Source organism: Populus alba, chromosome 15, assembly GCF_005239225.2.
Source record: "Populus alba chromosome 15, ASM523922v2, whole genome shotgun sequence".
NCBI lineage: Eukaryota > Viridiplantae > Streptophyta > Magnoliopsida > Malpighiales > Salicaceae > Populus > Populus alba.
In genome coordinates this window covers 6,013,001-6,156,188 of record NC_133298.1, presented here as the reverse complement: position 1 = coordinate 6,156,188, position 143,188 = coordinate 6,013,001, and the positions used below count along the sequence as shown (strand labels likewise).

The 143,188-nt window shown below is 33.6% G+C and overlaps 12 protein-coding genes, 2 long non-coding RNA genes and 1 other non-coding gene across 23 annotated transcripts; 5 read left to right on the top strand and 10 right to left on the bottom strand.

Annotated features, from left to right (window-relative positions):
* Positions 1-6,861: 6,861 nt before the first annotated feature.
* On the bottom strand, positions 6,862-16,554 carry LOC118057203 (histone-lysine N-methyltransferase ATX4). The gene is made up of 23 exons (XM_035069708.2): positions 14,940-16,554; positions 14,750-14,805; positions 14,448-14,658; positions 13,399-13,527; positions 13,214-13,282; positions 13,045-13,113; positions 12,862-12,953; positions 12,659-12,751; positions 12,397-12,532; positions 11,960-12,062; positions 11,749-11,848; positions 11,218-11,342; positions 10,829-10,974; positions 10,358-10,462; positions 10,081-10,145; positions 9,695-9,908; positions 8,495-8,581; positions 8,310-8,366; positions 8,140-8,229; positions 7,932-8,018; positions 7,628-7,702; positions 7,389-7,489; positions 6,862-7,309 (listed from the first exon to the last, which is right to left on the bottom strand). The coding sequence occupies exons 1-23, from the start codon at positions 16,002-16,004 to the stop codon at positions 7,219-7,221; spliced, it is 3,366 nt and encodes a 1,121-aa protein (XP_034925599.1). The 5' UTR covers positions 16,005-16,554; the 3' UTR covers positions 6,862-7,218.
* A 10,253-nt stretch (positions 16,555-26,807) lies between these two features.
* LOC118057230 (uncharacterized) lies at positions 26,808-31,018 on the bottom strand. 2 transcript variants are annotated; one of them, XM_035069745.2, is made up of 4 exons: positions 30,697-31,014; positions 28,258-28,764; positions 27,455-27,601; positions 26,808-27,216 (listed from the first exon to the last, which is right to left on the bottom strand). In XM_035069745.2, the coding sequence occupies exons 1-4, from the start codon at positions 30,799-30,801 to the stop codon at positions 27,124-27,126; spliced, it is 852 nt and encodes a 283-aa protein (XP_034925636.1). In that variant the 5' UTR covers positions 30,802-31,014; the 3' UTR covers positions 26,808-27,123. The 2 variants fall into 2 exon arrangements, with proteins under 2 accessions (XP_034925636.1, XP_034925637.1); XM_035069746.2 differs by lacking the exon at positions 26,808-27,216 and having other exon boundaries at positions 27,461-27,639; positions 30,697-31,018.
* Positions 31,019-55,046: 24,028 nt separating this feature from the next.
* On the bottom strand, positions 55,047-58,168 carry LOC118057234 (protein BOBBER 1). The gene is made up of 6 exons (XM_035069749.2): positions 57,654-58,168; positions 56,233-56,405; positions 56,074-56,122; positions 55,714-55,880; positions 55,387-55,470; positions 55,047-55,265 (listed from the first exon to the last, which is right to left on the bottom strand). Exons 1-6 carry the CDS (start codon positions 58,057-58,059, stop codon positions 55,227-55,229), a joined length of 918 nt encoding a protein of 305 aa, XP_034925640.1. The 5' UTR covers positions 58,060-58,168; the 3' UTR covers positions 55,047-55,226.
* A 3,040-nt stretch (positions 58,169-61,208) lies between these two features.
* On the top strand, positions 61,209-61,281 carry TRNAA-CGC (transfer RNA alanine (anticodon CGC)). Its single transcript has one exon. It is a non-coding gene; the product is annotated as a tRNA-Ala (tRNA).
* Positions 61,282-62,748: 1,467 nt separating this feature from the next.
* Positions 62,749-64,275, top strand: LOC118057204 (F-box/kelch-repeat protein At3g23880). The gene has a single exon (XM_035069709.2). It carries the CDS (start codon positions 62,804-62,806, stop codon positions 63,980-63,982), a length of 1,179 nt encoding a protein of 392 aa, XP_034925600.1. The 5' UTR covers positions 62,749-62,803; the 3' UTR covers positions 63,983-64,275.
* A 1,126-nt stretch (positions 64,276-65,401) lies between these two features.
* LOC118057205 (uncharacterized) lies at positions 65,402-66,707 on the top strand. Its single transcript, XR_004688921.2, has 2 exons — positions 65,402-65,885; positions 66,066-66,707. It is a non-coding gene; the product is annotated as an uncharacterized lncRNA (long non-coding RNA).
* Positions 66,708-79,216: 12,509 nt separating this feature from the next.
* On the top strand, positions 79,217-83,526 carry LOC118057145 (probable pectinesterase/pectinesterase inhibitor 34). Its single transcript, XM_035069646.2, has 3 exons — positions 79,217-80,734; positions 81,090-81,226; positions 82,570-83,526. Exons 1-3 carry the CDS (start codon positions 79,752-79,754, stop codon positions 83,265-83,267), a joined length of 1,818 nt encoding a protein of 605 aa, XP_034925537.1. The 5' UTR covers positions 79,217-79,751; the 3' UTR covers positions 83,268-83,526.
* Positions 83,527-84,867: 1,341 nt separating this feature from the next.
* On the bottom strand, positions 84,868-88,524 carry LOC118057146 (phosphatidylinositol 4-kinase gamma 3). Its single transcript, XM_035069647.2, has 3 exons — positions 88,320-88,524; positions 86,131-87,787; positions 84,868-85,579 (listed from the first exon to the last, which is right to left on the bottom strand). The coding sequence occupies exons 2-3, from the start codon at positions 87,505-87,507 to the stop codon at positions 85,202-85,204; spliced, it is 1,755 nt and encodes a 584-aa protein (XP_034925538.1). The 5' UTR covers positions 87,508-87,787; positions 88,320-88,524; the 3' UTR covers positions 84,868-85,201.
* A 1,496-nt stretch (positions 88,525-90,020) lies between these two features.
* On the bottom strand, positions 90,021-91,416 carry LOC118057144 (uncharacterized). Its single transcript, XR_004688916.2, has 2 exons — positions 90,768-91,416; positions 90,021-90,620 (listed from the first exon to the last, which is right to left on the bottom strand). It is a non-coding gene; the product is annotated as an uncharacterized lncRNA (long non-coding RNA).
* A 6,275-nt stretch (positions 91,417-97,691) lies between these two features.
* Positions 97,692-98,837, bottom strand: LOC118057160 (putative F-box protein At1g32420). The gene has a single exon (XM_035069667.1). It carries the CDS (start codon positions 98,835-98,837, stop codon positions 97,692-97,694), a length of 1,146 nt encoding a protein of 381 aa, XP_034925558.1.
* A 2,972-nt stretch (positions 98,838-101,809) lies between these two features.
* LOC118057143 (uncharacterized) lies at positions 101,810-107,434 on the bottom strand. 3 transcript variants are annotated; one of them, XM_035069643.2, is made up of 7 exons: positions 107,200-107,434; positions 107,044-107,116; positions 106,152-106,646; positions 105,299-105,493; positions 104,486-104,515; positions 103,163-104,272; positions 101,810-102,549 (listed from the first exon to the last, which is right to left on the bottom strand). In XM_035069643.2, exons 3-7 carry the CDS (start codon positions 106,596-106,598, stop codon positions 101,998-102,000), a joined length of 2,334 nt encoding a protein of 777 aa, XP_034925534.1. In that variant the 5' UTR covers positions 106,599-106,646; positions 107,044-107,116; positions 107,200-107,434; the 3' UTR covers positions 101,810-101,997. The 3 variants fall into 3 exon arrangements, with proteins under 3 accessions (XP_034925534.1, XP_073261001.1, XP_034925536.1); XM_073404900.1 differs by having other exon boundaries at positions 107,044-107,434; XM_035069645.2 differs by lacking the exon at positions 107,044-107,116.
* An 8,769-nt stretch (positions 107,435-116,203) lies between these two features.
* LOC118057140 (calcineurin B-like protein 7) lies at positions 116,204-120,976 on the bottom strand. Of its 6 annotated transcripts, XM_073405025.1 has the most exons (11): positions 120,667-120,976; positions 120,502-120,574; positions 120,126-120,407; positions 119,752-119,989; positions 119,299-119,381; positions 119,132-119,187; positions 118,798-118,997; positions 118,589-118,641; positions 118,281-118,361; positions 118,071-118,183; positions 116,204-117,826 (listed from the first exon to the last, which is right to left on the bottom strand). In XM_073405025.1, the coding sequence occupies exons 4-11, from the start codon at positions 119,828-119,830 to the stop codon at positions 117,763-117,765; spliced, it is 729 nt and encodes a 242-aa protein (XP_073261126.1). In that variant the 5' UTR covers positions 119,831-119,989; positions 120,126-120,407; positions 120,502-120,574; positions 120,667-120,976; the 3' UTR covers positions 116,204-117,762. The 6 variants fall into 6 exon arrangements, with proteins under 6 accessions (XP_073261126.1, XP_073261130.1, XP_073261129.1 ...); XM_073405029.1 differs by lacking the exon at positions 120,667-120,976 and having other exon boundaries at positions 119,132-119,191; positions 119,748-119,989; positions 120,502-120,660; XM_073405028.1 differs by lacking the exon at positions 120,667-120,976 and having other exon boundaries at positions 119,132-119,191; positions 120,502-120,660.
* On the top strand, positions 116,280-117,269 carry LOC118057139 (fasciclin-like arabinogalactan protein 12). The gene has a single exon (XM_035069630.2). The coding sequence runs from the start codon at positions 116,280-116,282 to the stop codon at positions 117,081-117,083; it is 804 nt and encodes a 267-aa protein (XP_034925521.1). The 3' UTR covers positions 117,084-117,269.
* A 1,471-nt stretch (positions 120,977-122,447) lies between the features above and the next one.
* LOC118057142 (calcineurin B-like protein 4) lies at positions 122,448-124,821 on the bottom strand. The gene is made up of 8 exons (XM_035069642.2): positions 124,734-124,821; positions 124,157-124,239; positions 123,981-124,040; positions 123,771-123,879; positions 123,533-123,585; positions 123,186-123,266; positions 122,981-123,093; positions 122,448-122,866 (listed from the first exon to the last, which is right to left on the bottom strand). Exons 1-8 carry the CDS (start codon positions 124,810-124,812, stop codon positions 122,803-122,805), a joined length of 642 nt encoding a protein of 213 aa, XP_034925533.1. The 5' UTR covers positions 124,813-124,821; the 3' UTR covers positions 122,448-122,802.
* Positions 124,822-139,825: 15,004 nt separating this feature from the next.
* Positions 139,826-142,933, bottom strand: LOC118057138 (E3 ubiquitin-protein ligase SINAT5). Its single transcript, XM_035069629.2, has 3 exons — positions 142,431-142,933; positions 141,053-141,439; positions 139,826-140,323 (listed from the first exon to the last, which is right to left on the bottom strand). The coding sequence occupies exons 1-3, from the start codon at positions 142,677-142,679 to the stop codon at positions 139,961-139,963; spliced, it is 999 nt and encodes a 332-aa protein (XP_034925520.1). The 5' UTR covers positions 142,680-142,933; the 3' UTR covers positions 139,826-139,960.
* Positions 142,934-143,188: the final 255 nt, after the last annotated feature.

Here is a 143,188-nt window from a genome sequence, read left to right as displayed (position 1 = left end):
TTTGAAAGCAAATCGAACAAGTAAATTATAGTTGAGGCCAGCCGGAATAGAAGTACTCAATTTAACTCGATGAGATTCAACTAAATGAAGTTCTGTCACTTCGTAGATTTGTCTGCTTTAAGACACAAGAACCATTCTATTATGCTGAAGGAACAAAATGAGGCAAGCTTTATCTCTGGCAGCCTTATCAACTTCTGGTTTCAAGTTAATCCTGACGCACTAGATGCCTCCATCCAGTCAGGATAAATTTCCTTAATTATTTTCTTCTGAGGGCGGGCCGTTGAGGCTTTGATCAACTGACACAATATTTCATCAAAACCAGGAGGCAGACAGAAAGTCTAAGAACTCAAAGGAAAGAACTGGAAATTAATTTACCATTGCTACTTGGCTCTCGAGAATCAATCAATGTAGTGGAAGCTGGACTTTCTGTTCAAATTATGAAAGAACAGTCATGGACTAGTTTAGAAAGAAACATGTCCATAGAATTTAACATAGCAGAGAACCATAGAATAGTTTCAGAATATGATGAGTTCTCCTCACCTTGAACACTGGAGCCAGTCCCTCGTTGCTCCATGAAATGTAGCCCCTGTTGCTGCGCGGAAGGTTGCCCTTGGTTCTCAATTAGAGGGGCAAGAGAAGATGAAGAAAATGGATCACGAGATAAGATGAAATCATATTCTTTCAGGTGACGTTTAACTGATACAGGACTTGGAATCTGAAAAGGTGGTGCTTCATTCTCGTACATCGCCATCCTTTAACAAACAGAAATGCAGTGAACTTGTCAGAAATATATTTGAAGGAGAAAAGGAAAGCATGGTGGAAGACAAATCTCATCATAAATATATTACTCTCTTATGAGAGGAAGTTTCAGTAGACTTGGACTTGTACAATATTCCATACATATATCTAGGATAATTCAAAATTAAAATTTTAAAAATAAACACATATTTAATAGTTACATGCATTTACCTAAAAGACACTTAAGAGAATTAAAAGACACTTTGAATATATACTTCGAAATTAATTCCAACGTAACTTTCATTTGTTATTTTTCATAATCATAATGTGTCCATAAAATAGAACGAAATATATGGGGAAAGAATCTTGTCCGTCCATTTCATATTTCTTCTTTTTTGGGAAATGTGTCCATTTTATATTACTCTAATATAAGAACAAGAAATATGCAAAAAAGAAAAAAGAAGTTGAAAATTAACGAGAATGAAGTTTCACCCTCTCTCATAATTCATCTGTGCAGGGTGGAAACTGAAGCCAGTCCCTTGTTGCTCCATGAAATGTTGCCCCTGTTGCTGCGTGGAAGGTTGCCCTTGTTTCTCAATTGGATGGGCCAGAGAAGATGAAGAAAATGGATCACGAGATAAGATGAAATCATATTCTGTCAGGGGACGTTCAACTGATACAGGATTTGGAATCTGAAAAGGTGGTGCTTCATTCTCGTACATCGCCATCCTTTAACAAACAGAAAAGTAGTGAACTTTCATTTGTTATTTTTCATGATCATAATGTGTCCATAGAATAGTGTTTAGAGCATACTGAACGAAATATATGGGAAAGAATCATGTTCGTCAGTTTTATATTACTTGTTTTTTTTTTTTTTTTGGAAATGTGTCCATTTTATATTACTCTAATATAAGAACAAGAAATATGCAAAAAAGAAAAAAGAAGTTGAAAATTAATGAGAATGAAGTTTCACCCTCTCTCATAATTCATCTGTGCAGGGTGGAAACTTCCAGGTTCCGGGTTTCTATTGTTGTAGTTGGAAACAGTGTGGCTGCTTGACTCTTGAGAACCAATCAAAGTAGTAGAAGCTGGATTTTCTGTTCAAATTATGAAAGAACATGCACGGACTAGTTTAGAAAGAACGTGTCCATGGAATTAACCTACCAGAGAACCATGAATGGTTTCAGATTATAATGAGTTCATCTCACCATGCGCACCGGTCAACTCATATATTTTCCTAGCAGAGGACCAATCAAACCCTTGTTGCTCGATGAAATGATGCCATTGTGGCTCGATGAGATGTTGCCATTGTTGCTCCACTGGAGGGGGTAGAGAAGATGTAGACAATGGATGACGGTCTTTTGCACCAGAATATGATGTCTCTGTCAAGTTATGGTTACCAAAATATTGAGTTCTATCAGCTGCGTTACTGTCCAACGCCATCCTTTAACAAACAGAAGAGACGTAAGCTTACATCATGGTAAACCGAAGTATCTCAAACTATTCCTGCAATCCTATTTGATAATCTTCATAACTTGTTATCTGTATGCATGTCAATATTCAATCCCTTAATTTGAATCAAAATTTATCATGAATAAATTATTTATCTGCTATACCAATTGAATTCCAAATACCTCAGTTAAACAATATATAGTTGCAACATATAATGGATCACTGTTCAGGAAAATTCCTACATTTTACGACATTGATGTAGATCTCTAATAGCAATAGCGTTTAGAGTACACTGAATACGTATCATGCATGAGTCATACTTGCAGCAAATTTAAATTTATCATTGCCCAAAAGTTTTTTTTCTTGCTGACCAAATGGAAGAGAAACGGTTAAATGAAAAGAAGAGAAAATTACCCTCCTCCATTATTCATATGTGCCAGGTAGGAACTGTTGGCTGCTGCATCTTCACTGTGATTGCTGGAAACTGAGCTCCTCTGGAGATGAACAGATGATGAACGTGGAAACTGTAGCCGACTGTCAACTGTGGTACAGGAAATGAAAAAAAAGTAATAATTCCAATGTGAGTGTGATAACATGATATATTTCCTTAAATTTAATAGGGTAAATAAACTATATGGTAGTTCTTGATCCTGCAAGCTCAGCTCCGCTTCAGCTTATATAGATTAAAACTAGCATAGATTCTACCTTTTTGAGCCAGAACCATGAATAGTTTCAGAATATAATGAGGTCATCTCACCTTTTAAATCTATCAAACTTACCAAAGCCATGCCCCTGTTGATCTGTTGGAGAGTTTGTGGGAAATAACGAGAAGTTTGATATATTTTGATTATTGTCTGGTGCAGGATTCGGAATCTCCGACTGCATGATGGGTGAGACAGGTACTTTATCAGGTGCATTTCCTTTCCTCGCCATCCTTCAACAAACAGAAAATAAGTAAGCATACGTAAGATCAAACCCGATAATCCCAATTTTTTTTGCTATAGCATTTGATAATTCGCATAGTTTGATATCTTTATGCATGCCAAATTCAATCCCAATAGATAGAGACTCAAGCTCACACCAAAAAAAGGAGCATATATTTTACATGAGAAAAGAAAAGAGAGGAGGAAATTAATAAGAGATGAAAGCCTAACAGTCTCCTATAATTCTCCAATACTGGGGCAGGAACGCCATAGTTGTCATGGCTGGAAACAGTGCTCCTCTGCTGATTACGATTCGATGGGTTTGAAAGCATTTTTGGAATGTTATATCCCACATGTGGACTGTCAGCTGGAGTACAAAAAAACGAAAACCACTAATTCAAATGTAAGTATGATAAGATTAAACTAAGAACTTTTACTTGCAAGAAACAGATGACATTTGAAAATGATATGTCTGTAAATATGCAGCAATTTGAGTATAATTCTTCATAACTTGGGGAAAAATGCACGTGTTTTGAGCTTGGATGGGGATGCTTAAGAAAGTTCCGAATCTAGTCTTAACTTCATTATGTTTTGAACATAAAAGAATGCTGTGGCAAGAATTTACCAGGCATGTGCTGATTGCCTTCTCGAAAGGGTGCCAATGAAGCTTTTTGAGATGCAAGATTCTGCAGATGGCACTGCCTCTCAACTAATCGATTAAATGCTTCAACTTGATCTATCAAAATTAACTTCTTGTAATACTCCTCGAAAAATTCTGCATTTTCTCTTGTCATTTGATCCCACACTATGTAACAAGATAAAAAAAAAAAAAAAGATGTCAGAGCTAAAAGGAAAAGGAACATAGAAAATTGATATTTCAAGAGTTTACTGTAGTAAAAAATCATGGAACTTTTGTATCATGAAAGTTATTCAGAAGAGGAGAAGCTACTAACAATTGTTTAAGGTATTTACCTCCATATGTAATGTTAGGCTCGATTCCAACTTGTTCGAAGACTGTTCTAATCACTCGTTTTTTATTCATATACAGTTGAAGGCATCTTTCAATCAAATCTTTGGCCTACGTACAAAACCAATTATCATAAACAAAGAAAAAACTTGAACGCATTAGTTTCAGTTTCACTTGATATATCAATATGAATTTTACACTGATACAGGTGAACATCAAATAAGATGACTTACAATCATAATTTTTTTAACTAGTTCAGGGGATACTGGACCATATCCTGCATTTGTGAAATTTTGTACGTTTCTTGGTCGCCCACGAGATTCCCTAGCTGGGAATCTTTCTTCTGCTGGTTGCTGTGGAAGTTTATTTCCATTGACAAGTAATTAAGAAAGACAATTAACAAGTCAAATCCATCTGGGATACTGTGATAGATTCCAAAAAAGACAGAAATCATGAGTGAAGGGAGTCAATACCTTCCTGTTCATTTCAATTCAACGCAAGAAATCACTTCATGTTGTCAGAAACTGGGAAAGCTCTTGTGAAAATAAAATGAATCGTTATCAGCAATTGATAATAACGAAGACAATTCTTCAAAATTCTTGACATTTATATACTATTTTTTTTCCTTATTTATGAAGTAACCAAAATTAAAAGAAGAAGAAGAAGAAGAAGAAGAAATCCACTAGTGCTAAACCATCAATGTAGTTCAAGATTCCAAATTTTCTTTCTTGCATTTTCCTAGCAACCAAACACAGACAGATTCTAAAAAAAGGCAGGAGATCCAAAGTTAAGATTCTTTGAATCAAGGTAAAAAGAATCAAATTATTAAAACCTACTTAGTTGGATGCTCTATTTTCCAAGTTACTTGCATCATAAAGAAACAGAACCCAAGGAAGGATTGAAAAATGACAATTGAATGAAGTTCAAGATTCTAACTTTATTTCTTGTATTTTCCAAGTAACCAAACACAGCCATTATCCCACAAAGAATCAAAAGTGAAAGGAACTTGAGAACTCACCTTCACCACTACTTGTTTTCTTTTCACTCCTGTTTCTCGCTAACCAGCAAGAATTAGAAAGAGGGTTTATCAGTTTTCTTGTTTTCTCTGTAACTCTGCAGATTTTTTTATCACTGGATTGAGAGAGAGAGTGAGTAATGTTTCCGGCTATTTGACCATCAGTCTTTTATAGCTTTTGTTCAAGGCTACCTAAGCTGTTTTCGTCAGAGTTACATGGGGCTCAATAGAAATGAAGCAGCTGAGAGTTAGGGGGCTAGTGGCAGATGGTGAGGATTCAAGCTGTTAATATATACAGTTTGTTTCTTCTGATTGAGCGTCCGAGGAAGGAAGATTTGGGTGCTCATCAACTGACACAATAATGAAACACATTTTTTCAAAAAATAATAATAATTAATTTACATTAATAAAAACTGTTGTCAAAATCTGAGCTCCCAATCCTTTGAAGAAAAGAAAGTTGAGAGAACTTCCTTCCAGCAGAACCAAGTCTTTGAAATGCTTATAACAAAATCATTGCTTCGGTATTTGCTTTGGATCCAAATGAAAGACTAGCTAGCAACCTTTTCTTGCGTCAAAAGTAATCAGAGCCTCCCTCCCTTTTCTTGTTTCTCTTCTGGTTTGTTAGTTAAGAAGAAGGGGAGGAGCAGCTGAGAGAGCTGGGGGACACATGCCAGGTGGAAAGGAGGGTTCAGGAAGTTAATACAGTTAAGAGTTGGTTAGTTATCAGCAACGAGACTATCCTGAGACTTTGCACTACCGTGCTTGTTTGAAATCAAGCGGCAGATGAAAGAATTAATCCACCATTTCGAAACGACCATGAACAAAATTTGAAGATAAACTTTGAGATGGTTTTGAAGAGGAAGATGGACTTCAAGGGAAGATGGTTTTTGTTTAAGAATCTTAAATCTATTTGGAAAATATGACACATCCCAAACAATTTTGTGAAGAGACCCTCTAGAATCTTACTTAGATAAAACATTGTGTTTATTGTCTTAAAATTGTGCTTTTAAAAAAAAAACCTCTCGCATGAGGTAGGCCTCTAATCAGGCTCAAGCAAGCTCCAAGAAGCTTGGTTAGGCTAAGACCCAACTGAGCTCAAGCTCTGGTTTGTTAGAGTTACTTTGACTCATCTAAGTTTATTATTCATTAATAGTATGTATAGTATTATTCATGATAGTACTTTCACATGTATTTCTTTATATATTTTTCTAGATATTTTATAGATATTTTCTAAGGCTATATATTTTTATATTTTAAGAGAAAAAATAAGGTTATTTATCTAAACAATATTACACTTGATACCTCTTAACTATATAAAAAACATACTCAATGAGACAGAGAACATACTGGACTCTTCTTTACACACAAAAATAGATATTTTATTCTTTTGATTTTTTTTTGTATGTTTGTTACTTGATTGAACAAACTCAAATATTTACTTATCACTAACAATATTGGATGCACACACAGTGCAACGTCATATTATGATTCCTCAAAAATAAAAAATAAAGAACACATTGAGATATGCATGTAAGCAAGGAATTTTGTATTGTACTAGATCGGGACCAAAACCTGAGACACCAGGAGAGAAACGAGGTGCTGTCCCCACTCGGGTTGTCAACCCAAGCGAGGTGGCTTCGGCCAGTATCATGGTGGCAGAAAGGATGATTCAGCATATTCTGCTAGTCATCTTGAAGATATTGATTAACAACAAAGTCTCACACCCATGATGGGTTCCTTTTTCTTCTTTAATTTATTCTAAGATCTTTGTTTTTTTTTTTTTTCCTTTTGATGTTTATAGTAATCAATAAACAGCAATTGTGAAAATCGGATCATGGAGCAAAGCATTCTGATTAACAATTTTAATTCATCATAGAATGGATTAGCCTTTAACTATAATAAGATAACTGTGAGGAGACAAATGTACACCATGCCTGACCTAAAACAACAGGCAAGCCTACAAATTTTATTAAGCTCAGAGCATGCCAGGAAAAAAAAAAATTACATTTTTTCTTTTGGCAAAAAAAAAAAAAAATTACAAATTCTGTATGACTGTAAGATCCCCGGGCATGGGATAGGGTTAGAGCTCCTTGTGGAGAAACAATGGCTGATGTGTTTGTATCCTAATTCATGAACTTCCGGCAATTTGGAGCTTTACATAAACAGGGAACTTTGAATTCATCGGGCTCATCAGGATCGAACAAGTAATCGTACCTGCCATATGCAACTAAATTTAGTGAGCGATTGAACAGTTGAAAATTTATGAACTCTGACTGACAGGGAAGATGTATACGTTAGCTCATCGCCAGCAGGAACATTTGTCTTCGCGATAAGGACTATACGACTTTCATTATCGCCCACACTCATGATCCTTGCATAGCAATTTGGCATACACTGGAACACAGGCAAATAGAATAGACATCATGATATGGAGAAAAGTAACATTATACTTCGAGCATAGAAGAGATAAATCATGTTTGAATTGAAAATTTGTAAATGCAGAAACGAAAGTTCAGCTTGGATGCGACTCACAGAATGGTTTATTAAGCGCGCTATGTTTCCTTTATCTGTGGCATCTACCACTACCTCTTCGCTTATCTTGAAAAGCTGTAAAAGAAAATTAGACCACAGTTTAGCTCAAAAAACGATGAAGGTAGAGGAACAAGGGGAAGAAAAGGAACAAAAGCAAGGAATGTGAGGAAAACATGTTCAACTTATAAAACTTATTTCAATTTATTGGGAACCAGTATGATCGTAAGCAGAGGCTAGGGTGGTTACTACCACATAGTTTGCATCATCTTTTACTTAATACGAGTAAAAGAAGAAGATAACTTACATAGCAGTCTTTGCCTTCTAATCGATAGCGCACCTCCCTCAGATCCGCAATACTGCCTCTCACTTGTTCACCTCGGTACTCAAGAACCTGGAGACAATCATGTAACAGTGATGGAATGTATTTCCGTTTCGGTGATTACACACACATGGAATTCACATCTGAAAATCACATTTCAAGGTTTTTTCATTCATGAAAAAATCATATATACCATTTCTCCTTCTTGAATGTTTCTTCGTGCAAAGAGGCCCCATCCATGTATTCCAGATCTCCCAAAGCAAACTCGGTCATTTTCAGTTCTCTGTGATCATATGTACATCCAAGAGATATTTAGAAGGCAATCTAGAAAGTAATATTATTAACAGAAAGATGGAGACCTACCTGTAAGTGGTAAAGCCTTTCCCTGAAAGAAGAAAAACTTTTTGGCTCCTCTACTACCTGTCGAAGAATAAAACCAGGCACATTACCACTTGCTTTGTTTCTCTTAGTTTCCATGTCAAAAGAGATGAGAAGATAAAAAAAAAATATATGATATAATACTGAAAGGTAGGAAAAAGAAACTTTACTCTGAATGCATTCAAACTCTGTATCTCTAAGAAAGGATGATGACAAGGTCTTGTCAATCGATGGTAAATAGCTTCTTCTTCTGTTCGCTGGAAAATAAAAAAAATAAAAAAAATAAGAGGATAGATTTGATCTGAAGAGCTAGGAACTTCTATTGTGGTTGGATTTGGAAAATTCACAAGAAAAGGTTTTGTGAAGTACATGTATCATATGTGTACTAGGTATATCAATTCTGTTGTTATTCAAGGGAAAATTGTAGCAAGTTAAAATGGCTGTGTAATATGGACAGTCAAATAAATCAGTGAATGAACAGCCCACGGCTAGTAAGACTACAGCTTACTTCACATTTTCGTTTGATTATCTAAACTCTATAGTCTAAACCAGCTATTGATGATAATAGCAAATTTCAGATCCATATAAAATGCCCACAGGTTAGGGAATATAATATGCTAACCTGCAACTCCTAACTATACCTGTTCATAGAGCCCCAACATGCCCACAGGCTAGTAAGACTACAGCTTACTTCACATTTTCGTTTGATTATCTACACTCTATAGTCTAAACCAGCTATTGATGATAATAGAAAACTTCAGATCCATATAAAATGCCCACAGGTTAGGGAATATAATATGCTAACCTGCAACTCCTAACTATACCTGTTCATAGAGCCCCAACATTTATTTCAAGCACAAATTTGATATTGGTCATTTCAACCAAGTAACAAAACCACAATATGTTTCCATAATTACATCCATCGTTTATTCATTCTTTTTAACAGCAACAGAGCACTTTGTTAGCCATATATACATGATGAATTTGGCTCCATAACTTCCGAATTTTTTTTCAAGGCAACAAATCTAGCCAATTTTCTCTTGCTCAACTGGTCCATGTTTACTTCTTAAAAGTAGGGGTAAACGAGCATGAAATGGAGCCTCCCAGCCCACAGGATTGGATTAATCAATTATCAGCCCAGCAAGCAACTCTTAGAATTTCTAGACAATCATCCCCAACCCCACACCCCCACCCCTAAAGTACCCAGAAAAAGCTATAGCTGGACCAGCTACAATATCATGTTCAGGTGAACCAACCCTCTCGTGTTTTATAAATGCATCACAATCCCTGTGAAAAAAGTAGGAAAGAAAAAAAGAAGATAAATCCACACACACAAGAAGAGATAGGCAGGTAAGCAATTGTTTAGGTACCTTCTTGTTGCTGTTCACTCTTTTGAAGACCCGACACCTCGCAGCAGAGTGTGGCTCAGACTTAGTAGCTTCTTCCATCGACTCCTCTTCAAGTTTTATTCTATTAGATGAAATTAGCCTCGTACCAGCCCTTTTCTTATTTTGAACAAGGCTTTTGGCAGAAAACACTCCTGCAGGAGTCTGTATGATCAAAACCGTGTCCGGATTTGGAGCCCTGCATCATGAAAGAAAACAATAAATTATTATAGTATAGCTATAAATGATGTATATGTTTCTTGACAAATGTGAAGGTCAACAGAGGCTTTAATGTGCAAATTAACTCTAAACATCGAAGTATAGGAAGAGGAATGCTATTGGTTTAATCATTAAATATAAGGACTCTGTACCTGTGATTTGCACAATATGAAATCATTCTTGTTGTCTGTCTCCCATTTTTCTCCAAGCAGTGCAACTGCGATTTAGAAGGAAGATAATTTAATAACAAAGAGAGGATAATTGAGAGAGAGAGAATCCGATCCATGCCAATTGAAAGCTCAATAACTTAAACTTGTGAAAGAATTTTGCCAGGTGAAAAATGGTATGCATGCATTTTGCATGACTGGTAAAACAGGTGCATACAGCAAGTATTCCAACCCAAACCATCTAGGAGCAAGAGCAACTCACCTCCATGCGATATCCTGCCCTCGAAGCACACATTGCGTGGTAATAAGTGGAACACTTGCAACATTGAGTACACGAACCATGAATTTGTTGACAAATAACACAAATCTGGAGTTCCAAAAAAAGCACAATCAGAATTCATCAGCTACGTTTTCAGATGCACCAAAGAGCTCACAAATCATAATTCATTAGCATATAGTCATTGATTAAAATCAGTAAGCAGAAAATTAAAGCAGGTTCAAAGCTCAATACAACAGCAAAAAATGCAAAAAAAACAAATGTAAAACGACCAACTTCCAACTTATTCGCCACATGGTTCATTGAGTAAAGTAGGATGATGCTTTAAAACCACCAGTCCTCACATGATGCTAATTGAACTTCTACAGATTCCCGGGTTAATTATGAGATGCATAAGATTTTACAAGTTAAACTAGAGCAGCTCCAATGCAGTTTTTATGAGAATGAATATTCTACCTTTACAAAAGAATTTGAAGGGATGCTTAAAATTCCAAGAGCAGGTTCCATCTTTTCATCACTTGCAAATGAGACTTCGGGTTGAAACCAAGCACATGTAACATGAACCCATAATGACTCAACATCAGTTGGCTTTAGAGCACCACCTACGAAAAATTGGGAAAATAGATATAAGCTCAATGAAAAAAAATCACAGCCTATATGAAAAGCAACTGAAGAAATTCTCATATGAGTGTAATAAACCTATTAGTACATAGCAAAAAGTTTTTGGACAAATAACAGAGAGAAACTCGTTATAAACCACTTTATGCAGAAGCAATCTATTTGTAACTGGCTCAAACCCAAGATGGAAAAAGAGAGATTCACTGCAGGATGACCAAAAAACAAACCTTTAACAGGACAAAGGCAACACTCCCTCCTAACATCTGGTGTTTCACATGCTTTGCAAACCCAAGAAGTAAAATCCTGCACGTTTCGTGCTCCATAACATTCTTGATGAACAGCTATCTGACATCTGACAGATGGATAGAATAACAAGTGATACTAAACATTAATATGAAATCTCCAGCCAACAAAAAAATTCCTTGCTCTAATTAGCAGATATATAAGCAGGACATTGTTATCCTCTCTTTTGGGGTCATTTATTGAGCAGACTGCATCAAATTGTAGCTGAAAGCAGATGATTGTGACAAGAAAGAACTCTAATGACTTCATAGTATTTAAATTATTCTCCATAAAGTTCTTTTCCTGTTAAGATAGCTTTGTTGCTTTAGACATCAATGGAGATTTCTCCAAGTGTCAGAAACATGTCTAAAATACAGTTCAAAATTGGCTGAAGTGTCTTTAGCACCAAACATTTCCACCAGCACATAGTGTTATGTGCACAGTAATTAGAATCCCTATTAAAATAGTCACAATACCTGTTGCAGATAATAATCTTGTTGTAGTCCCAATCTTCTACCCATCTACAAATAGCACAACGTTCTGTTGTCCACTTTGTAAAAACAGGATCGTATCTCACTGTCATGACAATGGTAATAAAAAGCTCATTGAACAAAGCGAGAAATTCAGACAGTGTAGCTCAAGATAACATACTGATCAGGTTGTATCTATGCTAGAAAATAAACATGCCTTGTAAGAAAGCAAGCAGCTTCTGCTTCCGCTCTTTAATGGAAGGTCGTTTTTGAGGTTTAGTAGATGAGGCATGCGCATGGTACTCTGCTAACTGCATCATCTGCAAAGTCCAAGAGCAGCTCTAATGTTCGAATTGAAAATGATTGTAAGAAACTAAGTTTCATGATCTTTCTTTCTAAAAGCAAGTAATATACTTTTAGAGGTACAGCACCATGTAACCATCAAGAGACACAAACTTGTAAAAGAAAAGGGAAATATTCACCAGATACGGATAGATGCTCAGAAGATTTTGTACAAACCCAAACGTGTAAAAGAAATAAGAAGTATCCATAGGATAAGGAAAGAAGCTCTAAAGATTTGGTGCAGAACCAAACTTGTAAAAGAAATAAGTATCCACAAGATAAGAAAAGAAGCTCAAAAGATTTGGTACAAACCCATTGCTCTAGCAGTAGCATGGAATCTTTCACCCTAATACTGATCCTCCAATTCTTAATTTTGGAACCTGTGTGCTGTTCCCATTCACTAAGGGCTTGCTTTTCTGAACCACAGAACCCACATTTGCAAACAACCCTAAAAGAAGAGAGAAAAAATCTGTAAATAAACTTGACAAAAACACAGGAACCAAGGAAAAGGGAATTTCCCAGAAAGTGCAAGTGCTCAATATTCATGCACTTGTGAAGCTGTATTCCTTCTTACATGTGTAGACTTGGGAAATATGTGCCTTCCATTCCTGAGCAGATAACAGTAACCTTATTAGGTAGCGCTGGTTGACCACTAATTTTGTTTGATCTGTGCCAAAGGCTCTAAGATATTAGATATAAACCCTTCAAATAAATTGTGAATAGAAAATTCAAAACCTTTTGTTTCTTAGTAAAAAAACAACATCAAAAGGAACCTACTTGCATTTCAGCTGCGATTTTTCTGAATCTGACAATTCAAAATTAAATTTTGCTTTGCAAGTAGGGCAGTAGTAATCAATGCCCCCCAGATCCTTCAAGCAAGAAAATTGACAAGGAAAATCAGAAACTTCCATCTATGTTCTCATTATGCAGGTTGAAAAGAAAGTACAAGTATGGGCAGACCTTAAAATGATTGCTGGAAATCCTGTCACACTCTGCATGGATCCAAACTTTACAACCATCACAACGTGCCTGATTCAGAGAGAACAAGAAGACCAATTTGATAAGAAATAAACATTAGTTATGAGCAGAAAAAAATCACAACTCTAATATAAGTTGTAGGTTGACTCACCCAGCTCCCACTGTCTGAATGATTCGAAACCTTCTTGCATATGCCACAAAAATGTTTTGATTTTGTTAGCTGCAATACCAATTATGCAGATGTAAAAATTACAAATAGCCAACACACATATGAGTTAGACTATAGAGACAGGAATTATTGCATAAAACACTGAAGAAAATACAGGTGGTACCAACCCTAGCACATTTTTTACATAAGAACTGGCCACCAGGGTTTGAACCCTTCATTTTCTTTGCAGTTTTTAAAGAAAGGCTCGTGCCACAACCTTCACAAGGTCCCTTGTCTTTATTCTTCCAAATCATGTCCTGCATCAGAGAATCCAAATTTTATGACATTCAGAAAATGGAAGGACAAACTAGCGCTTCCTATTTTCTTCTTTGTTTTTATAAAAATAGAAACCTTCATTTGAATCAAAACCTGAAGAAAACTGAGGAAAACTAAAATTAATGTGAAAACATATAGTTCGGTATCCTATTTCCATTAATGTGAAAGAACCAGTGTAAAGAAAAGTAACAGCTGTTTCAAAAGATAAGCTTCCTCGCTAAACTCCCAATCAAGGAGGTGTACAAATCACAAAAATTTGAGCATGTTTTGGTTTATTTTGTAAAATGGTAATTACAAAATCTTTCCAAGAAAAGTGGAGGGCAAGAAATGTAAAATTATACTGCGTTTCGGTATCTGTTCTTCTCAGTGCAAAAGAGACTGAGAATGTAGGGCTTTAGGAATGGTATTCCAAGTTCCCTAACTTGCCATACTTTTTTCATGTTTCTAAAACTCCAAGAACTAAAAGGGAAATTACAGTTTAGAAAACAGAACAGCTCTGCTGCTGAAAGCTTGGAGCTGGGGACCACATCCAGATTCCAACACTCCCCTAAAATCCTTCCAGAGGCGATAACACTAGAATGGCCCCCTAATCATTACGAGCAATCAAATCAAGCAAGCCTACACTCATGTGATAAAACATCCAAATTCTGATGCAAACCTACTTTTGACGGCCACAATATTGAGAGATTTGGCCTCCATATCTGTATAATTCATACATTTTCTGAGCCTGCTAACTTGGTAAATCTCAAGGTATTGATTGTACCAGGTGCCACGGATCAAATTTCCATTTACACCTAGGAGTTTAAGACTTTGAAGCCTAAGCACAGGACTAGAAAGAATGAAAATAAAAGACAAGGGAGTTTCAAAGAAAAGAACTTAAGAACTAAACCATGAAACTTGCCTGGTTTGGAGAATGAAAGTCCTGATCCTGGTTTGAGCCAGTAGCCTCCTGAAGGCACCTATACACAGATTCATCATAAATCGGATTCCCAGCTGCTGTGTTCATATCTTGTATCAATTTCTCGGTGAACCCCTGTTCAGCCAGAAATGCCTCCTCAAAAGCCATCTGGAAATCACCATTGAAGTCATCCAATTCAGACTGTTCCTGGAACCTAAGCCAAGAAAAAAAATTCACTTAAACAGAAAACTCAAATCCCAAGTTACCAACCTATACGACAACAAAAACAATGACAAGTAACATACCTGTCAAGAAAATCCATAAACGGAAAGATCATCCCTCTCTGAACCCAAGCATAATCCTGGTCATGATCATTCAACTTACCATAATTAGCAATCACATCCATCCAAAAGATAACAACACAAGAGGTCCATATATCCCAAGTAACCTCTCTTTACATAGCAAGTAATTCATACATTTAAAATCCACACATACCCTTTGATTCCCATCATTTCCAGAGTAGCCAAAAAACATCACACAAGCTGCATCAGCAATACAAGACCTCAAAACCAACTCGGGTGCTTGTGTCATTGGATCAATAACAATAGCTGGCCAAAATGGATATTTGTTTCCCGACTTCGCCCACACTATGTCCCCCGAATAAAAATCCTCCGGCCCAAACAACTCATCTTCTTTCCTCTCCCCACTACTTGAATCCAAAACCCCACCACACTCAGTATCATCCACCACCAGATTCTCATGCACCGAAGTAAGCGTGCTCCGTGAACAACTCGAATAATACTTCTTCATATCAAAACCACCCTTAAACTTCACTTCATCATCCTCTTTCTCCTCCTCTTCCTCACACGCATCCACATACTTGCCAGCACAATGCCTGCTTTGTTTCTTCACTTTACTGACATTTCTGCCCATTCTACGCAATCCGAAACCCATTTTCTCTTTCACTTTAACCTTTCTACTACTATTACTATTAAATTGAATATCATAATCAACATCGTCATCATCGTCATCAACAATATCTTCGTCATAATCATCATCATTATCATTATCATTATCACCAAAGCTATAATCATGCAAATTATTCTTACTTTCTTTTCTCCAAATTTCAATAACTGAATCATTAAACCTCGAAGGCAATACCTGAACTCTCCCTCTCGATGTCCGCACTAGCGGTGGTCGCGAAACCTCCACCGTCCGATTACTATTACAATTACCATTGTCATTCACCGCTCTCCTCTTCGTTGAATCTCGGGCATTGGATTCAGGTGGCGAGCATGATACCTCCGTACACCAAGAAGCAGCAGCAGCGAATCCATTCAACGACTTCACACTCACCGGAATCACACCGGCGGCGACCTCACGGAGCAGATTGAGAGGATAATAACCACTACTTCCGTGGTGGCTGTTGCTCTTAAGCTTGCGTTTCTTCCTCCGAGATAAAGGTGAGTTGTCGTCTTCTTCACAAGCTGAGTTGTCGCCGAGTTTATTACACCGTTTTAAACTCGGCATTTGAGATTTCAAGTTCCGCTTAATTATCATCGTCAAAGAATCAAAACCAAAACCAAAATTGATTTCAATTAAGCACCGGCAACCCTAATTTCGAAGGTCAAATTCGGCGAAAACGAATTGAAAAGGCGCAGCATAGAAGGCTGCAGACCAAACGAGCGAACGAGCTATAGAGAGAGGGGCAATTCTGTCAGTAAAAAAAAGAAAGGAAGAAGAAATAGAAGGAGATAATGGACAGAGATCTGAAATAGAGAGAGAGAGAGAAAGAGCTTTGTGTTTCTCTCTCTTGTTTTGGTTGTTTTTCTTCTTCTTCTTCTTTTTTCTCTCTCTTTACAGTTAGAGAGATACAGTGTAGAAAAAGGATAGAGGATTATTATATATAAAAATAAAAAATAAGAATAATTTTGTAATAATAATAATGTGGAAAATTGGAAGAAATTGGGGATCGGATTTGTAGAGAGAGAGAGAGAGAGGGAGGGAGATGGGGTTTACGTGGTGGTGGAGGAGGTGATTATAATAGGCTAACCCACGGGGTTTTTTTTATATAATAAAGTTACAAAGATATAGATTTCTTGTATTTTTCTTCTTAAAATTCTGAAATTGTGAGGAAATTCTTGACAATGGTGACGGTGTTTTTATAGTTAGCTCCAAGAATTTTGGAATTCGATTTATCTATTTATTTATTTATTGGGATTTTGGGAAATTAGTTTCATAAATTTGATTGAAGGAGTCACTGAATTTAACACAATTCAACGAGCTTAATTAAGTTTCAATCGGCCACCGCAAGGAATTAAGATTTCCCTCTGTATTATTTTTTTATGGTTTTGGTCACAGAGATGGAGATGATGACATGAAGGGAAAGTTTCTGAGATACACGGAGGTGGATTATGGTGGAGGGGAGCCTGTGAGTGAAAATGGGGTGGCGGGCAGTATTGAGAAAATGTGACCCCATTTTGGTGGTGGTGCTGGGAAGGGAGATGGGGGAGGTGGTGTTTTTCATGGTGGTTCTCTGGTAAAATTGGCTCGTATTGTCGAATGAGATTTGAATTTTTTTTGGGTATATGGAGTGTAACCATGGCAAAGACGAATTTTCCCACCATTTTTCTTGGAGGGTATTTTGGGTAGTTTGTTTGTATATCAATGAGCAGCCTGGACATTTTAGTTGTATAAACACTGTTTAGTTTCAATTTCAATTAATTAATTAATTAATTTTGATCAAAAGTTGGTTTATTTTCAGATAATTTTTGGGTTGATTGGCAAAAGATTATGCTAAATAAGGATGATAATTTGAGGGATCAGCAATTAAAAAGAAAAAAATTGGTCTGCAAATTTAGGCAGGAAGATGGCAACTTGAGTAGTACTGTGTATCCCTACAAGAGCAACCCAAAAGGGAGGAGGAGCCTGCTCTGGCCGGACCAGGGAGGATGGCCAGGGACAAGGCCTACCATCTGCTTTTGTGCTATTACAATTGTGGAGGGTGGCTTTTTTTATTTTTTATTTTTTATTTTTTTAATGGACGGGTTTTGATGGGGACAAGATTATGAATTTTCGTTGGGGAAATTTTAGAATAAGATTGTACCAAAAAAATTTGATGGATTGAGATGAGCTTACCTGGGTAAGAACAGTGGCAAAATGAGTTGTTTGTTGATGAATTTTAATTAGGGTTGTTGATGCTAGCTCGCTACCATTTTTCCCATGATTTGGCAGCTGGTAGATCAATAAACATACAGATGGATCTTCAGAAGAGTGTTTTTGCCATATATTTTTGAAGATTTTGAAGAGATCTTGCCGGATATCATGATTACAGAGATTCTGGAGAGGTAAAAGGCAGTACGGATCCATGACCACCATCCAGCAATGGGGAAAGGTGGCTTTGGGACAGAAGTGTCATTTGCTTATCAGGAAAGTGCTTTCTTTCAAAGGGTTGCTAGTGCTTCTGCAACCACAGATGCTGGTCGTGCACCTGTAGGCAGCCGGCCGTGGTGGTCGAAGCCGGCTCTGGAGTTTTAACTTTTCGGTAGTACAGTAGTGGGTTTGGTGGCAAGCCGGTGAGGAAAGAGCTGGTGGTAGAAGTCAATGACTTGACATCATAATCTGTACTCTAGGGAACTTCCAAGAAAGACGGACGGTTCACGTTTGGGCAGTGCCTTGATTTCTTAATTAAGAGAGAAAGAAGGCTTCAAGGGAGATGGATTCTACAGAAGCAACAAAAAAGGAATTAGTCAACGGGTTTTTGTTCTCTTTTTGGTACCAAAACGTGGAAAATCACTAGGATGATGCAATCAAGGAAGAAAGAAAATCCCAAGAGCAAGATAAATGCGAGGAGAAAGGATGATGGGACAACGGCAATGCGCAGGAGGTTTCAGATGGATACAAAAAATATTCAGCCCGGAAAGAAAGGAAGAAAGTGGGAGAAATCTGGTCGGCCGGGACACCGTGTTTAAGGTTTCCATGCAACCTCACAAATTCGGCGGCGGAATGTTCATGGCGGCGAGCAAACTGTACTCTTAACATGAAAAATCAAAGGATACAGTTCGAGAATGATGTTCGTAGATGATGATGCAAATCGTGCTACCATGCAAGCCGTGAAAGGCAAATCAGATGCGCTATTAGGGACCCAAAAGTCAACGTTCTAGACCGGAACTGGCTTTAATAATAATAATAATAATAATGAGAGGGAGTAGGTTAAAATGGTGTCGTTTAATTTTTTTTTAAATAAGAAATTAATCAAGTCAGTTGCTAGGTCAGTTTCTAGGCTGATTCAACTTTAGAAATCTCGTTGGAATCAAGTTTTGAATCTTAAATTTTTTTAAAAACATCATGTCAAACAAGTTTAACAACTCGGAAGCTTTTTAAGTTCTTGATAACATTAACATAAACCTTAACGATGCAATGCACGTAACTAAATTTGCAAACTTTGCACCATAATCCGGTTTTCACATGGATCAAAAGGGGGAAAAAAAATTTATATATATATATATCAGGATAAAGTGACGAAGAAAAAGCGTCCCATCGTGGGTGTGAGACTGAGTAGAGGTAGTGCTTCTGAGAAACAATTTCGTTGTATTGCTTCTGTAGAACAATTTCGTTGATGAACCGGCATTGCTTCTGCTGGAACAATTTCGTTCTTCTTATCTTTCACCAACCTTAACAAGAGCAAAGTAGAGGTCGTTTTCTACTCGGAAAGACCAAACCTGAATTCTATCTAGCCGAAGCAAATTACTTCTTCTCCTTAGAGAATTCCATTGAGTCATGAACACATATGATGAACTACCAGTACTGCCCTTCTCCTTAAACATGTTCCATTGCTTCAGATTCATGTCACTAACCATTTCCAAAGAGGGTTCAAGAATCTTCACTTTCAGACAATTACTATCTATAAGAGCCCTCTTCTCTTCATCTGTCAAGAAATTCTTAGCTATAACTTGTCTAAGAGGGATCGACAGACGATTGTTGCCATCGGTCACGTCAGTTGCATACAACTGTTTGTCCACCACCAACTCCACATCTTTGCCATTCATAGATGCAATTCTTTCTTTGACTTCTTGAGGCAACTCTGCTACTGGGCCAACACCACAGTTTGGCATCTCCTCCTTCAATCTCTTATTTGGCTTGCTGTGAGCATGGGATCGTTCGAATACGGTATCCTTTCTCAAGAACAAGTCTTGGTTCGATCCTTCGTCACTAACCGATCCTTCGTCACCAACCCCAGTCATAATTCCTTGTCTAAAACCATTCCTTTTATACCTCTCCGTAGAACAAGAAGGCCTCTCCTCGGAAGTTCTCTTCCTAGTAGTAAAGCCATCATGAACCTTGTCGGACATAGGCTCATTCACCTTATTAAATCTCCCCCTCAATATTCCTCCCCCGTTACTTGTCCCACCGCTCTTGGTAGCAGAACTGAGTAGCTTCTCTCCCGCAAACCTTTCTTTCTTCCTTAATTCAAAGTAATCAGCAGGCTTTTGAACAGCTTTCTCCCTCACCGGCCCGTCTATCTTTCCATCCCCCAGTATTGCATCCACTTTCTGTTTCTCCTCCCTCTTCTTTTGCTTGAGTTTCTTATAAGCAATATGGCAAACCGCCACTAAAGCATCAAAGCCAGTCACCTCAGCATCCATATCGATATTTCCGTCCTTCAAATCCTTTTCAGTCACAAACAAAACCTCCACCTCCTCCTCGCTTTCTTTCTTGCGTTCCTCGACTCTGGACGTTGAAGAATCAATGTTTTTCATGGTGACTAAGCTTTTGCTTCCTGTGTTTGAGCCTTGAAGCCTGCAGGAGTATTTATAAAGACAAGAGGGAGGGCATTGTACTTGATGTAAATTCTTGTCAGGATAGAGTTTGATTTGTGAGTAAATCCTTGTCAGAATATTATGAAGCTTTTACAGTCGTCAAGGTAGAAACCATAACGGAAAGGGAGAAAAAAAGAGTTTCGTTCCAAGTGGAAACCAAAAGCCTTTCCTGTTGGGATTTCTGTTACAACTGCTAACGACCATCCTACTCTTGTCACGTCGTCGTATAGCATTCTCGTGGGTAAATCTATAAAATATATAATTCGACAAATCCAAGTGAATGAAAAAAAAAGAAATAGCCAATCATAATTGTAGAAATATTTTAATTTAACATGTAATATAATGTGAGTATTTCGATTTTGAGTTTTAAATACATTGTATGTATGCGTTTGATTTTGATCGATTAGAAGTAAAATAAAACATGAAATTAATTATTTATTTAAGAAATAAAATAAAACGAATCAATAATCAGAAAAGGGAAAAAATCCGAAATTGATAAATTAATCAATATGTTTGAATATTTTAACTTCCAAAGATAGGAACTTAGCTCTCCTAGTCTGTTTCAAGTTCGATCTTCTTTCCTAGAGAAATGTCAAAGTCCAATCCTTAAGAAAAAGTGATCATATATTAACTAATTTATTACTTGATATATATGTTTTAATTATTTATTTGTTTCTCCACTTTCTTATACAAAAAAAGTAAATAAATAAAATTGATTCCCATGTCTCAATAATCCTAGATTTGTTCCTCTATTGAAGGGATTGATTAGACTTCACATGGGATTTGGATTCTTGCTGACCACCATTAAAGCTCTACGGATATGGAGCTTGTTGCTTTAAGGGATATTAGCCTTAATTCAAATTAGCCTACTAATTATTATATTTATTTGCGCATTAAGATTTTTTTCTTTTTGGTGTAATCTTTATAAACCATTGCTTATGTATGTTTATGTAAGCATAACTCTTTATCTACTGGGATTGAAACCTAACATGCATACCGATAACAAATTTTGCAAAGCTTTTGTTTAATCTGCGGTAAGCTTACTGCTCTTCTGTCCGTTGAAGGATGATGATGGGAAGCAATGCATCTGATTCGTTTAGAAAGTTGGGGAATAATCAAGATTTATCAGATTTTGTTTTTGGTGGTAATCAAATTACACCGTATCTCTACCCTCCCCAGCAAAGATGATTAATCACAGGAGAGGGTGAGTCTTCCTTATCAAAATAATTGTGTCCTCTTCTTTTATGTTTTGAGTGATTTATAATATTGGAGATGATCTTACAAATTTGCTGCAAGGACGGCTCCTTCATCATACCATTGTTTCCATATATTTCAGGGCACGCTACTCTGAATTCTGTTCTACAGATGCATAAATCTTCTTGAAATAGTGCAGATTGAAGAAATTTCAAATTATCGAAATGTTATAGCAGAAGTTGTAGGAAATCTTATGGTTATTGAAGCGTGTTGACGGACAGAATACCATCAGTCGCAAACATTGATCGAACACTGATTTCACACTTTGGTGCAAAAACAGATGGGCAAACTTCAACGAGGAAACGAGGGCAAAATTTCAGGGAGAAGCGAGGGCCTGGCTCCAGTGATCAGTTGACAAGTGGAAAAGGTGAGATGAACTCCTTATGTATATTTTGAAACAATTCATGGCTCTCTTCTATGTTAAAATCTATATATATATATATATATATATATATTTCTTTGTAAACTATTCCATGTTCTTTCATATTATTAACCAGAATTTTATCTTCTGTTACCGTGTTTGATTCTCGAGAACCAAGTCCCAAGGGCAAATAATAGCCGCCCTCTTTTGTTCTTGCAGTTTCTGTCAGCCTCCAGGTTTTGATTAAATGTGTTTTATTATTTTTTCAGCTGATCTGTACCACGACCTTATTCCTTCCTCGGAGTCTTCGGAAGAAGAAGAATAAGGCAATGCCATCGCAATATAAAAGCTAGAAGTAGTTCAAATGATCGATATAGTGGTGAAAGAAATGAGACACAGTTCATGTCAGACGTTATAGCCTAATTTTGTTATGGATTGATTCCTCTCTCTTCATTGTCTCTTCAGCTTTTTCTAGAATTGACTCTTTAGTAACTAAAAAGTTTTTGGACATTTATTATTATTATTATTATTATTGCATGCATGTTGATGTTATATATATTTACAAGTGCAAAAAATAAATATATATATATATATATATATATGTATGTATGTATGTGTGTGTGTGTTATTTCTTTTATACAGTGTTTTTTAATGTGTTTTGAGTTTATTTGAGCTAATTTGAAGTTATTTATGAGTTTAGCATGTCCAAAAAACTTTATAAGTTAATTGCTAAAAGATAAAAATTTATGCATTTTATGTTTTGGACCTTGCTACCTGTGACTAGTTTTTTATCATGTTATAATTTTAAACTGTGAATATGGGATGAATGAAAGTTAAAAGTACGCATATTAAGCTTTCTAGAAAGGTATTATGGGTAGAAATCCGAGTTCGTTTGGACCTCTAATCAAACCTGCAAAATCAGGTTGAAATCCTACTTGCAACAAAATTATCTACTTTCATAATATAGATTCAAATAAACATATTTTGAGCCTCGAATATCAAATTCATGTGATTCAAAAGCCGAAAATCATATACGCATCCAGAACTATAACTTTTATGAAGGATTCCAAATCAGACAAAATCTTTTTTGAAAGAAAAAAAATACAAACGCGATCTGAAGGAAAGAGATTGATCTCCTAATCTAATGAGAAAATTAACGGTGACGAGCATCTTACTACAGCTAAGAGTCTGACATAGAAATAGTGGGTCTTAAGATCCAAGAAATGTGAAAATCAAGCCTCTAACATTCCATGAATGAAAAAATATAGTTAAAATGTTCGGATATTCCGAGAAACCAAGTCAGAAACAAAGTCTAAGTTACAGCAGAGTCTAAATTACAGTAGAATTGTGACAACAACAAGATCAATTTTCAACACAAATTCTAAAGGATTTAACTAATTTTAATGACTAGATAAAGAAGAAGGAATTAAGTAATATTAAGTATCCCTAATCAAAAGAAGAATCCTAACAAAAAACAGCAGCTAAGAGAAATAATAAAGGAAGTAAATCATGGTAGAAACAACCCCTCTTCTTCTTCTCTAAAACATTTTTTTCTCTCTATTTTTTGTTAATCTTTCAGTAATTAAGAACTAAACTTTAGCTTTCGGTTCAGAGGAGTTTTGTTCTATTATTGTTTTAGATTGTGAGAAAGGATGTTTATAACTTTATTTCTGGACATTCAAGTACTTATTTTGCCTGAATTCGGTATGTAAGCTATTGTTTTTATTTAAGCTTTTTGAATGGTTTTTACGGTAAATATGTTTTTTTATGTGAATTTTTCAATCCGTAATTGTTGATTTGAATCAAGAAGAAGAAAAATAAATAAATTAGGTTGATTTAACTTTTATGTTAAAAGAATAAGACAATTAAAAATCATTAAGCTTTTTAACGATAATTTAGAATACTTGATTCATTTTTTTTATTTTTGCTTTTAAGGCTTTTGTCATCTGAATATAAAAATTGTTTTTCAATCTTTAAATTGAATTGACATTAAGAAATTAATTGGGGGCTTTTATAATTAATTCAATCTCATTTTCGATATTCCTTGTTTAAAGAAATTTAGGTATTTGCTTAAATTAGAATAATATTTATTTTTCTTTGATGATCAATCTACTTTGTTGAATATACAAATTAAATCACTTTTAAACCAAGCATGTAACACTGAATTATCTTTTAAGTTTTTTTTTCAAAATTTTAATTTTCCTTAAATTTCTTATTAAATCTCCCGTTTTTTTTTTTAGTCTATTATAGAAAAATTAAATGAAATTTTTTTTAGTGAGCCAAGACCACAGTTTGGCATCTCCTCCTTCAATCTCTTATTTGGCTTGCTGTGAGCGTGGGATCGTTTGAAAACGGTATCCTTTCTCAAGAACAAGTCTTGGTTCGATCCTTCTTCACTAACCCCAGTCATAATTCCTTGTCTAAAACCATTCCTTTTATACCTCTACGCAGAACAAGAAGGCCTCTCCTCAGAAGTTCTCTTTCTAATAGTAAAACCACCGTGAACCTGGTCGGACATAGGCTCATTCACCTTATCAAATCTCCGCCTCAATATTGCTCCCCCGTTACCAGCTGTCCCACCGCTCTTGTTAGCAGAACTGAGTAGCCTCTCTCCCGCCGCTCTTGGTAGCAGAACTGAGTAGCTTCTCTCCCGCAATCCTTTCTTTCTTCTTTAATTCAAAGTAACCAGCAGGCTTTTGAACAGCTTTCTCCCTCACCGGCCCGTCTATCTTTCCATCCCCCAGTATTGCATCCACTTTCTGTTTCTCCTCCCTCTTCGTTTGCTCGAGTTTCTTATAAGCAATATGGCAAACCGCCACTAAAGCATCAAAGCCAGTCATCCTTTTCAGGCACAAACAAAACATCCTCCAGCCTCCTCGCTTTCTTTCTTGCGTTCTTCGACTCTGGATGTTGAAGAATCAATGTTTACAGGAGGGCATCGAAGAGAAGGAGCAAACAAACAAAAGATCAATCTTTTTATGCAGATTCAGCTTTTGTTTCCCATGCTTGAGACTTGAAGCATGCAGGAATATTAAAAGGATCTGTAACTGCTTATTTCAGCTATAACTAGCTTTACAGTTTATTATAGAATGCAAATTCTTGTATAGTTTATGCTCATGCATGACAGATTTTACTGAAATTATTAAATGCTACGACCAGGGACGGATATCCAATTTCAGCAGGTGCAAAATAATACAAGTATATAATTAAATTTATTAAGATTCAAAATATCCAGAAATTATAAGCTTTGGATGTAAAATTCAAAAATTTACATATATTATATAAAAAAAATTACTCTATAAAATTCAATATTTTTATAATTCACAATTGCTCTTTACGAGACTTCACAGGTTGAAAACATTGTTGAATCTTCTCATTATCATATTTTCAAAATTATTATTTTTTTAATTTAAATAATCATACAACCAATCATTCTCATAACTAACCATAAATTATTTATTTTAACCAATTAACACATAACCATAAGTTATTTATTTCATCAATTACTCATATTTTTTTTCAAACTATATTGAAAATTAAACTACAACTAAAAAACAAAATTAAATTTATTTTAATCTTCATCAACACAACAAAACATACTAAATACACGTAACTAACAAAAATTTACTTTGGTTCAAAAAGTTCTCATTTGCCCCTCTTAAACAGTTGACCCTACTTTCATCATATACACTCAATTTGTTTCTTCAATTATGTTTATTTAAAGTAATTTACATCTTATTTCATTCCAATAACATCACAATTTCACTTTTTTCCCCTTTAACATTTAAGAATCATAATTCAAATTTTAAGATTTTTGCATAAATTTTGTTCAAATCTTTACTACAACTTGTACAATCAAGTTTATAATGTCTTACTTGATAATAATATGAACTTCGAATGTTAACCAAATTCCTAGAGAGTTAGATTTGTGTTCAATACTCACTCATTCAATATCTATCTTTTTTAAAATATGTGTTACTCTCCAATGTTTAGTGAAGAAGCTCTCAATTTTTTTTTCTTTTCTAATTTTTTTTCAGATCTAGCCAGCAATTTACATGGGCAAGGAGAAGTTAAATTTCTAGTTTTCCATCTTATTTATAAAAATATCTATTAAACAATCTATCAGTTATTTTATCAAGTTCTCATAAATTTTTTTATTATTATTTTTTATTTTTATCATTTGTTTTCTTCACAAACTTACTATAGTTTTACAGTAACATTACTAAATTTTAACCTAGATTTCTATCTATATTCTTTCATACAATTCTTTCTTAACTTTTATTTCTCATTTCCATTATAATTCCTTAGGGATTTTTTTTTCATTCTCAAAACGCATCTATTTTTAAGTTTTTCTTAATTTTTCTATTCGTTGAAACCATTACCGGTTTCTACATGATACATGCTTCATTTAATTTTTATTTTTATTTTTATTTTTTGGCAGTTTAGGCAAGTGCTCACATTGCCCACATGCTGGATCCATCCATGGCTATATGAAGTCCTTCAAGTTATGGTCGGCTTCTGTGCTTCTTCCACTCATTTCGGTACTGCTTTCTAAGCTCTCCTTGATTATCCCACTGGGATGTATGTATTCCTGTATGTTTTATGCCATTTCTGTCTTCTTTCTGTTCTCGCTTATCTTTTTGTTAGCTTCAGAGTTCTCTGCAGGCAACCATTTCCAGCTTCTTTCTGTTCTCATCGTGTTTGACGGTTCAAAGACAAGGATAGCATAGACTGAAATATTAACAGGGACATGCATGGATCGCCAGCGTGCTCGTTTCCTTCTCAACCTTAGGAAGGACATAGGGAGAAGACATGAAATAGATTCATCAAACACAAATAATGAAATGGAACGTTTCCTTTTCTAAATATCATGGAGCAGTGATGATTAGAATAGTTTGGACACCATAACAAATATAGTGGAAGCAACAGTAGAGGGAATACAATATTTTCATTTCATAAGATATATGAACAGCTACAACCCTTTCTTGCTTCCTCAACTTATTCAACACAACCCTATGTACAGCACTGCCTGGCCATTTTGTTCTACTCTGAGGAGGTTATTACAGCATATAAGAGATCAACTACGTGGCGCGAGTTGGGGGTCTAGTTTATTTAACAATAGTTGCTTAGTTTTCTGCCAAATCTATTTTCCAGGCTTATGCTAATATTACTCATTTCTTCCATTGCTGCATGGGAGTATTTCGCTTCTACTTTCTTTTTTTCCTTTTCATGAATTAGTTGGTAGTTATTGCCTCTTGGAAACATCGCATTCTTCAGTCTTTGCAAACCTTCCTCGGATCCTTGGTTGAGAGTCTGCAAGAGCCTTCCTGCAAGCATACTGAAACAAACATATTGTGAGTTGAATCCAGTGTGCATGGAAAATCAGGAATGGATTCATCTCACCAAGTATGATCTGAGTTATGCAAGTTTTGATGCCTTTTATAAGCAGACCCCTTTGATTTTAAAACACAGGCAATGAGTGACTGAATTTTCACGTGGCTGGTACTTTTATTTGAAGTTCGGGCAAGTCAGAAAGTAAATATACAACAAATCAACAATAATACTTAATTATTTACCTTTATTTTCCTGCCAAAGTTCCTCTTTGTCTTCTTATTCCTGTACCTTGAAAGCTTTTGCCGGCGGTCCTCAGCAGAGCAGTTGTTGATAATCAATGGTCGGTCAAGAGTAGAATGGATAAGGCTCGTATCACCGTTACCAAGTGTCTGTCATAAAAACTCAGTATCAATGACTCAGCCCCATCCTGTGCAAATGGCCAGAAGCATCTAAACAATTCTCAGTCCGTAGACTTCATTATTGAGCATATTCATGCTTGGTGCTGAATTGCATAGAAATGTTCCACTGGAATCTGGTGGATTATCCGAGAGAAATGATAAAGGAAAATAGAACTAAAACTGAAAATAAAAGCAACAGATTCTGCTTTGGAAGTAGTGGATATTGTCGTTCTTCATCTACAGTTCCATTTTACGTGGGAAAAAATTTGATTGAATTCTTGATAAAGGCACCAAGAGAAAGGTGTCAGTTATCTGTCCAACCGGAAGGGCTAACAGGAGCAGCAACATTATGGAACAATACTAATAAAGAAAAGCTGGGAGTTCGAAGCGATTCATGTCAGTGGCTTGACTTGCAACAATATCAGAACTTATGACTACATTTTTTTCAGAAACAATAAAAAAGCACCACAAGCAGACAGAGAATCCTTGTGCAGAGTTAACTGCCAAGAAATGATTCTTTTCAGGTAAAGGTCTATGTTTTCTGCCACATACAAGGAGGATCTAAGCAGACGAGAAAATCATTCAAAAGTGCAATAAAGGCCTATAATCAAATACACACAGAAGTACCATAATCGATTTGATCTAACCTTTATATCTCCTTCGCTGTATGCTCTCCTCATTCCATAAGCATTTTCAAAATCAATTCCAGGGAAATCCAGAAAACTTGGCTTCACTGCAGCACCATGCAGCCACTCCACTGACCTCAAACATCCTGAGCTGACACTTTTTAATAGTGCAGCATCAGGGAGCAATTTGTTTTCTTGAATGTTGTTTTCATCAGTCCTCACAATAGGAATCTTGATATCCAGAAGCTCTGCAAGTGATGGTGTTTCCATGGCTTCTTTTTCCATGATGTCCTTCTTGCATTCATAGAAAACCTCATTCAGAAGCTGCTCATTTTGAATGGATTCAATATCTGCCACCTTAAATCCTTGTGAAGAAATGACTTCTTCCCCACAGGAGATCATTGAAATGGCTGCTGTCATGGGATCAATGACCACAAGTGGCTCTTCAATGATTGGTTCAGGTGCTTTGAACAGATCCCCCTCGCCTCCCAGATCATATTCTGATATGGTGGTCTGAAGTAGGTTGCTCTACATTAGACAAGGTTGTCAGCAACAAACGAGATGAAATAGGAAAATTAGGTATAGAGTAAATATTGATCTAAACACTTCACCAATTATGTTAGCCTCAGTCTTAAGGTATTCTTAAATAGGTTGAAAATAAAGTCTTGTTATATGTTACAGCTCAATCTGGTAAAAGTGCTGATATGACACCACCTTTTCCCTCGTTCCCCCTCCCAGAAAGAGTGGTGAACACGTCTATACATCAGTAAATACATGCACAAGTACATAGATACAGAAGCTGTAAACATGCATTTTCGAGGAAATCCTACAGATTTTTAAAAATATGTTAAAGTGATGAATCACTTGATTAATTCCAAAAACCATACACGATTCAAAGTTTTCTGAGATTTTATTTATTGAATTTTGTTGATTAGCTTTTCTTTGTTATTTTCTAGTTTGTATCTTTGAATGCTTAGTTTTTTCACCTTTGTATCAGAACTATTCTGTTTTTAGTTGCTTTTTGTTTAGTTGATAATTTCAATAACCAAATAAGAAACCATGTAATCATGGTCTTTCAGTAGAGTTGAATGTGTTAAGTTTCCTAAATAAACCCATAAATATATGTTAAAATCACAATTCTCACCAATTCTTGAAAACAAACCAAATTTATGTTGTTCTTGCATGTATTGTTTTAGTTTGTGATGCAAAAGTTCTTTTAAATTTGTTGAGATTAAACCACTGAACCAAATTGAGACTTCTTTGAGTGAAATAACAAATTGAGAGACAAATCCAACAAATCCTATAATTAGGGTTCAAGAATTCCTCCAAAGAAAAGAGCAAAAGAAGAGTCCTCATTGTAACTTGTTAAGACCAAATTTTCAAGACAGATTAAGTGATTTCTTTATGAGAAGAACACTAAACAGCTCAACCTGAGTAAAGATCCTTTAAATGGCTGAACACCTATGACTCAAATATCACAAACTTATTTGCATAAATATCAACCACTTTTAGCAAAAGCAAAGGTCTAATGAAACTCTTTCAAGGCTAATTTTCTTTTAACCTCCTTTATCCAAGTTCTATTTCAACATCCAACAGAAAGAGAAAGTCAGCAAAAAAAAATTAAAAAAATTAGAGGTGGAGAATGCTTTCTCTTTCTCCACTTTCCAAACTTTTTCCCCTTCTTTATGCTAAAAAAATAAAACAAGACTTTTTTCATATTTTAACTCTCTTAGTTAGTGGATCAAAATGCCAACAAAAATCTAAGTATTGGTTCACCATCACACAATTGGAGCGAGAAAATAGAAGAAAGCTTAGAGAACACGTTCTTTGAAACTATGAAATCATTTTCCCTTTTGTAGTCTTTCTTTTGCTCTATGTTCTGGATTCAACATGTAAAGAGAAAACAGTTATTGTTTCCATTTTAGCCCTATTTGGTTGCTTAGTAAAGGTGGAGAACAAAACCTAAAGACATTCACACTTGTCTAAATAAGCACAAGCCCACTAGCATAAAAGACAAAGCTTAAAAAAAATCAGTATTTTCCTCCATGTTCTCAACAACCAAACAGAGGAGGAATAGACACAAACATCAAGAAGACAAGTTCCACTGAAAAAATCAAGTCCTCGAGATCGAGACTTTGAACTTTCAATATGAAGTTTCACAAAGAACCAAGAAAAATATGAACTTTAAATTGGGTTTCCATACAAAAACATAGATATTTCCTACCGATGCACCCCATTTTCTCAGAAACCAGACAGAGCAGGTTAGAGCAGAAAGCAAACACCAAATCGAAGTACACAAAAACGACAGCTCGAAACTCTAAAACAACCAAAGCCCAGTTCGGAACGGATCAAATTAATGCAGATCACTCAAGTAGACAAAGAGAAGAGAGCCAAAACACACCGTGAAAGAGGCATATAAGTGCAAACAAAAACAAGTAAAACAAAGAGAAAATAGAGTACCATTGAAGCATTGGTCTTTTGGCACTTGCAATACTCTTCAAGTTGTTGAATATCTTGAGAGAAATCCTGCATATAGGGAAACAATAGCCACGTCTCTGCATACATTTTTGTCTAAAATTGCAATCACTCTGTTTTTCCAAATCTTGAAACAGAGAAGAAACAGAGCAAAAGGTAGAAATCACCTCTTGCAAAACAGAGTAACCTAAAAACACAACACTAGCTAGCTTAGGACTGCTGAAAAGCAGGCAGCCAAAATGCAACAGAGAGAGAGAGAGAGAGAGAGAGAGAATGGTCCTGTTTTGGCCTTTGATTCAAGACAAGAAGGAAAGGGAATATATATATATGTAATAATCATATGGATGGGGAATTAATAATTAATTTCTTAAAATACAAAATCAAAATAGATGATGTAGGATATAGTAGGTTTGATAATAAAGACAATGTGTAAAACGACATTACAAAAAGATATTAATGATTTACTGCGTCGCTAGACATATATTTCTATTTATTGAAATAGTATTTTTACAGTTTTATTCTTATAGAAAAAAATAGTTAGGCTTGTAATTAGGGACACAATTATCTTTTTCAACCTATTAGTTTTTATATTTTAAAAAAAATAATAATTTTTTTTTTAAATTATTTATTTTGTGTGTTTTCAATATGTTGATGTTAAATATAATTTTTTTTAAAATAAAAAAATTTATTTTAATGCATTTCTGAATGAGAAGTAATTCCTATCACACTTTCATATATTTATTTTAAATGGTTTATTAATTATTGAAAAATTAATTGAAGGCATTTTGATTTAGTAACCTTCTTTTAATATTGTTAAATAATTGATTTACGTTTAAGAGCAAAAAAATGTAAAGCTTTCGTAAGAGAACTTTTCAGTCATTTCCAAAAAATTTACACAATTAAGTTACGATCATACTCCTTGAAAGAAAAATAAAATGAACATGTAGGGGGGCTTCTAAACGTCTTTTCCTTTTAAAAAACAATGAAACTTCAAAACTACCTTTAGAATCCATAAAAAATTAGGTTAGTTTCAAAGGTATCTTTTTCTTTTTCTTTTGGTTTTGTTGCTATTGTTTAGTCTGATTAATAATTATTTAATAATTTTATGCTATTAAATATTATTAAGAAAACATTGTTAGCTTTTAATGCCTTTTGATTTTTTTTTATAAATTTTATCTTTGGGCATTTTATTCAATTTGATTTTTTAATTCAATTTGGTTCCTTTACTTTTGATTTCTCTATTTTTGTGTTTTATACTTTTCTTGATTATTATTTATTTGCAAGTTCATCCCTTCCAATTTTATTGCATTTGTTTTTAATCCGAATTGGTCTCTTTCATTTTGTTTTAATACCATATTTGGTTTGCATTGTTTGGGTTTCTAATTGTTTTACAGTTGTATATTTTACTTTATTATTTTTTTATGGTTTCCTTCCAACAAGGTAATCCGTTATTGAATTTTTTTTTTTTTTGAATTCATAATTTGACATTTTATTGTTAAGTTCTTAGATTCATTTTTTGTTTCACTTTCCTTTCTTGTGTTATCTCAATTTCATATCTTGAGTAATAGGTTAGTCAAGTTAACTATATTGGACTTGGATTTTTTTTCTCAATTTATTTTTATAGTTTTATTTTTTCAACATTAAATTATTGGCTCTTGACCTATGTGATTTTTTCAATATTCTTTTCACTGCGTTATCCTGAGTGCAAGTTAGTCAAGTTAACCCGGGTTAACTTATATTTTTCTTACTCGATTATTTTTATTTAACTTTAATATCTCGATGATTTTGTTGTCCCGTGATTTTAAAGTTTTGAGTTTTTATATCTTAAAAACATTATCATGATCATTCTATAATTTAGTTGTTTTTAACATTTACCCTTTATATTTTAAAAAATTATAATTTATATTTTAATGATTTTGATGAGTGTAAAATATAATAATCTTGAAACATTTGGCAGAATTCTTTTACGCTAGCCCACTGCCCACAGGATTTCACCTAATGGAATCGTTTTCAAGTCAGCCTAGATCCAAACCTAGAGAAGAAAGTTAGGCAAAAAACGGTCAACCGAAGATACCACTACAAACAAGGCGTCTCTAGTTGTAGTTAAAATTATCGTTGCTCAAAAAAGATAGGGTTTTTTTTTTTAATATTACTATTATTCTTTTTCTATTTTTAGTTTAGAGTAATGGGAGCAGGTATTTTCTTTCAAGCTTGTAAACTACCACTCACTTGCACTCCTTTTAAACTCGTCCATGACCGACATGTTCATCAGCAAACCCTAAATTAGTCCAAGTTAATTTAATTATCAATGTGTTAATTTTTTATTTTTGTTAAAATAACAATGTTTAGGTTTTCTAATAAAAAATATATTTTTTCTAGAGATTCACACTCTTAACCATGATCTGGATCAAGATCCAGTTAGATTTTAAAACCATACTAACTAATAATTAATAAATTAAATTCAAATCATTGAGTGAATTTATATGTTTTGATGATCACTTTAAAATTGACTAGTGTAATACATCATGACAACAAGCATATGAAATTTTTGTGAGTTGTTTCTTTAATTGATAAGTGGATTTGCTTTGTTAGTTATTATCTTATTTTAAGATCTAAAAGGAGATAATTAAAAAAAATCTCATAGAAAAATCAAATCAAATATAAATTTTTTAAAAAAAAAATTAACAAGAAAATCAATTTCAACACACAAAAACTGATTCGAGAATGAAACTAAAATAAAACTGATACACAAGTTTTATTAAAATATAAAAAAGTAATTCTAAGTTCAACCTTTTGTGGTTATCAAAAGCAAAGTTACTCATCCATTGAAGGTTTAATTAGGGCATGAAGGAAAGGTCTGTTGCCGCCATGAAAAACACAGTTTTCACCATGAGCCCTATATATATTAACTTCAACTAGGCATGAAAAAAAAAAAAAAAAAAAAAAAAACCTAGCTCCTCCGTCATGTCATGCCTCATACTCCACTTGTTAAATATTTAACCTAAAATAATTATCTTTTGAATAATTGTGTTACGTATCCATAATTACTCAAATATTATTGGTTATCAGTGATCAAGGATGATATAATCAAATGTTAGAATATAATCTAGGAACGAAGAAGAAGAGGATAATTTAAGAAATTATTGTCAAGAGAATCCCATATATATGGTGCACTCAGTTTCTAGTGAGTTAAATACTGCCCATCAGCAAGTTACATTTAAGAATAATATTATTTTTGGAGATTATAGTGTAGGATAATAATTAATAACATGCAAACAGGGTAAAGCATGCCAAAAAAGGCATATCTATATATTACTCCTTACGATCATATGATCATAGACGGTACCCATCGAGGCAGCTAAAATGTAAAGCTTTTTTTATTATTATTTAATTAAGCGCTCTCTCTCTCTCTCTCTCTTTATTGTTTCTCTCATTTTTTTTTATTTTAGCTTTTTTTTTTATCCTCTATTTTTTTCTTCAACAGTTACCAAGGTTACTATGAATTGAATTATATAGAACAATTCTTACATGAAAAAAGAGTTATAAGATTTTTTTTATTGTTAATTTCATTTTTTTTTCTCGATTTTTTCCTTATATTTTTTTAATGGGCAAGCTGACCTGATCATATTAAGGCAATTCCAGCATGATTTAATTTTAAATTCAGGGTAGGCAAGAAGTTGAGTTGTAATTTTTTTTTTTTCATATCATGTTTCCCTCAATTTCATCATTATATTTTGTTTATCAATCGCATGAGTCGTCTCTAGATCGTCTAAGTTAACTGAATTATGTCAAGACAACTTTTATATAATTTAATTTTAAGTTGAGATTAAATTAAAATTTAGATCGGGAGATTTCAAGATTAATACGTTGAGACAAATTTAATAACAATATAAAATAATTATGTATGACATAAATATTTGTTCTTACATTAAAAAAAATCTTAATCTAAATTATAGCATAACACAAACCATTAAACTAGTTAGTTCTATTGTATTATGGAGATTATAAATATCTAAAAAAGAATTTATTTATCGTTGAATTTGAGAGAATAGTTTATTATTGATATATATATATATATATATATATATATATATATATATATATATATTGGAAAGAGTGCAATTTAAGTTACCACTTGGTTTCTTCATTTCAAGTTTCAACCTTATCATAAAGGCCATAGATCATAGATGTGTAGTCCTTCACGGGAAGAAAAAGAAGAAGAATATGTAATTTATATGTTAATTAATTAAAATGGAAGATCGAATGAGATTTGTTGGTTTCTAGCACAAGAAATACTTAATGTGGTGACTTTTATGCTATATACTATGGTTTTGATCGATGTATTTGCAGCATATGACAGCGTACGACCCCCGTGCGCCCTCCTCCCACTCAGAGCTTCTGTATAAAACCACAGAAGTGCACGCTTCGAAATGCAAAACAATCATCAAAAGATATTTTCTAAAAAGATATATTATTTTAAGCTGTAAAAGACAAAAAAAAAAAAAAAAAAAAAGAGAGAGGGAGAGATGGAAAATAAAATAATATTAGCTGTAAAAGAAAAGAAAGTGTAGATAGATTCTGCATTCCAATTTGATCAAATTATTCAAATTCTCTTTCAATATATTCCTCCACATTGCAATTTGATTTTAAATAATTATTATTTCTCAATTTCCAACCTATCTTTTTATCTATTTCTCGCATTTAAAAGTATGTTTGAAAATATAATAGATATTATTTTCCAAAGTATTTTTTATTAAAAATATATCAAAATAATATATTTTAAAAAAAAATTATTTTTGATATCAGCATATTAAAACAATTTAAAACATTTATTTAAAATTAAAAAAAAAATCAAGAACGCAATTCTGCGCAGACATTAAAACATAAAGCGAAGGAAGGATCAGCGTTGCAAAAGCAATGACATGGAACCTGAAAGCAAGACTTCAAGCAATGTTGAGTGTAAAAAAGGAGAAGTTCTATAGGCTAGAATCATGCATTTGATCCAAGCAATGCAGGTCATGCTTAGCACAAAGTGTAACAAATAAGGGAAAACCTCATTAAATATCATCTCCGACATATATAGTAAGAAACTATCTCAATTGGATCGCTAATTTCTAAAGATAAAATCACATCAAATGATGTTTGAATGCATACAATTTTAAAAAACTTCACTGAATAGAACGAAGAGACCCAATAAAAAAATATATGATACAATTAATGCTGGTTCAATTGAAAATTATTATTATTATTATTATCAAATATCAGTAAGGATGAAAAGACCCAATAAAAAAAATAAATAATAGGATCAATTAAAAAATATTATTATCAAATATACATACATATATATATATATATATAGATAAAAAGACCCAAAAAATAAGATTTAGGGAGATTTTAGTGAGGGGGCATATCATGCAAACTAACCTCCAAAGAGTTTGCTTTCGTATAGCAGCAATTCATGCATGGAACTTTGGTCTACTTTACAAGAGACTATTGTTGTGAAAGCAAGATTCTGAATAGCAACGCCCATTTCGAGACTTGTCTTTCACAAGTGTAGTTGTGAAGTTCATTATTGAGGTCAAAAATAACTTTCTATTTTAGAAGAAAATTCATGGGAGGAATATATATGGAGTTGGGGTGTAAAGTTGTAAAAGATGCAAGAGAATTTCAACCCATAATGCCTTGAAAAGAAAGAATAATGAAGTGCATGTACGCTTTCTCCTTTTAGCAATTAGTTGTAAGCAATGTACACTTTATGACTGGAAAAACGAGAAAAAAACCACTTCACAAAAATAAATAAAAATAAAAAAAGAAAAGAAAAGAAGAAGATAAAATCCTTAAATTTCCACATTAGGAACGAAGAATTCTATGGAAAAAAACCCTCTCCGTGTTAGGTCGTGCTTCCACCTGCAGGGTAATTTTAGTTCAGTTATAAAAAATATTAAAATGATGTTTTTTATTTAAAAACTATAAACCGACACTAAGTTATTTTCGGAAGAAAAGTCTTGACAATGGAAACATTTTTTCTCTGATGAGTTAAAGGAATTCGATTGGTGATGGAGGTGCTAAAGGTTCGGAATCAAAATTGGGCAAGAGCTAGACAGAAGTGAACAGGATGGAACATTTTTAAAATAAGTAAAAAAAAAACAGCTGGAGAGGATTGTCACCTATGGTGACTTGGTCTTTCTTGACAAAATATATAGGAATGGGAAAATGCTGTGGTATAATACTAGGTGGGCCACATCCAGACGGTCCAGATTAACATTCTTATATGGGTCCTCTTAAAATTTAATTTTGATTCTTGTTTTATCACCTGCCCATGTAATTAATAACCATAGCCATCTAGGTGGTGGCCTAGTTGTAAAAGCTTGAAACCAAGAAATTTGTTTCCTCTGTGGTCTCAGGTTTGAATTCTAAGTTGCTCATATGATGGCCACTGGAGACTTACATGGTCGTTAACTTCAGGGCCTGTGGGATTAGTCGAGGTACACGCAAGCTGACCTGGACACCTATGTTAAACTAAAAAAAAAATAACCATAGCTAACCATCTAGGTGGTAGCCTAGTGGTAAAAACTTGGGACCAAGAGGTTTGCTTCCTCTATGGTCTCAGGTTCAAATCCTAGGTTGCTCATATGATAGCCACTAGAGGCTTATATGGTCGTTAACTTCAGGGCCTGTGGGATTAGTCGAGGTGCGCGCAAGCTGGCCCGGACACCCACGTTAATCAAAAAAAAAATTAATAACCATAGCTTAACTAGTAAGATTTTAAGTTTATTTCTTTACCAATTTAAATTTTATAAACCTCAAACTCACTGAAGACTTAAATAGTTGTTAACTTCATGGCTCATGAGATTAGTTGATGTACGTGTAAGCTGGCCCGAACATCTATATTAATAATAAAAAAAAAAATTTGTTCCCTCAGAGATCACCAGTTTAAGTATCATAAATTTCAGGGTCGCTGGAGACTTGCATGGTCGTTAACTTCAGAGTCTTAAGGGATTAGTCGAGGTGCGCATAAGCTAACCCGGACATCTATGATTAAAAAAAAATATTAAAACCAAGTAAATATTAAAAAGAATGAAAATTAAAAAAAAAAAGAAAAAAAAAAGAGAGAGAGCACCTCCTTCACTATTTACATGCAGTGAAGCAGGTGCGTTGCACCCAAGTTTTCCAAGATGTCGGTAAAAAAAAGAAAGACTTAGTTAATTTTAGTGCTAGAAGACAAAGTTTTATCAATGTCTCTGTATTGACAAAATAGGAAACAAACCAAACACATTACAATCACCAAACACAAAAATGTTGTGTCCATGCGTGATGGGTCCAATCTAGCTATAACTTTGGTGCTCCACTAACCCACCCATCATTTCTCTGGACATGAAAACGATGACCAGCAATTTTATATTTCTCCGGGACCAGCAATTTCATGACATTTTCAGGCGCCGGGCATGGAGAGCTCATGGATGTGCACACAGTAAATCGATTGAAATACATCGACCTTCTTCTTCAAGTGTCATTTCTTGCTCTGATGGTTTCTGTCTCGACAGGAACTCCTTCCATGGCTGCCACCACTAGTTCGTTGAGATCACATGATGTAATGAAATTCGAAGGATGATCCAGATTGACCATGAAATCTGAGACTCAGCTCTTAATCGGGTCCACTCTCAGGTCTGATAACTATGATTCAAAACACTAAATGTTTGGATAAAATCGAGGAAATTAATATTAAAAAAAATAAAAGGAGGTGAGCTGCACCATGTTTGGATCAAGATGTCGGTAATGGGGATACCTGTTGCCCTGCCCTCTGTATGGCCCAATTCTTCCAGGCGTTTTTTGGATTCTTTTTGATGTGAACATGAAGTGATGGGTGAGGGATTGAGAGGAAGTTCATTTTAAGAGCAGCTGGTTTCTTACTGGTTGACATTGACAAAAGCAAGAAGTGACAAGCATTATAAACTTTGCTTTGTTTGTACTGTCCTTTTCTTTTACCAAGTTTGAGGCTTTTTAATTTGTCATCTTTCACAAATATTCAAGTCCCCTTGCCTTTTGGTGTAGAAATTATCATACTTAATACATATATAGACCTCAAGTTTGATTTCTAAAATTCTACAGTTGACAAAGGAGTCCATTGCTTAAAATGTCTTGAGATCAACTTAGACTTTAATAAATTCAATAGAATTTCAGCTTGCCTCGAAAAAATATAAAATTAATAGGTTTTTTTTATTATTTTAATATGTTAATGTTGAAAATAAAAAATTTATTTTAATATATTTTTAAATATAAATTCAACGAGAGAACAAGTATCTTTAATAGTTATATCCATTTTTTGGGATGATTAATCACCAAATCTTACAAAAAAAAAAAAATCACAAGAGAATTTGTGATTTTGGCATGAAACTTTTAGCTTGCAATAGTGTGTTTTGATGTAAAAAAAAAAAAAGATTTTGACAAATCATAATTAAGATATCCATTGGATTCGATCCCGACACAGGAACTCCTTTCATGGCACGAAAGCTTGTGGTTTTGACACATACAATTGTACTTGCATATACTTCTTGTTTAAATTTTAGTATTTAATACAATTGTACTTGCAAACATTTCCTGTATGAGTTTCAACTCATACCCAATGTTATCCAAGATATGTATTTCAGTCCCTTATTTTTTAATTCAATCTTTTCTTCATAAAAATATAATTAGAAGTTAATTTGGATTCAAGAAAATCAAATTAAGTAAAATAAAAAATTCAAAATAATACGCTTCTCCAGCACGCAATATACTGCAAGAAAGTACACAATAATTCAAAAACGGATAACTTTTAGTACAGGAAATAATAATAATACAATTGTACATGCAAACATTTTGGGTGCTTTAAGTTTTAGTACTACATCGAGGTGTACTTGCAAACATTCAACGTTTAAACTTCATGTGATCTCAACAAACAAATGGTGGCAGCCATGGAAGGAGTTCGTGTCGAGACAGAAACCATCAGAGCAAGAAATGACACTTGAAGAAGAAGGTCGATGTATTTCAATCGATTTACTGTGTGCACATCCATTAGCTCTCCATGCCTGACACCTGAAAATCCCATGAAAATGCTGGTCATAGTTTTCATGTCCAGGGAAATGATGGGTGCCTCAGTGGAGCACCAAAGTTATAGATTGGACCCATCACTTATGGACAAAACATTTTTGTGTTTTGTGATAGTAGCATGTTTCGTTTGTTTCCTATTTTGTCAGCACAGAGACATTGATTAAACTTTGTCTTCTAGCACTAAATGTTTTTTTAAAAAAAGCAAAACACACTCACACACACCCCAAGTGCTAATGGCGTCCGGTTTGATTGACACTCAAGAGTTATTTTTTCCTTGATCTTAAATGTATAAATGTATAGGGTAATTAATTGATAAATTCTTTAGAAAAGAAAATGGATAGGATTATATGGAAGTAGTCTTATCCAAAACATTTTAATAGTTTGACTATTGAACTTTAAAAAATAAGTAATTGAGAAAGTGTTGATAAAATAAACATGTAACAAATAATATAAATTGTAAATATATTTAAAAAAAAAACTAGTATATGCATTAAACAAACAACATTTGTTGTTCAGACTTACTAAATAGCTAGAAATCATACTTGTTTAGCCTCGAACTACTAGAATCCTAGTTTTTTATTCTCCAACTTGTCTTGAACTATCCAATCTTGTTTGGCAGATGTTTCTATGTATTTTTTGGTTTTCATGAGACACAAAAAATTTTCGTGTATTTTTTATGCGTGAATACAATAATTTCTATACAAAGTAAGCACTTTTTTTTTTTTTTTATCAATGACACTAATCCATTACCAACATCTTTAACAAAGAAATTAAAATTCGGTGTGCCAATTGTATGATATATGAATTTTAAGAGTCCGAGAGGGCTAACTAAAAATTAGGGGGTGTTAAAATTGGACTAAAGCATGGGGAGGTATTAAAATTGGACCAAAGATCTTAAAAAAAATTAAATTTGGATTGTCGTGGTACCTATAATCCATGTTGCAGGTTTACCATTGCATGCATGGCATATCAACAAATAATTAACTTCATTTTTAGAAGAATATTGTCACCATCATCTTCAACAAATTACAAGCATGGCACAACTCAAGGTAACTTAATTTTCTAAGATAATATTTTCTTTAAGATCTAGATATATAAATACACTTAAAATCAAGTAACTAATGTTATTCCAAACAATACAAATCCAAGGTCATACAAGTTTTAAGCTATACAAACTCCATGCTTTATGCATTCTTTATAAATTCAATCTTATTTTTCTCTTATTATACACTATTTTTTCATCTTATATTTACTAATTTAAATATTAAAGAGTTTTTTATTCCAACAAGAGTTTGTTTTTTCAAGAACAAGTTAGATGATCATGGAAAATGTATACTCAATAATTAAATTGTCAAGAAAGAAATGAAGTTACAATTAAATATGAAAATATAAGAAATCAATTTTAGGTTTTTTCAAATCAAGGAAATGAATAAATTATTTAGCTAAAAGTAACAAGGATTATATAGCAATTCACTGACTACAAACTCATTTTGAAGCTGGACTGGATCGACATATGTTGTATTGTTGGTAGATAAGTTGGTCAATATAGTTTGCTTTCTTTATTAAGTTCGAATTTTAGAATTAAACATATAAAAAGACTTATTGTTTTAATATAATATAATGTGGTCAGAAAAATATCTTCGAGATATTCTTATCATGAATAAAGAAATTTATTCTTTAATATCATAGCCGTCTTCTTCTTCTTTTGGCTTTTACGGCTAGGTAACATGGCTTAGGGTTAGCTATTTCCAAGCTTAGTCATGAGTCAATCAAATCACACCTAATTTAACTTTACATGATTAGCCACAGAATAAATCTATCTAGCATAGGTGTACATGCATTCTTGGTAAGTATTATTTTTAAAAAATATTATTTATTTAAAAATATATTAAAATAATATTTTTTTTAATTTTTAAAATTTTATTTTTAACATTATCACATTAAAAACATGATTAAATGGTAATACCAAACCTAAACCGAGCTGCAATTTATTTTTTGCTGGCTTAGAATCCAATCAATCCTGCTAATAAGTTAAAATTCAGGTTTTGGAGGTTTCATTTAGACGAAGAAATTGTTCAGTCAGCAGTGTAGTTGGGATCCACTTTAGACTTTTAAGAAAGTAGGAATTAATTTCATTGAGGGAGCAAGTTGCTTGCCGTTTCACTTTGGAATTGTCTAATTATTGGTGCGTGATGAACCTCGACGTGGCTTCTCTACTTACTATATGCAACGAGATATATATGGCATATCATACCCAATCACTCCATGTTTTTCAAGATAATTAACGAGTTTCTACTTGGATTATATCATGTTAATATAAAATATAAAATAATATCAATTTGATTTTTTTTAAAAAAAATAAAACAATATAATTTTAAGATGTTTTTTTTTAAAAAAAATTAAAATTATTCATTTATATAACAAACTAGTACCAGGTTAATTTAACCGGATCAATTCTCAGCTTTATTTAACACGAAACTTAGATCATTAGATTGACTTATAAATTAGTCTAGGTTATATGCTAATGATTTTACAAATAAATACATTTTTTTCATACAATCATCGAGCGATAAAGCCGTTTGAGTTTCTATTCCAGGTGACAACAATTATCCTTTTGTTGCCAACTTGTTAAATTCTATATTATATCAAAAGTTGATTGTACCCGCCCCAGTTTTGCTTTGCATAAATAAATAAATAAAAGATCATTTCGTCTTTCATGGAAACCCTACTAAGGAGTAACTCGTAGCTTTTCTAATTAGATAGAAAGCACCCGCATGATTTCTTTATTGATGTGTGTATGCAGTACTCGACTATCACCATAGTTTTTGTTTTTAAAATTATTTTTTAATAAAAAAAAATATTAAATTGATTTTTTAAGTGTTTTTTTTATAATTTTAATATATAAATATATAAAATATATATTATTTTAATATGTTTTTAATTAAAATTATCAAAACGGCGATAAGTTGATCTTGTTTATCGCTATATATAGAATTATCATATCCCAAAAAGAATCACGACATTGTTCGTGACATGTAGCTATATTCCAAGAGATTAGATATATAGATAAGAAAAAAATATTAGTCCATTAATTGTAAGGATATTTGATCACTTCTAGATTTTATATTAAAGTACTTTCTATAAAAGTATCTTGTGTTCTCTCTCTCTCTCTCTCTCTCTATATATATATATATATATATATATATTAAATACTCTACATTATAGTCATATATGAATTAAGAAGGTAGTATATATCGTTACAACAAATTTATAGAAATATTTTACTTATAAAATCACGAGGCATATGGCCCATAAATGATAAATTATATTCCTTATCTTTTACCATTGTTAAGTCTTAATTATACACCAGCTTGGTTAAAGGGAAGTGCATGCCATCAGCCATGTGTCACCCATGAAACTGACTTAGAAAAATATCTTACTGAAAAAAATGGTTCGAGATAATTACCTAAACTTACTCGGTAGTAGTGTCAATACTTGACTGCAATAAAGTATTCTTATCCTTTCTTTCTTTTTTCTTTTCTTTTTAGTTTATTTTCCAATTTTTTTCAATGATTGTTACATATGTGTTGGCATTCACCAAGTTGGCTAGATAATATTGAGTGAATTGCTAGATGATTTAAAATTAAATATAGACTAAATAAGGAGTTAGATTAAAAAAAAATTTATCATGTTAATTTTATATTCAAATTTTTTTAACGATCAACCTAGTTGTTTTTGTACTAGCCAAATCGATTAAATCATATTAAAAAAAATCTTACACGGTATAGTTTTAAACTCGATAGATAAAGTGTTGGATTGAGAGTTTTGTTTTTGTCAATTTCAATTTTTTTTCTTAATTTTATCCAAAGATTTTTTGTACAAGTTGGTTGAGTTGTGTTTGGACTAATTAAGTAGATTAAATTACATTGAAGCTATAATTTAATTTTAAAATTAGGTTACTGAAGAAGTAAGGCTTAGAGATTTTAAGATTGAAATGTTAAGTTAATTTTAATAATAATACTAAATAATTTTCTGTTCTCTGCATATTTGTTTTTTATCATGTTTAATTAGACCCGCAGCAAATTGCGGTGCAATATATAGTAGATTATAATAGCTAATCCATTGACTGGTCAAACTTGATATGATTTACAAATGCTAATTCAAGTTTAATAAGAGAAAAAGCTTATCACACCCAAAACATCACCAATTATTAATTATAATGGATCAAAATAATGTAAAACTTCTGTTTTTGCAATAGATCACAGCTCACAACAGACTCTGAGAGCAAAAAAAAAATAATATTGTTCGACAATGATGTTTTTTATGGACTGCTTTGAAAAAAGATAATCTAAAAGCTATGATAGGTACCTGTAGTTTTCATAAGGGAAATTACGCTACTCACTAGAGGAAGGAATATGATAGCGTTATTAAACTTGAATCTGATCTATTCAAGATTTGATATGGATTGGGTTTAAAATTTGAATAAGAATTGATTTGATCTTGTTATTTTTTTTAAATGTACATCTTTTTTAAAATAATATTTTTTTAGATTAATTTAAATTATTAATTCAATATTAGACTAAATTCAAGAATAGAGTTCATCTTGGTTTTAAGAATCCAGTAACTAAATCTAATAACCTAACTTTAATTTCAAACGGGATATTAATCTCTTGTTTGCTTGAGAGCTCCTTTTTGCTAAATTTTGACAAGGATATCCATTAGATAACTTGTGATATAAAATTAAATGTTATATTTTGTTAATTTCATCCGGATTAACTCCATATTAAACTAATCATGGCCCTTGCTATACACAGCCAATTCTATGTTTTTAATGAGCCACCATTGCTTGCATGAGCTCATTTTTTATTTCTCTTGTTGGTTCACATGGTCATGCTTCGAGTAGTCGGGTCAATGATAAAAAATTATTCAATTTGAGAATTAAACTAGAAAAAATTAAGTGTATTGAATTAACTCTTGAGTCACTGGATCAACACGGGTTAATTTTTTTATTGAAAAAAAAAATATTCTCTTTTGATGCTCACTAAGATGAAGTTTGGAATCGAGTTTAAATAGGTCAATCAGGTTCGATATCATAAACACTTTTCGACCCTTTACTATAGGCTTTTGCGTATAATAATATAACCCACCCTTAAGCCTGCTAGAAAGGATCCCAAATACTTCTCTATTTTTGCACCCAATAGAAGGATCTCTAAAAACAGAGGACCTTCTTGCTTCGAAGATGACTCCAACGTTTAGATAAGCCTCCATTGCCGCTCTAAATTCTTGGCACCATCGATGCTTGTTACAAATATTTCAAACACATTAATAAAATCCACCATGACAAGTGGATCGCAAAAGTCTAGAAGTGAAAGAAGGATAAACTTAATAATTATTAATATTTATATAATGAGTCTATTTCGAAGAGTCCAATTGATAAAAAAAAAAAAAAAAAACATCACATCAAATATGATTAAAAATATAAGATTTATCGCACTTGAGGTCTTGGCCTAGCGGTTGAAGGGACTTGTTCTCTTCCTCTGTATCCTGGGTTCAAACCTCACCGTGCAAGCCTGTCACCCCCGCAGTGCCTTACATGCTCACTGGGTTTGCAGGATGTTCAGTGAGCCGTGAGATTAGTCGTGGTGCGCGCAAGCTGGTCCGGACACCCACATAAATAAATAAAAAAATGAAAGATTTATCACGGAAAGATATCAAACATGGTACAGTTTTAATCTTTTATTTTCATAAATGTTGAGGAAGCATATCAATAACATCAATATGAGTTCATCTAGGAGAAGAGAGGAGATGTAGTTTTCTTTCTTTATTTTAAAAATATTTTAAAAAAAAATTAAATTAAATTATTTTTTACTTCAAATTATTATTTTATATTTTTATGTCGTTTTGATGTATTGATAATGAAAATAAAATTTTAAAAAATAATTATTTTAATATATTTTTAAATAATATTTAAAAAAAAAAAAAAAAAGAAGCAATCACTCATACTAATTAAATGATCGTTGTCTATACGCAACTAGAGGGAGTCTAGAAGGATAGGATTGTTGTTGGCTATATACGCATTGTAACATCATTTTGTATGTCATGGAAATATTACGAAATGATGCGTTAGTGATGAGCCTGAAGTTCAGGGAACCGTACTCTCTCTCTCTCTCTCTCTTCTCACTAGCTTTTCTACCATTGTTGCTCATCTTGAGCTTATATACTCCATTTGCACTCCTGGAGAGCCTTCATATAGGCGCGCACCACAATCCCATAAAGCATGTGTAGATCGATTTCGGAGTATGGTTACACAGCTAAAATAGACGTAGGGTTTCACTATCAAGGAACACAGAATCTTACGCAGAGAGATTGATCACAGATGAACACTATGTCATACTGTTGCACAAAACTACAAAAATATCTCTCAAGAAAGTGCCGTCTTCTGATATGAACAAGGCCTCGAAAACCTACCAACCCTAGGCTAAGGAAACCTAGACGGGACATCATTTATAAATATATGGTCCATAACCTTTGTCTGGAAAAGGGCATGTTGCCAAGGACTTGGGTTGGGTTTTATACCATCATGTTATAGTTTTGAAAGCGAAGTGTTTGCTTCGTTTAAACTTTCAAATTTGTCGTTCTATTCCTTCATTATTACACCGGTGGGCTTCCCACCAAGGAGACAGCGCCCTCCTCCTCCACGGTCAACCAAAAGAGTGCTTCATTTTTGTCTTGCAAGACAACTACTTTTACCTTAATGACATCAGCTTCTACATCATCTGTCTTCATGTGTACAGGCTCCATTGCTTAGTTTTAAAACCCAGTAAACAGGTTTCATCTTGTAACCTTTTTTTTTTTTTTTTTTATCAAAACAACTCATTTTAATATCTATCTATTTTAAAAAAAATTAAAATGATATTGTTAAGGGTTACTTTAAAAAATTTAAGAATTTAAATTAATCTGTCAACTTATAAATTGACTTGTTAAACTCATAAACCACATTGTTTTAGATTGGACTAAAAATTAAATTAGATATTATAATTATGTTATGATATACTCCAGTGTTTAATTGTATCTAAATTCGATATTTCCTTCTGAATAAATTTCGTTAACAATAGGTTTTTTTAAAAGAAATTAATGTAGTGAAAGCCTTTATATTCCAAAATTGAGGAAATAAAAATGACTATGACATTTGTAAATCCAATGATAACTACAGAAAACAGTGTCAAATTTACCATGCTTGCCAATATTTACTTTTTAAAGAATAGCATGAATAGTGCCCAGTCCTTTACCTAATTCTCCAATATAAAAGAAGGAACATCTGTAAAATGTAATCTAAAAAATGGTGACACTATGCACACTGGAGTTCTCCTCTATATATATATATATATATATATATATATAAACAGCCAGAATTCTTCTTTCGCATTAATTAGAAAGTTGTTTTTTTTTGGCTAGATGACCAAATATTATTGGCCCTATCGTCCATAAGGAAGAAAGAAAAGAGGAGAGGGTGAATAAAAAGATGGGATGAAAACGAAAGATCCCATAGTAAATTAAATATTCTGAAAAAGGTGTGGTGAGTTGTGATTTCTGACTAGAAGCATATGCACTAGCAGTGTAGCATATATATGTGTAAAATGCTATAGAACCTGGTAAAGTTTAAATCAATAAGAAGCTAACGCAATTATTTTTCTGTCCACTCAACCAAATAAAAGAAGCATCTCAATATGCCCCCTTCATCTATCCACCCCGTAGAAAAAAAAAAAACCAATTAAAATTTGTCATCTATTATTTTTATTTAAAAAAATTAAAGTAAATTCGAAATAAATAATATAAAAAATAAATATGTTTATGTATATTTATTCGCTAATAAAAAATTGACACCCAAAATGAGATATTTAAAGATATTTTATTATAAAATATAAGATATTATAAATAAATATTAACTAATAAAATAATATAACATTGATAACGACCTGAGTGGTTGAAATTTAAAAAAAAAAAATCCTAGGAAGATGAGGTTAATTGGTTTAAAGTAATGGTTGAAATTTATTTGAATAAGACGCATAGGTAAATATTTATCTAATCAAGACTTTAACAATGATCTTGCTGAGTTATTTGCCAAGCTAAAATATGTAACAATTTACAAACCATTCTGTCATTTGCAGTGCTCTGTACACCACCGCCAAAGCTGCTAAAGTTTATCAATAAATAGTTGCAATCAAGAAAACTAAGAAGAGTGAAAGGTACACCCTTAGTTCCAAAACTATGCTTAAATCTCCAAGGAACTTCAAAGAAAAATTGATTCTATTGCCTACCTTCGAGGAAATACAAAACCCCGTCTGCAGTGAATTTAGGTGGTGAATTTTGACTCAGTTATTGATACAGTAAAGCTTTCTATCAGGGAAAAAAAAAACTATGCTCAAGTTGAATGAGAAATTGAGTACCTGCTGGGACCGTCTTCAGAAGACGCAAGGGAAATACGGGGAGCTGCTGGCAGGATCGCTTTACTGGACGAGGGACTGCTCGGGGTAGACGACGGCGTTGTTAGTAAAAAAAAAGGAGAGAAAACAAAAGATGGTAACATGGTTTTCTTTTATAGCCACCCTAGGGATCATTTCCTGATTCAAAGGAGAAAAAAATGACAATTCCTATTTTGTGTGAGCAAGGGCAGCCACCTGCACAAACTTCTTTTCCTCCTCTCATGAAACGGGTACATGGGGAGGTTAATTTTTTTTTTTTTCCTGTTCTGAAATATGCAGCCATGGCCTTGATGATGCTCTTTGTGGAGCTACTCTGGTGCTTAAATTGATCATGACAGATGGTATCATTGCTTTTGCTATATGGGGTCTTGGCCCTCTAATGCGTTTGGGAAGGACTCTACTGGTAAAGAATGAAGGATATAATTTAACCTTTAGATCGACAATTGTTGTTTCCATGTTCCCTGTGTAATTCCAAGCACATCCTCGGAACTTCACTTTCTTCAATATGTAGCTAATGCATTATGAACTCTCTGGAAAGAGAATAACTCGAACCGCATTATTATTGATGTAAGAAAAAACAAAAAAGAGGATCCATGCGTACCTGCTAGGGCAGGATGTTGACATTCGCTGTTTGTAAAGAAAGAAGAGGCTACACTGTTTCATCTTCCCATTCAGTTGATGTTTGGTTACAAAAACAGCCTATGGAGAATTCAAGAAAACAAAACCACCCCTGATCGCCTTCGAACAATGGCAGCGCCACCAAGTGAGGTCTAAGGAGAATCATATATGGTCTCGTCAACACTCCTCCTTGAGCAAGAAGACGATTATCCTTTCCCCTCTACAAGCAGGTTGAAGATTTTAGCTAGATTTTCAGCACCAAGAGCAACAAGATGCATGTATCTCCATTGGCAACCGTGATGACATCACATTCATGCTGATGAACAACGTAGAAGAATACTTATATATTCAATAGTTCAAATTCCTTACCAGAGATGAGTTTCAATTCTAATGGCGATATTGATGGTATTCCTCAGCTGTCTGATACGGGCAGGGCTTCGTACAAGGAAATAGTTGTTCTAGCTACTTAATTACAGCTTGCTTTTGTTAGTGGATGGATGTACCTTAATGAAAATGGATAATGTGCGGTCCCTATATCCACAGGTTTTCTGCCTGAGGAACTTCCTGTGTGTATCGCATTGCAAACGAAGCATTGATCAATTCAGTTCCTCTCAAAGTACTTCAAGCAGCTTCCTGACCATGTTTCCACTGGATTTTCATATCTTTCTTCTGGTACTTCAGACACAACCATGCCTACAAATCATTCCATGAATTTGGTGGCTTATAGTCAAGAAGGCATTCTGTATGCTACTCCTATTACCAGAATTTGAACGCATTTTCCGTCGGTATTTATATTCTCATTTTATCAACACTAAATTTATTGACGGGCTCACGAATGGAAATGTTTTGTTGATAATTGTAGACAATGAGTCTATCGATAATAAAATTACCAATTAATTTACTGATAGAAAAACCATGCCAAGAAGAAGTCGAAGAGGCGTGTCTCTTATGAAATGAGAGATTCTAGTTTTTTAATTGGGGCTAATTTACCGACTGTTTTATAAATAAATAATTAAATATTAATATTTTTAATCATTTCATCTGTGATTCTATCTATAATATTTAATTTAAAATTTTAATTTAATCATAAAAAACCCTCCAAATATTACCGATAACTTTTCATTCCGTCTATAATATTTAATTTAACCAAAAACTTTTAGAAACCCCTTAAATATCACTGATAACTTTTCAATCCGTCGATGTTTTACCTATAATATTTAATTTAATCAAAAAAATTTTAGAAACCCCTTAAATATCAAAAACAAATTTTTAATCCGTTAGTGATTTTATTTGTAAAGAACAATGATTAATAGTGCAATTGAGAATTGAACAGTCCCAAGACTCTCAGGAAAATAACGACAGAATTAATTTGTCGGTGATAGCCTTTCTAATTAACATAATGAATAGTGCCAAAAAGGGAATAGTTTACCAATGGGTTTACAAACGGATTTTATTGACGGTATTAATATCATTGATATAAATGACATGTCATCGTACTTGTTTGGTTTTTTTGTTTATTTCTTTTTTATCATTATAATTTTTTTATCATTATAATTTTTTGTTCATAGGTATAAAAATGGTTTGCCAAGAAAATTATATAGTTCTTATAATTATGATATTTCTATTGCATCAAAGTATTATTCTTAGAATGTTCTTAATCAATGCTTTCTTAAATATTGAATATTTCTTAATCAATACATATTATGTTTTTTTTTTCTTATAAAAGAAACTATTCTCATAAGCCGAGGTATAATGAATATCTAAAACTAATATATAGGTATCAATCAAAAGTCATATATAATGAATTGACCCATATGGGAATTATTTATGGAGAGATCACCTATATCTATAGAAAAACACATGTGATAATTAGATAAGTGATACTTAGACTTGAAATCACTAATTTATTTTATATAGAGGAAGTTATACTTTAATCATGTTACATGTATATTAATCGAGGTAACGAAGGAGTGGATATTAGGTATAACATGAACTAGATGAAGATACTTGAGTGATCAAGAGATGATTCATCACCCTAAATAAATTAGAGAAAATATTTTATTTGTTCTCATATAGTATTGACTGAGAAATCCTTTGCCGAGGTGGAATAAGATTTGAAAAGAGTTTTAAGTCTTATTCAAACAATCAATAACTATTATGTAAAGAACAAACATAATTTAATATGGTAAACATGCTTCTTGTTTTAATGTTAAATCAAAATATTATTGATGAAAGGATATATATTAATTACACTTTGAAACCAGTCACTGAAAAGATTAAGTCAAACTACTAATAATTTTTTTAATATTTAAAAAATCATAATACATTGTTTAAATAATATACCTTATCTTCAACAGGAAAAAGGAGTGGGGAAGTAATTTTTATCCAAAAAGAAAAAAAAATCTTGCCGAATCTGCCGATCAATCTCGTCATCTCAATAAATGAATAAAGGGAAAAGAGGAGAGCTACAAACAGAGAGAAAAGAGGGAGCCAGTGTCATTTATTCGTCAAAACTCATCAATAGCTAGCCAGATTGCGCCATTAAATTCAGTACAACAAGGACTTCAAAACAAGACCCATAGTAGCTGTTTTCAGCTAAAAAAAAGTCGTATGGGCCAGTCAAAGTTGATGGTAATTTAAAATCATTTACTGTTTCAAATTCCATCCAATCAAAATTAATCCCTAAATTTTTAATTTTAACAATTAATTTTATTTTTACAATAAAATATATCTATATTAATTTATTATAAAAATCTAATATGATCAAATCAAGTCTTATTTTAAAAAAAAATCAAAATACAAAATCCTCTTTAACTATATTTTCGAGGCATGCCTATTTATTTTTAAATATAAGTAAACTTGGGGGATATTTGTAGAGGTTAAAATTTTCTACCAATCAAAATTTATCAAGTTTCATTTTTATTTTATTTTTACATAAGAAAAATAAAATAAATGATATGATAAATAAATAAGTCTTCATATCTATTTTTAGTCAATGAAAGATTGATATATGAGATAAGATATCTCAAGATATTTTATCATAAGTATAAAATCTCATAAATAAATATTAACCAATAAAATAACATCATATGACATTGATAAAAGACTTGAGTCCCTTACAAATCTTTATAAATATAGAGTCTCACCCTAGATATAAGGAGAGGATTCTTCAATAGATACAAAATTTTCCTTCAAGACAAGATCTTTATTATCTACACTTAAAGTCTACAAATAATGAATCTTTCTTGAATCAAGTCTAAACGTCTCATTAAAAATTATTCAACAACACTTTAAAGACCCATTAAAGTTGTTTAAAATTGTATCTCATATGTGGAAACAAAAATTTTCCTACCAATCAAAATTGGTCATGTGTTATTTTTATTTTATTTTTACATAAGAAAAATAAAGTAAATTTGGAACAAATGACATGAAGAATAAATAAGCCTTTATATATTTTTTTGGTCAATGAAAGATTGACATATGGAATGAGATATTTAAGGATATTTTATCATGAGTAAAAGAACGCAATTATAATGAGAGAAAAATTAACACCTTGAAAGCACACAAAAGCTCTAATTATAATATAACTAATATTATCATAATCAAATTTTGACCACCCCCCATATTGTATAATTAGAAAAAAATTAAAAATATATATTTTTAGTAATTTTAGTTAATTTTAATCATTTTGTTAATTTCTTGTTTTATACAAAAAAAAAAAGCTTGAAAATCATTAAAAAAAAATACAATATATATATAGCTAGGGTTGAAGATTGGACCAAATTTGAAAAATTTTGGGCCGTAATTGAGGTTTCAATTAAAGAGGAAATTGAAAAAAATGTCACTGCATGGAATAATTTAATTTAATTTGGCTAAGATTGAAAGAAGTTGAAAGTTCAAATATGATTTTGAGAGAAATAGCAAAAATGTCACTGCTTGTTGCGTGGCATTGAGCATCGGCAAAGGTTTTTATTGTTGCAAAGTATAATCCTTTGATCCATTTTTGTCCCAGAAAGAAGCATGGGCCAATGCTTTTATTTGTTTAAGCAAGGCCTCTCTCTATTTTATTTATTTATTTATTATTTTTTGGTCTCTGTGGACTGGTACTCATAAGCTTCGGCTTTGGGCTGTTGGTTTTTATCGGTTTTCGGCTAACCTTGTTTTATGGGTTGTCCTCGAGGGTTTGAGGTAAGCATACTCATGTCTAATAAAATAAATAATAGAAAAATAAAATAACATAAAGTTTATATGAATAAATACTTTGTGTGCATCACGTCCAGTTCTTTCCAAAAAAAAAAAAATCAATTTTTGCATATTCCATCTTTGTAAAAAAGAATTAGTGTGTTTGTTTAGAAAAAGAAGAGAAGAAAAAAACTAAAAATACTTTTTACGTTTTAGCATTTTCTTAAAAAAAATGAAAAAATATATACATTTTACATATATATTTGGATTTAATAATAAGTTTACTAAGTTTATTAAGGATTGACGGCCATTGAGCCTACATACCAGAAAATTTTTAAAAAATATCATGCTGTTTTCTTAAAAATTAAATGAATTATAAAAACCCCCAACTTACAAAATAAAAGAAAATAATAAAAGGGTCAGAGCACATTTTCACCACTCATTGGGTCCAAAACCCAATTTCCATCGTACACACAAGTCCAAAGCTCAATTATTATCGTTGATATGGGTCTAATGTCGTTTTTAACAACTTTAATGCAATTTTTTTCCTGAAGGATAAATGTCATTTTTTAAATGTCTTCTTTTAAAATGAACCGGTTTTAAAATCAAATATGAATTACACTCACTTTTAGCAATTTCAACAAAAAAAAAAAAATCTTTTTAAGACTTGACATTAACATTTTAACGAGTCTTTTATTTTTAAAAATTAATATAATTTTTTAAAGTGTCTAAAATTAGAAAATACAAATAATTTTTTATAAGAAATAATATTTTTAAAGATGTTCTTTCTTTAAGCATAATTAATCTCTTATCTAATTATCTAAAATCAATGCATATCTTTAGATTCTCTAGTTTTTTTTCATAACTAAATAACAAATTTAATTTTTCACGGTATATGTATAACATTTGTTACCATAGTTTTGAAACTCAGCCCGGTTCGGTGGATCGACTCGGGGCTCGACCGATCCAAGGTTGAGATCGAGCCAGGTTGAAGAAAACATAAAGACAGGCAAAACCCAGTGTAACCCAACAGATTGACCCAACGACCTAGATAATCTTGTCAAAACCAAAAACCTGGACCTTGAACTGACCAAATCTAAAAACTATACTTGTTGCGACATCCACTAAATATAATGTAACATTAACCATGGTGGTCACAAATGATAAAACAACTCAACTCTGTACATTAATAACCTTCCTTATATCCTTGAAAACATTCAATCAAAATCTCGATATACTTCCAATATCTTTTTCTTTCAATTTCATCCCTACCCTGTCTAATCTATTTCTAAAAATTTATGCCAATCTATTGTTATTTTGCCATTTTATTTTTGTAATAAGCGAAATTACTTATTTTTGTAATAAGCGAAAATACCCTAAAAGGCCATTCACTGTCAAATGTTTTTGTTGACCATGCAGCTACCATAAAGGTGGTGGGTTAAGGGGAAATAGAGCAACACTCCAGATTACAAACCCATGTCATACAACAAGGGTCAAAATCATTGAAAATATAATTATAGTTATTTTTTAAATAATTTTTGATGTTAAAATATATATTAATATACATATTAATAATATATTTTTTATTTTTAATATATTTTTTAAATAATTTTTTATTTAAAAATACTAAAAATATATTAATTTTAAATTAATAAAAATATAAAAATATTTTAAATTTTTTTAAAAATATTTTTGAAACAAGCACACTGTTCTTATCCTGTCAAAAGAGGATGCGTTCACACATGCAGGTGCACCCGCAATAACCAGGAAGTTTTGTGATAAAAAAACACGAAAGACCTAGAAAAGGAGTAAATTTTACAATGGCGCCGTTCCAAACGATTTTTTTATAAAAATTGAAATATTTTTATAAAAAAAAAAAAAATTGTTTTATGCTAATAACAATGTCAAATACCCCTAATATCTGGTTCTGGAAAGCTTGTCTATCAAGATTTTTAAGCTTCAATCAAAACTTCAAAACCAACTATAAATATATATCAACCATTCCAATCCCACCAACGGGGAAATGTTAAACTATTTAACACGGTCCAACCATTCAAGCTCACCAAGAAGAAAATCTAGATCAAAATAGACACCTTGGCCAGTTTTCTAAACATCAGCCACGAAATCAAACATTCCCGTTTTATTTTATGCTATCTTTGCCCTTGAGAAATCCATCTCCGGATGCTGCAACAAATCAAAAACAAATGACAGATTAGCTAGAAGTGATGCGAGAGGCGAAGTAAAAAACTAGGGATGCAAATGTTTTGAAGAGAGGGAAGACTGTTCAAGAGGGTTGTGGTTTCACCTCAGACATGAACTTCTTCAGAATCTCCTGTTTCTGCATCTCATCACTGGTTGGAAGCCCCATAGACTTCTGTCTCTGATCAAACTGAACAGAAGAAAAAGGAAATCAGACATCAGACATCACAACAACCAAGTAAAACGTAGAATTATGGACAAACACAACCAGATGCCATGCCAAATTAAGCAACTATAAGGACCTAACTCAGTTAATCAAGGTGGACAAACATCAGATGCCATGCCAAATTAAGCAGCTATCAGGACCTAACTCAGTTAATCAAGGTGGACAAACTAGGCATGATCAAGAAGGGGAAATGGCACAAAAATTTACCATCATCTTTTCAACAGTCTGCCGTGTTTCAGAATCAAGGTCAGATAGCTTGCTGTTTTCAGGCTCCACTTTCTGAGTATCAATTTCAGGATCTCCTTTCACCAAAGACTTCCACCAATCCATTTGGTCATGCTTTGTCAAAAGGATTGAGATGGTATTCTGGTCCTCTGAAGAAATATATGAAGAATAACTAACATTTAACAAATGGCTCTTGACGAGGAAACAAAGAGCAAATAATGCAATGAAAGAAAATGCTCAATTATTTACACATTCCAGTATTTGCTAAGAATTTCCAAATATTGTATGTAGCCATGAATACAATACCATTTGAAATTCAATGACTGGTTGTAGTTAGCATACCTATGCTCCAATAACAATCATCAACCTTGATGGGCTTATAGAGCTCTCCCTACAAGTATTTGAGAGCAAAAATTTAGAAGAGAAAACCACCTGAGCAAACTGAAGATAGCTCACTAGGGTACATTTCATAAAAGAACACACATTTGCGAGCAAACTTACCTCAACTATTGGAGGTTGGCCCTTGAGTCCAACTTTTAGATGATTTTTCTTGATGTCACATATGACAAATCTTGATTTAGTTCCAGAAGGAACTGGAATTTGTATATTAACCTCTTGCAAGGTCTGTGTCCAGGAATATTTCTCCAGATCAAGCCCGTTACCATTATTTGGAACTGCCCATTAGAAACAACAAGCAGCAATGGAAAAGTAAGCAAAGCATGCGACGAGCACCTTTCCTTCAAACTTCAAAGATATCAGTAATGAATATGCCATCTGCATTTAGCATGGAAGTCATAGATATTCTAAGCAACTAATTAAATGCCTCATCCCCAATTGGATGCACATACTAACTTTCGAATCTGATTGCAGCACGCATCCTGTCATTCATGCAAAAGCTACATGGAACTACAGAATAAACTCAAAGCTACAGCCTAGCTACAGACTACACATGTGTAGATTTTCATAAAGTATTGCATGAAACATACAGTTGGGTTGCAAGAAAATCTGCAGCCATGTTGATTTATCAACAAACTCATATTGCAATATCTATCAAACATTTTCACCAACTACAACCCATCCATTATAAATGGTCACTTTCATCATCCTATACGGCTTTCAATGCATAAAGTTTAAAACTTTATCCAAAATCTAGAGCAAAAACAAAAATTGGTACCTTAACCCTTGCAAGTTCAACAAAATATCATCTAATCACAAATAAAACATCACAAGCCCAACTACTAAGTATCCACAGAACAATTTCACAACCAACACCACCAAAATGATTCACAGACAACAGAATTGAACAATTCACTACTTCAAATAAGTTAGATTGCAGTACATGTCCACTCCTCTTTTCCAACAACCAGAGACACTTGAAGATACAAACGGTTCAAAAACTAGTCTTTTGCTCTTCAATTCTCAACTTCCTAAACAATCAAGAACACCAAAAGACATTACAGTCATAACACAAACAACCCCTCCAAGAGAAGGGAATAAAAAACCTTCAAAATGTTAAACCCCATTTGAAAAATCACAAAAACATTTCAGACTTTACCCTCCAAGCCAAAATGTTCTCCTAAATTTCAATCACCTTCAATCTTCTACTAATTCACACAAACCAAAAAATAAAAAATCTCCAAACTTCAAACACATAAAACCAACCACAAAAGCAAAACAGCTCAAAACAAAAACCTTCAAAATGTTAAACCCCATTTGAAAAATCACAAAAACATTTCAGACTTTACCCTCCAAGCCAAAATGTTCTCCTAAATTTCAATCACCTTCAATCTTCTACTAATTCACACAAACCAAAAAATAAAAAATCTCCAAACTTCAAACACATAAAACCAACCACAAAAGCAAAACAGCTCAAAACAAAAACAGGAAACACAAAATTAAACAAAACACTTTTTCTCATTTACCTCTCTTTGCACTCTCCTCTTTGTTCTCGTTTTCGTCCATTTTCTCCTTCTCCTTCTTCTCCTTCTCCACCTTCAACCTCTTACTCCCTGCCTTCACCTCCGCCTCCTCCGCTGCCTTCACCTTCGCCTCCTCCGCTGCCTTCACCTTCGCCTCCTCCGCCGCCTTCTTCCTCTTCGCCTCCTCTATTGCCTTCTTCACCACCGCAAAGATCTCCTTCTCCGCCGTCTCCTTCTCGAGAAAAACACTCTCTTTCCCCAGGAAATCAAGAACTCCCTCCACAATCCTTATGGGGTTTTGTGGATCAAATGTTGCAGTAAACGTCGACGTTTTGGGAGGGGCATGGGATGATGATGGTGGTGGTTTTGTTTCTGTTTGGTCTTCTTCGTAATCAGATATTATCGCCATTTTTGCGTCTCTTTCTTGAACTGAGCTGACTCGGTTGGCGTGAGTCGAGGTGTATTTGGCTTCTTGCTCGAGGACGTTTTAAAGGAGTGAAGAAGGGGAGACCTGCGAGGAGTTTTATAGAGAGTTCTAGAACATTTATTATTACTCCGCCATGCTAAGAATCCAATTAGGTCCCTAAACTTTGTACATTTGATAACATCAATAACTTTATTTAAATTAAGTCAAATCAGCATCTCTATTAGACTATTTCTAGTTTTCGACCATTTGATTTTCCATGGAACTAGATGAAGGGCGTCAGAAAATCCTTGAATGAGAGAGAACTAGTAATTCAATTCAAAGTAGAGTGTTTTATTTGATCAAATGTAAGAAATCAAGGGACCATGTGGTGATATTATAAATTTAGTATAGTTATCGATACTATATTATTATTATTATTATTATTATTAATTTTTAACTTTAATACTAAAACTCTACTGTTTAATATTTCCCTTTAAATTTTAAGAGGATGATTTAAGTTGTTATATTCTAAATTTATTTTTTAAAAATTATCAATTTAAATTTTATAAATCTTAGAATTATTAGAAGTTTATATAATAATTAACTTCAGAGCCTATAAAATTAATTAAAATATACGTAAATTGACCCGAACATCAACATTAATCTAAAAAAAACATATTCCCCTCCATCTTTATCTTTTTTCTTTTTAAAACTTTATCAAAGAATTCTAAAGTTACATTATCACAATTTAAAAGTTTGAAATTTTAAAAACTCTATTCAATTTTTTTTAAAAAAAAAAAGATATCACAACAATCCCTTTTATACATGAAATGCCTTTAATAATCCCCTTCAATGGTACAAAAACTTTTAAGATATTAAGGATATTTTGATCAAATAAAAAAAAGTAATTTTAAAAAAAAAATTATGACACCACGATAAAATTTTTATAATTTATGACACCACGATAATATTATTATAATTTATCATTATTTTTTTTAAAAAAAAATTGTTTGAAAGTATAGTTATGATTATTTTTTAAAGTGTTTTTCGTATCGAAATGTATTAAAATAATATTTTTTTAAATTTTTTTTGAAATCAATACATCAAAATAATCTAAAATATATAAAAATAAATCAATTTTTAAAAAAAAATATAATTTACACCATGTGTTGAAACGGTGTCTTGGAATGAAACTTCATGTTTTGCAGTGAGACACGGCAATAAAGTCGAATGATAAATGATGAGTCTTCTCTTTCAAGATCCATAACTGTAATTATATTTACTTTTATGAATATGCTTTTCAAATGGAGGACTGCAATGCCGTCTTTCTAACTTTTATCCTTTTTCTTTTCTTCTCCTTCATAAGAAAGAAACCAGTCAAACCACATCCTTAACAGAGAAGTTGTTATGTATATGTATATGTATATGTATATGTATATGTATATGTATATGTATGTGTGTGTGTGTATGTGTGCGTGCTGTGCCCGAGAAATAAAAAGAGGCTAATAAAAAATCAAAGTCTCAAGTAATTAGTTTAAATAGTATGAAAAACAAGAGTGACAAAAAACCAATGAAAACACGCGCGCCCCCAAACACATATATATAATCATATTTGAGCTTATTTAGATTATTAAGCAACCTAATACTAATCTAATAAGAAACAAAATCATAAAAACTAAAATAAAATAAAATAAATTTTTAAAATAGAAGAAGAAAACATCAACTTAAAAAAAAAAACCTAGTAACTCATTGAATCATGGATTTGAATTCAATTGAAAAGCTTAATTATCAATCAATTTAGTTTTGAATGATGAAATCAATAAAAAACATATTAATAAAAAAAATTGCAAAAAGAAAAAAAAATGCAACAAAAATAATGAGAATAAGATTTAATAGAAAACAACAAAGTAGAATGAAATTTAAGAAAAAAAATAATCCCAAGCAAAATAAATAGCAATTAAAAGAATGAACATCAATTTTTAAAGATTAAAAAATCATAAGGGATGAAATTGAAAAAACTTATAAAGGGTTAACCCAATAAAATCAAACCCAAAAAATAAGAAAACAAAACCCAAACAAAAATTAAAAATAAAAAAAATAAACTTAAAAAAAAAATCAAGCAAGCAAGCTAAACTTTATAGGCATACTGGTACTTCCAATTTCATCAAGTTACATATTGGTATTTTCAATTGTGAAAATTTTGTTTCCATTAAAATCTCATTGTGTTGATGTGTTTTTTATTTTTTTGGTATTTGTTTTGTATTTTTTTAACACTTGTATATAACATTTTACTTCAAATTCTCAAAACTATCATAATTTTCATAATTTAATTATCACTTTCCCTATTTAATATAATGTTTTATTATTATTATTATTATTATTATTATTATAGATTTATTCAGGGATTTACAGTTTTGACGAAGTGTTGACACTTAGTGCATTACCTTTTTTTTTTCAAGAATAAAATCTTAATTACATTGTTATAATAAATAATAATTTATATCTTGATGACAATAATTTTCTTAAAAAATTTAATTTTTTTTTGGTTGATATACATATCACTCGAATTCTAAATTGACCTCTAAATCATTACATGAATTTCAAGCAACACAAACCTAAAACATTCCAATGTCATAAACCCTTCGGCTCAACCTTGTGCCTGCCACACAAGCCAATGGTACACAAATGCCTAAAAGCCTAACCCAACCTCCAATCGCTCCTTGTATTTATAAAATTCAATTTGATCTATAATTGGAGTTATGTCTTAAATGTGTAAATATAAATCAATGTTATTGTAAGATTTTTTTTAAGAAAAAACACTGAGACAATCATGTTTTGAAAAAAATCAAATTGGATTTTACTTAATTTTTTACTAGATTGATATTTTCACAAGACTAGAAAATAATTTTGCAAAATAATAACTTCTTCTATATATATATATATATTGTAATTTCCATGTAAATATTCATTTTCATTTTAAAAAGATTTTTAAATTTATAAAATCATGTCATCTTTAAATAACCAGTACCTTTCCAAAATAATAACATGACATTTATGATAAGGTAAAAGTGTTAAAAGCATTTTCTTGTAAAATCAGAAGGTACGCTATGATAATTAGGGTAAGATGTTTTCTGGGAATTCACACCATGTGAGGGGGTGTAGCTCATATGGTAGAGCGCTCGCTTCGCATGCGAGAGGCACGGGGTTCGATTCCCCGCACCTCCACGTGTTTAGGTTTTTGACCCAGCCTCTTGACGTTTACTAATTCCTTTTCTACATTGGCCTCGAAGTAAAACGCATCGTTTCAGCACAAATCCAACCTTGCCGACTTGGAAAAGGTTTCTTTCAACCTGGGCACTCGTTTTTATTCAAAAAACAACGCCTTTTATTTTTAATCTAACTAGATCAACCGACTAACTAAAAATATGGTTAGGGTTTTGCTAGGTCAATATCTATATAATTTAACTAAAATCATAGCTTGACCTAAACTCCAAGTTTTCCAAATCAAATTGTCTGTTTGGCCGACAACTATCACTTCATTTTATAATTGTTTTTTTGAGTTCCGAAATAAACTTAAAGATGTATATTATTTTTAGCGATTCAATGTATACTTATCATATAAAATCATGTAAAATTAATGAAATTGGACAGAAATCTGATTTTATAATTTTATATATCAAATCTGAGTATCAAGATGATGTAAAATCAGATTTCTGTCCAATTTCATTAATTTTACATGATTTTATATGATGTAAAAGAAAACATCAAGATAAAATACATCATAGATAATAATGCATTTGGATGGAGCGTGTTAGCCAATAAAAAAATATAATTGTGAAGACATAATTATTTTCAATATTTGTTTTTAGCAAAATCTTATCAACTACTTCCATTTTTTTTCTTAGATCTTGAATAATAGTTTTTTATTATGCAAGAATAAATACACCATATTTTTATTGATGAAATTTCTTTTTATTTGTATGAACCATACATGAAAAAAAAAATTATTTACACTTTTACAATATAAATTTATATTATATTTTCCATGTCATGTTATTTATTTATTTTTTTTTACAAATTTGCTATTAGCCATTATGCAAGACTATCAAATTGGTGAGATAACTTAAATTTGGATGAATTTACTCCGAAAGAAGTGTCTTTCTATAAATATATATGTTGCAAACATAAATTATTAATTTAAAATTTAATGTAGATAAACGAAATATCAATATTCATTTTTTTTAAGAATATTTTTATGACATATGGTTTGAAAACATTCACAGCCATATAACTAAAATATTTATTCGCGAAAAACAGAAAGAAAAAGTGGTAAGCAATACAAAAATAATTTGTTACCATGAATAAAACCAAAAAAAATATAAACATTAAATACGATTTTCTCAACTCCAAAAAAATATGAATTAAATACCATTTATAATAAATACTCAATTCAATAAGTCTTCTTTGAACTCTCATTAACATTTCTATATATATATACACAAAAAAATAATCTCATTACCATCCCCAAGAACACATTACTAAAAAGAAAAGAAAATCTAACCTGAAAATAAAAGGTATGTTTAGATTAAACCTATCCATTAATCATCTACATACACGTGTGTGTGTGTGTGTGTGTGTATACGTGTGTGTGTGTATATATATTATATATATATATATATATATGTATGTATGGACGTATGTAAACCCATTTCCCTCAATTTTTCTCACCTCAGATTTCTCTCTTCCCATGAGAAGCAAGCGAAGATCAATGGATAAAAAAGCCACTTTACCCCAAGAAACCCTAACTGACATCCTATCGAGGCTCCCCATCAAATCGTTAACCCGTTTCGAATCCGTTTCTAAACCTTTTTCTGCTCTGATCAACTCCCCTGATTTCATCTCCGCCCATCTCCGCCGTTCTTCTCGACATTTCACCTTTTTTATTCGCCACTTTCATAACCCATCCGGGTCTAACTTCTCTTTTTCATTGACCAATAACCAACCCATTGATGTTGAGATTCCTCTTTTGGGCTCCTTAATTAGGTTCCCAAAAATTGTTGGTTCTAGCAATGGTCTTGTTTGTCTTGATATATCATCTTGTTATGCGATGGGGTTTGTTTTGTGGAATATTGCTAGGAAGCAGTATTCGTGTCTTCCTAGTCCAATAATCAGTGATTCTCGTGGGCCCTTTTGGATGGTCTCAACTGGGTTTGGATTTGATCGGGAAAAGAATGATTACAAAGTTGTGAGGATTGTGGGTTTCGCCTGCGAAAAGGGTGAATCACCTGTTGTAATGGTTGAGGTTTTTTCGTGGAGGACTGGTTGCTGGAAAGTGATTGATGGGAGAGCGATTGGGGCTTGTGTTATTCATGAAGGACAAAACGGCGTGGTTATTAATGGAGGATTGCATTGGTTGGGTAACAGTGCTGGAAAATCAGGTGGTATTCAGAAGTTTATACTGTCATTCGATTTGAATACTGAAGAGTTTAGGAGGATACCAACACCTGAGTTTTCCACCGGAGTTTGTGTTAAAATTATGGGGTTTAAAGGGTTACTTGCACTGGCATTTTATCCTTCAAAGAGTCTGGTTGGAAGACCTGCTGCGACCGATCGAGTTGAGATATGTGTATGGGATGATTATGGTGGTGCTGATGGTAAGTATTGGACTAAACTGAATTCTCTTCAATTAAATACTCTTGGATACCCTGTTGGTGTTACAAATGAGACTGGATTGATAATGAGGAAATTGGATGGACAGTTTACTCAATTTTTCTTGTGTGATCCAAGTAATCAAAATTACAGAAGGTTGCATATTTGTGAAGCTACCTACTCATGTGACATTCACAGTTACGTGGAAAGTTTAGTTCCAGTGAGTGCTGGACATGATCATCGGGTTATAGAAGAGGAGGTGCTTAGTGAGGTCTAATTGGAGTCTGGAATCTGGAGTCTGACTCCAAGGGTATATAAATATATGTTTGGGGTAGGATTTTATCATCTACTACTATGAAGTTATGTAGTTTGATAATAATAACTCAGCTTCTTTTTTTTGTGTTTTTTAGGGACTAGTGCTTTAATTTTGACTTGCTTACAGTGATAACTGAAGTGAAGTGAACCAAAATGAGCTTACTAGCACATGCTTTTTTCATCATGGAGTGTGTTTGCCCTTCTCATTTTGGCTGCTTTGATGCCTTATAAAATAGTCTTGTTGGTTTTGCTCTATTGGCTCCTCTAATGTTGTTTGTGATGGTGCGATGTTGGATTGTGAATCTTCTTTGAAATTGAACCACAAGGGAGCCATAGGAATCTTCCAACATGCTTGATTTCTTGTGGCTTCTCTTGTGCTAAGAAACTTGCTTTACCCCATCTTTTGTTTGCTCTGTGTTTCTAAATTGGCATCCACTGCAAGACTTCAAATCTCCAGATTCTCCAATGTTCCTATCATTATGGGCTTGTCACTCTTTTGGACATAGAGACAATACAGTATTGAATCAAACCCAGCTTGGTCCACCCAGGCAGTGTTCGGTGGGCCTAAAGTTTAGTATTGTGACTCTAGGAAAGAATTCTCCAGCATGCCCTGGCTTATACAGTTGTTATATGTTTGGGTTGAACCGCCGCAAGAAATCCTAAAAGGTTGCTGGATATGTTATGAAATCAAAAGCTTATACTTGTTTATTAATGGGGTACAAGTGTAACAAGACAAAGATGTCCACTGCCCACACCAGCTCACATTCCAATCTTATTTAATGTTTGGCTACCAATTTTCAAATATTTAATGTTCGCCTATCGATATTTCAACTTTGTAAGGAGGCATACAGGCCCTGGACGACCATGATGACATGAAGGAGAATTTCCATGCCTTCTCGAATCTCTTATGCCCCAAATGATTACAATTATGGCCCTTTAAGTCTTCTTAGGTTTCGAACTGTTTTGTTTTATTTGTAAGCCAATATCAGAATAGATAAGCAGCAAAGTGTACATGAAGCCAACTTGGTGGGAGAATACAAAATACAAGAGATAGCTGCAGAGAAATACGAACTGCAGCAGAAGACAACAGGACAAGAACTAAAGACTCACCTAACAAAACTAGGAGTCCCAAACAAACAAGCCAGCAGATGGCAAAGCCGAGACAAAACAAATCACAACTCAGTGGATGTTAAGGGCAACTGCACAATTCACGGTTTTGGGTCTGGCCCTGAAGGAAAAGATCATAAGATAGTAAAGGTCCGAGCAAATTCTTGTCTTGATTCTCATATTCCATCGAGGTGTTCTGATGAAAATTCAAGAAGGAAGAGAGAATTTTGGAAAAGTTTCTTGTTTGATATCAAATGAAGAGTTCTAATAAAAAGAAATTGCAATTACTAATAATAATCCTAATCTAAGAGAAATATAATATTGTTGATTTTAAATAGAACTCATAACTCCTTAAGTAATCCAATTCTGTTTACTTTCAATTGGACTCTGCCATAACTTTGCAAACTTGATTCTCATCATGTATACAAGATGTAAGGGTTTTTGGAGGCAGATTAAGTGGATCCTCAATGGCAGCGGTGAAGATTGGTGTTGGTCAAAAGTGTTTATGCAGCGACAGCGAAGTTATATTTCAAGAAGCTAATGTTTATGATAAGATGTTCTTCTTTGATTTGAATCAATCAAGTCTTAGAATGCCTCAACTCCAGCGACAATTCTCTCTCTGTCAGGCCTCTATTCATACAGACAGCTTGGTTTCAGTCGTCTAGAGAGACAGACAGTGTTGGCAGGAGTTATATGCGGGAGGTGTTAGTCTGATTGTCTACATTTCCGATCATGCTAGCTGGTTCTGCTTTTTTCAGGTGACATTTGAACTGTTCTTCATTCAACTTAGAGGCAATGATTGTTAGAGAGCAATCTGTTTTAAAGAATCCTCTCATTGCTTCTTCGGTCTGCTGTCACTTTCCTCTATGCTTTGTATTCCCTCCATGCTTACATGATTTTGTGGACTCGTATCTTGTTTGTTTTATGTCTTCCCGTAGCTAACATGGAGCAATCATCAAATTTGGTTCTCAGTGCTGCCTCTCTCTTTATCGTTATCAAACCTGTGATCTAGCTAGTGACAGCATCCTGGATATTTGAAGTCAGCCTGTGGAGCTCTTGGCTATCTTTACGGATGGAGTAGAGATCACACCATGGATTTTACTGGAGCTTGTCATGGTTTGGTCTGTGCTGAAATATTATATGATAAATATGTCTTATGGAGCCCTGCAACAAGGCAATTCAGGATTCTTCCACCACCCCGTTATTTTGAAGATCAAATGGACGTCTCAAGCTCAGCTTCGGTGTAGGATTTGGCTTTGATTCCAGAGAAGAAGACAACAAGGTTGTCAGAGTTGCAGCTCGTGGTGATCTTAAGAAATGAAATGAACATTCTTCGGTGCCAAGGAGATTGCCCATCAAAACAAGTGATGGAGTGGGGACTGCGACACGACACCATTTTTGTCAGGATATATGGAGCCTCAACTCAGGCTTCAAATCAACATTTTCAAAACAGTAAATTTAGGTTCATTTCAGCACGCTGAACAGGGTGCTTGATGGATAATTTAACAGGGTATTTAATTTAATTGTTTTCTTCCTCTTTTTTTCTTCCGTATTGCATTAATTGAAAATTAATTATGTTTTATCTCATTATAAAAATCATTTGCATGCCACTAATTGTGTTATTATTACTGATTTGAGAGCATGCAGATCCTATCAATATTCAAGACAAATTAAGGCTCACAGTATATAGGCAACAATAATTGGTGCGTGTTATTACATTTTTACCTTTCCATTATTGTTGAATCCAAAAGTCAACAAGGTGCAAGACACCGGTTATACAATTAATATCCTGTTTTTTAACTTGAAAAAAAAAGTTATTTTTTTTTTTTTTAATGTATTCATTTCATTTTAATATGTTTATATCAAAAATAATTTTTAAAAAATAAAAAAAATATTATTTTAATATATTTTTGAGTGAAAAACACTTTAAAAACTAACTACTACTACATTCTTAAATATTTAAGCAGATATAAATTAATCAATTTATTTTTAAAAAAATTAAATTGATATTTTTTAAATTTAATGGGTTTTTAGCTAGTATAATTGAATTGCAAGTCAATCTAATTTTTTAATCGAGTAACAGTGGATCAATTCCTTTTATTTCTTGTGAAACTTGTCCTAGTAGGGTTTCTAGTCAGCTAGGTTTTAAAGGGGCTAAATACATAATTATTATGAACAAAAAATTATAAATTTAAAAAATTAAATTGAACTTCTTACAATTTTGGAGGTGCCAAGCTCCCTAAAAAATGAAGGATTGTTACATTCGATTAAACTACAGTTAAGCCAAAACAACATATAATGCCAGGAGTGGTGAAAAGGACTCACATCAAAGATAAATCAAGAAAAAAACAACGAACCTACTGCTTGAATCGTGATTAGATTCCAAAAAAGAAAAGAAAAATCGATGAATGTTGTTTTCTAGCACTTTTCAACTGAGAATTGCAGGTCTCTCTAGCAAGAACCAAGATAGATGTTGAACGTCTATATCCATCCTTGTTTAAGATGAGGAAGCAAGGCCAGGTGACGATAAGAAGGAATTGTTAACGTCTAACATCCTTTTCATCTTCAAATAAAGCTTCATACGCCAGCTTGCATTATTAATTAAATTACGATTTTGATTTTTGATAATGACACTTCATTTTACACACAGATTTTTTTTTTTTTTTTTTTTTTGCGTGTGCAACCCGTATAAAAATTATATCATATCAACTGCATTTTATTGAGTGAATTTAAAATATAATTTAAATTAGATTTTAAATCACAAATTTTTCATATTAATACGATAACAACATTGTATCTTTTCCTTATAGGAACTTTCCATTTAGCATTCTCATGCTGAAGTCAAGTAAGAGTGTGTTCGGTAGTATAGTAACGGTTGTTTTTTAAATAACTTTTTGTATTGAAATGCATACCAATAATATTTTTTTTTATTTTTAAAAATTATTTTTGATATCAGCACATCAAAAAAGATCCAAAATATATAAATCATATTAAATTTTAATAAAAAAAAATAAATTTTTTTAAAACGCGGTTTCAATGGCATTCCGGTTACTAAGAATTGACAACTAATCTAGAAAACGATGATAAACAGCTGCAACTGTGGACCTCATGGCAATCTTGGCCCCTGTCGTCGTCATCCAGCATGATTTCCCTGGCAATTTCCAGGAATTGCATTTTAATTTAATTTCCCTTCTTTTTCCTATGTTGGTACATAAACATGTTGTCTCCTGGCAATTTCCCTTCTTTTTTCTTCTAACTTTATGGATGATTGCCGCCCAAACCCAGATGACTGAGAATCTTGAGCTGCCCTACTACGAAGACAAAGGGGACAGCGGCACAGATCGCTTTGTTTGCTACGTTAATAATTAGGTCAAAGAATGGAACTCACGGTAGAAAGCAGCACCGTCCCCTTGGTAAAATCATCAGGTCTGGAAATTCTGATCAGCGATGAGATTGGTCACCTGAAAGCTAGCCTGCCGCCATGATGGGCCAGCGAAATGTAAATCTTCACTTCAATGATTTGGAAGGTCATACACGACAGGAACAGAAGGATGCCCTACCAAAATCACTTGATGATCTGCTTCAAACGAGTTTTAAGTTATCAAGCTTTCGTCTCTCTTCACTGCTTTTCAAGGCCCTTATCAATTCTAATTTTTTTATAAATCAAAACGACACTGTTTTAAAAAAAAATCAACAGGTTGCAATCAAGTTTTAGATCAGATTCAATTAGGTCAACCTGTTGGGTCAGCCTAGTTAGCCGGATTTTGAACTTTACTTATTTTTCACAAACCCAGCCCAAGTCCCGGGTCTTGGATTTTGACTGGGACACCTAGTTCAATTCTATTTTTTTTTATAAATTAAAATGATGTTGTTTTAGACATAGTTTTTAAACTCGATTCGGTGGTCGATCTAGTATAATGATCGAGTCACGGGTCAGATGGATTGACCCAGGTCAACAAAAAAAAAAAAGGATTCAAGAATGATGGAATTGTGCGCCCTACAACTTAAGAAACACAAATTCTTCAACTGCTGGTATCTCCCTAATCCTTTTTAACACTTCCTTACTAGGTTCCTCATCCACACCAATGGTCATTACTGTCTATCTTCGTGGAGCGATCCTACCAACGCTCATGAAACTCACATTTACATTCTCCTCGCCAAGGATATTCCCCACACTGCCAATCATACTTGGTTGATCAACCTAACTGCAAAGTATAAGGCTACCTTCCATGCTTACATCAATATCAAATGAACCTACCTTGGTGAGGTAGGGCTTCCTGTCTTTCATTATTCCCTCCACTTTAATCTCACTTGCGTCAGAAATTGTAGTGGCAAATTTAGATTTCACATTAGCAATTTAGACCTGGATGAACTCAAATGGATTCTCAAGTGAACCATCCAACAGAATACGCTCTTTTGTTATCCTCAATCCTCCACTTAAAATTAAGCTTTCAAATTTTGCACAACAATTAAAACTTGAAATAAAAAGGAAGAAAACTAACTAAAACCAAAATCTTACCAAAAGAATTAATCAAAATAATCTCACCATATCCCTGCTTTTCGGTCGCTGAACTGACCCTTTATACCTATTAGGAAAAGGCACCAAACACCTGGATTTGGATTTTTTTGAGAAGGTTTTGAGGTAGTGGGGTTAGATTTTTGGAGATCTCCGAGAGAGAATTTGAGAGATTGAAAATTGTTTGAGTATAAGAAGAAGATACTGGCGGAAACGAGTAAGATAGCAAGAGCAAAGATGAAAGGATATTTTCTTTCTTTGACCAAATTTTGAATAGATATCATCGCCATATGCTTTCTTCTTGTGAGCTTTTGGGAGAGAAAAAGTTTAAGCAACTAGCAAAGATCGAGATCCATAAAGATTTTGGGTTCGAGACAGAAAGAGACAATGACATTCAATCAGAGAGAGATAATAACATTCAATTAAATTGAGTGTTTAGGCAAAAAACATTGTCTTTTCGTTTATATATATATATATAATAATGCTAGGTCTCAACTAGGTTGCGGACGACCCACTAGGTCGGCTGGGTCTCACTAGGCCAATTCCCAAGCTGTATTTTGCTTAGACCAGGCCCCAAACCCTGATCGACCTACCAGGCCGGGCCGGATTTCAAAACTATGGTTTTAGAAAAAAGTTAATGGATTGCAACTGAGTTTTGATCGAGCCCATCGGGCCACCGAATCAACCTGTCGAGTCAACCTAATTAGCTGGGTTTTGAACTTTTTTTTATTTTTTCACAAACCCGGCCCGGTTACAACTTCGGATCAATCCTCTAGGCCAAATTTTGAAACTATCAACCCTCTAAAGACCAACACCTTGGTTAATACAAACAAGTTGTTTCAAGATTTTTAATCGAATAATGAACTAACATCTCGAGTTGACATGTATGGTCAATTTTTACTTGATTTAATATAAAACTAGTTAGGTTTTAGTGCATGTTTGAAAAAGGCTATGTAATCACTGTTTTATATAACTTTGATTTTTTATATTTTTTTTGAATTGTATTTGATCTTTATCGTTATCTCAAACACTCTTTTAAATCAACGGATCATCAAATTGACTAGCTAAACTGGACATGATTTAATAACAACATAAATAATTAAATTCACTTAAAGTAGTTTCATCTGTACATTAATTATAATAAAAATTACATCTGGAAATGTAATGAAATCATTTGCTTTCATGGCATCACTACAAATGAACCCTAGAAGAGAAAATTCTACCAGAGATAAAAAGTCGTAATCTTGGAGTCATAGAAAGCAGTCCAATCAATAATTTTCACATGCATTCGTGTCTGTTAAACCAACAACACTCGAAGAAGTCTTAACCTCCATCCCCTCCATTGATTTAACCTGTTGCTTCTTAACTATATGTGAACCTTATACGGTTTTTTTTTTTTTTAATATTTTACAAAAAAATTTAATTTTTTTTTATTTTTATTTACTTTAAACTAATATTTTTTTGGTATTTTTAGATAATTTTAATACAATGATATCAAAAATAATTTATAAAAAATAAAAAAAAAATTAATTACATTTCTGAGTAAAATAAAAAATATTTTATTTTTTTTATTTATATCAAATTAATATTTTTTTGGTGTTTTTAGATTATTTTGATGTGCTAATATAAAAAAAAAATAATTTAAAAATAAAAAAATATTATTTTATTATATTTCTAAATAAACATTACTTTAAAAAATAAACATAAACATACTCTCAAAGGCTCTCCCTAATTATCTTCAAATTAGATAGCACACTTGTGCTCACAAATTGAATTGTGTGACAGTCTAACCAATTCTCAAGGGCCCTCTAATAACTGCGTCTCTTTCCATAAACATTTTATGTCATGGAAATATTGACTTGTCTATAATGGAAAAAGGTATGTCTTTGTCGGTGTGGTTGGCAGTGCTGTGTTTTCCGCTTTTTGTGTTTTTGATATGGTGAAATGTTAAAATATATATTTATATATATATATATTATATATATATTTTATTTTTTTTTTTGAAATATAATTTTTTTTTTTTAAAAAAAGCAAGTAAGTTAGGCTGCTTTAGACGAGTAGGTTGGTACATATTTTATACGGGTGCACGAACCACCACTTACTCATAATTTGTTTCTTGGTGCATAACACTTGCTCGGAATCTGTCCCCGAGCGTGCTGGCTTTCCTACTATATGCCCTCTCCGTGGGGTAAGCATGACTATAACTCGTATTTTTTTTTCCTTTCTTACTAATTAATTATGATGTACTTTAACCATGGTTTTTTAAACCACTCTCATAGATGATGTACTTAAACCATGGTTTTTAAATTGATCTAGTATCAAGATTTAGGATAAGTTTTGAATTATGAGTCTAAAAAGTTTACTCGGGTTAGTTTAATTGTCTTTCTTTTATTTATATAAAAATAAAAATAAATTTATTTTGAAAAAAAAAATTAAAGAAACAAAGAAGAAAATCAATTGGTTCTGACTAGGTTTATACAAGGGTAATCCAGTTACGAGTCACTTGAATTTTTAATTGAGTCATACTAAATTAATTTTTCCTTTATTTTTGCTGAAATCTAACCTAATCTAAACTTGAATCACTTAAATCATAAAATCAGGTTAAATTTTAAAACATGGATATGTGTAATAATTAAATGTAATTTATCTATATGGAATAATTTTCCAAGGATAATATGGAAATTAAGTATGGTGTCGGCAAGTTCAATCAATGAACACTTTATACGATAAACAAAGCCTATTTGTTTTTTCCTATGAAATTGTGTTTCTATGTATTTTAAAATTGTATTTCACATGAAAAAAAATTTATCAAATGAGTATTTTTTTTGTATTTTTAGATAAATTTGATATAATTATATAAAAAATATTTAAATATATTTTTTAAAAAAAACACTTTGTAATAAAATACAAAAACCATCCTAATAATTGAGGGCGATTGTTTCTTTCTTTCCTTCTCTGTGGATGACAATGATAATTTGAAAACTTTTAAAGGCTTGTAACAAGCAATGAAAGAATTGGCCACTACTAAATTGATTTGACTGGTTTTTAATTGAATTAATTATCCTCAGAACAGTGCTTTTGGACCTACAATATCTATCTATCAAAGATCCAATGACAATCTTGGACTTGGAAAATTGCATTAAAAAAGATTGGCATTCTAATTGCCATGGTCATCTAAAAACCCATAGTTTTTTTTAACCTGATTTGGGTCGATTCAAGATAAGTAATGAGTCAGGTGAGTTGATCCGGATCAACTCAATGCTTTTATTTTATAAAATTAAAAATTAAAAATAATATTATTTTAAAATAAATTTTAAAAAATTAATAAGGTTTGATAAGATTTTATTGATTTTTACTATGATGATTGAGTTATAGATTGATGAACTTTACTACAAATCGAACAAGACTTTTTATATTTAAAGAATTCCCTTCAAATATCAGCGTCATAAAAAAGGATATGTACGTATTTTGTTCAAAATGAAAGTAAAATCTAATTTCTGAGTATCCATAACAAATAATTTTACCAAATTATTAAACTAATCTCTAAATCGTCAATATATAATAAAAATCAACTTCGGGGGCCATCGTCAAGGAGGTCATATCTATGGAGCTAGCCTGTTGCTGTATTATGGATCTGATTCAGCCCAATTATTGATGACTTTGACCTCATAATAAATGGTGAATATTATAAATTATTCATGAATTTATATATATAAAAAAAGATTTATAAATTCTTTAAATTCTCCAGGCCCTCCATTTGGGAAGGCCGGATATGGGATACTGATATATCGTCGTCAACCTCCATGGATATAACTTTCAATACTCTAAATACGATATGTTTTACCTTAAAAATCATAATGTCTTGATCATTCGGAAACAAGATGGTGATATATTCATGGACGATCGAAGCAAATCAAGCAACAAATCATGTGATAAGTTCTGGATATTTGCTTCGTGTTCCCCACCACCGTGGTAGGAGGCGCAGTGGCACATGCTTATTAAATTATGAGTTGCTGTCGTCGCCGTCCTTTTGTGTCCATGTGCCCTGTCTCTTTTGTTCTTTTTATCATCCGTCGACTTCTCTTCTTCGTTCTTGTGTGCAGAAAAACCTCTACAAGAACAGCTTCGTAGCATTTCTTGTGCAAGAAGACAGAAATCGATGGCTGCCTCCTCCTGAATATTGTTGTTTTCTACACCATCATTTGTCTATTTTCTGCTCTATCATGGGAAATGCAGCAGTCTTTCAACATAACTGGTTCAAGTATCTTGAAGAAGATTCGCTGTAACATTACAAGAATATCGTGCTGTGTTAGCTTCAACATGAACACTGTAGAAATCCCACTAGATGATCTTGACAACCGATCCATCCATCATGAAATAATAATATTTTCTGTAAAATGCTCTCTTTTTTAATTTTTTTTAATATATATAATTAGAGACGCTTGTTTTTTAGTTTCAAAGTGCATTTTAAAAGCATATCTAGTTTGAAAAGCATCAAATTAATGATTTTTTAATATAATTTAATACTGTTTACTACAGTATCAAACACAGCAACACAGCAGAAAAGCTTTAAAAGATGAACTTTAGCACCAGTATATACGTTGGGTACATAATTTTATAAGTGTAAAAAAGCTGCTTAAGGATCAGCTAGAGTTTATAGAGATTAGCTTAAAAATGTTTGATTCTTCAAATTAAAATATATACATGATCAAGGTGCTCAAATTCTTGCATGGTCTTAATTTGGAAAATGACCCTTTTCTCCCTATGTTTGCGGTAAAAAGTGCCCTTTCCTCTGCAGTTCTGACTTGGTGTGTGTTTGTTTTAAAGATTGAGGTTGAGTTTGGGTGTGGGACCCACTAAAAAAACTATAAAAAACAAGAAAAAATAGCTTTTGTGGTTGAGTTTTGTGCATAATTGGATTGTACCCAACCACAACCTCAATCACAAAAGCTAAAACAAACACACCCTGGTCGATTGAAGCTAAAGTCGATAAATTATTTATCAAATTGCCCCAATCAATTACTGATGTCAAATAGGCCATTTTTAAAGGACTAAATTGCACCTTTAAGAAAATGAATACTTATTAGAACATTTATGAAAAATTTCGTCCTCCATGTGTTGTTGCCTTTAACCACCGTCTCACCATAATTTCTTGTCCCAATCACCTCAACGGTAGTTTGGATAAATAGCATCTTTTATTCTCATGTATCAAATATATAGATGTTGCTTACAACATTTAAAAAAACAATATATAATATTCCCTTCAATCCCCCGATAAAGAAAATATATCAAAGTCAATAGATTATAATTTGATTCTCAATTAAAAAATCCAACATTGAATATTGCAGCAGCAAGAAACATTACACATTCAATGTCATTAAATTTACACCTTTCGTCAACTACATGCTGAAATAGTTTCTTGTCTTTATGAATCGACACCGAATTTTGTCGGTGGATTTCAGGGGGCCCATCTTAATTATCTGTTGAAAATTATTTAAGACAATTATATATGTCCAGCTCTAGCTCTTGAAAAGTTGCTTCACTACATAATATAATCAATGACAAAGAAGTGTAACATAACGAATTCTACGTTAAAAGTGAAAATATTATCGGCTAGCAACAACAATGTAAAATAATTGTTTATCCTCAAATTAATCATCCGGTGACGAGTGGTAAAAATTTAAGATTAAAAACTTTATTTTTTTTATAATTTTAAATTCAAACTAATTTGAATATTCATGGTTATAAATTAAAAATAAAAACCAAGATATCGAGGTGGGAAACATGCATGGCTAGTAAAACTCACCCCACATTATTAATAGGTTAAGAAAACACATGATTATTTATGGTTAGAAATCAAATTGATGATAATTTTGACTTAAAAATTCAGTAATAATGTAACACACTAATCTAACTAAAAACTCTTTATGACTTTAATTAGCTATCAATTATATAAATTTTTTTTATGATTGTTTGCTAATTAGTGGGATCATTATAGTTTCTTTCTTACCAAGCGAAAAAGACTTGACGATTTCTACAATTAGTTAACGTTAGTTATGTTTCGCGCGCTTCATTGCTCTGAAATATTAGTTACGTTCTTGTGAGCATTTTTTTAATAAAAAATATATGATTATATATTGGTATAATTTTTTTAATTTCAGAAACGAATTAACGCTCTTTGATATGTTTTTGGGCATGCAATAATTGTCCTTAGCTTGCTGCCCCTCATGACAGAAGCTAGCTTAAGGCACACAGAATGCAGCTCCTGGTCCCTCCCCCTGCATGAATAAATACCATATGATTAAATTAATTCCTGTAGCCAGTTTTGTTGCTGGTTTGGTGCTTCCATTTTTTAATTAATTAACGCGTTAATTTAATATAGTTGAAGCTATTGTGAAAATGATTGTACGATGGCTGCAATTAATCCACAGTCATTAAAATTTCTTGCAAGTCAATTAAGCGGCACTGAATAATTGATTGATTGTTTTGACTAATTACATGTCCATGATTTGATCCTGCCTCCCTCATTCCTAGATGTGAGATATTTGGGTGGTCGGGAGTGTTCTGCTCGTTTTTTTTTTTTTTTTAAAGTACATTTTATTTTAAAAAATATTAAGTTTATTTAATATGTTTCTAGTTTTTTTTATATAAATTTTATATATTGATATTAAAAAAAATAAAATCTAAAAAAAATTATTTTAATATATTTTTAAATAAAAAATACTTATACCATCTTCTTAAATTAAATGTATTTACAAATTCTATATTATAATGAGATTCTAAGCAATTATTTTTATACATGTTTAGCAATATTTATTTAAGTATAAAGATAATTATTTGAAATACTATTCTATCATAATTTTCATTAGAGAAGTAATGAGATAATGATGTAGAGTTTTTTTTTAAATAATATTTTATTTAAAAATATATCAGATTAATGATTTAAAAAATTCATGAGTTCGTAAGGTTAAAATCCATTTCATGAACATATAGTATTATTGAGTTGCACTGAATGCAGAAGAAAAAACGGGCTCTCAATTTTGGACGAAGACATATAGGTCTAGCTAGCCAGCGTCATAGCTGATGCTCCCACACAATTTTTTGTCACTATGTACCTTTTTCTCACTTCCTCACTGCTGAAGAATTACACGGCCTCGTTCGAGTGTGGTTGATTATTTTCTTAAAAATATTTTATTTAAAATATATTAAACTAATATTTTTTATTTTTTAAAAATTATTTTTAATATTAATATATTAAAATAATTTAAAAACATTAAAAAAATATTAATTTAAAATAAAATAATAAAATAATTTTAATTTTTTTTTAAAAAAATTTAAAATAAAAAATAAACATGGTTTAATACACCAAATCAAATCACTAAATTAATACGGATAAAATAAAAGGGAAATCTTGAATTAAAATAAAAAAATTAAAAGATAAAACGGAAATGAAATCTTATGATAATTATAAATCACTGTATTTTTTTCAAAATTGGAAGCTGTCAGTCTACGTCCAAAATTCCAGTTGTTACTTGATAGTACAAACAGTACATGTAATTGCGGAAACAAAGACCCCATAATTGAAAAAAGAAATATATTCGAAAATAATTTATATTTTTTAATTGAAAAAAACCTTATGTTATGATGTACATATGACGTAATACTATGATGAATACTAAAAAAAAATAAAAGTGTTCCCACATTATTGTTAGTGGAAAATATGCCTTTTCACCCGACTATAATACTAAGATGCTGTTAATTTTTATGTTTTAAAAAAATTTAAATTTTTTTAAATGTAATATTTTTTAATATTTCTAAATCATTTTAATGTACGATATTAAAAATAATTTTTTTTTAAAAAAAATATTATTTTAATATATTTTTAAATAAAAAAATATTTTGAAAAAAAAATTGTCCAAACAAGCCACTATCTAAAAGGTAACGCAAATTCTTATGATAGCTTAAAAAGAAAGATTAGTAGGCTGCTTTACCTTAATTTTATTAACATTAGATTAGATTGTTAATTAATTCTATGAAGTGATCATATATTTCGCACTATATGTAACGACTTGCATGTTCGTCACACACTACTCTGTTTTTTAAGTCTCGCATCCACTGAACTCAGACTGACCAAAGCTAAAGCATCAATGAAAGTATAGGAAACATTTATGGTCCCTCTAATTTATTTCCTTTGTCATAAAACCTCTATATTTTAAATAACATCAAACCAACCCCTTCATTTCTAATTAAAGGTGTCAGAGGGCTAGTATAAAACCTTCTCGGCGGCTTAAATCCTGAGCTGAGATGATATTTTAAAATAGTATTGAAGTGATGAAGTCGGGCTTGCGATAACAAATAATTTTGTGCAGTCAAGTGTGAGGTTTGTCACTATTAAAAGAAATTTGTCATAGGTAGATTATATAAAAGACTTAACATGTGTATTTATAGATTGATGAGATATGTCTAGATTTAAAAGGAGATCTGGTTGTCGTTAAGCTAAAATAATAGCTCAAAAAGATCACAATTTTTTATCTAACTCTTGGATCACGCTAAAATTTTTACAAAAATTTTCAAAGGCTATTTTTTCTATAGTAGCCACAACATTGCTACACAAATTGTCGGATATTTAGATATCAAAAATCTGTTAAAACCTCTAATTTTGTAGTTTTTGTAATTTTCCTTGTTATTTCCGAATTTTTCCTCCCAAACTTTATGCTTCTTTCCTTTATAATTTTGGATTTTTTTTTGTTTTCTAGTTGAAGTAGAATTTCTGTCATATTTAAGATTTTATTTCATTTAAGGCTTTGTAAATCTATGAATGAGGTATACTTATGTATTATTATTTATAAAGAGAAAACTTGTTAGAGCTTCTTTCTCTCATCAAAACTTGGTGTTCTTTGTTTGTTGTTGTTTTTAGTTTCTATTTACATCACAAAGTCTCTTTGGTCAATTGATCATGAATTTGAATTTTTTCATGTCCTTTTTATAATTAAATTAACAATTTAAAACAATATAGTTGTGGATTTACATGAATTTAAATTGAAATAACTTTTATTTAAGAGAGAATCTTAGAACATTATTCTCGAGATGGTGGTTTGAATCTCTTCATTTGATTATGTTATAATCCATGGAATCGGTCCAAGTGCTCAATTTGTATTGAGTTTTGGACGAAACAAAGAGAGTGGTCTAACTTAATTTAAAGCAGAGGTTTGATCCAACCAAATCTAATAACTAGAGGGACTACAAATGATTTTTCTTTTTGACATTAAAGAAGGTGAGCGTCATGGGATTGGACTCAAGAGAAGGATACTTCAAACTTTACCGTTAAATATTGCAAAATTCCCAAGAAGACACATAATCACTCAAGTTGTCTTGTTCACTACATGGATTCCACGCATGTAAGAAAGCTCAATGTACGTGTCTTTTGTTCCTTGAAATACAGATTCTTAAAAAAACAGGAAAAATAGTATAAAATTGTAGAGAAGGGATCTCTCAATCTTAAAGGTTAAGGATCTAATCTCCTCTCTAATGGCATCAACGATCCAAACCCACCTTGGATCGCCCCTTCTCTCCCTAATCCTCATGAATAAACAAAATGAAAAGATAGCAAGCAAACAAAATAGAAAAAAAAAGGAAACAAGAAGCAAAAAAAGGAGCCCTGTATGACTTGCTAAAAAGCACAAACACACTCTCTAGAACACAAACAATGGGCAAGAAGTGAGAAGTGGAAAGTAGAAGCCAGCTAATTCCTTAGACATAGACTCCACACCAACCTCTCTCTCTCTCCCCACCTCCTTGCTCTGCTATATTTATGGACTCACGAAACCCATCTTCCTATGCATAAAACACACATTCCTCCATGTTTGACACCTCCATTTTTCCTTTAAGCAAATCCCACTTCTCTTCTTCTTAAGAAAACCCCGCGTTACTCTGTATAATAGATACATGTAATCTTGTGTTTGTGCGTAGATTAGACCTCGAAGTTTTAGTTCTTGCAAAAGAGTCCTTGGTGTATCTTTGTTCATAAAAAGACTTTCACATTCCCTCTCGTGTTTCTAGCTAGGCGCCCGCTCGCTTTGCCTTGCTGTATAGATTTTAGTGAGCTAAAATGGGTTATGGGAGGCTCGGGCCAACAGAATCCGATCCGGGAGAAGGATCCGGTACTTCATTTAACATGAACGAGCCACAACTTGCCACGTCACGGGTTTCCCCAACGAGGAAAAAGAGAATCATCTTCCTTGCCATCTTCTCCATCGCATTGATCGCTGCTTCGGCCGTCTCGGCCGCGCTCCTCCTCGGGTTTCGGACCACGGCATCGGGTCAGCCCCACCCGAGCAGTCTTACTCACCGGAAACCGACCCAGGCCATCTCCAAGACCTGCAGCAAAACTCGCTTCCCTAATCTCTGCGTCAGCTCGCTCCTCGACTTCCCCGGCTCAGTCAGTGCGTCCGAGTCAGACTTGGTTCACATTTCCTTCAACATGACTCTGCAACACTTCAGCAAAGCCCTGTACCTATCCTCGGCAATCTCCTATGTCAATATGGAGACACGTGTACGGTCAGCATTTGATGATTGCCTCGAGCTACTGGATGACTCCATAGACGCTCTCTCTCGCTCTCTTTCCACCGTCTCACCATCCCGCGGCGGGGGAACTGGTGGCGGATCGCCGGCAGATGTAGTCACGTGGCTGAGCGCGGCGTTGACGAACCAGGACACATGCTCGGAGGGATTCGATGGAGTTAACGGAGCTATCAAGAATCAGATGACGGAGAGGTTGAAGGATTTGACGGAGCTGGTCAGTAATTGTTTGGCAATATTCTCATCGGCAAATGGAGACGACTTCTCAGGAGTGCCGGTACAGAACAAGAGGAGACTACTGACGGAGAATGAAGACATATCGTATGAGGAGAATTTCCCGAGATGGTTAGGGAGGAGAGACAGGAAATTACTGGATGTGCCAGTACCGGCGATACATGCCGATATTATCGTGTCGGGAGATGGAAATGGAACGTGCAAGACAATAGCCGAGGCGATAAAAAAGGCGCCCGAGTATAGTACTCGGCGAACTGTAATTTACGTGAGGGCTGGAAGGTAAAGTTCGGTAAAAAAATTAACCACTTTTCGAAAGTTCCTGGGCTTTTGGTTCGTATTCTTATTTTTTACCGTTGTTTTTTTATGAGTGAAGGACATAAATACCCCTACAATTTTGGAGGAACTGACCTTTTGTTCTTTTTTAAAAAACAAATCCGCAATCATGCATGAAGCTATGATTATGTGAAAAAATATCATTGATGAGTGTTTGCCCTTTTCATGATTTTTCTTTTTCATAGAAATGAGTTCATGCATTTTTTCATAATGTTAGAGAAATGATCTGATAATTGAAACCTTAATCTACTGAGTAGGATGTGAAAAGTTTTTTTTTTTTTTTTTTTTTTTTTTTTCTCAGGTACGAAGAGAATAACTTGAAAGTCGGGAGGAAGAAATGGAATTTAATGTTCATCGGAGATGGGAAGGGAAAGACTATAATCTCAGGAGGCAAAAGTGTTTTTAACAACCTTACCACATTCCATACAGCATCGTTTGGTAAATCCTCTTTTCTAATTACCTTCTCTTTTAATCTGGTATTGTTTTAAATTAGCCCCTGCGGTGCAAACCGCGTTTCACGTGAAAAGGTTTGCACCAAGTATTATGTTGAAACGCGTTTTTTCATGTGAAACACAGTTTGGATGCTTTTTGTGTTTACTTGGGGCTTGCATTTACCTCTTGGCTTTTAGCTGAAAAGAATTGCTGTGGGTCATAAACTAGTTGTCCAAGTGGCACGTCAAAGCCCCTTTTTTATTATACTCTTGACAATGCTTGCAGATCAGAGTCCTTTTTATTCCATTTTTTATCAGATGATAAAGTAAAAGAAATTGGCCTTTTTTTAAGCTTTTGTGACATCAACACCAGTGGTAAGTTCTTTTGCCGAGAAAAAAAAAAAAGAGGATAAAAGTTCATCTATCTTTCTTTATTTGTTAATTCTAGTTTCTTTTACTGCTAGAGCATCCGATGTGATCTTTCTAGCCAGAATATTTACCTTGGAGAAATAAGTTTTAATCTTCTACAATTAGGTTCATCTTTTGCTATTGCCTCGGCTATACACATCCTTGCAACTCGTTTATGTTAAACCTTGTTACACCTGGTCCGACCTTTAACCCAGTTCAAGATTCAGGTCAAACCGAATTGATATGGATAATCAAAGGTTTTTTTTAAAATCAAACCGGATCTAATTTGGTCATGATCAGTGAACTCCCATTTGACTCGATATGAGATTGGAATAAATTCCCAAATAATAGATTGACCTGTTGGATCGGATCGAGTTTAATAATTCTGTCTAGCACTTGCCTTTCAGTGGGTCCATTTGCATGTGTGGACCATTAATTTTATACTATAGATGAAATTAGTGGAATTTACATGGATTAACAGAAGTACAGAGCAATGGACAAAGAAGCTTTAATTTGATTGGAAGTTTTACCTGTGATATTGAGCTGGAGCTTTTTCACTTCGAAAGTTGATTTTTAGCAGTCTAATAGTTCAATATTTGTTTTTTCTTGAAAAAAAAACCAGAACTTGACGGTTCATTCCAGCTGCAAAATCATGGACACGACTCTCTGTTTATTTTAAATATTAATAGCTCCTCATGCATAATATTGACCAAATTCAACTGATGGAAACAATTTAAAGGCAAGAGTAGTGTCATATTATTGGTGGTGGGCCATGAGCATCACATGATTAATAGGTATGCTCTTGGCAGTGGCATTGAATGTATCAATCTTTGATCATTAGATAATGAAAGCAACGAGTAATCACACAGTGGTTTCGCCATTTTCTTCTTCTTAAGATATGCTGGTTTATCTTATTATTCCTTGTCTGTTTCAACTCTACAGCTGCAACAGGAGCTGGTTTTATTGCTCGAGACATGACATTTGAGAACTGGGCGGGTCCAACCAAGCATCAAGCAGTGGCTCTTCGAATCGGTGCAGACCATGCTGTGGTCTACAGGTGCAACATCATTGGCTACCAAGACACCCTTTATGTGCATTCAAATCGCCAATTCTTCAGGGAATGTGACATCTATGGAACTGTAGATTTCATCTTTGGCAATGCTGCAGTTGTGTTTCAGAACTGTAGCATATACGCCAGGGAACCAATGGCCTTCCAAAAAAACACCATCACTGCCCAAAATCGTAAGGACCCTAATCAAAATACAGGCATATCAATCCACGCTTGCAGGATCCTTGCCACGTCGGACCTCACACCGTTGAAAGGCAGCTTCCCGACATTTCTCGGCCGTCCATGGAAGCTCTACTCTAGAACTGTGTACATGTTATCATACATAGGCGATCATGTTCATCCAAGAGGGTGGCTAGAATGGAACACAACATTTGCACTCGACACATTATACTATGGTGAATACATGAATTATGGACCCGGTGGGGCGGTTGGGCAAAGGGTTAACTGGCCTGGGTACCGGGTCGTTACATCGCCCATCGAGGCAAGTAAATTCACCGTGGCACAGTTCATTTATGGATCATCTTGGTTGCCTTCTACCGGGGTGTCGTTTTTAGCTGGTCTCTCACTTTAAATGACATTTCTGTATCATATATGCAAGTGTTTTTGAATTGCCATAAAATGGGTATAGGCTTTTCTACTCTAATTAATTGCAATTGTACTCCTGCAAGTGTTAGTTTCTCTGTTCTATTTTTTCTTCTTTTTTTTTCCCTCGTAGTGTAATAACCATTTCAACAGCCTATAATGTTCCTTCCTTTACAGTTGTAACTCGTTGTTATAAGTGCTATATAGAAAGTCAATGATTAAATGCTCTCTCTCTTCTAGCTTTTCAAGATCATGGAGTTTTCTACAGGCCTTTATTTTCTCTCTTCTAGGTAAATCTTTTGCTTTTTTCTAAATCTGACAACATTTTCAGAATTGTAAACTCGTGTTTCCAAGTCTTAACCATGGCGGGGGTAGGGCATAATTTCTGAAGGCATGAATGGAAATACGTGGGACAAGAACAAGATAATCAATGATTTATAATTTGACCCTTCGACAATGGTTTCTTGTGCCTGGTGGGTTGGTGGCAGTGCCTTTACTCTTTTTACCACTTGGGAGGACGTTAGGCTAGGATCTATATATTGAATCTACTGGTGGCGCCGTGGCGGTGACAAATATGAATGCGCAAACCTACTCACATTATTATTGCCTTCTGGTCATCAAGACTAAGCCCAAGTACACATGCAAGACGAGGCACAGAGGTTCCAACCCAAAACCTGCCCTACCACCGACACCACTGGGGTCTGGGTGGTGGACTGGTGCATGATCATCATCCCGGTGGGTTCAAAAATCAGGTGACTCATTAACACTGTCCTTGACAAGTTGAGTTTGCGAGATGGCCCATTTCCTTTGTTTTTTAATTCTTGTTTGCCTTTCCTGTCCTAACTCTCTCAAGAGAGATACCATCCTGTTGTTCTTGCCTTTCTTTACGACACTATTTGGATTTTGTGACCCGACTTTAACTCACATGATTAAACAAGTTAATCCACGCATTACTTTAAGAAAAAATAAAACAAAAATCACTTTAACTTATAAAAAAAACCAAAATGACATCACATTTTGATTTATTCAAATTAATTACTTACCCAACCCATGACCTCCTCCTTGTACCATATCAAGTCATTCAGTAACTTTCCAAGTCTTCAGACTTTCCCCTTTCATTAGTTCTTGCAATGACCCGCCGTGTTATCTTGTTTCACATGCAAAAGAACAGAAGACCTTCCAAGTCTTTGAACTCTCTCACCTTTTTTCTCTTTCTTATTTTTGTTCAATGCTTGAAACCTAACTCATCTCTGGATTTCGCTCCTATATGCACTCGATCGAAGTGAGATTTTCCTATACGGCTTTCATATCTACCTTCTGAAAAAGGTAGACAGCGATGAAAAAGACCGGACAGATAGCATTCACGGCAAGAGTGCTGAGTAGGTTTTTGGCTTTATGTTGTTTTGAGTCAAAAAACCTGCACGCTGTGCCAGGCCAGCTGTGATTGGATGGTCTTATCCTGTCAAGTTGCCCATTATCATTGAACAATCTACCCATTTTTTTGCTACCCACCCATTTACTGAAAGAGATCGTAGCCCAATACGACACATTTTAAAGGTGAAATGAAATTAAAAAAAAATAAAAACACATTTTAAAGGTGAATTGTTGAGAGCTATTTTCAATCAATGGAGGGGGTAAAGTACAGGCACAGCAGGAGAGGGTTGCTGCACAAGATCAGGTGCATGAACAACATGATGGGGCCGCAAGTTCTGGCAACCAGTCCCGGATTGCGCAGAACCAAAGACCAGTAAAATATGGATAAAGTCCCATCATTCATACTCCATGCATGGGCATGATAGCTAATGCACCATCATTCATACTCCATGCATGGGCATGATAGCTAATGCACCATCATTCATACTCCATGCATGGGCATGATAGCTAATGCACACAAGTAACACATCTACATGTTATATTCCGGACTCACGAGGACAGCTTATCAAGATGACGATCCATGATTAGTGATGCAGCTTCAAGGAAGGTAGCCTCACCGCTTCCTGGGAGAACAGAATCCTGAGCTTCTTGCACAATCTGCTCAATCACAGATTCCTTCCTCACTGTTTCCCTACACATGATGCTTCCAATGGCAAAGGGAGTAAGACCTCTCTCTGCGCCTTTCTTCAGGAGCATTGTGGAGATACAGAGGGTGCGAGCACACTCAGGTGGCATATCCCACCCGTGAAACCTGAGAAGTGCAATATCCTGCTCAGCATCCAGAGCTTTGATGTACTCGACAGTGTCATGAGAGTACGGTTGTTGAGCTTGAGGCCAGTAAAGCCAGTCAAATGTGCAATCCTCAAACTGCAGTGAAATGAAGCAAATTTGAGAAATAAAAAATGAACTTGAAAGCACTAACAATTAAGTTGAGATATTAGAGTGGGGAAAGCATGCCAGGCAGTACATCTGACAAACTAACCAGTTTATCTTTCTTAAAAAGAAAAACTGATCAATAACCCTTTGGCCAAGCGATGCCCGAATTTGAAAAGCAAGTCATAGAGGAACACTAGTGATAAATTAATTTAGTTTGCAACTAGTTCATTCCTCAACAGTCAGAAGCGCTAAAGACGACAAGAGTTACAAGATACAAAAAGGTAGATGTGCAAGTAAATTGTTAAATGGAAACTGCAGGAATTTACATAGGAAGACAATTTATGAGAAAAAAAACATGAAAAGTATCACAAGCATATGTTCCCTCAAAATCAACGAGAGCTGAAGGCTGTTAAGAATGCACAGTGCACATAAGAAATCAAGAGAAGCAGAATTAACACCAACGCACAACAACAATAACATAAAGTGGCAAAACAGAACGAAACAGTTAAAAACAACAAGACAGGCAGAAAGGTAAAACTTACATTTGTAGGAAAGCAGTAGCCATGATCAATTGGAATAAGCACAATCTGGCCATGTTCACTATCTTTACTGACCAATATGTTCCCAGCATGCCTATCTGCATTAGCCAATCTAATGTCCAACACAGAGATTTTGTGCACCTCAGCAACAGGGAAAGAACTAGGGCCCCTATCTTCACAACTTCCATTATTCTCCATGAACATCTGCAATGAACCAATTTTGATATTCTTGGAATCAAATTCATAACCATCGGGATGATTGAATCCTCTGTGAAGGCACTTGACCATTGCTGTGGGTGGAACCCCAGCAAAGCCTCTCTCCTCACCAGAAAATGGGCGTGGTCCACTCTTTGGATGATCCAAGATGTAAGCTGCAACTTCCCGCAGTGCACCTTCTCCTACTCTTGTGCCTTTCTTCAATCCCTCACCATCAATTGACAAGGGTAGCCCCTGAGGATTATTTACAGCCATTGGCTCCTCATCAATTGGTTTAAAGATAGAAACATATTTCTGACCAGATGAATCTTGCATGAAATAAGCTCCCCCAGATCCCTCAGAAGATCGAATTGGTTCATTGCCCCTATCCAACCCATTGAAAGTAGACTTTAATAGCTCTCTGATAACTAATGGCAGTTGGATTTTGGAATTGACAATTAGAGGTTCCAAAAGGAATTCTCGTAATAGTGGTTTCCTCTCTATAACCCTACATCCCATAGATAAAGCACCCTGTTGGTGCTCTCCTACACAGTCAGCTTTCTTCTCATTCAAATCCAATGCCTCAATAGACAATTCAAAATCTTTCTCAACAGGTTTTCCCCTTACTTTGGCTGATTTGCGAATGAGCAGGTGAATCACAGCATCATTACTTATGCAAATATCAGTAATGAGCCTCTGGTCTTCAAGCTCCTCACCATCACATACCAGTTCTTGATCAACAAGATCTAAACCTTTCCCTCTCTTAGCTATATGCTTCTTAACACAGCCTACACTTCTACCCCTATCAACATGAAACTTGTACACTTTCCCACAAACAGTCTCAACTGTTATAGCTTGGAGATTCGGAAGCCTGACCACCAAATGCAGTACTTTTCCATCTGCAACACCATAATCTCTCACTTGAGAATTGCCCCGTGCTAGCTCCCTCCCCTCAAAAACCAATTTTTGCTTCTTCACAAAAATACCTTTGGAAGCTTGAATCCTCCACTTCACCGAAGCAATCGAATCTGACTCCATAACTCGAAATGGAATGATTGATCTCCCAAAAGCAAGAAAAATTACAATAGAGTCACTAGAGTAAAGACCACACAGCCAAGGGAAAATGCGATGAGAATCTAAAGACTCGTCATGCACAGGACTAAGAGCTACACTAGCCATCGACATTGTTAATCTTATCAATCTAAATCCTGGCTTCGTACACTAATATAAAGCACCAAAATCCTAAATTCTATAAGAAATCCCAAATTCATTCAAAACGTCCAAACCAAGTGCAAATCCAAGAACCAAAACCCCCATGTTTCCACTAAAATCTGGGCAGACACGCATCAAAACCCAAAGAAACACTCCAAAAGTATTCACGCTAAAGGTTTTGATAGGGTGGACCTATCACAGGATTCTTTTCCTATGAAAGATGAAAACTTTCACCAGTCGCTCCAATGTATCTCTGCAAGAAACAACAATATCTCCAATCAGAAACTAAAAAATCTTATATCCTCATCAAATCCTAAAAACCCTAACTACTTAGCTCCATTCAAATAGCAATATCAAATCCTATATATATATAAAATGAATCTTTAGTTTCTCAATTTCCTAATTTTTGAATCATGAATCAAAGAATAACCTTAGCAATCAAAATAAAATATTAAACAAAAGAACAAAAAAAAAAAAATCTTTCTTTTCTCAATTTCCTAATAACCTAAACAGTCAAATGCGGATGAATTAGTTAAATTTCTCAAATCTTAATATTCGAGTTTCTTTAATTTATTTCACTTGCATTTTCTCAGTAACCAAACAGATAATTCAAAACACGATCATAACATAACAAGATCAGTTCAGAACTCATTTTCCATTCCTAATTCGTTCATTTTCTTCACACTTTCTCAGTAACCAAAAAAAACCTAATAAACATACAAAAATTGAATCGAAATTCATTAAAAAAATCCAAAAATCAAATAAGAAATTCAAAAAATTATTACCTGAAGAAGCTGAAATCGAAGGTGAAATGACGAGGATTAGAGGAAGGAGAAAAGTAGAGATTTAATTTTTTTGAATTTTTTTCGCGTCATTTTCTCGTCTCTTGATTTTGAAAATTAAATCCTCCCTTTTTCCTTCCAATTAATTTGCACTCCGTGCTTTCGTTCTTCAGAAACTTTCTAGAGAGAGAGAGGTGAACAATGTTTGGAGATGTGTTATTTATAGTGAAGACGTTGGCTTGTGACGAAAGTTTAAGGAAGTTAACGGAGTCAATGTCTTAAATTAAATGTAATTAATTTGTACTTTATTTTTTAAATTTGATTAGCTGGAATTTGTCCCCTAGAATTCATGATGGTTTTAATTTTGGATTATGGTCGGTAAAAAGGATTTGATTGAAGAGATTAATTCCAACTAAAAAAAATTAAGTTAGGAGTGGTGATAATAAGAAAATGAATCGGCCAATAAAATACTTCTGATTGTTTTTTTTTTTTCCTGTGTTTATAGGTTATTTTACTTTTTATTATCTGCAAAATACTTTAAATATATCTCATCCGTGAAATGAATTTATAAATAAATTAATTTAGGATTTGCTTGTGCTATCATAAGAAACTTATTATATAAATAAATAAATTTTAAATTTATAAAAATCTTAGTTAGTTTGCATATTAGTCAATTAATATTGAGATTAAGGATTAATTAAATTCTTACATTCTTTAAGTCTCTTCTAGGATAAAGAATTTAAATAAAATTTCAAATTTTTTCAGTTGTTTCAACTTATAAGTGTTGTGTTTTATAAAAAAAAATATTTAAAATTAATTTTTATTTTTTTATATTATTTTAATATATTGATATCATATTCTAATAAACTTTTTTAGTTTGAAACATGTTTTACTTTAAATTTATTTTTTAATAAAAATAATATTATTTAAAATAAAATTTTAAAATAATAAAATTTTATTTTTTTAAAAATAATTTTAACTCAATCTTTGAATTGGATATTATAATTATACTAAACCCATCTCCATTTATTTATTTTTTTCTTATAAGAAATTTACAGGTAATTCAAAGCTAGTGGATTTCAAAACCAAACCATCGAGTAGAGTATTTAATTACCCGTCCCCACACGTTTCAAGAGCACAATTTTCTACTCAATAACGAAGGCTATTATGGTAATTAACTAGGCAAACGTTGGAGCCTGGCTGATATTGAAGGTAAGTAAGGACCCACACCGTTAAACTTGACGTGTCTTTGAATCCAACTTGTTGTCCAAGATTGTTTTAGCGGATTGACACAAACAGTCATCATCTAGTGTATAAGTTATGCGGCTTACACGTCGATTACCCAATGAAAACTTGCCACCTCAGAGTTATGACTATTAGTTATCTTCGGAGAAGTCATTTGTTTTGGTCAACGAACTTTTGTTACCAAGAATGATAAAGGGCGGTGCTATTTAGGATAAAACTTGTTGCCTTTTATATTTCATACCAAAAATATTTTGAAAAATAAAAATTATTATAATATTAAACAGACATTAAATCTCTCGAGTTTAGATGTTTTTTTTTTCATAAGTAAACGAAAAAAAATAGAATCAAATTATATATATATATATATATATATATATATTAAAGAACTCTAAAACGCGTGGGGAAAAGACTGTAGCTTCCCCACGGTTTTCCTGCCAAAATATATTTCATCTCTGCATGTGGTTGAATATCTTGCTCACTTTCCCACAAAATATATTATCACTGTACAAGTTTGAAAAAAAACGACATCATGATATCAATGTCTTAAATGCTTTCCGGTTTCATTTAAATAAAGTCAAGTTGGCAATCTAAGACTTAGTGGTGCATTAAATAAATGTGGCATTGGCATCATTATACATACATGATTGCTTTTCCGTTTTCATTGTTTCCTCACCGTTGTTTTTCTGCCTGAAGTGGATCACTAGCAGCTTCACCGTGGACCACCATCCTCACCACAGACCAGCAACAGCAGCAAGCGCCTCCCGCAGGCCAGGTAGCTTCTTCTCTTCTTGCTTTTCCACGCAAATCATGCATCTCTCAGCTCTCTTATAATATTTCAACATTGTCACCTCTCTTCTTCCCCAGCCAAAAGCCACACTAGCAATCAACATCCACCGTTGTTTTTCTGCCTTCTCCAGTAGCTGCAGTGGATCACCAGCAGCTCCACCGTGGACCACCATCCTCACGACAGACCAGCAACAACAACAAGCACCTCCCCCAGGCCAGGTGGCCAGGTAGCTTCTTCTCTTCTTGCTTTTCCACGCAAATCATGCATGAATACTTTAAAAAAAAAAAATTTAAGCTCCAGAAGAAGCAGACTGCAAAGTCTTCTACAATAATAAACTTGAAAAAAGCTGTAATAACATATCGATCTCAATCTTCATAAAAATTAAATTCTAAAGAGAAATGAAAAAAAAATTGACTGACTTGGATTTAATCATGTCAGGAAATATCAAAACATCTCCGTTCTCAAACTCGGTTCCTTCTCCTCCTTCGCAGATCGTCACCTCCGTCTATCAATCAAAATTATTAATAAATAATTAAAGAAAAAACTCTTTAAAAGAAGATGAACTTACCTTGACAGTGATGTCGTCTTTGCGAGTTTTCAAAACGGTGGAGACGAGTTTCGGTAGATCATCTTCCTCAACATGAGGTAGCCACGCATCAGGGTTCTTGAAGCAAAGGAACACGTGTCTGTCATAAAGACCAACAGCTCCCGTCTTCTCCGTCCAAAATTGAAAGACACGTCATCTTGCTCTCTCGGTTGCTTTTGAAGTCAGAGAGTGAAAAGGGAGAGGTTTTACTACTGGAGGTGAAGATAAATTGAGGGTGAAGGATATGAGAGAGCGGGCAGGGTGCGCAATCTCAAAGAATAAATTAGAAATAATGAAAACGCCGCGTCCTTCTGGGAAATACAAGCAGCAGTTGAGAACGCAAGCAAGCAACGCCAGATGGTCCTCAATCAAGCAGCGGCAGCGTTTCAGCGTCAACCCACAGAGAAAATATCAAGCAATGCCGGCAAAGGGTCCCTCCCTTTGCATTTTCTCTCTCTCTCTTTTTTTCGTTCTTGGGTAAAGGTCCCTTCCTTTCTGACTGTCTAATATATTTTTGTCACTATTAAATCTTAAATTTTAATATTTTTTTATCTTAATGCTATTACTGATGATAAGCTAAAAAGAGGGAGGTAAATGGAGAATCACCTTGGAAAACAATACCAACACGTGTACGACCCTGCTCGCACAATAAAAATAAATAAAAACTTATTCCGGAAAAGTAAATAGAAATGATATACGTGTCAACCAGTCTCAATAATATCACTTTCTCGATTGAAGTGAAGTGGGTCCAACTCAACGAATACAAGACACGTGTCCAGAGCTCTTTGCGCGAGGCGCAGCTTGCCCTTCTGTGCAATCCTTCATAATAGTTGTTAGGAGATATTCCCGCAAATACAGGAATTATAAGGGTCCCGTATCCTCCCGACTTAATTCATCTTAATTATTCCAAAATTACATAGACTTAATCACAGTGGTATGTTTCTTTACCCTGGGATTATGAAATCCTAATCCTCCAATGTTCATCCTAATCCTCCATGATTGGAATTTCAAAACAACACGCCAAACATATACGTTTTTAAAAAATGAAAAGCATTAGGTAAACATGGCATGATTGTAATATTGACAGGTGGAAGCTACCAAAAAAAAGTCTCATGAATATATTCATATTATTATAAATCAAAACATAATAAAATTTATTAAATGAGATATCAAAATATAATTTATATTATTATCTAACCATTCAATTATTTAAACCGAATTTTATATTAAATTATGCAAAAATCTAAGCAATTTAATTTATTCAATTAATAAGTTGGATGGTCGAATAAATAAAAAACTTCGCAAGATATAATTTGATTTTTTATAATTATTTTCAAAACAAAATAGTTTTAACTTAAAAAAAAAAATCCCAAAACAATTACATTTTCAAACCTGTATCTTAAGCCCTGAATTGAATTTTAATAACATTGTAAAAAAAAAAATTCCAACTCCGTTGGTTTTTCCTTTTTTACAGTTCCTCGCCACTCTTGGCGTCTTCCGCTCTCACCATCCATACATTTTGCTTGATTGGAGTTCATGAGATGAGACAAAATGAACTCCAAATTCACATGAAATTAAAAAGCAAGCTTCCTTTACTGAAAAACAAATGCTATTATTATATATACAAGTCTCCTCCCTCAAAGCCACCTTATGTTAGAGCCTCTCTAATATATTGCAGAAGCTTATACCATTTTTTTCTGGTTTCCTTACCTTTTTTTCTGTGTGTTTTTTGGAGCATTTGATGGAGTTGCGATACTAATTTCTTTCACTTAAATATGTTGCCTCATCTTTTATTTTTATTTTTGTTTGTTCTTTCATGCCTGATTCTCCAGATCTTATACCCTATGTCTGTTTATTTTTATCTTTACACATATTAATCAAAATTTAACTTTGTTTTTCAGTTCTTTTGAAGGGGCTCCTTTTATTTATCATCAGTATTTTCTCAGGTTTATTTTGTGCCTCTCTCTTATTTACTTTATCCATTTGTATTTCCTTGCATGCTTAATCATGGTTATGGTATTTCTATGTTTAGCAACACATAATGTCTTTTTTTAATTGCTTGATATTTTATTGTTATATCTTCATTCTTTCCCGAACCAAGGAGTTTTGTTTTTAGCTAAGCCTACCCTATCATCATGTCTTATGATATATCAAACATTTTAGTCTAATATCATTCCTTCACCTTGCAAGCCAGTTAATCTTTCGCCAACACTTAATTTCATAATTTTTTTTTAATCATCCCTATGTTTACATTGTTTCTTTAGAAAGTGCATGTCATTGGGATTTTCTCTATCCCTGTGTTTTCCTTCACTTAGCGATGATCCTATACTAATCATGATTTTTTTGTGTTTTTCTTTCATTTACCTTGGCGTCCAATTATCTATCTATATATATAAAGCATAAAATATTTACCTCTGAATACTTTTGTTATGCTTGCATTTAACTATCTCCACTTAACTTTTACAACTAACTTTATGAATCTGCTATCTATTCCTATATAACATGTGCAATAAAATATATTACACACTTTAACACCCGCAGCATCGCGCGGGTATCAAGGCTAGTAGAACTCTAAAACGCGTGGGGAAAGTACTGTAGCTTTCCCCACGCCTCCTGTGTATAAATGAATGAAAGATTTTTTTTTTTTTTTTTTTTTACGCCTCACCTCACTTTACTCATTATATTATTATTACTCATTATATTATTATTATATTATATTAATATATTATTATTATATTATATTATATTATTCCTAAGCATAAGTGCATGAAATTTTATTTTTTTTACGCCTCATTTTTTTTTTTTTTTTTTTTTTACGCCTCACCTCACTTTACTCATTATATTATTATTATATTATATTAATATATTATTATTATATTATATTATATTATTCCTAAGCATAAGTGAATGAAATTTTTTTTTTTACGCCTCACTTTACTCATTATTAATATATTATTATTATATTATATTATATTATTTAACTGTCTTATTTTTTTTTGTTTTTTATTTTTTTTTATTTTTTTAATGAATTTTTTTTGTTTGATTTAGTTTGTTGGTATTAAATTTGTTCTATTTCATTATCAGACTTTCATAACATGTATCCTGGCTTGACGGGTTAACTTGGTTTGATGGGTTGACCCAATTAACTTTAGGTAAATGAATGAAAGATTTTTTTTTTTTTTTTACGCCTCACCTCACTCATTATATTATTATTATATTATATTAATATATTATTATTATATTATATTATATTATTCCTAAGCATAAGTGAATGATTTTTTTTTTTTTACGCCTCACTTTACTCATTATTAATATATTATTATTATATTATATTATATTATTTAATTGTCTTATTTTTTTTCGTTTTTTATTTTTTTTATTTTTTAATGAATTTTTTTTGTTTGATTTAGTTTGTTGGTATTAAATTTTTTCTATTTCATTATCAGACTTTCATAACATGTACCCAATTAATTCTGGGTAAACCCGTTATTTTTTTTCTATTTAGTTATCAAACTTTCATTACGCGAATCTCAGGTTTTACGGGATAACCTGGTTTAAAAGGTTAACCCAATTAATTCATTTTTTTTTTCTTTTTCTTCATTAGTTTTTTCCTTTCTGTTGATTTTTTTTCTTTGTTTTTTTTTAATTAATTTATTTAATTATCACACTTTTATAACACGACCTTATAGCCAGACCCACATCCAAAATTCTTTGAGTCCGGTGTTGCAATTAGGCTCACTTAAACTTGGGTCATGTAAGTGTAATTTTATTATTAATATTCTAAATATTACTTTTAGGTCAGGCGTTGCAGCCAAACCCAAGATTCTTGGGTATGGCCTTGCAAAAAAAATCTAAGATTTTTTAAATTTTTATTGTTTTTTTTATATTTTTATACAAAAAAAAATGACCCGCGGCATAGCGCGGGTACCAAGGCTAGTATATATATATAAGATGTGGTTGATACACTTCTTCTATTGCAATGTATATGATATAGTTGGTGAAATTATATATTTGATAAAACTTTGCTGTCAAAACATTTGGGATGCACTAATTATAACTGCTAATTAAGAAATTAATGGGGCATTAGAGATTAAATGGTTTGCTCTAAGGTGGGGAATTTTAGATTACTTGGTAACTATTAATGATTACTTTATAAAAAAAGGGAAGATGGTGAATTAACTAGCATGTTAAGCAATTAGCATAAGAAGCAAGCGTTTGCTCTTCTTTTTTTTCCAATATAAACAGCTATAATAATAATAATAATAATAATATGGTTTTGTTTGGTTTATAAGTTAAACACAAGGATAAACTTCTTATCAACCTTCTGCCTAGACTAGAATTAAATTCCATGTCATCCAATAAATATCACCCTTCAAAGACACTTGATTGCTAAAAGAATATTGCATACTATTGATTAAATATTTTTTGTTATAGATTCTTTATAAATAGAAAAAATTTTAAAACAAAAAAGTTTTGACAAACATTTCAGATCTAAAAAGTAGTGTAGATTTGAAAAACACATCGGACCCAAATGATTTATGCTTGACAATTAGCCAAGTTTATGGTAAAATAGATCTTGCAAACTTGTCAGACCTAAAGAACCTATCTAGACATAGCAATCAGTCAAATATGACTAACCAAAGCATTTGGATTCAACCATTATCAAATTTTAATGGTATATACTTGATCCTAGACGATACTTTAAATTAAAAATATTGAAGACATGATAAACCGTCATGCCTTTCAATCTAAGATAATTATGTGAGTCATTCATATTTGATATAACGAATTTTCAATACTCTTAAATGTATGCAAAATTTATTAAGAGACTTATCATATTTATTATCTCATTAATCATATGTATGAGATATTTGCCCCTCATTGATGTCATGGATACCTCTGAATCATTCATGTAAAGGTTTAGAATTTTTTATCTTTTAATATAAACTTATATAGATTTTAGAGTATTAATCATTTTTAAAACTCAAGAACAAATATTTTTTTTTCTTGATTTTAAAGTTTTTTTAAATCATTTATTGTTTTTCTCATAAATATATTAATTTTATCATTAGAGGGTCTTTAAATCTTTCAAATTGAAAATGTTTTTGCATGTATTTAAATTTTTATTATAAGTTTTAAGTTTTCTTAGTCTAAAAAGAAGAAATCTAAGTATATAAATATAGTAATTAATCATTATTTCAAACACTAAATAACATAATATTTATATATGTTAGATTTTAAGACTAAATTACTAACCCATCCCCCAATCCTCAACTACTCTCCAGGAATATGTTCTCCAATAGAACACTAGAGTTCGAATAACAGGATCCAGCCTCCTTCGTTCCCTCCTATCACCAGAATCATCATCAGAATCAGAACTCGGAAAACGATAGAAAAGACCAATTCTCACCGTCTTATAATCATTTATCTCACTACTACACCCAAACCCTTCTGACAAAATACGCACGCGCCTGTGTTGGGGCAATTTGATTCGCTTGATCCGTCTGGTAGCATGCAGGATTCCACAGCGCATACTCCAAGTCCTTGTAGCATAAAAGTTTTATACAAATCAAACCGCCACAAGAACCTGCTATGGATTTGTCAAGTAATTTTTTCTCTGAATGCAGCACTGTGTCCTTCATGCATCGTGGAATTCGAGCAGGATGGGAAGTTATAGTTTCTGTGTGGCGGAGAAACGATATTCGAGGGGATAGATTCTTGTGGGATTCAGTGAATAAAAGAGAGGGGCGTTTGTTGGAAAGGTCTTGATGGGTGATTATAAATTTAGGGTTCGTGATGAGAGAAAGCCAGTGTCTGGATACAGACTCGAATCCGATTGAGGACTTGACAGGCAATCTTGAGAGAATGCGATCGTATATATATAAATTTACGTATCTTACGGCAAGAGATAATGGACAACCATTACTATTTCCTTTTTCCATGGCGTTTGCTAGGATTGATTTCCAGAGGATTTCATGGGAAAGAGGAGGCAATAGATGTAGGCTTGAAGGGCCAGAATTTATGGATGATGCCCTAGGGCTCAACTAAGATTTTATAAATGCTATATTTGCCGACCTAGCTAATGAGGAACCGACTTCAAGTTTCTTTATATATATATATAAAGATTAAAGGGTTGATTAAGATGATTTTGTTTTTTATTTTTTCCTTCTAGTTCGAAAGGAATAAGGTAAAAAAATTTCCCTAATTCCGTTATTAGCTATTTTTAATTTGTTTAATTAGGCTTAATTCTGTTTCTAAATGAAATAATATTGTTATAATCATTTATTCCATATTTAAATATCTTATTTTTGGAAAAATATTAAATTTCTTTTTTTATAAGGGCAAGTCATGCTATCATTAGGTAAAATCTCAAAATTATTGCTTGCGTACGTGTCAAGAGTTCATCATGACAGTGGACGGTGTCTCAATTCACACACATATAAACTCATTAAAAAATGACTTTTATTGAGAGAAAAACATTCTAGTTGAAATTTAAGATTTAAAAGTACTTTAGCTAACCAAGAAAATAGTGCAGAATCCATCACATTGGCTACGAGTTCCAAGTGGAATTATCAATTTCCACAAAGCACAGATATCAGCAGAATTAATCTCTAAAGATGGAGAGTTTTTCTTTCTAGGGAAAAAATAGAAAAAGAGAGATACCTTAGCGTTGATGCATGCAAGGCCAGAACCTTGACTTACCTTCCCCTTACAGGAAGAAACTGCATCACAAAATATTGTAATCTGCATCACAAACTCAGAGAGGAGCATCCTCCAGCAAAAGATTGGATGTTCCATCAACTGAAGCTAGAGTCTCCGCATTATCATAAACTCCAGAACTTGATATTGGAACATCAATGGCTTCTCGGGTAATTGGATCATACAAGAAAAAACCGTCTTTTTCATCATTCGGACTCTTCAGGATTATTTTGCCTCTCCATGCCAATATTGGCCATCCAATTCTTGACATTGGACCAACAGTAAGCAACTTACTCCAGCTCTTGATATAATCACCGCCAATTCTGCTCTCATTCAGCACCCATAGATCAAAAGCTGAGTTTGAACTAGATTCGAGAAATACAAAGAGTCCGAGAGAATCCTTGAATCCAGTGATGGTCATCGAGTAGCTCGGAATCGATTGATTCAAACTCGGAAGCTCTATCCTTCTAAACATATCAGTGTCAGAATCAAATGCGAGGACTCCTTCGTTGGCCAAATTTTCTACTCCACTTACCTTCCAATACAAGTCACTCTTCAAGGCAACAGCATCGCTAAAGCGACCGCCAAGCAGCGCAACATCTTCAACTGTTCTCCAAGATTCTGTTTTCCAAGAGAACACCAAAGCTCGAACAACAGAATCCATTCGCCTTCGATCGTAACGCGTTCTTAGGGTGCGAGGGTGCAAGAAATACCCAATTCTGACTAACTTATAGTCATTAATCTTGCTGCCATAGCCAAACCCTTCAGCAAGAAGATTTATACACTGCTGGGGCCCTGTAACTTTCTTGAACTGTCTGGTGGCAGGATTCCACAAACCATAATGAAACATGCAGCAACCATAATAGATTTCCATGAATAGCAAACCGCCACAGGAACCCTTAATACGTATACGTGGTTTGAGAGAACGATCCGTCATAGATGGTGGTATATGCACGACACGGAGAGTGGTGGGTTCAGTGTAGTAGAGCATTGATACGGGGAACTCATCGTGGGAACAATGAAATACGAGGGAGGAGTTTTTGGTGGATTGGTGTAGATGGTAGGTGATAAATCTAGGGTTGGTGATGACGGAGAGCATGGGTTTAGAAACAGATTTGAAACGAAGGAGGGTTTTGACCGGTAGCCTGGCAAGAATATCTATGACAATGTCATTGTTGAAGGAGGAGCAGATGCTAGCCGCCATGGTTTTGGAGTTAGAGCCGGTGGGAACAATCGCTCAAGGGGAAAATATAGGGAGGGCAAGAGGCCTAGGGTTTTTAAATAGAGAAGCCGGATTAAAAGCAGGATTTTAATATATTTTAATGATTTTGTAGACAAATCTTCGGGATTTGGAGCTATCTTTTTTTTTTTTTTTTAGTGATTCTAATCGCCAGACGACTAACCCTTTAAGATTTATAACCGCCTTGTTCATGCATTTATTTTCTCCTTAAATGAATCTCAAAAATAATATTTCTTTTTTTCCTTCAAGCTATTTATTGAGTTTATCAGTTTATATTTTGATGTAAGCTAGTCGTCCTACTGTCATTCTATGCTAGGTATTAAGAATTAAGAAATAACAAATCGAGGTAGAAGTTTCTTTGACTTGAAAACCGATTTTTTTAACTAAATTTTAATTCAAAACATTTAGAAAATATTATAAGTAATTTGATAAACCGATTCATGCACTAAAAAACTTAAAAAACCAACCTGGTAATCTTCATCATTTGTAGCAGAGCAAACAGATTTGTCCATGTTTATTTTTTATATTTCAAAAGCCTTTTCAAAAAATTTTAAGAAATTTTTATTTTTTTCTTTACTTCAAATTAATATTTTTTGGATGTTTTTCAGATAATTTTGATACGTTGATATCAAAAATAATTTTAAAAAAAAAAAATTAATATTATTTTAATATATTTTTAAATAAAAAATATTTTAAAAATAACCACAACCACTATCCCAAACAAATAGCTTCCAACCTCATTCATAGCCCACAAATCAAAAAAAGGGTATATTAGGATAAGTAAATTTGTGTTTTTTTATTCAGGATACATAGTTTTTTATTTTTTATTTTTTATTTTAAAATATATTAGAATGATTTTTTTTATTTTTTGAAGTTAACACATTAAATTTATTAAAACACTCCAAAATAATATTAATTTAATATTTTTCAAATCAAACACAGTTTCAAGTACCGCAATACAAAACAAGCCAGTCCTTAATCCCAGTGACATCGAAACACTGATCATTAGGAGAGTACAAACCTGATTTTCGCCATATCTGATCACTGGTAGGATTCAAAGGATTAGCGTGCCACTCAAGGCAACATAAGATCCTTCCTTTATTAAGAACCAAAACGAAGAATTTATTTGAGGATGAATGAGAGATATATACCACAAACAGTTATTAAATTTTTATATTTCAAGAAAATTATAATATATCATAATAATAATGATGATGGGATTAATTTAATGATTTCTAAAAATGGATTCGTCTTTGAACTGTCAATGATGTTGCAGCATCTTACATTTATACGTTATTTGTTAATAATAATAAAAAAATAGAAAACAATTAAGCACTTGGATCCTGTATCAATTGCAAGGAAAAGAAGCCTTTATCTTACTGTTATAGCCAAACGCTTCAGAATGAATGTCCATAGCCAGCTGACGTAGCTGAACTCTCTAGTAGCAGGATCCACAAAACATACTCTGTATCGCAGCAGAGACGACGATCAAGTTTAAAGCAATGCAATCCGCCGCGAGAACCTATAGTGGAATTGATTACATGTCCCGATCGAATTAATGGATTCCTCATCAAATTTCTTTGAAATGCAGGAGCAGAACCCTTGATGGATCGTGGCGTGTTTACACAACGAAGGGGAAACGTTTCTGCTTCTGTCTGCAGGAGCAATGATACGGTGTTGGACCAACGGTTGGAAACAGTAGAGATGAGAAGGGCTTCGGGGGACTTGTGGAATTGGGCGAGCAATTGCTTGGATCTTCATATCCATGAAGATGCTTAAAATACACTATCCCGGGACAAAGCTGTGAAAATTTGAGTTTTGCTATTTCACTGTATCTGAAATAATAGAGTGTGTTTGGTATTATGTTAGTTGTTATAGTTGTGATTTGAAAAAAATTGTTTTTTAAAAAGTACTTTGAGGTTGGTTTGAAAAAATAGATATTTGATTAAAACTGTGGTTGAAATTGAAGTTGAAGAAAAAATAGTTTAATGTGTTTGATTAAGAATGCTTTTGAAATTAAAAGTTATAAAATAATTTTTAAAAAATATATATTAATATTGATGGTTTTTAATTTAAATATTGTGGATTTAACTATTACTATTACATGATGAAATAAATCATATTTTATATTAAAAAAAAAATTACTTTAACAAAAAACTATCTACAATCCCATTACGTACAAAATTCATTCGACAAGAAAAATTAAGTAAAATATTATCAAGAATAAAGTTAAGATTACAGTACGAGTAAATTTAATTTACCTTAAACTAATTTAAAAAAAAAATATTGTTGTTCATATTCACGTGATCAATGCGAGTAAAATCAATTAACTGCAATGGTTTTTTTAAAAAAAAAACTGTTCACGTGAACAGTGAAATCATGTTCCACTGTTCACTAAATAGTGGAGCACGGTTGAGCATTTTGCCATGCAGGAAGCAGCTTCTAGCTGTTTTTTTTTTTTTTTTTTGCATTTCAAATGCAATAAATTGTGGGATTCATGAATAGTAACAAATGTTTATTAATTAACTAAATAGTTTGTAAAATAAAACAGCAGAAAACATGGCCAACGCTACCAAGTAGCCGAACTGGTCCAATATCTGCCTGGTAGACACAGGCTAGCATCTGGGCTTGCCTGTTCGACTTTGGATGTGTCCCCTTAATTTCTAGATTTATTAATCTGTTGTTGAAAATCCGTGTTTCAGAGGCTGCCGCAGTGAAGAAAGGCCGAGCCATCCATTTTTCGTACAATAAGAACTTAATTTCTCTTTCGATTTTTGTACAAGCTAAGAATATTCAACGTTAATAGATTATTCGGTCTCCTTGTATCACTGGAGCTAATGTGTTGCTTCTTTGCACGAAGGAGAACAAAGGGCTCGAATTTTATGCAGATATTGCTATCCATGACTTCAAGGCAGCTGAATATGCAGATAGTAATCAATTTGAAACGAGGCTCATTGAATAAAAAGAAAATGCACAGTACAGATGGCAATATCAAAACATAATGCAGTGAAAGTTGATGTTGAAAAGGGAAGGACCCCTTGATTTTATGATATGCAAGAAATATTGAAGAAAAAAGATGCAGAATTTTCTCTGCGACAACATGAATCTATAAACAAAAATTACTTCACAGATTTCTCTCGAAGAACTCCCAAATTCTCTCTTCCATGTAAATTCGGTCTGTTTGCCGACGGGGCATGTGTCGTTCGTCTGGAAAAATCAATAGTTCATAGGGTTTTCCAGCTGCCACGAGTGCATTTACAAGCCTTGCAGTGTGTCTAAAATGCACATTTTCATCAATCATCCCATGCACCAGTAACAACCTCCCTTTTAACTTGTGCACATGATGCATCACAGAGCCGTACTCATAACCTGTTGGATTCTCATAAGGCAATCCCATGTATTTCTCAGTATAGAATGTGTCATATCCATCCCAGGAGGTTACAGGCGCACCAGAGACTGCACAACGGAAGACATCAGGGAACCTTGCCAAGATCATAGCTGACATATATCCCCCATAACTCCATCCATACAACCCAATATGACCAGCTTTTGCCAGTCCTTGTTTAATGAGCCATTCAGCTCCAGCGAGCTGATCCTCGGCATCAAAGCGGCCGGGATTTCCTTTCAGAGCACCTTCAAACTTTAGCCCACGACGAGCACTTCCTCTGTTATCCAACTGTCAAGGGTGAAAGAAAGAGACAATTCAGGTAACAAACTTTCTTCACTTAAGAAATATTTAAGATGTTAATGTATAGGCATAAACTTTTTTTGTTTTTGTTATCACCCATTAAGCAACTAATCTATAAGCTAGTGGTTGTAAGATGTTGACCTACGAGATGTCTCCAAGTTAACAAGCATCTACACCAATAAAATGACAGTTCCCAGTCTTTTTCAAGCTCAACTTCCAGACTTGTTAAGTTTCTGTGCATGAATATTGAAACATTAACCACCACCAGTTTCAGATTTGACAACATTCCATCTCCTAAATTTTGGTGACTGAATGAATTCAACATCTAAGTAGCATCTATCTTAAGCACATGCATTACAAAAATGTGAGCTTCCATTCAGCAAAACGAGCAGAAAATATTACAAATTGGGAGCATGCTTACGCTGGGGATTCGAACAGGCAACTCTCTATGGATACAAACAGCAGAATTGAACCATTTATGTGATTTTAGGTAAGAAAGTAACAAATATTCTAATTGGTCTCACTAGATGAGGAGCCAAAAACAATAAAATCAAAATCAAATCAAGTACATAGCCAATACATCTATGTTTAAAACACTAACCTTCCACACTAAGATGCCTTTGCTCCGAAGATATTGTGCTCTCATGTCAACTGTACTTATCCAAGAATCACATACATACTGTACACTGGGGCCACCATACACACTGATCAAGGTTTTGTATGGTGGCGGTCCAAATCTAGTTGGGTCAGGCTCATATAAAGCCCCATACAATATGGTCCCATCGTTTGCCTGTATCTGAACTATCTTTGGAGGCTCAAGTTCCAGCCTTTTAAATCTTGGAATGGTGAAAGCCTGTTCAAACAGAGGCATAATTTCTCTTCCATCGATCAAGGAGCAGAGCGAAACTCTAGGGGGACAATCGAGGGAATCGTGGATATCAACAAAATTCTGCAAGTGGTGATCAAGCACAACCGAGTGTTTCCCCTTACCATTTGTTAATCTCACTGGAGCCTGCAAGGCATTTTTTTCATCTGGGAACAGTTTAGCACGATAAAGATGCGATTCCAATGGTCCATCTCGAGTTGCAGTAAAATATATCATTCCCGCAGCCTCATTTACACCAGCAATTTGCTCAACCATCCAGTCACCTTCAGTAATTGGTCCTAAGCATGTCCCATTTGCATCATGCAGATACAAATGTCTAAATCCTGTCTTTTCACTCGCCCAAATGAATCCTTCAGAATATTTAGTGATTCCTTTGTCCAGGGGAGTGAAGCAGTCATGTAAATTAATCCATGGCAATTGTTCTTCCACATATATGACTTCTTTTTTCCCCGCCTTGATATCAAACTTAATAAGTTTTAATTTTGAATGAGACCTGTTCAAAACTTGAGCTATGAGAATATTTCCATGCATCCAATTGACTCTGGCCAAATATTCATCCTCGTTATCTGGTTTTTCTGTTCCTCCACAGAGAAGATCCAACCAAGTCACAGAACCACCATGAACAGAAACTACCCCGAGGTGAACTTTGACATTTGAAGCTCCTGCAAAGGGATAAGGATGGTCTTCCTGTGCTTCTGAACCAACAGAGCTTTTTCCTTGGTGCATAATTCTAAAAAGAGGTATCTCAGATGAATCAACTTGTGTAAATGCAATAAATTGGCTGTCAAGTGACCACCAGTAACCATTCTTCCGGTCCATTTCCTCCTGCAATCAATAAATTAAAAACCTCAGGTAAAAAGTTCAATTGTATTCACTTAGAAATAGAACCCACATATTCCAATACCATTGTAAAATCAACCTCGCAACTGAAAATAAGTAATTTAAGTTCTGCTGAAAAGTAAAAGTATTTGCAAACCAGCAGTGTCTAAGTTAACATGTGTGGAGATGACATGCCAAGAGTAAGGATGAAGTTCTCACCTGAGCTATATATTCAGCAATGCCATGAGTCTGTGAAGTAAAAAAAAAAAAAAAAAAAAACAATGTCATATTCAGTTCAGAAAAATGATGCAGAACAAATAAAAATAAAACAATCAAATAATTATCGATTACCAAAACCAAATATTATTGTATTATTTCACTGGTTAACTTATCAACATTTCTAGCTTATGATGGTGGCCCTGTTTTGAGTTTGAGCATGATAAAAAGCTGTCAAAATAATACACCATAAATGTAGCATTTAAAATAGATGATTTTGGGTAAGCGGAAATCTATGAACAAAGCCGGGTAAAAAGAGTACAATTAAAACTCTCTCAATTCCTGAGCATTTTTAATTCTGCTGTAGAGAGAAAGTCAAGCAAACCAATACTCAGAAAACTGACAGTTTCTATTCTGTCCCAATATCTGATGGGTCAAATTGGAAAGAAAGGAGTTAATTAACAATGGTTTAGTGGCGGATACAGCACTAGATAGTGATGTAGGGGAAAATGCATGGAGCAGATCCTACATGTTTGAAATTCAAATTCATAGGGTACAATGAGTGATAATTATTGTGTAATTAGTATCAAATATATGCCACAAACAGTTGAAGAGAGGTTAATCAATAGGATTTAGATAGATCAATGATTCAGTAAATAAAGACTGATGGATACATGTAATCATAATGATATTGATAGCTCATAACATCAGATATTACTCTATGGACAAGATCCATAGTTCCAATAATTAACGCACATCATCAATAAAATCATAAATTATCCAACCTCCAACAGATACCAATAATTTGAAACTTACCATTGTATTTCCCTGAGCACCATGTGTTAATTGTTTGGACTCATTGAACAAGAAATTTAGAACATGCAGCTCACTGTCCCGTACATAAGCAAGCATGGTACCGTCAGGAGAGATATGCGGATCGATAATAGGTGATAATGAGGAGCTAGGAAGCTTGAGCTCGGGTTTGGGAGAGTAGAGTTCCTGTAAATAAATCTGTAAATACAGAAAAGGTAATATCATCATCAGAGCTGACTGATTTCAACTTGTGGCTTTGCATGTAAATATATTAGGCTATTATATTTACAAATTGCTCCTGATCCATATGTACAAAGCACTAAAAATTATCATGCAGTTTAAAAAATCAAGTTAATTGAACTGACTTAACTGCATTCGATTCCACCATATTTCAAAAGTAACATAAGAGATACTTCTAGCAACTATATAAACATGAATTAGACAACCTAGCAAAAAGTACAAATGTGTTTGAAGTAGAAACAAGAGAATTCTGATAGTATGAGAGTAATATGATCATACGAGGTTTCCCATGAAATAAGAAATTGCAGTGTTATGTGATCCCAGGGATTCAAAGTGGGTCCCCATAAAAGAAATTATTTTTCTTGAATTCAAAAATCATAGAACAATTTACCAACTCCACAAGTTCAATTAGAACACTTCTCCATTACTTCAAAATTCAAACCTAAAGGAAAATCTATGTACAATGTACTTTACAGTAAACAGATTAAAATAAAAGGTTCCCAGCTACCAAACTGCAAGGATTAGAAAGCGGACAGTGACATTAACTGTTTAAACTTTAAAAAATAATTACTGGGAATCATATACAGTGATAAGTAAAAGAAGTGAGCGAACAAACCCCTGCAGGCAATGGCACCATAATTGCTTTCTTCTTCAAGCCTGTCTTCACCCATTCATACCGTGTCACTCCCAGCCCACGTTCTCTCAACCTCTCCCTCCGCAGCTTCTCTTCCGCTGATATATTACTCTCATCGAGTCCACCATCAGGGGGACCAAAAAACAATTCTTGCTTGCCATTCTTGAGATCAAAAGCAAAAACCTTCCTACTCAAGGTGTGATCAGGACTAAATAAGCAAGTAACTAAACTATCATCAGCACTAAAACCTATCGAAGTTGGCGCCACATATCCAGGCAACGGTGATTGCACTATCTCTTCAATAGGAAAAAGAATGCTGTCCTCAACATTTTGTGGGGTGGTGTTGTCAGTCAAAGGCATATTGTTACTTAATGATCTCAAACGCTTCAATTTCTTGTTCTCGCTCTGGTTCTCATCAACTGATTGCATTACAAAAGAACTACACTCCTATCTACTAAATGGCAAGGCAGCATGAACCTAAACCACCCAAAAAAAATTCAAAAAACCAATTAAATATTTTTTTTTGTTACTTCAAAATTTAAAAGAAAAGGAATGAACTGGCTAACATAAATCAAGTTTCTGAAACAAATTAACTGAGATTAAAAGGTGAAACTTTTTTAGTCAAACAAAACAGCATTAACTGTAAAGTAGCAAACTTCATCACCTCTTAATCTTTACCCCCATTTTCTCACTAATCAAAGTGAAAAATAAAGAAAAACCCAGTTTAGAATTAATCAGCATTAATCAAAGTTCCATTCTTTTTCTCATTTCCCACTTATTTTTTCTTGAATTTCTCAGCAGCCACAAACAGAGAAAGGAAAACAAAAATAATTAAAAGACACAAATAAAAATCATTAATCCAAATGACAATTACCTTCTAAGAAACTTCACTGATTACTTCACTATCAAGAGCAACAATCAAGTGGATCCAATCACATGCTACTAAACTGCCTCGATCACCATCATCAAAATCAAAACTTTTAAGCTAAGAAAAACTTTTCAAAAAGAGGAATCGAATTATAATATTTACCTCAAAAGAGAAGTGATTTCATCAGCCATGAAAGTGAACCAAAAGAGAGATTTTAAAGATTCTGATTCCTGGGAAACATCAAAGGACTACTTAGATTGTGAATCTTGAATTCCTAGTGGAATTAGATTCTCTCTTTTTAAGTTACAGAGAAGATGAGATCTATTAGAAAGGGAAATTCCTTCTTTTTTCTTGAGGAAATTTGGAACCTGAAATCCATTCAGTTGAATTCTCGATATGGATATAAATTATGGTGAAACATGGTTTTAAATTTTTTGTTTATTACACGCGTTAATGAAAGCGCGTTGTGTTTAGTGAGTGATCAAAGCATGAGTGTTCCGAGAAAATAATAATAATAAATAATAAGAATTTTTTTATTTAGAGTTTTTTTTTCACATAATTTTATCTATTTTTTAAATAAATCTAAAAGAAAATTAATGAAATTTTATTATTTACTACCTTGACATTATAAAATTCCTCATTTTATTTAATAATTTGAGTTATTAGATTATCGCGTTAACTTGAATCAATTATTTTTATTTAAAATAATTTTTTTTTATTTTTTTTATTTCTTAGAATTTATATAATTAAGTTATACTTGACTTTGATTAGATCAACTGAATTATAAATTAGTTTATTAAATCATATAATTTTAATTAGAAAATTATTTAAGATAATTTAAAATAAAAATTAGTTCAAATTAAATATATTCGACTATTTAATCAATCTATTAAATCAAGATGAGATTGATATTTATAACTTATATATTCCGTAAATCATGATAAAGGTGGGGGGAATTATTAGATTATGTGCATAGAAATGATTGTAATAATGTTTGGAATGATGAATAAAACATGATTTGCCCCATTAATCTCATGGAAAGGTAAATTCATGAATTATATCAACATAAAAAGATGAATTGACTACAAAGTAACTAGGGTGAAGTAAAAATTCAGATGAATTTACACAATCCATTGTTAGGAAATAGAGTAGAAAAAATAAATAGTGGCTGAGAGAGTTTCACATGAACTCCTTTTTTTCTTTTTTAATTGTATTTTTTTTTTTTCAATTCTTCCTTTTATTTTAACTTTTTTTTTTTTAATTAAGAGAACTCTTAAGTTATTTTTGGATCAGTCAAGTCGATTAAATCATATCAAAACGACCCTCAAACGATTTAATTTTAAATCAAAGTTAAGTAAAAGGTTTTTTTCCTACCAGTTTTGACATTTTTTTTTCTTAAATTTTTTTCTAGATTTTTTTACAATTGACTAGGTTGTTTTTAAATTGACCAAGTAATTTGATCCTATCAAAGTAATTCTTATACAATTTAATTTTAAAACTAGCTAAATAAGAAGTTGAGTCGGAAGGTTTTTATATTAATTTTTTTTTTTCAATCTCATCCTTGTATTTTTTTTTATCAATCAATGAAAATGTTTTTGATAGGGTCAAGTAGTTAGGTCATGTATAGACAATATAATATCTCCACTTAATAATTTTAAATATAAATTAGACAAATATCAAATTAGAAGATTTTAAAATTAATTCATTTGTTCAAGTTTAATAAAAATGTTAATTCGTTTTCTAGTACCTCGATATTTTTTATTATATTAAAAAAAAAAACTCAACATACAATGTAGCACATACATGTAAACCGGTATTAGTCTAAAAAACTTATAAACTGATTAAAAAAAGAAAAGAAACCTTTAGCTTAACTATGAGCCAAATCGCTAACCAATATCCACTTGATTATAAATAAAACATTTGATTTTAAGTTGGATATGTAATTAAATTAAAGTTATTGAAAAAAAAAGGGATAAAATTATGATTTATTCAGTAATATAAAATTATTTTTCTGTTTGAATAAAAAATTAGAAAATATGTTTATTTATAGAAAATGAAGAATAATTTTTCCACCCAAAAAATAAAAAAAATATGTCAAGATTAGAATGATTTTTCATAAGAAATTGAAACCGTAATTTTCAACAATCATTTGTATATGTGATAATCTAAGTATAAAATATTAATTTTATTTCATTCTAAGTATAAAAATTATCTTGAAAATTTATCAATTAAAAATTAAAATTCTATATTACTAATAAAGCAAATAAATCAATGACACTAAACATTTATAAATCCAGAAAAACATTTTATATTGGATTTTTTATAAGACAAATGAGTTTATGACACTAATCAAATATAAACATATATTAAAAATAGTTTTAATGTTTTTCATTTCTAAAAAATTTTGTGTATAAAATAAGAATACAATATTATTCATAATTGTTTTTCATTTAAAAAACAGTTGAAAAAAAACTTATAAAAAACATAATTTAAGTTGAACACCTTGCCTGTCACTGACCAGGGAGAACATCCAATTACGGTGTTCTAGCTGCAGAGATTTAAACAAAATCCTATAATGAATGTCCGTGGGTTTTCTAACGCGAGATACAAGCGCGTGAGAACCAAATGCGATAGAATTTAGGTAATTTAGGCGAAAAGAGTTTTATTCTAAAAAATGTCTCACAGGTGACAAAAAAGAAAAAAAATGTAACCCTAAATAAATAATTTCTATTTATTTACTGGAAATGTGAAATATTTCCACAATTTTTAGAAATTAAAACACTTTCTTTTGATTAGAAAACATTTCCCGTTCACCTATTTTACAAAATATTCACATTAAACGGAAATATTAACGGGTATGGATAGAGAAGGATCGATTTGAGAAAATGTCTTGTATTAGGACGAATTTGGGAACTGGACAATAACTTACGGACCAAAATTAAGGTTTATAAAAGGAAAAGAAATAAAGACACGACAAAAATAGACAGACCTACAACCAAAGTGAAAAGCGCTGGTTCACTGTCCATGCTCCACGTGTATTTTTCTTAAAAGCCATGGAGCTCTTTTTGTTGCGTAATGGTGTAGATTAGGACCTCCATTGGTATTAAATCTTCAATCAAATCCTTCGATGCGATTTCAAGGTGAGTGTATCTTGAATTGGCCAATGAAGGGTTGCCAGGTCCCATCTTTTAATGCTTGATTTTAGGTTCTTGGACCCACCATGTACGATCTTGTCTTGTTGCTTATTTATTATTTATGGCAATAACATAATTTATTGCATAACAATTTTAGAATAAAAAAAAATAAAGATACTTGAGTATAATAAAATAAAGATATATTTTAAATTAATATAAATTGATTTTAAAATTTCTATGCAAATAAATTAATTTTTTATATTTTTATCTCTGTCAAATATATTTATATTATTTCTATATATTTTTTTCTTCATTCCATGATGCTAACCAAAACACAAAACACCCTAAAGATAAATAAATAGACTATGAGAGTGGGAAAGCATGACCATGCATAGATTATGTAAATGGTTGGCATAATTTGGTTGATGATAAAGACTTTGGAATTGACTTAAAAAAATATTCATATGAAAAGTATTACACTCAACCGATAATGAAAACCATGTAAATTAATATGAGAAACTTATACTTTATAATTAAATTTAGATTTAATTTCAATTTAAATTGCTTGTTGACTCATGGATCAAGTATAATAATTCATATAAAAAGTATTACACTCAACCGATAATAAAAACTATGTGAATTAATATGAAAAACTTGTAATTTATAATTAAATTTAAGTTTGATTTCAATTTAGATTGTTTGTCGGCTCATAAATCAATTACAATCTAGTTAGCTTATTCAAACCTAACTAAATTAACATTAAAGAATTCAATAAAAAAAAATGAAATGATATTTGATGTAAGTTTTGATCATTGGATACTTCATAATTGAGCACAAAAATATAATAATCAAGATTCTTTGTCCTTTAATTTAATTTAATATTATTATTATTTTTGCTCTTGATAACTTGGGGTGTCCGGGTCAGTTTACATGCACCATGACTAATCTCTGGGTCCATTGAACACCCCACAAGTCTAGTGGATAGTTAAGACACCGTAGGGGTAACAAGAATGCACAAAGAGGATTAAAAGATTTCCGGGCCAACTTATGCTGAACACCCTGCCAGCTTACGCGCAGGATGTCCGGGTCTATTTTATTTTATCATTATTTTTGTTTTTGATAACTCGGGGTGTCCGGGTCAGCTTACGTGCACCACGGCTAATCTCCAGGCTAACTGAACACCCTGTAAACTCAGTGGACAGGTAAAGCACTGCAGGGATGATAGACATGCATAAAGATAATCAAACCCGGGTCAAGTGCTTCTTTTGCCTTTAATTACCCATAGGCATGTATGCTATGATCGTGGAGGCAACCCCATGTATAGAATCTGTAGCCATGGGCATGGACCGTATGGGGGACAAAGAATCATTAATTTCCAGCAAGAAAATGACGTGTAGGTGTCTGTCTGCTTTTCGCTTCCATTCTTGATCATCTTCTTCAGTCCCGACAGATGAAATCCAACGTAGGTCACAAGATTGTGAGGGAGCTGCTTGCCTTTCTATAGTCGGCAATGTCCCCCTCTGTCTCGTTGTGTTGGTTCGTTTTATCCCTAGTTTGAATTCGGGTTTTTTTTTTTTTTTTTTTTTCAATCATATTTTTTTTAAAATTTTTTAACAGATAAATGTAAATATAAATTTTTAAAAAATAAAAAATATTATTTTAATATATTTTTAAATATATATTTTTTAAAAAAACCATAACTACAGTCACAATCCTTCTTCTCCTAATATCAACTCAGCTATTAACAGTCGTTTTTTTTTTGTTCCCTCATTTTGTTGTTGTTTGGACACATCTATTGTTCCTGCATTTTGTTCCAATTTTAGGGATCAGCTAACTTAAGGAGGACTCGATTTCCATAATTAACTAGGTAAACCATTTATTGTATATTATATCGTTATTAAACATATTCCAGATTCAAGGCTTATGTTACGAAATGAGGTTAACCTAATTTAATTAAAATATATATAGTTTCAAGAACTTTTTTAAAATAAAACATATTGTTTTAAATTTTTTCAGCAAAATCAAATTGAGTTTTGATCATATCAAAAATTGATCGATCAAGTTTGACTATGTCAACTTCTATCCTGTTTAATTTAGAAACCAACTCAAACTAGTTTCCAGATCTACGAGTCATTGACTAACCTGTTGTGTTGGGTCGATGAATTGTTTGACAATCAGTGTTTACATCGGCGTTTATAGGCTCACCAACATATATTTTTGTCTAGAAAAAATGGCCAATAAAGAAAAAAATAAACAGTGAAGATAAAACCATGTCACTGAGAAGGAAAAAATATGCATATGTTGAGGAGCTTCTCTTGTTTTCTTTTATTGAAACATGTCAAATACAAAAATTACCCTTGAGTTTAAATAAAAAAACAAGGTTACATGCAAGGATGTTTTCATCGTTTCCTTATGGTTTTATTGTAAATATCATGTAGGTTATGAGTGATGGAGTATTTTTTATGTCTATAAATTACTCAAGATGTCTGGATGTGACGGTTAGCTAAATCCATAATAACGTGGGTTTGATATATTTTCTATATCCAAAATACCTGAATTTGATAGGTTATCAAATATAATTTAAATATTAAAACATTCACAAACCTAACTTTTGATTTCTATTATTATAATTATTTATATTTTTTATAAATCGATTCGCAGCGATCCATCTAACTATTACTTGCTATTTATGGTATAATGTAATAGACAACTAGATGTATTATATGAGGATTTTAACCAAAAACATTAAAACACACATTAGGAAAAAATAAATGTAAAGTATTAGCAATAAAATATTGAATTTCTTAAATTACTAATGACCATTACTTTTATGTAATAATAATTATTGTAGTCACCCTCACCTCTATCACATCACACGTAGCGGATTATTAACCACAGACAGGCTGAGATTCGACACATAACTGCGTTTTAATGCTGTGCTCCTATTTTTTTTCTAAAAAAAATAAAATAAAATTATATGCTCCTAAGTCCTATCATAGACAAGTTCGAGAGTTAGTTCCAAGAACTAGGCTCAGGTATTCAAAGGGATGGACAGGAGTTTCCTACTTTCCTACACCCACCAACTATGGCTATGGAAGCCCTGTTAAGACTAGGGCCAAGCTTCAAGCTAGATGCAAATTCAGTCCAATTGCTCGAGTAGAAAACTAAAACATGTTTTTGAACTCTTTTTTAACCCATCTCAAGATTTTGATACAAAATCCAGCAAATTCTCAATTATCTTAATATTAAAAATTTTAATTAATAAAAATAATTTTTTAAAAAAATTATAACAAAAAAAACCATATATTCAAGGAAAAAATTATAATAAAAAATAATATAACAATTTGTAATGTTTTACGAGAAAAATTATAATACTTTCTTATATGTTTTAGCTTTTATTATAATATACAAGTAACAGAGTTCCCCACAACATTTTAGTCCCTGCACCTTGAGGGACAGGAACGGAATTAAAAAAATAAAATTAAGAAGGGTAAAATGCTGTGATTTTGTGTTATATTTTATAAGAATACTAAAAATAAACTTAAAAAGAGCTGGAAATTTGTTTTCCTTGAAAGGGCCGGGATCCCTACTAGCCTTCCCTTGTCTCTGCCCTGTTAAGGGATCCAATAATTTCTTATGGGATTGGTTTGATGGTATATGACCTGTCTAAATTGTAGAATGCTATTAAATTTAACTTGATAGATCAATTTGTTGACTAGTGTTTAGCTTGATCGGTTAATTTATCAACCTTGAACTTAGCCTGAACAAAGTATTTTTTTTTAAATTATTACAAATATTGACTTGTATAAATTCAAATAATATAATAGGTTAATTCATGATCTAGTTGATCCAATCAACTAAATTCTGCTGCACAAATCTATCTGTCATCTTCCTCTTTCTCTTCAAGTAGGTGCTGCTGTTAGAGAATAACATATGAACTACATCTTAGACTCTCATGATAGTTTCAAGTTTTTGGGTTCGAGCAAGAATCTCTAGCAGCATAAATATCTAAAACCCATTAATGAGATAAAACTTAAAAGCTGAAAAGATGCAGCACTACCTGTGATTTTTCTGTGCCAAGGAAAGTTGAATTTCTCAGCATTATAAAAACGGTCGGCATTCTGCTTTCATACCCTTTTTGCAAATAGTTTCTTCTTCTTGTTTCTGAGGAGTGGCAAGCTGAAGTTCTTTAACATGAGAAAAAAGCAGACATTATCAATGACTGAACAGCTTAGTTTCTTAAAGAGTAACTGCAATCAACTAAAGCTATATTTCACATTCCAATAGCTAATCTTACATAAATTAATAGTTGTTTTAAACATTATACAAAATGATGATTTTAGCAGGACATACTGATAAGACATGTGAAAGTGCATCTGGCTAAATCTTTTTTTTTTTTTGGATTCGAGAAAACCTTATCCCCTGGAAAGCGTATTTTGTGGATTCAGATGAGCGAGTAAAACCCCGGCTATTCTAAGCTTTTATAAGAAATGCACGCCCTGACTTAAACTCGAGTTCTGCTATACAGATATCAAAGCCCTTACTATCACACCACGCCCCTTGAGGACGCATCTGGCTATTTCGATTTCACTGATCAAGGGACAATGCAGGAGCAATGCTTGTGGAAAAATAACTGGAATATCCATTGAAGTATATCTTGGAAGTAAGCAGAGGCAACTTCAGCCAGGAGTTTGCATGAATCATCTTGTTGATAATGCACTCAAAAGGCATTTCAGAAACAAGAACAGCCAGCTCATCATCCCCTGGTGTCTGTTTAGATCTCTTTGACTGGTAGCAACCCATGAAGACAACTAACACAGGTCACTCAGAAAATTTATTGGCAATTAGAAGGATCATACCGATGGTACAACTTGAAAATCCTGCCTGGTAATTGTTAAGGAATTATTAGAAAATAATATAAATTATATCCTGAAACCTCATCAAAAAGCTTAAACTTTTGGATTGAGATGATTCTTTAACATGGTATCAGAGTCTTGATGACCAAGCGATCACGAGTTTGAATCTTACCACCCCCATTTATTTGATAAAAATTAAGCACAAGGTAATGTGGGTCTATGCAAGTTTCAAGCTCAAAGAGCTTTCATTTAAGGGGATGTGTTAGAGAATAATATAAATCATATCCTCGAATCTTACCTAAAAGCTTGAGCTTTTGGGTTGGGATGATTCTTTGACAAGAACATTTTACATTGAAATAACAACCGAGGATGAGTGTCTGCAGCCTTTAACCTGCTGATAAAGATCAAATTCAAAGACCAAGAAGAGAACGAAGAGATGAATTTAGTCATTTTCAGGAATACTTACTGCAGAACATTTTCAAATTAACTGATCCACTAAAGCTGCAAGCACTGAAACTAAGCTTAAAGTTATTAATCTCAACTAGAATTGGCAGGTTTTGGAATCTTAGCTTGACTCAACGTTTGTGTTCATGTGTGTGTTCCCTTGTTAAAAGTATGTAAGAGTTCAACACAAGTGGTAAGAGTCCTAAGACCAAGAACAGAAGCAACAAAGTTACAGTTTCTTCAGCAAAACTCAAGCAGTATGGGCACAAAGTAAAATGTTAACAGACACCCTGCTAGAGCTGGGATTGTCATAGGATAAGATCAGTCTTGAATGTACCCTTAATTAAATCTGTGTTTCTGGTGATTTTTTCTTTCACATTAATCCCCTATATGCTTATCTCAAATTTTCCATCACCTTTGCAACAGCAAAATTGTTTTCCTTTCGTTCTCTTTTCCCTGGAAAACATGACATGTTTGGTAAAACATCACATAGAAGGCTGATTGACAAAGCTATCCTTCCTGTTTGATTGAGACAAACCTAATTACAGCAATCATCTGTATCTTTACACACATCAAATTGAATCTCCTCTCCTACTTTTCAACCAAATTGGTTGCTGAAGCAGCTGCTAAGTTTGTGCAGCTAAAATTAGACATTGCACCTAATCTCATTATCTGAAAACCACAATAAAAACCCTCTCTATCCCCTCTTTGAGACATCAAACACTTGAACTAGCAGCACTTGCATAGTTGCATTTGCATTGCTTTTCATAGCTCCAAGGTCAACAAAACCCTAAAAAACCCACACAAGATGAAGCAACTAATTTCCTTCTCATTTTCTCTTGTCCTTCTCTTCCTCCACTGCACCCAAACACTATCCCAGCCACCAAGTGCAGCACCAGCAAAAGCACCTGCTGCAGCCACTGCACCACCACCAGCTGCAACGTCTGCTCAAGCCTCGCCACCTGTTATGGTTCCTGTACAAGTTTCAAAAGGCCCTGTCAATGTCATTAAAATCCTCCAGAAGGCTGGTCACTTTGCCTTCTTCACCCGCCTTATAAAATCCACTCAAGAGGACATCCAATTATTCTCCCAGCTCAATGACTCAAGAGATGGGGTCACCCTCTTTGCCCCAACTGATGGCGCCTTTTCAGCCATTATCAAATCTGGTGTTCTTAACTCCCTGACGGATCATCAGAAGATCGAGTTGGTACAATTTCATATAATACCAAGAATTCTGACAACTGCCAATTTTCAAACTGTCAGCAATCCTATAACAACACTAGCAGGATCTGGTAGTCGTTTCGCACTTAATGTGATAACTACAGAAAGTATGGTGAATGTAACTACAGGACTTACCAATACAAGTGTATCGGCAATTGTATACACAGATAGCCAGCTTGCCATTTATCAGGTTGACAAGGTGCTACTTCCTTTAGATATTTTTGCCCCTAAACCTCTTGCTCCTGCACCAGCACCACCAAAGCCTAAAAAGGATGATGGTGCGGAGAGTCCTATGGTTCCTGAAGATACTTCTGGTTCAGTAATATGCATGGTGCATAATACTCTGCTCATGTTTGGAGTTGGCTTAGTTGCTGCTGCTCTTCCTTTGTGACCATCGAGTTTTGGCAAGGTATCTTGGAGTGTGGTCATTTCTTCACCAGTGGTTCATGATTTTGCTGGTTACAATGAACGGTGATGTTCAGCAGTTTAAATGCTTTGAAAAATTGTCATATCCACTCAATTTTACTCGTTTTGTGAATAACTTTGCATTTAATTCAGTATTTTTATTGTTCATTGATCTTTCCTTCTCTTTCTTTTCCTGCTTTGATCTCTATGTGGAATTTTAATGGATATCAGCCAAAAAAACATGTTGATGCGCCTTAATTTTTCAATCATATATTGATTTGGAAACAGATGGAGCATGCTACCTACCTCTTTAAAGAAAAACAGGAGTAAATACAAAAACTCTTCAAAGTACCTGCTTAAATACTACCACATACATTTTCAAAACATACCACCACTGAATTTCTGCTGCTAAAATGCAATATACTTGTGCAAAACATGAAGCAAGCTACGCTGTATTGACTCTGAATTAAAGAACAAAACCAAGAGGCTTAAAATGGCTAATAAGTTGCACCTTGATCAAATCATGGTTGCATTTCAGAGGGTTGTAAAATCAAGAGTTTCTAGCCCTGCTATCGGCATTCTTGCAGATCCCAACATCTTTTTAGTTGAGCTCTGATTATTCAAAAGCGCCCCATGCTAGAAATTATATAATTGATACTTTTCTGCTACATTTCTGATTCTCCCACTTCAGAAATTAGCACGAAGCTGGGAAAGGCCATAGTTACATCCCTGGAAGAAACAAAATGGTCATGTTGGAAGTCAATTATAGTAATCAATGTTATCCTAGAAAACATAAAGCCATGCATATTATATGAACTCATGATTTGAAACCAAGCTCAAGGAAAAAAAAAAAAAAAAACTTAAACTCAACGAATTTTGGGGCACTGTCAAGAATAATATTTTTCAAGTAACAAATTCAGATGCAGGGTTCCTTTGCACAATTTACAAACTGATTTTGGAACTTGCTACTCACTTTAAGAAAGGTAGAGTCATGTTCTTGATAATAGAAGGATTCTTCAACACAAATTCCTTCCACTCTTCTGGATCAATTTTTCCATCGCCTTTTGAATCAGCATCACTGAATGTCTTTGAGGAAACCATTAGAAAAAAAAAAGAGACATCAGAATGTTTCAATCACATAAGCAAGAATTAACAGATTCGACAAGGCCAAACCAATTGGAACCTTATCAACAATTGTCTGGACGACATCATCTGACAGTTCCAGATCCGATTCCTGAAGAAGGGCCACTACCATCTCCTTCAGCTATCAAATAATCCAAAATTATGAGGCAGAATATAAATTTGAAAACGCACTCACTGCTAAAATAATCATTTTCATTTTTCAAAACATTCTACTCATTCTCTGATATTATAATTCTTCTGGAGTTCGTGAATGTAGGATTATGGGGGAAAAAACTTTAAACATTTAAGTTCTCAGCATCTTATAGGAAATATACTATATGGTATTTATGGGAAAGAAATGGAACACACCTCCTCCTGTTCAATGAAACCAGTTTGCCTTAGATCATATAATCTGAAAGCAACTGCAGTAACATTCTTCCCTGATTAGTAATTTATTCATCACCTGACTAACAAAAACCAAATTGACATGCAGAAGAAACTGGATGTTTGTGTGTGTGAGGGTGGGTGGGTGCAGGTACACCTACATGCATTATAGTCGAGGGAAATATTAACCTTACAGTAGATTTTTTCTTCAACTGGAGAATTTGGATGGAAGACACCCAAAGATTGAACGAATTCTCCAAACTCAATGACTCCATCGCACTTGACATCAAACAAATCAAACATCTGCAGAAGTACCAGAAGCAGATGCAACTTAGAAAGAAGGCCATAGCACCAGGCGGCCGTACCATGACCATATGAGGAAGAATCTCTGGCACTGTAAATTATCAAAATCCTCTGAGAGGAGACATAAAAGGCTTGAAAGATGCACCAAAATCTATGCTTCTTCAGCACCTACATAAAGCTAAAAGCAAACTATCCCAATATCATAGAAATTGTTGGCATACATACCCTGTTTGCAAACAGATTCTTCTTATTGTTGTTTCTGAATAGCGCAAACTGAAGATCTTCCTGACAAGAAGCAAGCAGACATTACAATGATATCACCAAGCCATGGTTGTATACATGCTTAAATTAACATACACACACCATTTCAAAATGGCACCTAATATCCATACCTTGCTAATAAATCCATCGCCAATGACTGAACTACTTAATTTCTTAAAAAGTTGATGTAAGGCCTCTACTTCGCTTACAGTAACTGCAATAAACGAAAATCAACAGTTAACAGTTTCTTGTCCAGTGGACGAGGTTCATGTGATGATTTTCACGATACGAAATGGTAATTTTAGCAGGGCAAGCAACTAACTCTGAGCAAGCTGTTTCTAGCAGAAACTTAAAACTAATAATTAGGAACAGAATTGTTTTTCCTTCTCCCCTTTTCCCTAACAACATCATACGCATGCTTCTTATTCTTTCAATATTGTCAACAAAGGTTAACATACAGGAACCAATCAAGGCACTCTCTACCCATCCATGTAGTAAGACAAAAAGCAACAGTTGTCTAGAAATTAGTGGAATATCCATTGAAGCATAGCTAGGAAGTAGGCTTGTTGATAATGCATACTCACAGGGTGTTCCAGAAGCAAGAACTGTCAGCTTTTTACACCACGCTGTCGTTTTTGTTCTCTTTGACTGGCAGCAGCCCATGATCAAGACAACCAGCACGATCCAGTCATAAAACTTTTTGGAAATTAGCAGGCATGCCAATGGTGGTTTCTACTGAAAAAAATCCCGCCTGGCAATTCCCAAAGAAATACGCTAGATTGGAATAATTGCTAAGCTTGAGTATCTGCAGCCTTTAACCTGCTGAGAAAGATCAAATCCACAAAACAAAGACATATCAGGTCATGATCAGGAACAACCAAAAAAAAAAAAAATATCAAACCTACTGATCCACCACAGCTGAAAGCACGGAGATCAAGCTTAAAGCAAAGATTCTCACCTTGAATTGCCCGGTTCTTGGAATCTTATGGATTTCCCTCTTCGTTTAAGGATGTAAGAGCTCAACTTAAGTGGTAAGATCAAGAAGGCAGTGTCATCAGCACAAAGAAAACCCACAAAGCAGGCCTTTACTTGTCTATGGCAAGACTCCTCCGGTCAGGTATGATGAATTTTCAGCAACCATTTTCTTCCATGTCACAGCCAGTTGACATTTGTCCAAAACGTCCTCTCTTTTAGCCACACGTCCAATTTGTAATCTTTTTGAAAGCTTGCGTCTATATTTCTGCATCCTCAAGAGCATAAATTAATATAAAGATATGTTTGAATTTTCAAAACTTTCGAACACTACAAAGAATTTCACAAGTATTATATGGTACCTAAGACCAAACAAAGCCTACATAAGCTGACATGACCATCCCTTTGTAAAGTACAAAAAGCTTAGAGATGGATCTGAAAGGGAGCAGAACTATAAGCCAGCCACAATAAAGATAATTACCAACAACGACTTCTCACAAAACAGATAAAGAAAAATCGGACTCAACCCGTAATTTGGTTCAAGTTATGGGATATGCTGGATAAGGGTGAGGATATATAGTCAACTCAAATTCATCTTTATCAATTTGAAATGATGTGGTATCAAAAATTTAAAAAAATTAAAATAATTTAACTGGATTGATTGACTTATAGGTTAATCTGATAGATTACTCAAATTTAACTAGATGAATTGTATATAAAATCTAGTTTTAGCTAAATTTACAAGTCATCACTCCTTGTCTTAGATAATGAAAACATTGAAATTATATTTTCTTCATTGGATAAAGAGACGTGAAACTTCACCGGGAACCAGAGTTGACATGATTTAGAAAATCTCCTTCTGTCTTGAAATCGATTTTGAAAATGACATCAAATTTCATCAAGTGATGATTCGCCGGGAGAGTTATCATACATGTACAATTGGCTCCAAAATGTTACGTAACCATCCATTATATAAAATAATATCTGCCATTTAACAGAGTATTTTTCTCAGTATGCCATTAGCTGTTAAATCCTATTCGCCCGTCTCATGTGATGACCTAGAAAATGTAGATTTTGAAACCAAATTTGAACAGGCTTCTTAGTTGAATTAATAAAGATATTTACATGACAAAACTTGATAGACTTTGCTAGGTTTTTGATGACATACTTGATCCAATGGCCCACAAGTTAAGCAAGTCTTTTTCTAAGTCAGTTTCTTGATCGAGTGATGTAGACGAGTCTAAAGAGTTTGATAGTTTTGATTAGTCAAGTATGAATCTTTACTAGTAGATTGTGTAGAAAACTTAGTAGATTTATTTATGAACTGGCAAGATAGAGTTGAGTTCTAAAAATATCTATTCATGCTAGACGAACAACTAAAAACTAATAATTTTTTATTTGATTGTTGAACATGGCTCCAATTTTATTAGATAATTCTATATACCTAGTTTTATAGGAGACTTGGTTGCTGTATCTGGTCTAGTTCTAGATAACCCTCAAATTAGGCTTGGAAAATGCTAAATGATTAAGTTTTGTTATTTTTCTTCTTCTTTTTGTTTCAATTTAATTTTGATTTTATGTTGTGTTTCATTTTGGATTTTAAAGAGTTGCAAACCTCTTAAGAGATAAATTCCTGAGATAATTATTCAATAATAAAGTGCGAATTAGAGTTCTTATGTGAAATCCCTTTTCTTCCCTTTTCTTGTTCGTGTGTTGTGTTCCCGTCAATGTCAGCTGCCATGACTAGTAGAGACTATCTCAAGGAAAGTGATGATGGATTGGCAAGCAACAAGGCTCGCATCCTGAAACTTACAACCAGAATCCACTATGCACACCTGTTGGTTAACGTTTCAAAGGTTCTCATAACCCGTCTTCAAGTTATATATCCTGATCGGCCATTGCTTGACTCGAAGTCAAGGACTTGAACCTAAATAAGGAAGGTTCCCTTGATGGTTTCTACTTGCATGGTTAAACCCTTGTTTGATCTGTACTTTCCAATCTAAATTATGGAGTTCTCCTGTAATCTCTGAGTGGATTGCTTCAATTTACGTATTCAGATTATATATAAAGTATGTGATTCTATGAAATGGCCTCTGTGATGCTATTACGTGGGTACCGATAGATTTTTTTATGTAATCTCCATCTCTTCTATGATGAATGTTGTATTCCATTGTAAACTTGAAGCAATTACAGAAATATTTGAACACAAACAGATTTCAAAAATCTATGGCCATTCAACAGTAGATTATTCAACCATTTTCGACAGAATTCATTTCTTATCATACAATAATCTGTAAGCAATTGAACATGCTTGAAACTTTTATCACTAGCATATATAGAACAGGTCAAGTGTTGCTTCAAAGAGAAATATTTATCACTAGCATACATTTAACAGACTTCTTCCAAGTACCACCCCAGAAACTATATACATTTTCTAAACACTTTGCAAAATTTCTGATGCTGTAATGCCATTTACATACGCAAAACGTGACCTGAACTAAGCTGTAGACCAGATCTTGGCTGCACCGAGGAGGTTGTGATTAACCTGAAGTCTGTGTAGCTCTTGTATCGACACCCATGCAAATTCCAACATCTCCAAAATAGAGCTGGTTTAAAATGCACGGATCACCATTGCTAGAAATGACATGATTCATAACTTTCTGCTATATTTCTGAATCTTCAACTTCAGTTTTTGACACGAAGCTGGGAAAAGCCAAAGTTATATCCCTGGAGAAAAAAAGGAGTGCCTAGAGTTAATAACTTGAATTCGGAGCTACATTCTAGACTGAGTAACCAGGTTGTGCACAATTCACAAACTGAGTGAACTTGCTACGCACTCACTTTAAATGAGGTAGAGTCATGTTCTTTATAAGAGAAGGGTTCTTCGACACGAATTCCTTCCACTCGTCAGGATCGATTTTTCCATCACCTTTCAAATCTGCATCGCGAAATGTCTGTGGAAAAGCTCAAAAGACAAAAATTAGAATAACGAACCGAATAAGCATGAACAAGGAAGTTTGACACAGAAAATAAAATAAAATTGTACCTTGTCCACAATTGTTTCAACAAAGTCATCGGACAGCAGTAGATCCGATTCATGCAGAAGTGCCATTACCATCTCCTTCAACTGTTGAATAACTTAAAATTATGAGTCAGAATTTACATTCGGAAACAGATATATACTGCTGGATCATTATTTTTATTTTTCATTACATTCCTCTTAATTCTCTGATGGTATATATTGTCAGACTATAGCCACTTCTGGATTAGTAATGTGGAGTTTTTAACAGAAAGAACAAAACAATAAACCTAAAACATGTCCACAAGCATCAGCATGCATCATTATATGGTATGTAAGAGAGAAATGGTATAGAAAAGAATTGCAGTACTCGCCTCGTCTCGTTCAATGAAACCAGTTTGCCGTAAATCATATAATCTGAAAGCAACTGCAGAAAGTTCTCCTCTCATTAGTAATTTATTCAGGAGCATGTTGCAAAAAATGGTTAAGTGACTAACTTCCAGTTTTTATGGTGTATAGAAGTCCCAATTGACATGCAAAAGAAAACATGTGTGTGTGTGTGTGAGAACTCAATCCTACTTGTATTTTATCCTAGAGAAACATTAGCCGTACAATGGATCTTGTCTTCAACTGGTGCATATGGATGAAAGACACCCAAAGATCGAACAAATTCTCCAAACTCAATTACTCCATTGCGCTTGACATCAAATAAATCAAAAATCTGCAGAAGTATGGCAAGGCGATGCAACTTAGGAAAAAGGGAAAATGCCATGGAATCAGTCAACTATTGCTATATTAGAGGAAAAAGGTTGCACTACAAACCCTGTCTGCAAAAAGGTTCCTCTTGTTTTTGTTCCTGAACAGTGCAAGCTGAAGTTCTTCCTGATGAGGAGAAGAAAGAGCCATTTTAGTGATATCAGCACAAATTAATTAAGTCCTAATTGTAAACATACTTAGATCAAAATAATCCATAAACCACTTCAAACGAATACCCATACCTTGTGAATAAGCCCATCATCAATGACTGAACTGCTTAGTTTCTTAAACAGTTCATACAAGGCCTCTACTTCGCTAACAGTAACTGCAATACAAAATTATTTCATATTTCATCAGACAGTCTCACATAGTTAACAGCTGTTTTTGAGCTTGATACCAAATAACTTTTTTAGCAGGAAATACAACAAAATGGGCGAGCAGTAGCTAGCTGAAACTCAAACTAGTGATTAGGAACAGCATCATTGTTTTTCTTTCTTTCCTTTTCCCTGACAACATGACTTCCATGCTTCTTATGCCTTTCAGTGCCAATAAAATTGTCTTTTGTTTTAGTGACCAACCACACCGAAGGTTGGATACACAAACCATTCCATGTACTACACTCCAACAAACTGAACTTCATGTCTGAGAACTAGTTTAATCCGCACGATAGCGATTACCTACTAAGATGTCCTAAGATATGACTAGAAACAACACTTATCGAAAAATAGCTGGAACATATTGAAGAATAGCTAGGAGGTAAGGGGGGAAATTTACACCCAGGAATTTGCAGCAATGATCCTTCTGACAATGCATACTCACAGGGTGTTTCAGCAGCAAGAACTGTTGGCTCCTCGTACCCCGGTGTTTTTTTGGTTCTCTTTGAATGGTAGCAACCCATGAAGACAACTAGCACCAGTCACCAATAAGAATTCTTGGCAATCAGCAGGCTCATGCCAATTCTACTACTTGAAAACACCACCTAGTAATTCGCAAAGTTATAGATTGAATTAATGACTGAACTTGATTATGTGCTGCCTTTTACAAACTCGCAAAGATAAATGGTCAAATTTCAACCACTGAGACCAAGAACACAAAACGAAGACAGAAATCTAGTCATGATCAGTTATAATTTCCCATCGAAATTTAAACTAATCCACTATTTCCAAGAAAAAATATTACTATGACAGCAGCTGATAAAGGGAATAGACTCTAATCATCCAATAAACCAAGCATTTTTTGCAAGTATAGGCACAAGCTAACATTATATTTAAAGCAGAACCGTACTATTTAGTCAACATGCAAATGCATCAGTTATTTTGGTTGCAGATATATATGTGCTAAAGTTTAATATTGAAGACATGAAAGTTGCTCAACCATATCCAAGAGGTCAGCTAATAATTCGTACACACTGACATCGGGCTTCAAAGATAAGCAAGGTTCTGTTAAGCAGTTCGAGATTCAACGGGTTGATTTCATAGGTCAGTTGATACACAAATTATCGAAGTTCAGGACAAGAATGGTTATAACTGTCATAGCAGCTATCTCTTCAGTAAGAAAAGAGGAAAAACTCATTATCCTATGAGAAGCATCAGCATAATACTATGAGAATGTGTTTGATAGGTCTACCAAACACCACCTACATATTCTCCAACCTCACAGTCAGGCCACCAGTGAAGCCAAGCAAGCGGCTGCCATTTAAACTAGACTTCTGACATACCGACAGTCTCGAATGCCCATTGGACACATTGAAAGCTGTCTCTGATACTCAAGAACATAAATTAATATGAAGCATGGAAGAAAATTCAGAACCATCCAACACCACAATGAATTTTGCAAATATTATAGTACTTGATACCAGCAAAGCCTACTTAAGCATGTATGACCTTTCCTTATTAAAAAATTATAGATGATTTGGAAGGGAACTATCAAGTTGTAGATTAAACAACAATAAACAAAACAAATAAATAAACTATTAAACCACCCTTTCCCTCCACCCCTATATTTTATGAGGGAGAGGAGTTTCACTAAGCCTAACTATGCTACCCAAATTCCATTCCAATCATCTCCCAACTTGGCTCGACAGCTCTGATTTTCGCAGCTAAAAAATCTTTCTACAGGAGGGAAAAAGACGCCACCAACTAAAAATTCATGATTGATACCGTTAGAAATGAATTCTAAAATTTCAAATCCAACCTTTACCTTTTATGTGATCAGTAAACTTATAGTTCAAGCACTACCTAGGGGTGAACGTATCTTAGGTAAGGGATAAAATACTCTAATTTTCTATTGTTTTCCATAAACAACGCAGGAAAACATTCAGAGTAAGAAAACCAATACATCACATGCTTATTTAAGAAAAAAAATAATGTCTTCATTATCTGGGACCACAGGCCTAGAACAGCCACATGACCTGGTTGGAAACGATCTAATCATTTCCAGGGATCCAGAGTAATTTTCCTTAGTTTTCTCAGCAACCAAACCGAGGAAGTAATGGATCTGGTCAAAATGTGATTCATCTCTAAGTATATAGCTCTAAGAAAACTTCTTAGTGCTGAATTTAAAAGTCAGGTTATGACAATAAATATATATAGTCAATTTTCTCAAAAGAAAGGAATGAAGATTTCTGGATACTCACTGAAAAAACCAAAAATGACAATGATAAATTCTTTCCATTATTCAAAACTTACAAACCCATAACCTACTATTCCTGCTTGGTTGCTGAGAAAGCGTAGGAATGGTCAAGAAACACCGACTCTAAAAGAAACAACCAAAAGAACTGCATTAACACACAGAAAAATCCTCTTCCCTTCTCTCCCTTGACAAGCAGAAGAAAAAAGAAAACGCTGACAGCAAAGCGGAGAACCAACCAGCCGAAATTCCATCAACTGCGTACAAGCCATGCAGCCAAGACAAACCATATCCAACAGAAGAAGTTCTGTAATGAAAGAGAGAATAGTACTAACCTTTGTGAGTGTCTTTTGTGCAACGTTGGAAAGTATGAGAGACAGCACTTTGATCTGTGCTTTTCAGTTGTCAGTTTTCTTTATAGGAACAATGTAAAATATCCAGGATCTTGTGGTTCTTGTGGCTTTAGCTTTTTCTCAGCTTCCCGCTCTCTTTATACGAGATTTCTAGTCTCTATCATTCTATTAATTACTATTTTGTTTTCAACGTTCACTTTCAGGTCCCCATTTTACATGCATTGCATCTTTAAAATAAGGGAAATACAAATTCCGTGCTTTCCAACAATTTGCAGAGCTCACACATAAGTTTTTGTCACTATCATATCGAAAGAAACCAGAAGGGTAAATGTTTTGCTGTGGTTATTTTACTGTAGCTTTATATTGGAACTGTGGACTGGATTGTAAAATTATGATTTTGTCCTTATCAATGAATCATAATTGGTCTTGGCAGCGGGGTATAATCATCTTTTTGTTGATGTCTGCATGGCAAAAGGACTGATGTATCTTTTGAGGCAAAAAATAATGCACCAGCAGCGGGGGCTTTATTTCCTTCTCTATTTTAAAAGCATAATAAAATTATCAAAATACTCCTAACATTAAATTGCCTTAAACTTGGATCAATGAGGAATTTTTTTTTGTCTTTTCTTTATGGATTTGTTTTATTATTATTATTATTATTATTATTATTATTATTTGAGTCTAACATGGGGTAATTTAATATTTTAATATATATATATATAATATTATTTAATTTTAAAATATAAATTGCTACAATCCATGCTTTTTAAATGATATGTGCAATGTCATCTGATGATCAAGCTCTAATTTTCATGACAACTGCAATGTCATCTGATGATCAAGCTCTAATTTTCATGACAACGTCTTAATCCTCACGGTGTCTTTTTCATTGATGGATGGTGTATGTGGCTAAAATATATCAAGTTTTGCGTTGATAATTATTTTTTTTCCCTCTTTTCTTCTAGGTTTTAAAGTCTTTCTTTTTAAAGTAGCCATTTAATTTTTTTCTTTCAGATTTACTTCATGTTCTTTTTATTATTATTTTTTATTTTAAATAATCAATAAAATTGAAAATTCTCTTTCAATTTAATCTTTATTTTTCACATTTCATATTTAATCCCTATTTTTTTGATTGTCATTCAAATAATTAAAATTAACCATACATTAATATCCTATAATCATAACAACTTAAAATAAATTTTTATTATTTTAAAATAAAAATATATAAAACATATTTTTTTATTCCAACTATCTCTTTAAAACAGTAACTAGACGTTATTTCACGAATTGACTAGGTGTAAAACCATGTATAACTAGATGTTTATGATTTTGTTATTTCTTTTTTTAAATTGTTTTAATTTTTGACTGATTGATCTATGTCTTTAATATTTTTACTAATTGTAATGCTTTATGCATATCCTAGAACTACTAAGAATCCAAATTTTGTATGATATCCTCAGCAATATTTTTCAACTATAATAATTGAAAATAGGAGAGGGATTTCTTAATTTTGGTAGAGGAATACACGATCCAAAATCAATCGTTGACCTTTGTACTAAATTACTAAGGTATTTATGCTACATACAAACGACATTAATTTTGAGACAGCTGACCATGACCAAAGCATATTATAAATGAACTTGGAATACTTTAGTAGAAACTAGGCAAACAAAGGATATGGATTCCACTCAAGATCTTATCTTCAACTAATAAAATTAAGCCTCAGCTTATTCTTTAACAATATCAATGATAACTAAGTTCATAAGCATGATTAATTATGCATGCATATATATATATATATATATATATATATATAACAATATTGTTTTAATTAAAAAGAATTAAAGTCAATTTGAGCTAATGTAAATCAAATTATTTAATTAATTTCTCAAACCTTGTTTCAAGTCGTCGATGTTTTAATTAGAGTTGATTTAAATCAACTCTTTTAATCAATTCCTTGAGCCTTATTTTAAGTCGTCGATCTTTTTAACTAAATTTAAAAACTCTAGTTTTTTAAATGATAAAAAGTATTTTTGAATCAATTTATAAGTAAACAAAATTAGTATCTTTTGGCAATTTAATGACATGTGAACTACAGTTTTCAGAAGCCAAAAGTCTTACGTTTATTATTATTCTCATGACTATATATAGCCATGCAGCAAGTGATGGTTATAACAGAATAACCGAATAACAGACTAGGAAACTGTTGGCTAACAAACTAACAGAAAATAGAAAACAGAAATGCTGAGTCATCAGCTACGAATGTTAACATTCCTTCCCTTAAACTGAAGATATCAATTTCAGTTTACTTCTGGATCTTCACAGACCCCCATCAACATGCGCAGCCTCTCAAAAACAATTCGTGGCAGTGGTTTGGTCATGATATCAGCTAATTGGTCTTGAGAGCGACAGTGCAGCAGAGTTATCACTTTATCACGAGTTAAGTCACGAAGAAAGTGGAAGCGAACATCAATATGCTTGCTTCTACCATGCATGACTGGATTTTTGGAGAGTTTAATAGTAGAACTATTATCACAGTATACTATCGTAGTTCCAGCTGAGGTATGATTGAGTTTTTCCAACATTCTTCTCAACCACACAGCCTGACAAGCACAAGAGGCAGCAGCAATGAACTCGGCTTCAGTGGTGGAGAGTGTGACAACAGGTTGTTTCTTTGATGACCAAGATACAACTCCAGAACTTAGTACAAATAGAAAACCTGATGTGCTTTTTCTGTCCTCCAAATCTCCTGCGTAATCACTGTCGGTGTAGGCAAGTAGTTCTGCATTGCCACTTGATTTATAAAGGATGCCATATGCGAGAGTCCCCTTGATATAACGAAGTACTCTCTTGACTGCTTGAAGATGGATTTCTGTAGGATGTGCTAGATATCGACTGAGCAGATTTACAACAAACATAATGTCAGGTCTAGTGGATGTTAAATACATCAAACTACCTATCATTTGCATGTACTGAGTGCTGTTGATTGTCATGCCCCCAGAATCTGTAGCTAGCTTGAATCCTGGAACTATAGGATTAGATACAGCATTGCACCCAGCCATATTAAATCGTTCCAACACCTCCTGAGCATATTTCCTTTGACAAATGAAAATACCATCAGCTCGTTGCAATATTTCTAAACCAAGAAAATACCGCATTCTGCCCAGATCCGTCATATCAAATTCCTTCATCATGGAACATTTGAAAGAGATGAACAATGTTTCATCATTTCCGGTAAAGATGAGGTCATCTACATACAGACATACAAGCAGTAAGGAGGTACCGTTTGATGCTTTCTTGATGAACAAAGTGTGTTCATAGGGACACTTCTCAAATCCTTCCTTCAGAAAATAGGCTTCAATGCGGCTGTACCATGCTCTTGGAGCTTGTTTCAGCCCATACAATGCTCTTCGTAGGCGATACACTTTGTTCTCTTCTCCTTTAACTACATAACCAGGGGGTTGTTCAACATACACCTCCTCATTCAACTCACCATGAAGGAAAGCAGACTTGACATCTAACTGGAACAAGGACCACCCCTTTGAGCAGCTAGAGCAAGTATTAGTCGTATCGTGTCCATACGAGCCACAGGAGCAAATACCTCTGTGTAATCGATGCCATGTCGTTGCGTGTATCCTTTGGCAACGAGACGAGCTTTATATTTATCGACTTCTCCATGTTCATTTAGCTTAGTTTTATATATCCATTTTACTCCAACAATTGTTGCGCCATGAGGAAGATCGGTGAGATCCCATGTGTTGTTTTTCTTGATAGCAGCAATTTCAGTCTCCATTGGCACATCTCCATTTATTGCTACGAGCTGCATCTTCATAAGATAAAGGATCTGCATCAACAAATAGAGCAAAATCACCTTGATGATCTTCATCAGACAAACCTTCCCCACTGTCATAGTTCTGTAACCATGATGGTGGCTGTCGTGAACGTCTCATAGCAGGACTGGGAACATTGTCAATCTCAGCATTTGTATGTGCATTGATTGTTTGATGCTGCTCTAAATCTCCTTCTGGACCGTCACCATGATGATCAATATTAGTGGATCCACTTGTACTGCCAACATGATAATCACCATTAGCAAATCCACTTGCATTATCCTTGGCATGACAATTCTTAGCAGGGATATCATTGTTGTTTACAGCTTCATTCTGGCCACTGTCAGTGTTTATATCTTCGTCCCCCCATTCAAGAGATGCCTGAATTGCTGCTGCATGATCTTCACTCCAGGGCCAGCTATCCTCCTCTTTAAAGATAACATCACGACTGATAATTATCTTGTGAGAAAGAGGGTCATACAGGCGGTAAGCCTTGGATTCCTTGCTCACTCCCAGCAGAACACATTTTAAGCTTTTACTATCCAACTTTGTTCGTTTGTTGTCTGGTATATGAGCATAAGAGACACACCCAAATACTCGAAAATGTGCAACAGATGGTTTTGTGCCACTCCATGCCTCCTCTGGTGTCTTGTTACGCACTGCAAATGTGGGGCTTCGGTTAAGAACATGCACTGCCCAGTTTACAGCCTCCGGCCAAAATGTTTTGGGAACCTGCCTACTAGTGAGCAAGCTGCGAACCATGTTCATAATTGTGCGATTCTTCCTCTCTGCCACGCCATTTTGCTGAGGAGTGAAGGCTGCAGTGAGTTGGCGATGGATGCCATTGGTTGTGCAGAACTCAGAGAATTCGTTTGATGTGAATTCCCCACCCCTGTCAGTACGTAATCCCCTGATGCTGATGCCAACTTCCTTTTCAATCTTTATCTTGAACAGCTGGAAGTGTTTGAAGGCAGCTGACTTCTCTGTCAAGAAGAACACCCAAAGTTTCCTGCTACAGTCATCAATAAAGGTTAGAAGATATCGTTGGTGACTGTTGGAGATAGGAGAAATTGGTCCACATATATCTGCATGGAGTAGTTGAAGAGGCTGAGATGCTCGCCACATGCTTTCTCGTGGAAATGAGTTTCTGTGTTGTTTGCCCAGTACACAGTCCTCACATGTTAGTGTAGAACATCTCAGCTGTGGCAATCCATGAACCATCTGCTTTTGTTGTAGAGTTTGCAGGCCACTAAAACTCAAATGACCATACCGATAGTGCCAAAGATAATCCAAGTTCTGTTCTGGAGTCAGAAAGCAGTTCTGATCATGAAGTTGGATCTTTGCTAGAAGAACAAACATTCTGTTAATAGTCATGGCTGTTTCGATGATGAGTCCTCTCTCAGGGTGATACACTTTGCACTTATTGTATCGAAACAGAATGGCCAAGCCTTTTTCCTGCAATTGGCCAATGCTCAGCAGGTTGTTTTTCAAGTCAGGAATATAGAATACCTCTGAGATCACTTGTGGAATGTTGTTCACTTGCAGATGGATACGGCCCTTTCCCATTACATCAATGCTGGAGTTGTCCCCTAGCTTAACTGTTTTGCGAAAACTCTCATCCAATTCTGCAAAGAAGTCCTTGTGTCCAGACATGTGATTGCTGCATCCTGAATCCAGGAACCATGCTGTCTCATCAGGTGCCTTCTCAATGTGCGCCATTAGAAGTAACTCCATTGTGCATTCATCTATTCCAATAGACTCAGGTTCTCTGCATTCATCCACTTCAAGGAATTCAGATTCTGAGCAGAAATCCTTATACTCCATTTTCTCTGTATTGTCAACATAAGCCATTAATAATAATGGTTCATTGGTTTCAACATAATAAGCTTGTGAATCTCGTTCTTTGCTCTTCTTTGGGCATTCATGCTTGAAATGGCCAAGATCATGGCAGTAGAAACATTCAACAAGGGATTTGTCAAAGCCTTGCCTCCCACGACCACGTCCCCTTCCACGAAAGGTGTTGCTGCTACGAGCAAATGTGCTGATGTTACTGTTATGAGTAATCTTCAGTGCTTGCTCTTCCACAACATGACCGTGCATGCGCTGCTCATGAACCAACAGACTGCTTTGCAATTCATCAATGGACATGGTGTCCAAATCTTTGGATTCCTCAATGGAGCAGACTACGTAATCAAATTTTGAAGTCATGGATCGCAGGATCTTTTCAATGACAGTAACATCATTCAATGTTTCACCAAGAAACCTCAGTTTGTTAGTGATAGTGAGGGTGTGGGAAAAGTAATCAGAGACGGTCTCACCGTCCTTCATGTGAAGGATTTCAAAATCCTTGCGCAGAGCCTGTAGCTGTGCACGTTTTACTCTTGCATTTCCTTGGAACTTTTTCTTCATAGAATCCCAGATTCCCTTTGAAGTTCTTTTATCCAGGATAGTCTCAAGAATTGAACGATCGATAGCTTGAAAAAGATAATTCTTTGCTCGCAAATCTTTCAATCTTTGATCTGCTATCATTTTTTGTTGTTCTTCTGAGAGGTTGGTATCATCTGCTGCAGCAGAAACCCCGGTCTCGACTACCTGCCAGTATTCCTTGGATCGGAGGAAGTTTTCCATCAGCATGCTCCAGTGATCGTAGTGTCCTATGAAGCGAGGAATTGCTGGTTGAACAAAACTGTCATCGCTTGTCATCTTAGCTGCTGCTATAAGATGTTTAAAGAGAGAAGGCAGTAAAGGCTCTGATACCAAATGTGAACTACAGTTTTCAGAAGCCAAAAGTCTTACGTTTATTATTATTCTCATGACTATATATAGCCATGCAGCAAGTGATGGTTATAACAGAATAACCGAATAACAGACTAGGAAACTGTTGGCTAACAAACTAACAGAAAATAGAAAACAGAAATGCTGAGTCATCAGCTACGAATGTTAACAGTCCTCCCATCAATATATACAGACACACACACGCAAATGATAGTCTCAAGACGTGAAGTTAGGAAATTAAGAGAGAGATCAAATTTCAAACCCTCTTAATTAAATGACTAGGACAAGAATTTTAAAATCAAACAAAACTAATAAATGGACTGTACATACGAAAATTGTTTATTACATTATTTAAATTTCCAAAGACCGACTTCTAAGAACAAATCAAAAGACAACAATAATAATAATAATTGATTTAATGACGACGACGACAACAATAGAAAAGGGCAACCCTAAGCATCTTCATCATATGGATATTAATTTGTCAAAGAATATAATTAGATCGATAATATCGTGAGTTATCTCCATACGGGGCGTGCAGCCTGTAAACAATTAACTTCGGTCGTTGTTTACAGCAACGACAGCAGCCGGTGCCTCCTGCTCATTCCCTACTTGTAATTAATTTTTTATATAAAAACAATAATCACCATATATATATATATATATATTAGTTAATTCAATCGAGCTAGTTAAGCCAAGAACATGCATACGCATCGAGCTGTTTTTTTGCAGGTTTTGTTAGCTGTCCTCTTGAGCGTTGGCTACCATCATCTGGGGAGAAATTCAAACAAATTACTAAATTATGTTTGCTTCGGCAAGATTATGTCCCAAATGGGTGTAGAGTGGTAGTAAAGGGTTTGAGATCTGCACAGCAGGTCTTGAGTTTGAGTCAGGACGTGCACCTCTTGTAAGAGCTTGAGACAACCGGGGTTTTACTCATTTACCTGGACCCACAAAATATGCTTTTCGGAAAATGAGATTCCTCGAATCCAAAACAAAAAATATCTGTATCACTTGCCCGTACCATTTGTGTCAATTTCTAGATATATGCCAGATTTTTGGCTGATTGGGGTTTTTTCTTCGTCATTAATTGCATAAAGATGCCTCTAAAGCTACGTAAAATCTGCAGTAAAGGCTTTGTTTAACTGGTTTATGAACAAGTTGGCAAATGGGTGATGACACCTGCATGAAGATGGAAGCATGCAGTGCTTAATTATGCATGCAAATGGCTCCTTATTGGAAGAATGGAGACCTTGTTTAGCATGGTGGTCAATGAACATGGTGGCAAATGGGTTATGCGACCTCTTCCTATAGATAAGTCGTTTTTTTTGGAGTCCTTTCTTTCTCCAAGATTCAGTAGAATTTTTATAATCTATTTTTGAGTTCCTCCTCAAAATTTACCTTTTTTCCTTGTTGAGGATAGCCATGGCAAAATTGGTGGTCTAGAAGGGTTCCACACTCGTGAAATTTGACCTATGTTTATCAATAAATTGTTGTTTTAATCATAGTTTTTAAACCCGACCCCGCTTGCAGGTTGACTCAAGATCCAGCCGACTCGGGGCTAGAATTGTGTTTGGTTTATAAAAATATAAGGAAAGTTCAAAACCCGGCGAGTTGACCCGACAGGACTAGGTAAAAAACCTGATTATAACTTGTTGACTTTTCCCCCCACTAAAATAATGTCATTTTGATTTATAAAAAAATCAGAATTAACTCAAGTAACCCGGTCAAAACTCAAGATCCAGGTCTTGAACAAGGTTGATTATCGGGCTGAGTTTAAAAACACTGGTTTCAATTTTTGAAACAATGTCATTTTTAAAAAAAAGTCATTTCTCCACATACTAATGTTTTATTTTCTTTCTATGTTTGCACCAATCTAAATATGATCATTCTGTTTAAAATTCAATTAGAAAAGATATAATATTGTAGGAAGTAATTGGCCAAATAATTAAAAAAATCCAGGAACTTGAACATTAATGTAGGGTTAATTGGTGTTTTACTTTGGTGCTGTTTGAAAATGCTTTTTAAATACCGTTTCATAAAAATTTAATTTTTTTTAATTTTTAAATTGTTTTGATTTTAATTTATTAATATTAAAAATAATTTTTAAAAAATAAAAAAAAAATATTATTTTAATATATTTTTAAATAAAAAGCACATTTTAAAAAAAAAAAACCAACCACTATTATATAAACATTCCCTTAAACACCCAAAATAATGAAACAATATCTTCTTACACCACACTTCTTAACAATTATCAATTGTTTCTCTAAAATTATAAGTAACAACACTAGAGAGAGAGAGAGAGAGAGAGAGAGAGAGAGAGAGAGAGAGAGAGAGAGAGAGAGAGAGAGAGAGAGATGTGAATATAAGGAACCTAAGGTTCACCTTCACCGACGCCACAACATGATCCAATTGCAATAAATTTTAATAGCTTCATACAACATATGGCAACAGACTGTGTCTGGTTTTTCGTTGCTGGAGGGGCTTGGCCCATGGCATTTCCTATGAAAGCCATGACAACAATGAGCAGCATCACCATGAAGTTTTGAATCGACCTCATGGAGCCTTTTGCTGGCACAAAACCCATCAAAAAAGCTTCACGAGTTATCAAATGTGAAAGAAAGGAATTCGGGGGAGATAAATCTTCGATGGGAGGGTTTTCTCTGCAGAGAATTTGGTGCAAAAAGCATAGCATTTTGTTTGTATTTAAAGACCGTAGCTAGTTCTTGAGAGGAGGTTTGATTTCAGTTTTCTTTGCCAGTCAATTGCTGCAATGTTTTTTTTCATGAGTTTTTTTTCTTTCAAAATTATCTTTGTTGGTTTTTTTTAATATTAAATTGATAAAGAATTTAGTTTTTATATTTTTTTGCTTTTTTATTAACAAAAAACTAAATCATATGGCGAAAACATTGTATTTTTTCCTTATAAAACATTGTAAATTGCTACAAATTATTTTGTTCAGTCTCTAAGTTTTTTATCACCAACACAATTTTTTTTCTCTGTCATGAAATATTTGTTTAATTATACCTTTAGTTTTTATTACTTATCTAGTGCTGGTTCATAATTATAATACTATCAAGTGTATTTATTTTATAAGCCCGCGGCGACAACTTAGACATGTTATCTCGTCAATATATATAGACACACACGCAAATGATAGTCCCAAGACGTGAAGTTAGGAAATTAAGAGAGAGATCAAAATTCAAACCCTCTTAATTAAATGACGAGGACAAGAATTTTAAAATCAAACAAAACTAATAAATGGACTGTACATACGACAATATGTTTATTACATTATTTAAATTTCCAAAGAACGACTTCTAAGAACAAATCAAAAGACAATAATAATAATAATAATTGATTTAAAGACGACGACAACAACAATAGAAAAAGGCAACCCTAAGCATCTTCATCATATGTAGATTAATTTGTCAAAGAATATAATTATTAGATAATATCGTGAGTTATCTCTATACAGCGCGTGCAGCCTGTAAACAATAACTTCGGTCGTTGTTTACAGCAACGAAAGCAGCCGGTGCCTACTGCTCATTCCCTACTTGTAATTAATTTGTTATATAAAAAAAATAATCACCATATATATATATATATATATATATATATATATATATATATATATATATATATATATATTAGTTAATTCCATCAAGCTAGTTAAGCCAAGAACATGCATACGCATCGAAACCATCATCTGGGGAGAAATTCAAACAAATTACTAAATTATGTTTGCTTCGGCAAGATCATGTTAGCATCTGTATTACTTGCCCGTACCATTTGTGTCAATTTCTAGATATATGCCAGATTTTTGGCTGATTGGGGTTTTTTCTTCGTCATTAATTGCATAAATATGCCTCTAAAGCTACGTAAAATCTGCAGTAGAGGCTTTGTTTAACTGGTTTATGAACAAGTTGGCAAATGGGTGATGACACCTGCATGAAGATGGAAGCATGCAGTGCTTAATTATGCATGCAAATGCCTCCTTTTTGGGATAATGAAGACCTTGCTTAGCGAGGTTGTCACTGAACATGGTGGCAAAGGGGTGATGCGACCTCTTCCTATAAAAATGTCACCTTTTGCGGGTCCTTTCTTTCTCCAAGATTTAGAAGAATTCTCATATTCTATTTTTGAGTTATTCCTCAAAATTTACCTTTTTTCTTCTCATTAAGGATTATCGTGGCAAAATTGATAATTTAAAAGGGTTACACACTCGTGAAATTTGACCTATGCTTATTAATAAGTTGTTGTTTCTATCATAGTTTTTAAAACCGGTCCGACAGGTCGATCTGAGACTGAACCATGCCAAGTTTGTAAAAAAATAAAGAAAGTTCAAAACCCGGCTAACCTGATGGTTGACCCGATAGGACTCGGCAAAAAACTTGGTTGCAACTTATTAATTTTTATTTTACTAAAATGGTGTCATTTTGATTTATAAAAAAATCAAAATTGATCCAAGTGATCCGGTTAAAATCCAGGATCCGAGCCTCGGACTAGATTGATTATCGAGCTGAGTTTAAAAAACACTAGTTTCAATTTAAAACAATGTCATTTTAAAAAATATATATCATTTCTCCACATGCCATGCATACTTGTTTTATTTTCTTTCTATGTTTGCACCCATCTAAATATGATCAATCTGATTAAAATTTAATTATAATATTGTAGGAAGTAATTGGCAAAATAATTAAAAAAATTCCAGGAACTTGAACATTACTGTAGGGTTAATTGGTGTTTTACTTTGGTGCTGTTTGAAAATGCTTTTTAAATAATATTTTATAATTTTTTTTTAATTTTAATGTATCAATATCAAAAATAATTTTAAAAAAATAAAAAAATATATTATTTTAATATATTTAAAATAAAAAACACTTTAAAAAAAAAAACCAACCACTATTACGTAAACAATCCCTTAAACACCCAAAATAATAAAACAATGTCTTCTTACACCACACTTGTTAACAATTATCAATTGTTTCTCTAAAATTACAAGTAACAACAGTAGAGAGAGAGATGTGAATATAAGGGACCTAAGGTTCACCTTCACCGACGCCACAACATGATCCAATTGCAATAAATTTGAATAGCTTCATACAACATATGGCAACAGACTGTGTCTGGTTTTTTGTTGCTGGAGGGGCTTGGCCCATGGCATTTCCCATGAAAGCCATGACAACAATGAGCAGCATCACCATGAAGTTTTGGATCGACCTCATGGAGCCTTTTGCTGGCACAAACCCCATCAAAAAAGCTTCACGAGTAATCAAATGTGAAAGAAAGGAATTTGGGGGAGATAAATCTTCGATGGGAGGGTTTTCTCTGCAGAGAATTTGGTGCAAAAAGCATAGCATTTTGTTTGTATTTAAAGACCGTAGCTAGTTCTTGAGAGGAGGTTTGATTTCAGTTTTCTCTGTCTGTCAAGAGAACAGCTCATTTCTGCTTTCTTCCTATCTGTTCCTCCCGTATTTAGAAAGTGAAGGCCAAGACCAATTAGCTAGCAGGACAGCTTCGTCTGCCTGTCATGGACTCGTCGTTGTTCTTCTCTCTTCTTTGCCGGATTCCAACAGCACTTCTTCAGAAACAGAAGGAAATACTTGGTTAAATGCTCGTGTTTTTAATTTAAAAATATAGATAAATAAATTTTTGATATTAGAACATTAAAATCATAAAAAAAGAAATCAACAAAATGGGAGAAAGAGGTAGAGGGAAGGAGGTATACTTTTCCAACGCAACTGTGGATGAGTACAGGAAACAGACAAGCCAGAATACAAGAGCATCTCTCACCCATTTGCATATAATATCCATAAATAGTCTTCTACTGCAATTAGTCAGACTCATGATCTCGTCTTCAAATAATAAAAAAAACCTGAACATAAATAGTGTAGGAGAACGATGATAGTTAAGTACACACGCTTGATTTTTTCTTCTGCTGGTTCAATAAAAGAGGAAAAAAACCATGCTATCTGCTTGGAGAAGCTGACGCAAACCTGGAGGAGGTGAAACCCAGATAACACAATTTCCCTGGCACTGAGAACATAGCCATGCCAGCAAGTCTGCTTAAGAATCCCCCTCGCGGAGCTTAGGGTAAGGGAGTATTGCCAGTTGCTTCCCAACGAAACCTTAATGTCCATAATTAAACCTGGGAGGCAGCTTTTACTCTTGAGTGGTATAAAAAATTATCTTATTAGGATAGTCTTTAGATCCTGTAATTGACCCCATCCAATCTAACTTGAAAGCCTATTTTTTGTACTGTCAAGCAAAAGTTTCATGGAAGAACGGCTGTTTATTATACAATTTTATTTTTTTAAAAAAAAAAAAAAAAACAAAGGGGAGTTTCATTAATTCAATCCATTACAGCATGTAAGAGAAGGGTGGAAGAGGTTGGGCCAACACGCAACAGTCCCAAACACACAAATAGTGTAAATGTCTTCAAAATCACATCGCCTTAGCTACAAAGGTTGGGTATACACACTCCAGTTTCTGGATTTTGTTGTTCCTTCCATATCCTCCCGGTAACTCTTAGCTTCAGCTCCTTCCTATCCCCACCAGAGAAGAAAAGTGCCATGTTTCGTTGAATAATGAGACCATCATGACTATCCCTGACTTTCCGGTGGCTATCTCGAACACTTTGCGGGGTGCCCTCCCATGTCAGTTTCCTGCCATGTCCCCCGACCTCAAGGCTGTAGGTATAATTCCGAGCCTCAGTCTCATCACCCATGAAACGGAGGAATGCCATATAAACAGGGGCCATGCCAAGCTGGAAAGCTTCAAAGTGAAGGCAGAAGTACTGACCAAAACAATGGAAGACCTGACACAAAAAAAAAAAAAAAGCAAGCCATCCATTCAGCAAGCACAATCCATTTAGTGAATTCAAATATGAAGGTCATGGCGTAATCCAGAAAAATGCAAGTCGAGGTTGCTGAACTCACATGAGCACAGACAAAAATCAAATGAAAGTCAATGACTCTCCTTACTCTCCATATCCTATCCCCATACAGGCTACACAGTTAAGCAAATTGAGTTCCCCGTATCACACTGACAGCCATAGTTACTCCCTTCCTTTCTTTTCTTCTGATATTTTGGGGAGGAAGTAAAATCCAAGTGTCAATACTCAATACCAAACTACATGCAGGAGGAAAAGCTTGCAGACTAATTTAGTTCACTAGCTTCAACAAATCTTCCTTTGTGCAAGGATCTGAATATGGGAGGTTGACAGCCAGTGTAAAACTAGTTGCATCTTATATGGCAGGGATCCAAATTCAGTTTCTGTTCATCAATACCTGGAAAAGTTTTTATAAAACTCCTTTCCTTGGATGGTTTGTCATCTGTTAATTCAATTACTTATTTGAAATGCTAATGATGTTCACTCCAACTGGTTTGGAATTAAGGTTCAGCAGAGAGGACATAAGTTGGCTTCAAGTTCCACAAGTCAGCACCCCCAGTTAGAGAAATATTCTATAACATATTAACCATGACTTGTAAAATTGTTCTACATGCAAAACTGGTTAAAGAACATATAAAGCAACGCTAGAATTACCGTCAACATCCAAGTGGCATTCTCCACTTCGCGGGGATTAGACTTCACATAGCGATGGTTGAAAGTGCATCCTGTATGCATGTCCACCTTGTGATCATCCCTTAGATGCGCAACCAGGAAAGGAATATCTCCAACAACAGAGCATTCTGATCCAGCATAGGGGCAATTATATGGTCTGAAGTTGCAAATTGCCTCGTGCTTGAGCTTGCAGTAATATGGAAATATCTCCGGGCACCCCAAGTTGTAAAATTTGCAAGGAAATTCCAGTGACTCAGCCACCTTCTCTAGGGCTAAACACCTAATGTCTCCAAGTTCCTGCCTGCAAGTAGGGCAGCGATTTTGTACCCTTGTTTTACAGGTGGAACATAGTGTGTGCCCATTGTGACACTGCAAGGGAAGTGACATTCAAAATCCATTTCCTAATGTGGGTTTGTGAGCACAGTTTAGCAAACACAGCTATATTAGCATTCCCCTCCAAGATTAACAGGAGAAAGTTCATTATAGAGGCAAGAAAACTGAACAAGGCCAAGAATTGAACAGGGTGAACTAGATAAGAAGATGACAAGTCATCATGAAAATGCAGCAGGGAAAGATAAAGCTGGATACTTAAACTATATAACAGCAACATAGATCTATCACGCCCTTAACTTGCATTTTAGCAAAAGAAGCACAGGTGAGCCATCACTGCTTCAACAAATCAATGTCTAATTCCAGAAAAGAAACCCTCAACAAGAAAGAATCACATATGAAGTAAAAAAAGAAGTGTCGTGTGATCTCCGGACAATATAACCAAATACGAAATTCTCATCAATTCCAAAGCAGATATAGCACTTGACAGCTTATGTTGCCATTGATACGAACAATTAATTGACGTAAGAAAGCAACAATCCTAACATAGGAAAATTAAGATGTCACTCCAGGCAAAAGCATTATCTTCTGAAAAATGGATCAAGGATCTCATGGATTGTAATGACCCAGCTTCAGGAATGCTCGAAAATAACCATGAGAAGATCATCGCCTAGCAAATCTCACAAAGCCATCACACAGTTTTAGTCTAGACAAACTTCCTCACATGCACTCAAATTCAGCACTAATCCATCCAAATCACCTCACCAAAAATTCCAAAATTGTTTTCTCACTAAAACAGTCCATAAACATATTCAATTCAATAACCATCAACTCTAAAACAACACATCGTCACCATCCAGGTGAAATCATCAATGTCCTTAAACTCAATTATGCAAATCCATCGAAATCCATCATACACCAATCAAAATTAACAAAAACATCAAAAAAGAAAGCAAGCAAACAAGACCAGATGAACTCAAACCGCAAAGTTTACATTTTCATAACAAATTAAACACGTCAAAGAACAAACCTGATGGATTGGTGGGTACATAGAATTGGTACAAACAGGACATTCTAGCAGCTCATGAACACTAGTTGCTGGAGCAATCGCAGTAGGACCCCCAACAACAATGGTATTACCGTTGTTGTGGTTGTTGTTTACATTGTGAGGCTTTGATGATGCAAATTGATGTAGGTGGTGTTGTAAATTATGGTGATGGATCTCATCCTCATCAAGTCCATCTGATGATGACACGCATTCAATGTTATCAAACTCCATTACAACGCAAATTTTACCCAAAAAAAAAACCCTACAAGCCTACAATGGCAAATATTCAATATTGAGACACAACCCAGTTGAAAAGATTGGATTTTCAATAATAGGCATTTGCTATTTTTCTTACTTATATCTAAAGTTTCGAGCTTTTTAGTTTTCTTGAGAAAGTTTTGAGAGAGAGAGGCAGAGGCTTGTTTGGTTCCTCAGAATCCCCCTCTCTCAAAAACAAAAAAAAATTCTTTTCCTGGCAGGCGCTCCCTCTCTCTCTCTCTTCCATGGTTTTGTTGAGGCGAGAAAGAAGGATGACCGTTGGATTTGAAATTAAAGAGAGTTGGATTAAAGATCTAATTGTTGTTAGAGGCTTAATATTTGTTTATCTTTTTTAATTACGGTGATTTTGTTGATAAATTGAAAGGGACGTTACTTAACAACATTTTAAACCTATTTTCATTTGGAAATTAACAACATAAATTAAAAATCTATTTTTTCAAGGATTTTTTTTTAAATTAAAA

Bases quoted from the DNA above. Each gene is read 5' to 3' on its own strand.
- LOC118057203 (XM_035069708.2), bottom strand. From the start codon at position 16,004: ATGATAATTAAGCGGAACTTGAAATCTCAAATGCCGAGTTTAAAACGG. The intron at 12,752-12,861 runs GTAGGTTCCTTT...CCTTTGGCACAG, and splicing joins AAATCGCAGCTGAAATGCAA to ATCAAACAAAATTAGTGGTC. The intron at 11,343-11,748 runs GTATTGTGACTA...TCCATCTGTCAG, and splicing joins AAGATTATTATCTGCAACAG to ATGTCAGATAGCTGTTCATC.
- LOC118057230 (XM_035069745.2), bottom strand. From the start codon at position 30,801: ATGTATGCAGAGACGTGGCTATTGTTTCCCTATATGCAGGATTTCTCT. The intron at 27,602-28,257 runs GTTAGATCAAAT...TTTTTATGACAG, and splicing joins ACAGCGAAGGAGATATAAAG to ACACTTGGTAACGGTGATAC. The intron at 27,217-27,454 runs GTAAATAATTAA...TGTTTGTTTCAG, and splicing joins ACTTTGGCAGGAAAATAAAG to TATGCTTGCAGGAAGGCTCT.
- LOC118057234 (XM_035069749.2), bottom strand. From the start codon at position 58,059: ATGGCGATAATATCTGATTACGAAGAAGACCAAACAGAAACAAAACCA. The intron at 56,406-57,653 runs GTAAATGAGAAA...TCTAATGGGCAG, and splicing joins AGAGGAGAGTGCAAAGAGAG to TTCCAAATAATGGTAACGGG. The intron at 55,266-55,386 runs GTGAAACCACAA...GATTTGTTGCAG, and splicing joins TGAAGAAGTTCATGTCTGAG to CATCCGGAGATGGATTTCTC.
- LOC118057204 (XM_035069709.2), top strand. From the start codon at position 62,804: ATGAGAAGCAAGCGAAGATCAATGGATAAAAAAGCCACTTTACCCCAA.
- LOC118057145 (XM_035069646.2), top strand. From the start codon at position 79,752: ATGGGTTATGGGAGGCTCGGGCCAACAGAATCCGATCCGGGAGAAGGA. The intron at 80,735-81,089 runs GTAAAGTTCGGT...TTTTTTTCTCAG, and splicing joins ATTTACGTGAGGGCTGGAAG to GTACGAAGAGAATAACTTGA. The intron at 81,227-82,569 runs GTAAATCCTCTT...TCAACTCTACAG, and splicing joins ATTCCATACAGCATCGTTTG to CTGCAACAGGAGCTGGTTTT.
- LOC118057146 (XM_035069647.2), bottom strand. From the start codon at position 87,507: ATGTCGATGGCTAGTGTAGCTCTTAGTCCTGTGCATGACGAGTCTTTA. The intron at 85,580-86,130 runs GTAAGTTTTACC...ATTTCACTGCAG, and splicing joins GCTACTGCTTTCCTACAAAT to TTTGAGGATTGCACATTTGA.
- LOC118057160 (XM_035069667.1), bottom strand. From the start codon at position 98,837: ATGGCGGCTAGCATCTGCTCCTCCTTCAACAATGACATTGTCATAGAT.
- LOC118057143 (XM_073404900.1), bottom strand. From the start codon at position 106,598: ATGCAATCAGTTGATGAGAACCAGAGCGAGAACAAGAAATTGAAGCGT. The intron at 104,516-105,298 runs GTAAGTTTCAAA...TTTACTTCACAG, and splicing joins GTGCTCAGGGAAATACAATG to ACTCATGGCATTGCTGAATA. The intron at 102,550-103,162 runs GTTAGTGTTTTA...CACCCTTGACAG, and splicing joins AAGGCATCTTAGTGTGGAAG to TTGGATAACAGAGGAAGTGC.
- LOC118057139 (XM_035069630.2), top strand. From the start codon at position 116,280: ATGAAGCAACTAATTTCCTTCTCATTTTCTCTTGTCCTTCTCTTCCTC.
- LOC118057140 (XM_073405025.1), bottom strand. From the start codon at position 119,830: ATGGGCTGCTGCCAGTCAAAGAGAACAAAAACGACAGCGTGGTGTAAA. The intron at 119,382-119,751 runs GTGAGTATGCAT...CGTTTATTGCAG, and splicing joins TCTTGCTTCTGGAACACCCT to TTACTGTAAGCGAAGTAGAG. The intron at 118,998-119,131 runs GTATGTATGCCA...GATAATTTACAG, and splicing joins AGAATCTGTTTGCAAACAGG to TGCCAGAGATTCTTCCTCAT.
- LOC118057142 (XM_035069642.2), bottom strand. From the start codon at position 124,812: ATGGGTTGCTACCATTCAAAGAGAACCAAAAAAACACCGGGGTACGAG. The intron at 123,586-123,770 runs GTACGGCTAATG...AACTTTCTGCAG, and splicing joins AGTTGAAGACAAGATCCATT to TTGCTTTCAGATTATATGAT. The intron at 122,867-122,980 runs GTGAGTGCGTAG...TTTTTTCTCCAG, and splicing joins ATGACTCTACCTCATTTAAA to GGATATAACTTTGGCTTTTC.
- LOC118057138 (XM_035069629.2), bottom strand. From the start codon at position 142,679: ATGGAGTTTGATAACATTGAATGCGTGTCATCATCAGATGGACTTGAT. The intron at 141,440-142,430 runs GTTTGTTCTTTG...CTTCCCTTGCAG, and splicing joins TGTACCCACCAATCCATCAG to TGTCACAATGGGCACACACT. The intron at 140,324-141,052 runs GTAATTCTAGCG...TTTTTGTGTCAG, and splicing joins ATGCCACTTGGATGTTGACG to GTCTTCCATTGTTTTGGTCA.